Source organism: Xiphias gladius, chromosome 10 (genome assembly GCF_016859285.1).
Source record: "Xiphias gladius isolate SHS-SW01 ecotype Sanya breed wild chromosome 10, ASM1685928v1, whole genome shotgun sequence".
Classification (NCBI taxonomy): Eukaryota; Metazoa; Chordata; class Actinopteri; order Istiophoriformes; family Xiphiidae; genus Xiphias; species Xiphias gladius.
This window is the reverse complement of record NC_053409.1, coordinates 12,410,751-12,551,155: the sequence shown is the minus strand read 5'-3', so window position 1 is coordinate 12,551,155 and position 140,405 is coordinate 12,410,751. Positions and strand designations below refer to the sequence as shown.

General features: G+C 41.2%; 12 protein-coding genes across 20 annotated transcripts in view; 6 read left to right on the top strand and 6 right to left on the bottom strand.

Moving 5' to 3' along the window:
• Positions 1-23,646: 23,646 nt before the first annotated feature.
• On the top strand, positions 23,647-40,539 carry pgfb (placental growth factor b). The gene is made up of 7 exons (XM_040136313.1): positions 23,647-24,259; positions 36,437-36,473; positions 37,731-37,927; positions 38,039-38,118; positions 38,842-38,871; positions 38,979-39,041; positions 39,135-40,539. The coding sequence occupies exons 1-7, from the start codon at positions 24,197-24,199 to the stop codon at positions 39,154-39,156; spliced, it is 492 nt and encodes a 163-aa protein (XP_039992247.1). The 5' UTR covers positions 23,647-24,196; the 3' UTR covers positions 39,157-40,539.
• Positions 40,540-41,353: 814 nt separating this feature from the next.
• Positions 41,354-48,709, top strand: cipca (CLOCK-interacting pacemaker a). The gene is made up of 4 exons (XM_040136367.1): positions 41,354-41,572; positions 44,283-44,399; positions 44,886-45,055; positions 46,169-48,709. The coding sequence occupies exons 1-4, from the start codon at positions 41,548-41,550 to the stop codon at positions 46,964-46,966; spliced, it is 1,110 nt and encodes a 369-aa protein (XP_039992301.1). The 5' UTR covers positions 41,354-41,547; the 3' UTR covers positions 46,967-48,709.
• Positions 48,710-48,950: 241 nt separating this feature from the next.
• zdhhc22 (zinc finger DHHC-type palmitoyltransferase 22) lies at positions 48,951-52,880 on the bottom strand. 3 transcript variants are annotated; one of them, XM_040137720.1, is made up of 3 exons: positions 52,848-52,880; positions 50,144-50,701; positions 48,951-50,049 (listed from the first exon to the last, which is right to left on the bottom strand). In XM_040137720.1, the coding sequence occupies exons 1-3, from the start codon at positions 52,858-52,860 to the stop codon at positions 49,772-49,774; spliced, it is 849 nt and encodes a 282-aa protein (XP_039993654.1). In that variant the 5' UTR covers positions 52,861-52,880; the 3' UTR covers positions 48,951-49,771. The 3 variants fall into 3 exon arrangements, with proteins under 3 accessions (XP_039993654.1, XP_039993656.1, XP_039993655.1); XM_040137722.1 differs by lacking the exon at positions 52,848-52,880 and adding an exon at positions 51,375-51,480; XM_040137721.1 differs by lacking the exon at positions 52,848-52,880 and adding an exon at positions 51,379-51,480.
• Positions 52,542-83,676, top strand: tmem63c (transmembrane protein 63C). 4 transcript variants are annotated; one of them, XM_040137718.1, is made up of 23 exons: positions 52,542-52,639; positions 64,163-64,388; positions 67,177-67,256; positions 68,793-68,880; positions 71,033-71,070; positions 71,814-71,956; positions 72,925-72,976; positions 73,076-73,202; positions 73,735-73,808; positions 73,972-74,052; positions 74,134-74,254; positions 74,469-74,602; positions 74,782-74,904; positions 76,032-76,185; positions 76,281-76,387; positions 77,029-77,115; positions 77,268-77,333; positions 77,453-77,615; positions 77,708-77,813; positions 78,695-78,862; positions 78,972-79,084; positions 79,175-79,249; positions 79,799-83,676. In XM_040137718.1, the coding sequence occupies exons 2-23, from the start codon at positions 64,179-64,181 to the stop codon at positions 80,027-80,029; spliced, it is 2,541 nt and encodes an 846-aa protein (XP_039993652.1). In that variant the 5' UTR covers positions 52,542-52,639; positions 64,163-64,178; the 3' UTR covers positions 80,030-83,676. The 4 variants fall into 4 exon arrangements, with proteins under 4 accessions (XP_039993652.1, XP_039993651.1, XP_039993650.1 ...); XM_040137717.1 differs by lacking the exon at positions 52,542-52,639 and adding an exon at positions 52,659-52,759 and having other exon boundaries at positions 73,094-73,202; XM_040137716.1 differs by lacking the exon at positions 52,542-52,639 and adding an exon at positions 52,659-52,759.
• A 5,789-nt stretch (positions 83,677-89,465) lies between these two features.
• ngb (neuroglobin) lies at positions 89,466-90,969 on the bottom strand. Its single transcript, XM_040137840.1, has 4 exons — positions 90,872-90,969; positions 90,300-90,408; positions 90,055-90,174; positions 89,466-89,935 (listed from the first exon to the last, which is right to left on the bottom strand). The coding sequence occupies exons 1-4, from the start codon at positions 90,967-90,969 to the stop codon at positions 89,783-89,785; spliced, it is 480 nt and encodes a 159-aa protein (XP_039993774.1). The 3' UTR covers positions 89,466-89,782.
• Positions 90,970-93,559: 2,590 nt separating this feature from the next.
• Positions 93,560-100,468, bottom strand: fam161b (FAM161 centrosomal protein B). Its single transcript, XM_040137991.1, has 9 exons — positions 100,233-100,468; positions 98,504-98,727; positions 97,894-98,423; positions 97,035-97,348; positions 94,742-94,860; positions 94,463-94,630; positions 94,243-94,342; positions 93,977-94,152; positions 93,560-93,732 (listed from the first exon to the last, which is right to left on the bottom strand). Exons 2-9 carry the CDS (start codon positions 98,719-98,721, stop codon positions 93,651-93,653), a joined length of 1,707 nt encoding a protein of 568 aa, XP_039993925.1. The 5' UTR covers positions 98,722-98,727; positions 100,233-100,468; the 3' UTR covers positions 93,560-93,650.
• Positions 100,469-100,505: 37 nt separating this feature from the next.
• coq6 (coenzyme Q6 monooxygenase) lies at positions 100,506-110,541 on the top strand. The gene is made up of 12 exons (XM_040137994.1): positions 100,506-100,894; positions 101,231-101,365; positions 102,546-102,604; positions 105,928-106,054; positions 107,279-107,409; positions 107,503-107,610; positions 107,843-107,905; positions 107,998-108,105; positions 108,745-108,947; positions 109,196-109,311; positions 109,657-109,823; positions 110,402-110,541. Exons 1-12 carry the CDS (start codon positions 100,693-100,695, stop codon positions 110,429-110,431), a joined length of 1,449 nt encoding a protein of 482 aa, XP_039993928.1. The 5' UTR covers positions 100,506-100,692; the 3' UTR covers positions 110,432-110,541.
• Positions 110,542-112,359: 1,818 nt separating this feature from the next.
• Positions 112,360-118,301, bottom strand: entpd5a (ectonucleoside triphosphate diphosphohydrolase 5a). The gene is made up of 13 exons (XM_040137993.1): positions 117,872-118,301; positions 117,364-117,443; positions 116,887-117,030; positions 116,386-116,461; positions 115,799-115,834; positions 115,259-115,347; positions 115,071-115,150; positions 114,874-114,935; positions 114,670-114,771; positions 113,849-113,992; positions 113,677-113,733; positions 112,660-112,775; positions 112,360-112,443 (listed from the first exon to the last, which is right to left on the bottom strand). Exons 1-13 carry the CDS (start codon positions 118,299-118,301, stop codon positions 112,360-112,362), a joined length of 1,500 nt encoding a protein of 499 aa, XP_039993927.1.
• Positions 118,302-122,718: 4,417 nt separating this feature from the next.
• Positions 122,719-128,952, top strand: si:ch211-163l21.10 (basal body-orientation factor 1). The gene is made up of 11 exons (XM_040136727.1): positions 122,719-122,851; positions 122,949-123,201; positions 123,304-123,369; positions 124,988-125,131; positions 125,227-125,307; positions 125,450-125,520; positions 126,265-126,409; positions 126,976-127,469; positions 127,694-127,798; positions 128,573-128,641; positions 128,833-128,952. Exons 1-11 carry the CDS (start codon positions 122,808-122,810, stop codon positions 128,930-128,932), a joined length of 1,572 nt encoding a protein of 523 aa, XP_039992661.1. The 5' UTR covers positions 122,719-122,807; the 3' UTR covers positions 128,933-128,952.
• Positions 128,953-129,243: 291 nt separating this feature from the next.
• aldh6a1 (aldehyde dehydrogenase 6 family, member A1) lies at positions 129,244-137,520 on the bottom strand. Of its 2 annotated transcripts, none has more exons than XM_040136724.1 (12): positions 137,348-137,520; positions 135,446-135,487; positions 135,254-135,328; positions 134,534-134,695; positions 134,269-134,347; positions 133,484-133,786; positions 132,192-132,313; positions 131,623-131,812; positions 130,954-131,135; positions 130,686-130,865; positions 129,719-129,817; positions 129,244-129,641 (listed from the first exon to the last, which is right to left on the bottom strand). In XM_040136724.1, the coding sequence occupies exons 1-12, from the start codon at positions 137,372-137,374 to the stop codon at positions 129,537-129,539; spliced, it is 1,566 nt and encodes a 521-aa protein (XP_039992658.1). In that variant the 5' UTR covers positions 137,375-137,520; the 3' UTR covers positions 129,244-129,536. The 2 variants fall into 2 exon arrangements, with proteins under 2 accessions (XP_039992658.1, XP_039992657.1); XM_040136723.1 differs by lacking the exon at positions 137,348-137,520 and adding an exon at positions 135,926-136,248 and having other exon boundaries at positions 129,245-129,641.
• On the top strand, positions 136,316-138,562 carry gstz1 (glutathione S-transferase zeta 1). 2 transcript variants are annotated; one of them, XM_040136725.1, is made up of 9 exons: positions 136,316-136,520; positions 136,928-136,979; positions 137,073-137,140; positions 137,343-137,423; positions 137,515-137,640; positions 137,808-137,883; positions 137,992-138,044; positions 138,131-138,180; positions 138,369-138,562. In XM_040136725.1, the coding sequence occupies exons 1-9, from the start codon at positions 136,500-136,502 to the stop codon at positions 138,493-138,495; spliced, it is 654 nt and encodes a 217-aa protein (XP_039992659.1). In that variant the 5' UTR covers positions 136,316-136,499; the 3' UTR covers positions 138,496-138,562. The 2 variants fall into 2 exon arrangements, with proteins under 2 accessions (XP_039992659.1, XP_039992660.1); XM_040136726.1 differs by lacking the exon at positions 136,316-136,520 and adding an exon at positions 136,615-136,791.
• A 46-nt stretch (positions 138,563-138,608) lies between these two features.
• zgc:163014 (uncharacterized protein LOC100038766 homolog) overlaps positions 138,609-140,405 on the bottom strand; it is a 4,019-nt gene continuing 2,222 nt past the window's right edge. For both annotated transcript variants that reach the window (XM_040136721.1, XM_040136722.1), the window contains exons 8-13: positions 140,394-140,405; positions 140,103-140,299; positions 139,930-140,021; positions 139,776-139,830; positions 139,479-139,576; positions 138,609-139,247 (exon numbers count right to left, since the gene is read on the bottom strand). The exon at positions 140,394-140,405 is cut by the window's right edge and continues 176 nt beyond it. In XM_040136721.1, coding sequence (XP_039992655.1) covers positions 139,018-139,247; positions 139,479-139,576; positions 139,776-139,830; positions 139,930-140,021; positions 140,103-140,299; positions 140,394-140,405 — 684 coding nt within the window. In that variant the 3' untranslated portion in view covers positions 138,609-139,017. The remainder of the gene's footprint in view (positions 139,248-139,478; positions 139,577-139,775; positions 139,831-139,929; positions 140,022-140,102; positions 140,300-140,393) is intronic.

Here is a 140,405-nt window from a genome sequence, read left to right as displayed (position 1 = left end):
GGCGGAGGTCTGTGCTCTACTGTGTGAACTTCTAGCTTATTCTATGATGATATAATTCGTCTTTGAGATATCTTAAAGAATGAAAATCTACATACACCTCTGAGGAAAAGATGAACAAGAGCGTTCTCTGTAGCGTCATGCACATGTGCATCACTCTCACCAGATTCAACCAAGATATTGTCACATTTCGATAGCTATACTCTATATTTGTTATGCTGTGTCATGTGTTTAATAATATTACCATGATGCATGGTGTTTCTTTTCTCATTTTATAAAAGTGGACAAAGGCCAGGTGCCTCTGGTGGAAGTTTGACTTGATCTCACCTGCAGAATCTGGGAGACGACCACTGGATATTTATGGCCCCTGGGGGTGACAAGGTGAAATCCTTCTGCGTAGCTTTTCTTCATGTTCCATCCCTCCTGGCTGTGGTCAGGATGATGGATTAGGCTGCTAATGTTAGGGGCCTGAGGAGCAAAGGCTGGACGACAACAGCAGGGATGGAACATTTAGTCTGATTGACCAGACGGTATTGTGAGTAATGTTCACATCGATATTAGCTTAGGGTTGGTCTCAATCTCACCCGCTCTGAATTTAGATCATGTCAGGATGGTTATTGTAAGAGATTCTAGTCAGCAAATTGAGATTTTTGAGATTTTTCATCTCTATTTAACCATTGAGATGCTGACAGAAACATGACTGTACATAATAGTAGACAAACATGCAAATGCTGCTGTTTTGAGATACAACAAAAACAAATTTGGCACCACTCTCTAATAAGACACCATTTAGGGTTGTTAGGTTTATTGCTCATGGGTGTCTCATTTTTCCTATAACCCATCAAGTCTGTATTTGTTTAAGCTTACAAGGTATTTATAAATGGATTTTAGTTCAAATGGTCAGTGGGATTTTTCACAACCTCACAACACAAAAGTTGTTCTTATAAATGGCCTATGAGTGATCTCTAAAGCCCAACTAAGCTCTAATTCCCCTTTGGCAACATTATTTAATAAAAAAAATATATTGTTTATGCTAAAAATTATTTTGCCCTTCATTTACCTTGTTCACTGTCTTGGTTTAGCATGTTAGCATGCTAACGTTAGCTAAATAGCATCTGAGACAAAGTACAGCTGAGACTGAAGGGAATGTCATTACTTTTGCAGGTAATTGGTCGAAAACCAAAGTACTGGTCAAAGTGAAATGTCAACCTCATGGTGGCACTAGAGGTAAAGTCAGGTGATCACCAAACTCATCAGGACAAATCCGGCAACCTTGGATGTCTGTACAAAAAATGTGCCAGTCCAGCCAGATATTTCACTGGGTAAGTGAAAATGGTGACCTGCTAGTAGAACCAGAGAAAAGCCACCATAAATGTACAAAATTTCATGGCAATGTCCAGTAGTTTTTGAGAAACTCTAGACTGGAGCAAAGTGGTGGACTGACAGACCAACACTGCCATTCCTAGAGCCATACCAGTAGATTGACTGAAAAAAAAAGATCTTGCATGGGGCTTTCTGAATTTGCATTTGATATGCAATTCACCTACAGTATCAGATGCCCTATCATATTTTTGTTGATCTGGAGACATACACACACAGACGCGCACGCACCACCTTTGCTTAAGAAAATCCAGGTACCTTCACCCTATTACATCCCACAATCAGGGTCAATGGGACAACAACCTCAGAAGCAGATGAACTGTGACTCAACAGACTATGAATTAGGACTTAAACCTCAACCTAATACGCAGCAGTCATTGAACCACAGCGGGCCTGACTGTCATGCCTGTTGATGGTTAGTCTTTGATTTTGTAATGTTAACACTGTACCCTCCGTCTACAGTACTACATCAGCTCAGTTACCATTAACAGTAGAGATGGGTGTCTGTCTTCCACTCCACAGGCTTATTAATTGTGCTATTGAACTCTCAGCCTAAAGGTACTCTACCCACAGCTCATTAAGTACAATCTAATACTGGGAGGGATATCAGCCATGAGGGTCAATTCTCAGAGTCGAACTCGTTGAACTCTGATGCAACCAGGCAAGCTGACACTGGGAATTCAAGGTCGAGATGGGTATTGACTGGGAGATCTATTAAGGGAGCTGGAAATTCTCCACAGAGCCCTCCGTACCAGCCATAGTCATTTATCCTTTAATGAAGAATCGTGTGGGAGGCTATGCTGTTTTAGTAGTTGTCTCCTGTGGCTGGTGCCCAGATGTGTTACAGAGCACATGGCCTAGTGGGTCAGAATCGGCATTGCTCTAAATCGTCTTCGCCCAGCAGCTCCAGCTGTTACGTTATGTGCGCTTTCATTCATTAAACTCTGTTTCAGGGTTTTTTGTTGTAATAGGCAATATGCCAAAATTCGAAGTGACAGAAATGAAGCTGTTATGGTACAATAGTTCATACTCAGATTATGTGCTTTCACACACATTATGCGGCACTCTTTAATGGAGATATTGGATTCAGCAATTCTGTGGTATTCATTGTGTCCCAAAACATGTTAAAGGAATAGTTCAACACGTTTTAGGAAATAAGCTTATTTGCTTTTTCGCAGAGAGTTAGAGAAGAAGATTGATACCACGCTCATGTTTGTATAGTAAACATGAAGCTACCACCAGCAGCAGGTTAGCTTAGCATAGCACAAAGACAGTAAACAGGGGAAAAGAGCTAGTCTGGCTCTGTCTAACAGTGAGCTAAAAAAAAAAAAAGCACCTAGCTCAGATAGAATTCAGCACAAAACCCAATGTTAAACTAGAAATTGTTCTTTTTAAAGTTTGGTTTTTGTGTAGATTTAACAAACAAGGTATAACATGTTAATTTGGGAGCTTTGGATGTGTTGATAGTTTGATAACTGACTGCTCGCAGTAACTTCATATTTACGGTAATATATAATGGCCATTTTTTTCCTCAAACGTCCAGGTTGATTAATCCACTTACTTCATGAAGTTGTTATACTGTAGGTGCAGGGTCGCACTCAATCTCTTATGCTCACCGTCTCAGCAGAAAGGAGTTTACAGAGAATCAATGCTTGCTGATAGCTCCTAAGCAGTTTTCCAAGGTCATTGATAGATCATTTGTTTTGGCTATGAGCAGTATAACATCAACGCCAACTATGCTGCACATTTAGCCAGTCACCGTGTTAACTAACTCACGGAGCTCCTGTATCTCTACCAGTGAGCAAAAGAGGAACTTACTGAAAATTTGGGGAAACATCACCATAACATCCTGTTTTTATCGTCTTATAGAAAGACTTCAAGTACTGTGATAGATGGCAGCAGCTCCAGAAGATGAGGCGAATCTGAAACCTTTGCAACAGAATTTACATTAATAGAATTACATAAAAATTTACTACACAGTGTTTAAATTTAACACTTACATCTCAAAAACAGTAAATGTCAGAAAATGAAAACAGCTAAAATCCCTAATTCAAGCTGTTTCTTTCTAGTTCTTGTTCAACACGAACACTTCAATGCAACATTAAAATTTTTAGTGGACCCTGAGTAAATGCAGCCGTTACCTTGTGTCATCACATTACCTTTAATGAAATATAGCTTGTGAGGTTTTTTTCTTTTCGCATTACTGAATCTCAGTACCAGAGTTTTAGTATGATGGGTTTTTTTTTAATCATATCTCGTCTATGTGGTTTATCAATACTTTGAAGATTACACTGCATGTGTGTTTGTGTAATATAGGGTACTGAAACACAGGGTATAATTACACATAGCTATCTTTGTTCTAGCACTGATGCTTAAATTCATGTTACATTTATAATGTCTTGAAAATTCAAAAATGATGCAATAGAAGCAATATGCGCTGGCAGAAAAGCTGGTGTTACATTTAAGTTTTACTGATTTCAATTGATTTGATCAATTAAAACTTTACTCTAGCTGAATGTAGGATGAGTATATTGACATGATTTTTCAAAATCTAATTTTTGAAAATTATTTTTTGGAAAAGTGTCACTTACTCTCTTGTTCCTGCAGCTTGCCATCTGGTTCAGACAGATGGACATTTTCTTCTCTGGAACCCAGTTTCTTATACATATCCTGGTTCCACAATGTGAGTACACTGTTAGTGCTATATTTATCCTGCCTTCCAATTACAAGATATCATGTTGTGTACCACCATTTTACGGCTGTTACCAGAGTGCCACCCTCTGGTCAACCTGCTAATCGCAAATCCAGGATTGTTCTCATAGGCACTGACTACAGAGATGCTGCAGACAACAGACAAAAAGGGAACAGATACAGAGAGATTTATAGGGAAAAGCAGAGTGAGGTTAGTCCTTTTCTGGTCTGGTGTGTTTTCCACTTATTTTGGACAGAATATGTTCTTAAGGATGTAGTTCTTCTCAACTACAGAAAGGACCATCAAAGGATTACTCTGCCTGTCTGTCTGATTTTCTTCCTAACTGCATTCATTTGCACTAATATAGATATATGAATTATTCAATTCAATGTTCACTTATGTGAGTGACATTAAGGCAATATTCACAGACAAAGATATGTTTTATTGGTCGAACTAGATTACATATAGTCATTTGTAACTATATGTTTTTTATGTATGTTTGATATGTTTTGACCTCAGGATATCAGATAACTGCCTCTAGAGGGACGCAAGAGTCATTTACTCCCTCCAGTTAAACCTGGTGCTTATTGGCAACAGATTCCACTCCTGCCTTTCAGGGCTTCTAAATACCTGTTGTCTTTTATAAAGATTAAATCTGAGTCTTTTCTTATTTCTAGATTTTATATTATCAAAGACGACAGTCTCATCCCTTGAGGAGTACGGCCTAACATCAGAGAAATGACTGAGCAATAAATTATCTTGTTTTTCTCAATTAAGTAGGATTATTATTCATGAAAATCTTTTGTTCGGAATCCAAGAGACATACTGCTTAAAAACATAACTGCCTTAATGAAAACCACTTTTGTCTGTGTGCACTAACTTTGTGAGACTGAATTTGTGTCTTTTGTTGAAGATACCCATACTGTACAATATATGTCATTTTTTAATTTACTCTATGTACTACAATTATATACTATATCTTACTTTATCAACAATTCGAATTTCTCAAAGAAGTTTGATTACAAAAATCTGGTGTACAAACACTAAACCTGCTAACACTGTCCTATTGTTTCACTTAATCTTTCTTAATCTGTCATTTACAGATAGGTCCATAAGTATGTGGACAGTGACACCATTTTTGTAATGGTGCCTCTATACACCACCATAATGGATTTGAAATGAAGCGATCAAGATGTGATTGAAGTGTAGACTTTCAGCTTTAATTCAAGCAGTTTAACAAAAATGTCACATTAACCATTTTAGAGGAATTTTTATACATAGTCCCTAATTTTCAGAGGCCCAAAAGTAATTGGACAAACCTACATAATTATAAGCAATATTTTTATTACATGGATAAAAATCCATTGCAGTCAATGACAGTCGTAGGTCTGGAACCACTGGACATCAACAAATGCTGAGTTTCCTCCCTTGAGATGCTTTGCCAGGCCTTTACTGCAGCTGCATTCAGTTGCTGCTTTTTTGTGGGTCTTTCTACCCTCAGTTTTGTCTTCAGGAAGTGAAAAGTATGCTCAGTTGGATTGAGGTCAGGTGACTGACTTGGCCAATGAAAAAAATTCCATTTCTATGCCCGGAGAAGCTCTTGGGTTGCTTTCGCAGCATGTTTTGGGTCATTATCCATCTGCACTGTGAAGCACCATTCTATCAGTTTTGCAGCATTTGGCTGAATCTGAGCAGAGAGTATAGCCCTGTACAGTTCAGAATTCATCCTGCTACTTCTATCAGCAATCACATCATCAATAAACACCAGTGACCCAGTTCCATTGGCAGCTACATATGCCCATGTCATAACACTGCCTCCACCATGTTTGACAGATGAGGTATGCTCTGGATCGTGAGCCGTTCCTTTCCTTCTCCATACTCTTCTCTTCCCATCATTCTGGTACAATTTAATCTGGGTTTATCTGTCCAAAGAATCTTGTTCCAGACCTGGGCAGGCTTCTTTTAGATGTTTTCTGGTAAAGCCTAATCTGGCCTTTCTGTTCTTGAGTGTTACAAGTGGTTTGAACCTTGTGGTTAACCCTCTGTATTTACATTCACAAAGGTGTCTCTTGATTGTAGACTTTGACAATGAAACGCCTACCTCCTCCAGATTGTTTTTGACCTGGGTTGATGGTTATGAAGGGGTTTTTCTTCATCAAGGAAAGAATTCTGTGATCATAGACTTAAGTTATCTTCTGTGGTCTTCCAGACCTTTTAGTGCTGCTGAGCTTGCCAGTGCATTCCTTCTTTTTAAGAATGTACCAAATTGTTGGTTTGGCCACTCCTAAAGTTTCTCCCATCTGTCTGATAGGTTTGTATTGTTTTTTTCAGCCTAATGATGGCCTCCTTCATTTGCATCAACACATCTTTGGTCTGTATATTGAGAGTTCCCATGTCATGAAATGACAAAGGAACAGGCCAAACCTGGCCATGAAACTTATTGTCAGTCAATTGTCCAATTACTTCTGAGCCTCTGGGACTATGTATAAATATGGCTGTAAATTCTAAACAGTTTATGCAATATTTTTGTTAAACCTCTTGAATTAAAGCTGAAAGTCTACACATCAATCACATCTTGATCGCTTCGTTTCATATCCACCCTGATGTTGTACTGAGGCAAAAGAAGAATAAGGGTCAGCTGACTGGCTAAGAGATGTTAAAAGGTAACGCATGCACATGAAGAGAGCCCTGTGCAACATTACTTATGACTGACTATGACAGGCATCTCTCTTGCAGTCAAACCTAAGGGAACAAACGCCTAATTTAGACTTGAATTTATCATAAAGCCTAATTTTAATCATCACATTCATTTTCAAGCATTTCCATTAAATGTAACATATGCCTTACAAATTCAAGTTTTAAATCAGATGATGTACCTCTTGAATTAAGTGGCTCAGTGTGAGCATTAAAAATTCAAATTCATCGATCAACGTTGAAATAAGAGAGAAGCATGTTCACTGAAGAGGGGTCGGGGTGGAAGGGAAGCAAAAAAAAAAAAACGGTAGGAGAAAAACACGAGTTTATTCATTCATTTAGTCTATAATGGAGACAATGAAAGTGGTAAGAAATGCTTTAGTATTTGGTGAGAAAACCAAACTGCGTTGGTATCATGTTATTGTATGTTTTTAATAACATGAAAGAATATGATCAATGGAGACGGTGATAGTAGATACTTTTTCATATGAAAATCAACTGACAGAAAATATTATATCACCGGTATAGCTGACTGGCCATCCAGTGACGTTATTCTAGCTAGCTAGCTTTAGCAACATGGCTACTGCTATCAGTCTGCTTACTGTCCAAAACAAGAAGCAACCGTAAGAATCCCAATTTGAACTAGAAAAACCCTGATCTCAGTGCTATGAAAAAGGCAGAGTATAACACCCGGTTGTATTATTTAATAAGTAGTCAGGTTTTGTTACTTACTGATCGAGTAGAAATAATGCCAACTGAATTTTGGCTTTGTACCCTCTCAAGTCCCGGAGCTCTCTCCATCGAGTGAGTGCCTGTCTGAGGTTTTACATCGGTTTCCGCCACGCTCCCTCTTTGCCCTCTTCGCCTCCTCTGTCAATGGGGCTCTTTTTCTTTTGCCGGTAGAGTTTCCACAGTTACTCGGGTTGTTCAACCATCCGCCATTTCCACTACCTGGGGAAAGCTACCGATAGCTACCAGGGAAAACAAAAGCACTATCCTCTTCCCGTTTTGGTTGCGCAATGGCAGATGCTATTCCTTTGTGCCATAAATCAAGCATTAATTTTCCCAGGAGGTTTCATACCCGGTGGCAGACAGAATTTTATAGTGAAAGCGAGGCTTATAGGGAACCATTCAAAACGCCAATGGTGTCATTATTCTATAGCCTTTACATTGTGCAATCAACATTTACTTCATAATGGTAAGTTAAAGCAAAACACTTGTTTATGCCACTTTAAATTAATACCCCTACTTGCACTATGAGCAAAAAACCTGAGCAGAACCAATTCTGTAGAGGTGTGTTTGGCTCTTTGTGCCAGTGGATCGAGCTATGCTGTAAAACAGATGGCACCTATTTCCGAGGCCCTGTGTTAATTTACACTGATTTTCACAGATTAGACATAGTGGTCTGCAAAGATGAAAATTCGGGGTCCTGCTGAAAACTCACAGTGTGGATAAATGGTCAGCTCTGCAGTAGAGTAACTTTGTCCTCATGATTGAGCATTTAGGGCAGTTTTTTTGCTATCACATGTGCATCAATAATACAACAGCAAGTATACTTGAATTCAATGCTGATTTTATCAGATGGTTATGGTATTGCTTTTGTCATGCAGCAGTAATATAAAACAAGCAAGTCGAGTCCAAGTGAAGAACGTCAATATTCTTTTAAATCAACTTAATACAGAATAGCAGACACAATCTGTAAGACAGAGAAGACCATGTCTGGCTAACGAGCCTGTCTATTTATACCTCCCTTGGGGGATTTAGATTTAAAGCTTTTATTTTTCATTTCATAAACTGGAATGAGAGCTGCTTTAACTGTCACAAAGACAGAGCACAAAGGACGCATAAAACATGGTATTAAAGATTGAATTTGATGTAAAATCTTGGTGCTCAGCTTGACTTAATGTTCCTTAAATGAACATCCTCATTGGGCAATTTGTATCACGGATTAAAGAGACTCAGTTACATTCCTTTTTTTTCCCTCAAATATTTGCAACTGTTTACCCTCTGACAGTTCAATTTAATTAAATTAACTAGGCTATGAACCCTATGACCTTATAATCAAGGGCAGATGAACTTTATCTGACATGCAAATCCAGAGGTCTCATGACTCAGTCTGAGCAGTCAAAAGAACTGCTGCTTCTCACTTCTCAGCCTGCAGTGTCAGTGTTCACTGTGATTTGATCGGACTTCCTTACGCATGCCAAGCGTTATCGCACTGGCACCTTATGAAAAACATTATTTACTGGGTGAAGGAGTCAGGGTGCTCCAACTGCACAGCAAGACAGCATTTCCCAAAACCTTTCTGGGAACTGAGATTAGGAGTAATTTCAGATGTTAAAGCGATTGCCAGGTCTCCCAGAGTAGAAATGAGGCCAAAACCACAGTTTGTATAGTCAGTCACTGAGATAAAATCTGTCTATAAAGCATGCCACATATGGAATAGACTGATCAGTTCAAAATGATCAGTATTGCTTATGACAGGCTGGGACAATTGAACATAATTCATAGTATATCTAAGATTGTGCAAGTAACCAAGAATTACTGAGGTTTATTAAATGGTCATTTGCGATGGATTGAGGCTGCACTTATCCATGATAACACAATTTCTCAAACCTTACTAGGTGATTTTAGGTGACACATTTATACTGTAAATGCAGCACAATGACATCATTCAGTCTGTTGACCTAACTTATATCCCAGCTTCAGTGCATGTAGACATTATTATATATTTTATACATATGTCACAACTCTGTTTTATTATTCCTAAACACTGCATTACTGACAGGTCTTCTGTCCACTACTGAATGGTGAGTGTCAAAAAACTATATGTATTTTATTCATATACAGTATATACAAAGCTCAGTCCATAAAGTGCTTTCTTTGTCAATTCTCTCTCTTGACTTTGACACACAGCACACTCGACTTTGGAATTAAATTCTGTAAATTATATATGCAGTTGGTCACTTTTCATGTATCAGATTTAAGAAATGCCCGCATTATTACGTATGTATATCATACTATGCAAATTTAGCAATTTCTCAATTATTTTTTTCTTAAGAGAAAAGACAACATAAGATTAGCTCCAGCCAAGAACTTTTATATTTGCCTTAAGAAAACCCTGTTTCATTTTCTGGAACATTTTTTACACAACATGCTTTCTTAATTGCATTTCATTCATTTCTCAATTTTTTGTTGAAGACCACAAAATAGTGTAGTTTGTGAACTGCTGAACCTTGAGTAGTCTGCTGTTCTTCATTCTTAGGTCTTTTAATAACTGTTGACATATGATTATTCCTTTTACTGAAAATGTTTGAAAATTTGTTGAGGAAAATGTAGGACTGATTTGATAAGCCTGAGTTAAGCTTTCATGACTTCACAGCTGATGGGTTTCAAAGGCTTTGAAGCCATTGAATTCATTATACTATGGAGGTCACATAGTTTCTGTGCTTCAGATAGATGTTTGTTAAAGATATTCTTGACTTTTACGAGTCCTTTAAGCATTTCAAAATATTTCTTCTAGAAATAAAAACGCAAATGGCTCTAGCGTTGTATATGTACATTTCACAAATTTTTAAAATCTTTTTTTAAAGATCTTTCAAAAATGGTGTTGTCTATGTGAGTTGACTCTACAGCTAAAATCTTCAGGACAGTAAAAAGCGCAATGTAACAGATGTTTCTGATTCTGATATCCAATACAGGCCTATATAATGTACAGCGCTCCCATTCTCTGCTTCTCATTAAAGGTATACCAGTTCTCCAAGGTAAATAGACACACACACACAAACTGACAGTAGAAAACTGACCAAGCGCCAAATTGCATAATATCTTGTCCTCTGTGAGTCAGATCATGAGAACGACCATTTCTTGTTAATTTGAGGTTTTTCACTTATTTCCCATTTCTCAAGAGATTCGCTCTTGGCTTGCATATATCACATCATCTCAGATACCATCTGCTTTGCACTGGTCAATGACTGTAGTATTTTAGTTCAAATCCGCCTGCATCTTTGAACTTACAAAGTGCTCTCATTTCTTCCCCTGCTTCACTTTCCTCAGCTTCCATCTCATTTCCACAGCAGGAGATAACTATTCAGCACTCAACCACCATTTGTGCCTTTTTAAAGTTTAGAATATGCGCATAAGAAAAAGCCCAATTTCTCAGAAACAGGCAGAGTAAAGATTAATTCCACTGTGCCTCTCCATTCAGAAATCCAATTTGTTCATTTCAGTTTGACAGTTCATACAGTAGCACTCTATCTCACAGGCTATAAGATATAAAACTCAGCAGTGTGAACTGTATGCTGTATTTCATGAGTACTTATTTCCCATGCTGTAGTTTTCTGATGTCTCCCAGCTGTTCAACATCTGCAGAATTGTGTTTCCTGCCCAGAGTAAAATGGTCTGACGATTCATGAGCACATTTCCCATGCTTGCGTGCTCAGCCTGATGGTGTTGCTTCCATGCTCTGTACTGCTGCCTTTCTACGAAGCCTGTAATCTGATCCTGGACCTAACAGAATGCACAACGCAGATCTTGTAGCACACATCCAGAGTGGCACAAGGCACCCTGCCTAGTAGACACCCCCCCCCCCCCCCCCCGGTGCAATTCCCTTGTCAATGTAGACAGAAGATGAACAGCAGTGTGCAGGCTCCTCAAATTAAGTTGGCATTTCCTTTAGTGACTTCTTCACATAGATAAGAGCCCTCTCAGGGGACGCAGGGAGCAGAGGATGGTGAGCTGGGGGGGGGGGGGGCAACAGTGTAATGCTTGTATCATGTGAGTGTGTAAAACCCACTTGCCAGAACCCATTTGTCAGAGTTTATCTGTTATTTGGCAGACTGTAGAGAGCTGGGCCAGAGCTGGGGGAATCAGGGTGGGGTTGGAGGTGGGGATTGGGGGTCCCCTGGGATGGTGAGCCCCTTACCCATCTAACCTCGCCCTCTGCGGAGTCATAAAGCTGCTGGGCATCTCTGTGGTGAAAGTGGACAAACTCACGACAGAAAGGAAACAGATTCTCTCTGGTCACAGTGTGGGAATATGTCCTCTCAGGAAGAGGCAGGAATAATAAGACGATGAGGAAAACCACAGGGAAGAGGACATGGGGGGGGGGGGGGGATCACTTGTAACTGCACCATCAAAGGCGGCAGATGTGGGACTGCTCCTTCCTTTGACTTCCCCTGGTTACGAGACAGGGGAACCCCCTTTGGTTTGAGTCCCAGTGTTGAATTCCAACTAATGGCCCATTTAGTCTCCTGCTGTACGACTTTGTCTCCAGGCCATCCTGCATATACATTTCTGCGTTGTTATGACCACACCATCAGAGTTGCCCATAAATGACCAGCATCATGCCATCCATTGTGTGATTAATCTCTCCATCTGCAGCGTGCTGGCTATGCAGGTGCCTGTGGGCTGGTGTTCCTTTACAGCCAGGTGTAGTGGAGTGCAAATACAGAGACTCAAGAGACAGTGGAACATTAGAGCAGAGTGGCAATTGTTCAGTTCCAAAATATGTCAAAATGATAGATGAGTTCAATACTAAGTGCTTGCTTTTGTATATTGGGAAAATACAGGATCAGGTATAAACACAAGGCTGTGATTCTTCTCTGATCATGGGCACAAAGACACCTGATGATTGTTAAACTCAGTTAACATTAGATTTTCAATATAAAGCGTCATTATTTATTGTTACTGGCACTAGAGGTCACAGATTAATCATTAAGTCCTCCTGATTATATATGGTTGATATCATCTGTCAGGAGATGCTGTTGTATCTAAAAGGCTCTAATCCGTCACTCTTTTTCTTCTGTGTTTATTATGTATTACCAGCTCAAGAATTGGGGTCAAACCCAACACAAGTCACTCTGTGACCCGACCCATTTGTAATAGTAGTTAACATGACATTAAAAAGCCCTCAACAATCAAAACTATCCCTGACGTCCTCCAGCTACATTCTGAAACCAGTGCACTTTATCTGGCAAACAACTCTCAGATTGTTTGTGTGGGAATCTACTAAGATTTACGCTGCTCAGTCCTGCTGCAGACGTTACCCCAGCACAGTGCATTTGTGCACTCTTATTCACTTTATCAAGTGTGAGAACACTTAATGTGACATTCACTGTATACAAAGTTTAATAAGTTAGTTTGGTTTTAATGAAAGTGTGTTTGAATAGTACTGTGCAGATTATCTGGCCTATTCACAGCTTTGGGGTTTGATACAGAATTTACCAAATGATAAATCTAATTAATGAGGTAGTATTTCCGTGGCTGATGTGAACATGCATACCACTAGCTATCCTGCTGATATGAAAGCAATCGGTACTTCTCGAACACCACTTTCAAAACCACATCGGCACCAGTTTGTACTCTGTGCATGTGTGCACGTGCGTGTGTGTGCCTGAGTGTTCGTGTGTGTGTGTGTGTGTGTGTGTGTGTGTGTGTGTGTGTGTGTGTGTGTGTGTGTGTGTGTGGGTGGGTGTGTGTGTGGGTGGGTGGGTGTCTGCCATCAAGCCACCACTAGCCTCCTTTTAATCCCAGGTCATTCAGGTCTGCTTAAACACTGAGCCGCAGAATGTAAACACAGCCTTATTAACACTGCCAGACTCAGTAATCTTCCTCAGTAACCTTCACCCATGACTTGGGCTTCAGCTTGAGATGTGCATTGTGCTTTGCTTATAATAGCATGGTAAAGTATAATAAGGTTTATAGTCAACATTTTTCTAGATTTGATTGGTTTAATTTTTAGTTGACATCAACATTTTGTCCCTTCACACTGCACTGAGATAAAACTGTCATCAAAAGATTTTAGATAGGGTCAGAGACATAAGTATTTGGACGGTGACACAGTTAACAAAAATACTACATTAATCGTTTAGGAATTACAGCCATTTTTATACATAGTTCCTCATTTCCAGAGGCTCAAAAATAATTTGACAATTGACTGACAATCAGTTTTGTGGCCAGATGTGGCCTGTTCCTTTGCCATTTCATGACAAATGAAGAAGATAGAAGGTCTGGAGTTGATTCCAAGTGCTGAATTGGCATTTGTTAGCTGTTTACAGGAATTCTCAATATGCGGTCCAAAGAGGTGTTGATGCAAATGAGGGAGGTCATCATTAGGCTGAAAAAAAAAAAACCGAACCTATCAGACAGATAGAAGAAACTTTAGGACCAGCAAAATCAACAATCTGATACATTCTTAAAAAGATGGAATGCACTCAAGAACTCAGCAATACCAAAAGGCCTGGAAGACCACAGAAGACTAAAAGGGGATGATCACAGAATTCTTTCCTTGGTGAAGAAAAACCCCTTCATAACCATCAAGCCAGGTCAAAAACAATCTGGAGGAGGTAGGCGTTTCATTGTGAAAGTCTACAACCAAGAGACACCTTCATGAAAGTAAAATACAGAGGGTTAACCAAAAGGTGCAAACCACTTGTAACACTCAAGAACAGAAAGGCCAGATTAGGCTTTACCAGAAAACATCTAAAAAAAGCCTGCCCGGGTCTGGAACAAGATTCTTTGGACAGATGAAAGCATACCACATCATCTGTCAAACATGGTGGAGGCAGTGTTATGGCATGGACATGTATGGCTGCCAATGGAACTGGGTCACTGGTGTTTACTGATGATGTGATTACTGATAGAAGTAGCAGGATGAATTCTGAACTGTAGAGGGCTATACTCTCTGCTCAGATTCAGCCAAATGCTGCAAAACTGATACAACGGTGCTTCACAGTACAGATAATGACCCAGAACATACTCCAACTACATACTTCTCCAGGCAAAGAAATGGAATATTCCTCAACGGCCAAGTCAGTCACCTGACCTCAACCCAATTGAGTATGCTTTTCACTTACAAAGACGAAACCGAGGGCAGAAAGACCCACAAACAAGCAGCCACTGAGGGCGGCTGCAGTAAAGGCCTGGCAAAGCATCTCCAGGGAGGAAACTCAGCATTTATTGATGTCCATGGGTTCCAGACTTCCGACAGTCATTGACTGCAATGGATTTTCATCCAAGTATTTAAAAAAAAATTTTAAATTAAAAATGTTGACTATAAACCTTATTATACTTTACCATGCTATAATGAGCAAAGCACAATGCACATCTCAAGCTGAAGCCCAAGTCATGGGTGAAGGTTTCTGAGGAAGATTACTGAGTCTGGCAGTGTTAATAAGGCTTTGTCACTGTCCAAGTCTGAGGGTCCAAGTCTTATTGTCCAAGTCTGAGTGTCCAAGTCTGAGACCACTTTCCCATGGGAAAGTGGTCCCAGATTATTGGACCCTACTGTATGTACCTGACTGTATGTGTATTTTGAAAGGGATCTGAATGACTGAGCATAAATGAAAAAAGATTGTTGTAGTGCACTTACAAGCTGTTTCATGTAATGTAACCAAGGCTCTCTTCGTGCACAGATGAGGACAAGGGTTGCAAAAAGGGTCTCTAGCTTATAATACCAAACACTATTTATAAAGGTTTAGGCAACAAAGTCCAGATGTTCCCTAATGTTCTGGTGCAAATATTGACTGTTGCCCTCTTAGAATATATCCCAAACGCTCAGATTGATGTAATGATTGTTTTCTAACTGCAAGGAGAGTACTCCACTAATTTAGCATTTCACTCCTGTAACATTTTTGGACTCATGACAGTTGAAAAAATCACATCCAAATCAATGCAGCAGAACGAGATATATCTTGACCACTAACATTTCAATCATAGATTCGGAAGTGAGTGTGTTCGGAAGCCTCTGAAGCCACAAAAGGCTTCATACAACTCTTTCAAATATGATGTGTAAAATCAGTTCATTTAGCCATTTATTACATCAAAATAAATCAATTAGATCAAATTTTGTTTATTATCAAGAATTGCTCTGAACAAGATATTTATTTATCCCCAAGGAATTTTCTCTTTTGCTTGCTCTCATAATGTCAGGCCACAGGCTCAGCTACAGAGCAGCATTGCAGGGGGCTCATGCGGATAAAGTGTCTTGCTCAAGGACACTTAAGCAGGGAATGTTTTTGCTAAATTGGGGGCTTTAACCCTGGTGCTTTGGTTGGGGGAAGATCTTTCTAACCACTAGGCCACCCTGCAATCCTCGCTGCCTAAACAATCTCATACCAAAAACCTTATCTCGGATGATGGCAACATGGACATTTAACAGGCATCCCTATAAGCCTGTGTATCTCATCCCTTTGCTCTCCCGCCTCAGGAAAGTCAGTTAGTCTCATCTCCATTGGGAGCTCCTGTTCCTCCCCTTGCTGATCTGTTTACAGACCACAACCAAACACCCGGTGACTGGCCCAAAGTTCGTCTCTGTCTGTTTACGCTGTGAGCCAGAGTATGCACGTCAGAACTGAGCCACAGGAGCCAAGGGGTTGGACTCTAGGGAAGTCGGAGCAGGGCTCGGGGGAACTGCAGGTGCATGAGACAGAGCCAAAGAGGATTTATGGTGAGAGTACCAACTCCAGACACATGATGAGAAGAAGTCTGATCTGCATGATTCCTCTTCCTGCCTGTAGTCAAGGGTCATAAACTAGATCAACACTGGGAACAAAACAGTAAAGCTTGAGTCCACCTAGAAAAGCCAGCTAACCAGGACTTGTCCATCTTAAGTGGGAATTGCTTGAACATGACGTTTTTATCAAATTGCCTTGTTTGTTTTTTTCCATGAGAAAGTAGGGAGCTTTTGGACCAGCTCCATGTGCTCACAGCTCTGTACCTAAAGGCAGTGCCTCCCACAACAAGGGCTCCTTCATCATGTGATCGGGCTCAGGAATAGCCACCCTTCCCATGGTGCTCATGTTCCTCCCCCGTCCCTGGGGGGACAGAGGGCCAGGTTTGCCTCAACGAGGGAAGGACACAGAAACGGAGTCGGTCCGACAGCGCGAGAGCAAGACAGAAAAAGAGAGACATCTGCTTCTCATCTCGATGGGAAAATTCCCCTGATCCTGGAGATTATGATGGAGTCCCCCAGACAGAGCACGCTGGCTCCTCCGAGGCTCACCATTTGTAAGCGGGCTCCCCCAGGCCTCGTTGGCTTTAATCCAGACTAACCCATTTGAGTGAGTGAACCTCTTCTTGCATCGTAGTGACACACCCCCAACAAGCCAGTAGTGCCCAAAAAAACAAAGAAATGATTACTGGTCTGATTGTGTCTCTCCCTCCACATAAAATGGATCTAATATTGTGGCTAAACTGTGGTATTCTTAAAATTCATTAAAAACAAAACTGACGGTAATATGGGTTGACTGCGTCTCATGATAGGCCTCAGCATCCTGCAGCCATTCCTCTAGTTTCCATGATGCCAGGGGGTGGTGCTCTGTTTATTTTCTGATTAGCACTGCACATTTTCACTCGTTCATGGCTCTGGGTGTGGGGAGTCAGTTAGTGGTCTGTGTTCATTCAACACCAGCTCCTTCCACTGTGGTTCAAAGCTTATCATGACACCTTCTAACCCCCCAACTGTTTCAGGTCTGCTCCTGAGCACCCAGACGAGACCCACATTCTGATCTTTGTTGATCTTACCGCTGGGATTGTCAAACACCAGTTTTCAATCATTTCCCAAGCCGATCACAGAGGAGATAAAAAGCATTCACAATTGGTAACAGTTTTGTATAGTCTGAAAGCAATCACACTTGATATTTCTGGGGTGTCACAGTCTTACAAACAGGATGGATGTCCTGGTCTTCATCAGAGATGGATACTGGAAGGACCTCACAGTCGGCTTCTAAAGAAAGGAGTCTCAGCTCTGCTACAGATCCTTCAGCTAAGCGTTCTGGATTACTGAAATCTCTCCAAATGTAATAAGAGAATTGAGAGGTCTTATGGTGTAATGTAAGAGCTGTGAAGGACTCATGGAGCAACGTCATCAACATCACTGATCAGCTTTCATCTGTGTATGGAGCTGTCATACTTAAAAGTCACTCAAATTCAGTCACTAAATCAGTAAGAATGCAATATTTTATTTCTTATGTCTTATTTTATGCAATTATCTTCAATAATTTCCCAAAATTTGAGTGATGTGTGTGAATTAGCTGAGGGTTTATTCCTGTGCCATGGAGATGAAATCAGAAACTACAGTGCAAAAAAAGAATTACTTCTTACAGCAGGGCAGACAGGCTCCTCCTTTCTCACAACCCCAGCCTCGCCATCCTGGAACTTGTGTATTTATTTGCTTTTTTTAGGGTAATGGAAAATTAAACTTCAGCCAGTGTCATTGAAAGTGTTTCCTTTACAAATGGGGAGCCATACCAATTTTTTCACAAAGAACTGAGGCTCATTTGATTGAGCCAAGTGAGAATATCATTCAAGATGCTCTGGTCAAGCCTCATTTTATCCACTGCGTTTGCTTCAACTCAGTTAATATAAGGCATGTTCAACCTGCAGACCCAGTGTCACTGTCTGGGTGTTTTATCCACTCTGGTGGTCCTCATTTATCTGTCCCCTCTCGGCAGAGCGCCATCTGTGATTAGTTGTCTCCACCATCTCCCAGCAACACTTCAGGACCAGAACCAGACACTTAATCGCAGGAGTGAAACAACAAACATGCACATTGTCTAAAGTAACAAAGTCTCCTGTCTGAGCAAGTGCACAGTAGCCACAAAGCATTCAGCTCTTTTTTTTTTTTTTTTTAAGAGTGACTCTGCTAATGATAATAAATGGCACTGCAGCCAAATTCCCATCAGTGGGCTGTATTATTTATTATTTCAAGTTATTAACTTTCCCTAGCTCTTTGACCTCCACCGATCCTCTCCCTGCTCTGCTCCCATTTCCTTGTTCCTTGTTCTACAAGCTATTGCTATTTGAGTAAATGTATTTGTCTACACAAAAATAAATCTCAGTGCACAATTTTGCTTGGCTGCAGTTTGTGTAAATACTTGCGCACATGAACTTCACCTAACACTTGCTCAGGCCATGGCCTACTTTTGTAATATATCTCTCTTCTGACAGTCAATTGGTCATTTCACCATGAAACCTCAAAATCACTGCCTCTAAATGTGAGTCCGTATGGTTTCATTAGAATTAATCAAGAAAGGTGAGTTGTTCCAGCTTTCTTGCATTGGTGTGTTGTTGATATTTTAGACATCAAGCCTTGTACAATCATGATTCTCTATCCCACTAATCTTTTTCATCAGCATCCAAGCATGTGCTCAGTTATCAGAGGAGTATTTTTTTAGTAGACATTTTGGGACAGAAATTCTGTGGCACATAATCCCCCCGTAAACCACTTATTGTCATTTTTACATTTTGATTTTTGTACGAATTAAACAAAAGAGATAAAATACATTGATTAGTGAGCTTTAGAGACACTCCTGATTGGTGGATTTTGTTACCTTTGAAATGAACCAGGCTAGCTGTTCCCCCCTCCATTTCCACTCTTGATACTATCGGTTGCCATCTCTTGCTACATATTTGCCACTTTTACCACATAGAAAGGAGAGTAGTACCAATCTTGTCATCTAATTCTCAGGCTAGAAAGCATATAAGCATATTTCACACTATGTCCATCTGTCCTTTTTCGAGAGCGATAAAGGTGTAGAGGCTAATCATGATTATGTTGTAATTGTAAGCAGCAGCATTACAAAGTCAAACACTACAACATGTTCATATACAGCTATAGAGACATTTACTAGAGCTTACAAAAACTTTGAAAAGCGACACAGAGTTACACAGCTACTGTCAGTTTACCCAGTTTTGTGAATGTGGCTGATGTGTGTGTTTTCTGGGGAAACCTTCTGAAAATCTTGCAAAAAGCCCCTGAGGGGGGATAAACTAATTTGAGGTTTAAAAAAAACACTCTGTGCGCTGACAAAATAAACAGCAGCACTCAAGTGCAATTGCAGTCCAGTGAATCTCGCTGCCTGATTGAATTCATGTTTACTTAAGTGTCCCCCACTTCTAGGAATAAATCTAATCTCATTGCCAGTCAATCTCTGTGCAACATATACTATTATAAGATATATTCCATTAGCCTCAGCCTCCTTTATCTCGATTAATAATATGTCAGAAGGCTGAAAAAATCCTTTTAGTTAATAAGGAAGCATGTTTACGTAGTAATCTGAGTACACCTGCTGCTTCTAACATTATACCTACATTAAACATAATTTGGGGGTTATTATTTGAAGAAAACGTTTTAACATGACAGAGATGTTAAAAACATCTAATTTATCTGTTTAATGGCCCAGGCTGAATCACCACCAACAGTGTCAACCCGTGAACTTGTGAATGTGCTCCACATGTGGGACCTCTTAATGAAGTTTAGAGTATGACCACAGGCCTGAGTTATAACCTGCTCTCTTGACTGCGGGGCCACTTCCGCACAGTTTGCACCACTCGCTCTTCATTTATAAAGCTAACAGCTTTTATAACTGGCAGTGACACAAGCTGTGATAACTCACCCTCGGTGCTGTTTTTCCTGTTCTATATTACCTACCATAGTTCCTTGTTCTCAAAGCTTGTGGAGGTGATGAAATTTTATTTTAGACAATCAGTTTCCTTTCAGGGCGCTACTGCTGCTTCTGTGCACCAGGTTCCCAGGTGCACAGTTAGTTGGGGGTGCACAGCCTCAGAAAAAAAACACAAAGATCCTTACACAAAATCTGTCTGTCTATGGATGTTAGCAAACTTGAACCAGTTTGTCCATTAATTAGAGGAAAAATGTGCATTTCTTTGTAGGTGCTGGTCGAAATGTCATTTAATGGAACAATATTTTGAGCGCAGTATGGCTGGACTTTGATCCAACTACTAAAGGAATATTGTAACATTTTGGGAAATTCATGTTCATGGAATGTGGTATTGGTCTTCTCAACTAAATCTAGGAAAGAAAGGAATAAGTGTATTTCCCCAAATGTCAACATTCTGTCATAGAACAAAATTGTATTAAGTCTTTTCCAATTACATTGCTCCCAATGAAAGCTTTTGTTCAACACTGATTAAAAACCATATGGTTTGTTACAATTTCTCCACAAATTAAACATAATGAATAGAGTCATGTTTTCTTGTGACGCCAAGAATTAAATCCTGACTTAGCCTGCCGTTACCAAAGCCAGTTGACACTGTGATGTCCAAGACACAGCTGCATAAAGTTAAATAGTGTCTCGAGATTTGTGCAGTGACTGATTCATGATACCTCCGGGCTAAAATAACTTCCAATTGTCTGTAACATGTTGAATGGCTTCCTACGAAAACGAAACAATGCTCACACATGAACAGACTGAGCATGAAAACAGGATGGCACCTGACAACCTTGGGAAAATATGTCATAGACAAAAATATGTCAATGCAACATGTAGGTGTAAACAGGATTTGACATGTTTTAAATGAAAGAACTTGTTGTGACATAATGCTAATCACCTTAGGTAACAGTAAGCAGCTTTTTCTCATGGCTGGAGCACTTCCTATTTACCAGTTATTTCAAATATAGTTTTCTTTACAATGATACAGTTGATGCTGGAGGAAAGGATTCATGGTTTGTCACAGCTAATTAATGGCAGGAAGAAAGGGTCTGGGTGTTAAATATTGCCGTATCCTGTTTGGGTCTGCTGTCCAGGTGGTTCAACATGTTTAAAATCATATTACATCATCTCCCAGAATTCTCTTGTTCTGGTTGTCCTCTCTTTTCTTTTGTACATTTGCTCTTTTAGTTTCTGTATTTAAAATATGTATACAGCAGTATGCACTGTTTTGGACCACACCGTACGATGATATATATGACGATGAATTAATCTATAAGAACTACAGTGACACTGTGACTAACTTCTGTCTTCAGCAGAAACTTTGGTCTCCCTGAAGGGCTCTAACTATTCTTAATGAGATCCTTCAAAGTAAGGGGCTCTCTAGCTCTCCACCTTCCCCTTAAAGGCCCCACTGTGGAGGAAACCAAAGCCGCCCCAACAATGATGAATGGACATCATTAATGTTGTTCATCTGTTTACCTTTTACTCAGCAATCTGGGAAAATGAGGGGTCAACAGCAAAAGGGAAATGTGCTTACTTTGGCACTCCAGTTCCTGAGAGCCACCCATTTGGTCCTCACAACATCAAGAGACACTGCAGACTACGAGGGACTTATTCATTCGACCAGTTGACCTTCTGTCACTCATGAAGCCTTATCACGAAACTTAATTAGAGAGGAGGTTCAGCTAACATTTTGATCTCTATTTTCCATCCTAAATCAGTGAAAGCTTTCAAACATTTTTAATATTAATGAACGGATTGTGAGTTTTTTTTATCCCTTATATTAAGCCCATCTATCTGTGCAGTAGGCAGAGAACAGCAACATATTTCTTTTTAACACTTGTTTTGATTAAAGAGGCATGGATAGAAAACGTTGTTTAACACATAACAAAAAGACAAGACACGTGTTTAACACTATCGAGCTTTGTGGGTTTAGTAAAAGCGATGAGGGCGTCAAGGTTGTTTCGCAATCTGACAGCAGAGAGATCCATCTCCCCTGGAATACGATATGACTCCGGCTAGGTTTGTTTGTCCTGTCAGCATAGTGCAAACAATTTGACTGATCTTATTAGGCCCTATGAGCTGATGCACCTTTAAAAACACAGATAGATCTCCAAGCACATGGTGAGATGGCATAAAGAGTCTGGTTCTTTCCTCTGAACAAACAAACAAGTCTGTGCGGCTGCTGTTGCAGGGAGGAAAAGCTATGATCTTTAGCTCTTCTATTCAAAATAGCTTTTAAACAAACCATGAAAATTACTTGCACCACATCATTATAGTCTTACATAACCCTTTCTAAAAGTGGAGGTATTAATCTCACTACTTAGGAGGGAGAAATTAGCTTCTGGGCCATCTTTGGTTCATCTTTGCTGCAATATTGCTAGTGCAAAGATTTAATTATCCATCTAATTATATAAGATGGATAGTTAGACAGTCAGAAAAAGAAGATTGACATTGCTGTAAGAGAAAACTTTCACCATCCACACAATGGCAATGGCAACCAAATAATTGTGGAGTGCATTTCCCTGAAGAATCACAGTTTGCTTTGCTTCCATTCTGTCTTCTGCCTGAATTTTGAAGAGCATCCATCACTGCAGTGTAGAGATACAATTTAGGAAAAGACTACTGTGATATTGCCGAGTATAATTAGAGGAAATGTCTTTCATCATTCCTGACTGTCTGAACTTACTGATGCTGTGGCCAGGATGTCTAGATGGTAGTGGGGGAGATGGCTTACTTCTGCTTTAAGTGTCTGAGATGTTTAGAAACACCACACTCCTGAGTGGGGTCTGTACAATAGCAAGAGTCAGTGGAGCTATTCAGCACTGTTGAAGGAATGTGTGGAAGCCCACAAGGAATCCTTTCCTTCCAGGGTTTCTGCAAACACTGAAGTCCCATGCTGAAGATTAACTCAATGTGTCAACAGTAATGGAATCTCCCTCTCTGTCTCTGCAAACTTAACTAAATACTAAAACCTCAGAGGAAAATCTCGGTGCATCCTGGGGACTGGGCCAGCAGTATTCGTTGCCGTCACCATCTATGTCGCCACTGAAGAAGATCTCTTAATGTTTACCTTGTCTGAATAGCTCTCACAGAGAGTCCTCGCAAGAAGTATCGCAGCAACTCTGTGTATACTCTGTAGTGTAAATCACCTGTGGTGTATAGTCTAGAAATCAGAAATAAAGCATCCGCAGCAATATCAAAAGCTCTATGATAACCATTTACAGCTATACATAAATTATCATTACATGCTGCATCTTAAAGAGGCTATTAAAAAAAAAAAAAAAAAAAACTCGTCTCATCAGTGACTTCTGTGAAGCCAGATGAAACAGGGCAGAGAGGAGGACAGAGAAGGGGAGGAGATTTAAATGGACAGCTGGTGAAAAGGTAGTGTAGTGCAATTAGAGGCAAGTGTGCGTTTCTGCCGACTGGAGCTCAGAGCAGGAGTGAAAACTATAACTGCCCTTGCAACTTAATGCATCTTTGGGTTTTTTGGGGCTATTTTTGTTTTTGTTTGTTTGTTTTGTTTTTTTGGGGGGGGGGTTTCGTAGCAAATCAACACTTGAAGATTTTGGGCTGAACAGACTGCGCATTTACTTTCGCCTGCGTATAATATATGAAGATTTGTACTCGGACTCAGTCCGTTTTAAACTTGAATATAAAACATCCTGTTTTTTTTTTTTTTTGTAATTTTTGACAGTAGTAGTTTATTGCCCCAGCACCTCCACTTCGCCTCTGGGGCCTTACTCATTAGTAAGCACCATCTGCTTCATCAGGTTACACGCGGCAGCGGGAGCTACGTGACTACACTCATTCTCAGCTCTACTAAACCGGCAGCGGATGACTTGGAAATTCTCAGTCAGCATCTATTTTCTTTTCGGAGTATTTTGGGACTTTTGTTGGATTGTTTTATCGTGTGCAAAAAGGAGCCGTTACCGCCCCCGCCTCCTCCCCTCTCTCAACCCACAGACGTCGCGAAATGAAACTCGGTTTTGTCATCGAGACTGCGGTGGCGCTTTATCTGCTGCTCTCACCTGCACAGGTAGGAAGAAATACATTCAGAGAGACTTCGCTCTCGGCACGGAAAGGCGGGAGTTTCCGTGGTTTCGGAGCAAAACCAGGCTTAACATTAACATTAAGATTCCCACATTCTAGTTAGATCACGCTGGTCTTCCACGGTGTCTGCCATTAAAACAACAAACATTACAAAGTAATAATGAAAGTTTTTGATGGCATATTCAAAAAGAAAAAAGTGAAAGTGCATATCATTCCATAGCCTGATGTCAGTCCAAAATGTACATAGAAAATGTCTGAGTCGGCAGAAGACCGTTGATAAGGACGTGATAATAATCCATAGCGCTATCACACCTTCATATCGTTTTGAATGAGCGCCATCTTTCTTACTTCATTCATAAGATGGAACGTGACAAACTGCATCACTCTCCCCCTGGAACACATGATGCAAAGTGACTCACTGTTTTATTTGGCGAAGCCTACTAAGCTTATAATTACAGCCGCATGGTACTTTATAGCCCGGTTTCACAGACATGGATTATGTTCACTCTTGTTTGATGAAGCCTTATTTTTATTTATTTATGTTTGCCTCGGTGTAGATTTCCATCGAGAAAAATGCTCTCTGTCTATGTTGGTGAGAGAAACTCCTAAAATAAGGGATCTTCTTCAACATATTTGAATGGTAATATCTACTATATTATAATAGATATATAACTTTTCAGCAGAAGAGATCCTGGTGGTGAACAAGTTGTTTCATATTGCAGAAGAAAAAGTGTTTGCAGATAAAACTGGCAAGAAGGTTTACGGTCTTGAATTCTTTTAATCTGCACCAGCAATTTTTTTCATCCTGTCTTTTACCTCGGCATACATGTATATCTGCATGTTAAATGGATACGTGCAGGGCGCAGTATCACAAAAATGAAGATGAACCCGTGTGTGTGTGCGTATGTGTGTAATAATCTATTGAAATTTAACTTCAGGCTAGTCATATCATTGTCAGGCGACAGTGGATTAGTACAAAGCTGTTCTGTTCTCTGCTGGCCTGGCATTGCCTCTTAGTCTTTTAATGAAAATGTGCCAGAACAGGACAGAGCTGTAACTGGAGTGAGGACTCATTCAAAGGCCCTGTGTTGCACCGTAGAAACACTTGTAAGAGGATGTGCATTGGACAGCAGGACTCGTGCCAACTAACACTCGAGCTCTTGAACCCATTCAGTCTCTGACTTCCTTTCAAGGTGGCTGAGGGCTGGCAGCTGTCTCTGATGGCTCTCCTGTTTAATGCAAAACCAGGCCTGTATTCACCGTTACTGTCACACTCCATACACTGCTGCTGCACGTTGAACTAAAAGTAACGCTGCAGCAGTTTAACTTTACACACAGACTCATTCAGACTCTCAAGGTAGGAAAAAAGCTCCACGTCCCACCAGATTGTCTAACCGGAGACCCTGCAGCTGTTGCTGAGTTGAGGGTGAGTGGGAGAGGCATGGGATCAACACATCTCCACTAATCCTCATAATCAGCTCATGGCCTTCTTAGTCAAAACAGGAGTGACAAAATCCAGGGCCCTCAACATGTAGTAGGCTAAATGGCCCCCCACTGCCGTGAAGAATGACAGGAAATGTAAACAGTTCAGTTCAGTTCAGAGATTCAAGATCCAGTCTGTCATAAAGACAATCTATGAGGATCTGAGCTTGTTATTTCTGCGGTCTGGGTCCTTCTCTAACCCTTGAGTTCTTTGTTGAAAGATCAGCTGAAAAAGGAACAGTTGTTCTGATTTACTGCTTCACTGCACTTGAATATATTTGAGGAACTAAATACTTCCCATTTTAAGCAAACAAGTGACACTCATACTAGCAGCTCTTTTCTGCTCATAGTGGCAAAATGAAACTTTTCTGGTAGGTGTCCATCCTGCCAGCTCCCGCAGTAAACTGTCAAGATTAGCGTGCCAAAGTGGAAAAAGCAAATATTGGCCATGCGGTTGGGAGTGCTATTTATAAATGTCATTCTTTTGGATTCTCTACCCATAAATATGTGGCACTAATTGATAATGATGATTTCTCATCACCATCACAGCTGGAACTGTCGTCAGCAGCCTTGTGACTCATGCACTTATTCATGTCCGCTATGAAACATGGAGTAGCCAAAAGAGGGTGGGGTTAACAGCTTAATAACGCTTCTTTACTACCAGGGATTTACAGCAGAGCTTAGTGTTTGTGTACGTGTGGTAGAAACATGTAGTTAAGCCCTTTTTTATCAATGGAAATTCCCTATCATTTAAATGTTGGATGAAATGAGGCAGATGTGAATTGTAGTCCCTGCATATTGATTTAATCATAAATCTTCATACTGATTTAGGGTTGCAACATTGTCCTAGTAGTCTGTCGCAGGCATACCCAACCTTTTGGGCTTATGACCTCTTAGACGAAGCAATGTCTACTTGTGTCCGATCATCAACAGTGACATATGTCAGTAGTTTATGACCAGGTAAGCCAAAGAGTGCTTCTTTTGGTCGTTTTTAGAGGCGCGAAGAGATGAAAATGATCGAGTGACAGTATTCGCAAGAAAATCAATTATTAGACAAATGTCTGAAAAAATAAATGTAATCTTGTTTACCCCTTGGTCTCATTTTGTGACCCCCTTTTGGGATCTCATCCACCATGTTGGGAAACTTGTAAAAATGAGACATAAATTCTGTTTAATTTTATTTTACTTTGGTAAGCCCTAACAAGTTGTTCACAGCTGGTAAAAGCATACAGTATACAGCACTAAGCCACTGGTGTTATATTCATGTGCTTAGTGAGATTTGGAGAGAAGATTACAGTTGAGTATAAAAATGATGCATCATTGATTAAAGCATAAAATACCACAGTCATTAGGTATCAGTTAGTAACATTTTGTATTAAATCAATAATGCTAAATGTTGCGATTTATCCCACGTCAATATGGCAGCTGATTGAATCCATGTAATCCTGAATCATAACTGTGGACCACCAGTCATATGTGTACTCTGTTAATATGTATGGTTACGATTCATTCTCATGAAACTGTCCTGGTCCCATGTATATCCAGTATGGCTCTTGATTGAGGGTGGAAGCACCTGGGTTTCCATTCTGAACAATGGTGGCCTCTTGGTCACCCTATCACCAGGGCTGTCTGATGGAGAATATGATTTAACTGCCATCCACTGGTGATTTTGCTCACATTCCTCAACACTCTCCATCCTCCTGTTCGGTGTATTATTGGTACTTCCAGTGCATATAAACCACATATTGTATGCAGTATGTACAGTGTGTGCGTACGTGTCCATCTTCAAGTCACAGTGTGATATCATGTTTCACATCCTGTCTCCACTGCACTCTGATGATTCAAAGAGCTTTGCAAATAACTGCCAAACCTGTTGCCTCCTGCCCCTTTGATAACTGTCCCAACCTTGTAACAAAACAGTACATTTCCTTTACTGTTACAGTGATTGTGTGTATGATAATGCAGGTGAAATTTTGCATCAACACAACCAAACCCACCTGACAGTAGATCAGTGTTTCCATGAAGAAACACTGCAGTGCTAGAGACGCAGTCAGATGAACAACTCCGAATTCAGCTCAAAATGTCTGTTATATTAACAAAATCAGGGTAGGATAAGACTTGTAAGCCTCTTTGGTATAAGATTATGAATTTCCTAGTTGGTGTTTCTTAAAAACACAGCATTTTCCTTGGAAAAAGGCACAGAAACCAGGTATGGGAAACACTTCTTGTCTCTGCCAGACAGTTAGTCATCACGTCACCATTAAAGCATGTAACTGATGTCTCTTAGCAAAACAAAAGAAGGCATTGAACTTCAGCTTCTGCTGTCATATCTGTTTGTGCGGACATGACGTTACACATGTGTTTCCTTTACATCATCACCAGCAGCAGGACAAGGCATGTGTCTGACCATCTGCATCACACACGTGTGTGTGTTTGTGTTCTTGGTGTGGTTTTCTTATTCTTGTTCATACTTAGCCAAGTAGACGGCATGATGTTACATTTCCAGTTATTACAATGGAGTTACATAAACAGAGACAGAAAGCGTCAGGTGTAGGTTTCAGTTCCTCAGACTTAACTGTTTTTGTCAGGATACAGGTCCATTATCAACAATCAAACATTAAAAAGTCAAATTCCCCCTTCCCTCGCTGTCTCTGCCTCTCTCATACACTTGAACATCTTTCTAGTTCAGATGTCTGCATGTGAGGCCATGCAGTGGTAGTGACCTGCTGACTGATAGGGCTTTTATTTGCATTGTTGTGGTATTTTCCTCTAGTTGTAATGTCCCGGCCCAGGGGAGAGACTCAATCGCAGTCAGGAAATATGGATTTCTCCTTCCTCCTGCGGAGGAGGAGGAGCAGTGTCGCTCGGGGGCAGCCGTCTATTCAGGCGAGCTTTAATCTCCCATCTGGATGTAATTTACTGTGGTTTACATAGGGAGAACAGCGTTTACTGTAATAGAGACCACAATTACCACCGGTCAGCCTTATCTCAAGACCTGTGTCGTGTATGTGTATGTTTGAGGACGGGGTGCAGTGGTTGTGTGTTTTGTGTGTGTGTCTTTTTGGGGGACATTTGTGCATGCATTAATGGACTTATACTGAGGAAATGGTGTTTATCTAAATCAACATTTATATGGACCCTTACCTCTCCCCTGTCACTTGAACCTTTTTACTTGTTCTTTCAGTACTCCAAGAAAACATGATAGTTTGTAAGTAAACTCACTGCCAAAGATAAAATAGTTATATTAAAGGATATCATTATCTTCCTCTTGAAAGAAAGTGTCTCATAGGAATAGTTTTACATTTACATTTTGAGAAATGTGTTTAGTCACTTTCTTGCTGAGAGGAAGATGAAAAGATTGATACTACTTTCATGTCTGTGCAATAAATGAGCTACAGCCAGGAGATGGTTAGCATATGTTAGCATAAAGACTGGAAAGGGGGTGTTGCTACCCTGTAATCTGTACAAAAACTGAAGTGTAAACACAACAAGTTTTCGTTTTACACTGGACTAACTATTTCTTACTCAGGCCCAACAATTTCCTGGAGTTTGTCGTCACCGTGAGGCCAGGCAACCAGCGGAAACTCCAGGAAGTGACTGCAACCTGCCTGCCAAGACACTATGCTACATACCTATGACGCTGGATTTCAAAGGCTCCATTCACCCAGATTACTTGAGAAATTGTTGTGGCACATCTACCTCATGCTCTATTGAAGTTTGTTGGTGTTTTGGCAGCGCTCTGTGATCAAAAGCCCTGACCTGACCACCCTAGAGACCCAGCTGGATACTGTCAGACATGTAATGGCACCGCTGTCATTGCAGTTTCACCCTCCTCATGTATACAAAACAGAGCCTGGCTTTCTTTTGTAGTGGTGGAGAATACATAGAGTGACCTGCAGACCCCGTGAGAGGCCTGAGAATTTATGTCATGGTCATGGTGTTGATGATGCGGAATCTGGTTCTCGATAAAGGATGGATGAGGGAGATCAGTGAGGCAGGGAGGTAGCTCTGTTTCTCACTCGTCTAGCTGTCTCTGTGTTTGTATTCACTCTTTCTGCTTTAGTGGTCTCCATCCCGTGTGGTCTTGTGTTCAGAGTCAAGCTTTAGTCAGACCAAAACCGTGACACAGCCTTCTCTTCCTGGCATATATGTTGCCTCAGTTACCAAACTCAATTCAAGAGCCATAAGCTTGCATTTCATCCATGGAATGTTTATCCACACTGTTACCCTCACCGAATAAGGTTAGGTTTGAACCTTTTCAGAAAGCATTGTAAATAATGGCATCATGCCCAGTAGCCGGGATCATTTGCCAGAGTCTAGAAGACTTGAAGAGGGGGTTTTCCAAAAGTCAGCCAGTCTACTATTGTCCCTCAACTCTGACATATTTACTAATTTCAGTTAGTTTTTGTTACAAGTGAATCTGTTGAAAGTATTTGCATCGTGCTGTAAACCTTAGTCATGTAATCAAGTTGAATCGCTTGACTGAGGTGAATAATGTTTTAAGAGGACTAAAATACACTAATACAGCCAAAGTAGCGCCGCAGTAGTAATGTAAATCTGATAATGCACGTGTGCCAGTCGGTCATACTGATAATTACATGTTTGTTTTTTTTCAATTTTTCACTCTTACCTTTAAGGATTTGAAGCTGAAATTCACAACCACTCACATCTCACACTCTCCTCACATGGCTTACCCTTTACTGTCATTGTTTCGCAATTCAAAGGGGAAGAGAAACCTAGATGAATTCATTTAGTTTTGCATCATCTTCCAGTCTGGTCACCAAAGAGAAGGACTCCTGTCTATTTAGGTTAAACTGTCAAAGAAATCTCTCTGCATTTGATTTGCAGTACTTTACACTGTGGAATATGCAGCCTGGTTGGTAGCCAGATCTTTTTGGTGTTGTACCTGCTGTTGAATTGCCCATCTCCCCCCACTCCCCCCCTTCCCTGCTTGAGCCTCAAAGATAAAAAACCTTTTATGACCATTATGCTGGGTCCCCATCATGTTTTATTTTTGCTCCCTACGCACACTGCCCTTCCTTTGACAGATGGAGTTAAGCAAGGAGGTTAAAGATGACGCAGTTCAACTGTGTGGGAGTGGAGAGTCATGAGGCCCCGGACCTCTGTGGCCTGACAGTGGGAGCCCAGGGACACAACAGGTCCTTTGATCTGACCTAGAGGATGCCGCAAAATCTCAGCCAGCAGCTTACAAACTTGCGCTAAAGACTTCAGAAACATAGGAGACTAGTTTTTACAACAGCTTGGCAATCATGCATGACAAGCCTTAATGTCACTGTTTGATTACTGCTGCTACTGCTATAGATGTTTTAATCTCACATCTCTTGCTCTGACTAACTGCCCCTCACTTTGCAAACCAATCTGGTCCAGGCAGCACAGATACACTGTGTTGGTTAGAAAAAAGTCTCTGAGAAGCAGCTGGCTTAAGAAGAAAACAGCTTGTACAACTATGAGACAGTGGCCAGAGAGGCCCGGGGGAACGTGACTCTCATTATATATCCAACATGTTAATGAGAATGGCTTTTAGGCAGGAATCCTCTGGCCCAACAATAGTGCTGAAAAAATTAGACATTTAATCAATGACAATTTTGCTTAGTGATTACTTGTTTAAGTAATTTATCAAATGAAATTACCAAGGCCCAGTTACAATAAAGTGTCTCAAATTTTCTTGTTCAACATTTCATATTATAACGGGAATACCTATGACTTTTTTATGCTGTTGTTCAGAGTAATGAGCAATGTTAAGGTAGCATCTTTGGGTTCTGAAACATAAGATTTGCATATGCTTTGTATGACATTTAATGTGTGTGTGTGTGTGTGTGTGTGTGTGTGTGTGTGTGTGTGTGTGTGTGTGTGTGTGTGTGTGTGTGTAAATGTGTATGTATATATATGTATATACGTATATATGTATATATATATGTGTGTGTATATATATGTATATGTGTGTATATATATATATATGTGTGTATATATATATATATATATATATATATATATATATGTGTGTATATATATATATATATATGGTAGTTCATTTAAAAAAACGTAACCAATATAGTATTTGATAATGACAGTAACTGCTAGTTGCAGGCCAGTGATTCTGCAGTATACCCACTTTTACACAGATCAGTGAAACATTTGTGACCTTTTTCAATGTAAATGTACACTGCACTTAAGCTTCAGTTAATGTTCATGTCAAACATCAGAATGGGGAAAAATGTGATCTCAGTGACTTTGACCATAGCATGATTGTTCGTGCCAAATGGGCTTGTTTGAGTATTTGTAAAAGTGCTGGTCTCCTGGAATATTCACAAACAAAAGTCTCTAGAGTTTTCTCAGAATGTTTTGAAAAACAAAAAACATCCAGTGAGCAGCAGTTCTGCAGACGTAAACGCCTTGTGGATGAGAGAGGTCAAGAGGTCAGACTGGTTGGAGCTGAGAGAAAGGCTACTGTAACTCAGATAACCCCTCTTTATAACTGGTGAGCAGAAACACATCTCAGAATGCAGAACACGTCCAACCTTGAGGCAGAAGAGCTACAACAGCAGAAGAACACATCAGGTCCCACTCCTCTCAGCCAAGAACAGAAATCTGAGACTGCAGTGGGCACAGGCTCACCAAAACTGGACAGCTGAAGACTGGAAAAACGTAGCCTGGTCTGATTAATCTGGATTTGTGCTGTGGCACACAGATGGTAGGGTCAGAATTTGGCGACAACAGCATGAATCCATGGACCCAACCTGCCTTATTTCAACAGTCCAGGAAGCTGGTGGTGGTGTAATGGTGTGGGAAATGTTTCCTTGGCACACTTTAGGCCCCTTGTTACCAATCAATCACAGTTTGGATGCCATAGCCTATGTGTTAATTGTTGCTGACCACGTGCATCCCTTTATGGCCACAGTTTACCCAATCCTTTAATGGTTACTTCCAGCATGATGATGCACCATTTCACAAAGCAAAAGTTGTCTCAAAATGGTTTCATGAACTTGACAATGAGTTCAGTGTCCTTCAGTGGCCTGCCCAGTCACCAGATCTGAATCCAATAGAACACCTTTGGGATGTTGTAGAACGGGAGTTTGGCTGCATGAATGTGCAGCTGACAAATCTGCAGAAATCAGGTGATGCAATCATGTCAACATGGACCAGAGTCTCAAAGGAAGGTTTCCAACATCTTGTGTAATCCATGCCGATAACAACTGAGGCTTATTTGAGAGCAAAGGGAGGCCCTACCCAGTATCAATATGGTGTTCTAATAAAGTGCTCAGTGAGTGTATAATACATATATTTTTCTTTACAAATTTGTTGTTGCCAAATAAGGGTTTTACTTCCCCCCAAAGCTACTTTTGGGTCTGATTTTTTGTGTATTGCCCAACCTAGCCCTTGATGTTTAATCTACTATTGACAGCAAGATATTTTGTGTTCAATTGTGCAGCAAATCAATCCTGCAAATTCAGAAAAGTTGCAAATTTTTTATTTCTATCCAATGGTAAGAAGGGTTTTTCTTTTGTTGTTTTTAGTTAGTTAGAACGTAGCTTTTTAAATGATTTTTTTTCCAAACCCCAGATGTTGTACATATAAAGCAGAGGACAAAGAGTAGAGGTATTTCATTTGCCAAGACGGGAAGAATTTATAGTCAGGTCAAGTGAAGTCAGGTTTATTTGCCTAGCCCTTAATCACACTTTGTCTCAAAGGTCTTAGCACCAACATTAGGAAAACAATAAATGTAAATGACACATGGCAATGTTAGACCCTCACAGAGGACACAGAAAAACTCCCTGAAAAAGGTCATTAGGGAATGAAGTGAAACCTTGAGAGTGAAGTGAAACCCTGAGAAGACTACTCAGAGAGTGATCTTGCTTCTTGGGTTTATTAGACAAGTTTATATACATATTTATGTAAAGTGGTTCTCCCTTTCTGCAAGAGCTGAATTACCTCCCAGTCACTATTAATCCAACAGTTAATACCTGTAATACCTCTGAGGAAGGAATGTCTACGTGAAGATCTTCATGCAGCCTGTTATAATCTGGCAGCGTTTTATGGCCAGCTCACTCTTCTATCCTCCACCACAGGAGGTGCCAAAGATGCTTCTTTGCCATGTCAAGGCTTAACCCATGACCAAGGTCAGAAAATCCTCCCCACCTCACCACATTCTCAACGGCAACTGAGACCAGAGCCAAAAATCCCTTGTGATGTGGAGCAGTCTCATGAACACCCATAGAGGTGAAGAGAGAGAGTAGATCATATGCCAATTAACACTAGAAAAGGATTTATTTTATCAGCCTGGCATTGCTGCAGAGGATGAAAAAAATAATCAATGCCCCATAGAGTGGAAGTAATTTTTAACAATAACTTTAACTGAACTGTGACTTTCCCATGCTGTGCATAAAGGATATCCTGCAAATGGAGCTTATATCCTGTGGTGCTGTTGTAAAACCAGCACAGTTCAGTGAACGCCACTCTATAGAACAAGTCTGCTGCCAGAGGAACAGCTGTACATTTTGGCCAGATGACCAGCCCCTTTGAGATAAAGGGAGTTGCCTCAACAGTTCCCCTAACACAGGGAGGACTGAACCTAAGTGGTTGACTGGAAGCTCTTGTGTATCTATTGATATGAAGTCTGTCATACACTGTGTTCTGCTGCAGAGAAGACTGATTGGTCCCAAATACACAGACCTGCCCGACACTTATCTCAGTGACAGTTCTACGGAAACCTCTGAAATGTTTGTGTGAGTGTGAATGCATCATCATCATCAAAGCAGGACATTCCTCTTTAATCACATTGTTTGGGGAAAAAAAAACAAAAAAATTGCTGAATAGAGCACTGTGCTGACAGATGCTATCCTCACCCTCAAACTAATTTTAGTTCATAACAGGAAGTGGAGGCAATTTAGAAATGGACAGATGGTGTAAAAAGCAACAGTCCTAACTTCCATCATCTGGGAAAGTCCATGTTTGTCTTTTTTCTATTATATAACAAGTTTTGGCCTGACACTTTCAGTCAATTTCACTATTTCTCATGCTCACTGTCTCATTGTGTACACAGACAGTATAAGCGTCTTCAGGTGTGTGTCACAGAAACACTGATATGTAACACCAGTGATGAAGACAGATTGCGGAGGCAGGTTGTCTGCCGCCTGTCCTGCACTTCTGCTGGAGTGTATTTTATCAAATGTAGATTTCCCTTCCTGAGATGGAGTCAACTAGAGGTTTTGTGTTTTCCCAGGCGAATGAGAAATGCACTCTGTTTATCATGGGATGATGGGAAAAAATCAAGACGGAGGAGGAAACCATCAATGGGAAAATAAATAGAGAGCTGAATCTTACACCACAGGAAACAGGTTTTGAACCTAAACAGTTGGGCACACAGACAAACGTGATATACTGTACATGAGAGACTGAATCTGCTGCTTGTCAGAAAGATTTTTCCGCTGCAGGGGGCAACAAGACTAGGTCAAAACCTAGTATATGGCTGGGCCACTTCTGTTCAATGTGCGAAATTAAGGACGTAGTTGTAAACTGTCGTGGTAACAACTACTTTCAATGTAAAGTAGCAAAAGCCTGCTTTTGCTACTTTAGCTAAATGTCATTAGAAAACACTAAATTGCATATTCATGACGTTATCATGTTGTATTTGCATCCTGCCTAGTTACAGCTGGTTTCAGCCCTTTACCTGTTTGCTTCTCTCCTGCTCTCTGTGCTCATTTACATGTTTTCCTGTTTCTGTTGTCAGACAATGGAACAAGTATGAAATAGTGATTGAAATGCGGCCCAATAAGACTACATGTTAACCGGCAGTCACTTCCAAGCCATTCCCAAGCTGCTGCTCTGCACTGCTAAAATCCTGATTTTATAACCACAAGATCGTCTGACGAAATCACCAAACATATAAGTTAAAGACAACGGCTGTGATTTCAGCTATATTTCCTTGTAAAATGATCACGTAGAGAGAAAGATAGAAGCTCATTCGCGTCTGTGTCAGCTGCCTTGCTTTTTTTGAAAAAAGGTCGCTGCGGGGTCTGAAAAGTTGGTCAACCTAACAACAAAAGCGCTAAATTGGCAACACTGCCTGTAAACGCCCCCCAGATGACGTAATAGAAATTGTTCACGCCAAATCATTTTGAAAGATCCACAGCCAATGGGGAAATTCTAACACATGGCCGGCCGACCAATGGTGTAACATCATCACTCAGTCATGCAGCATTCGGCTGACCAATGCTGTAACTTTGTCATGCAATCAGTCAGTCAGTCAGTCACGGACATTCTCGTTTGTCAGGCTGACCTCGCTGTCTTGGTCCAGCCAAAAAAGGTGTATGATAATCCAATTTATTTTAGCGTAGTTCCAGCTATCACCACTACAGGACAAAGATACTTGACTATCAGTAATAGGTATTCAACTGTAGGCCAATGCTGTCTTTATATACAGGGTATTTTGTAAGTATTTCACATTCCAGTCTGAAAGGCGTGGGTTAAGGAAAGAGGGGTTATAACGTGTATCCCTTTTATTCTGCCTTAATTTGTATATGTTTGCTATTATCTTTGTTTCAGTCTCCACCATTTAATTTGGACGCTCAACTAAATAGATTAAGGGTTTTACACTTTAATATGTGGTAGACCTGAATGAATAATCAATAATTTTATACTCACTTTTTTGTGTTTTTTGCAGAGTCTACCTTTGGCAAACATAAACAGTACAACTGAAGGTAGGAATTTCTGCTTGTTTTATCTCTGAAATTTTCTGTAAGTGTTGGGGGTGTTACTTTTAAAAAAAGCATTCTACAGCACAAGAGTTAATAAGGGTCACTTTTAAAAAGTAGCTCGGGATGTTTAGTTGAACTACTGTTTTTACTCCAATGGATGGAGTCCAATGGATGCCAGTCCTGACAAAGTACCTTTAAACAGGTGTATTCATGTCTTGCGCTGTTGATAAATATAAATGACTAAGTTCTTGAATCTTGAATGTGTGTTCATCAATGAATTTGATCTGAATTTAGAGAATAGCAGGATATGTCTGGAGTAGAAGAGATTACCCCCCCCCATCCTGTTTCTCCCTCACATCGCTATAAATTAATGCTGCTAAAAGAAATAGAAATTAAATGTTAAAGACCTGTAGAACTTGCAGCCAGAGAGGATTAAGAGGACATGCAGCAGACACAAAGTCAGCTCAAGGAGCAATAACTGGCCAGTGAACTGGCCCTTTGCGCTGTACAACATTACAGTTCATGGCCTCATCTCCCTACCGTAGATGCTTCCCCCCAGCCGTCTCCTCCCAGCCTGTCTGCTTTTATAAACAGCTGTTGTGGTGTCAGGCTCCATTCGTTGACCCCAGGGGTCACTACTATCCCAGAGTTGCCTGCGGGGTAGCTCAGCTCCAGCTCCAGCAGGGTTCTGTTCATGACCATGTTTCCAGTGTTTGTTTTCTCTTCCTTCTCTGTTTGTTCGGCCGTAGTCGTCCCTGTTCCTCCCACACAGACTGTGCAACTGGGACACTTTCACACATATACTCCCACAGGAAAGCATACTGTACATTACATAAACTTTTTACGTCAAAATGAAAACAGGATACACACTGGCATATCGCAACTGGTTTTAGGTTTCTGTGTACATGATATGAGCATGCCATTGTTGGATTATTGAGGTAGTTACCAATACTGTTTGTGTATGACAATATCATCAAGAGTGTAGTTTTTTTCAAGTATTAGTAGAAGTTTTTATCTTGGCAGCTCTAATTTATCTTCATAAACACCTTGACATACGCAAACCCAAATAAGCTGTCAATTTCACTCTGTACTTTGACAGTAACACAGAAAGACAATAATAATATTGCTCTATTTATCTGCCCATATGCCACTCAGCACCTATATTGTCCTCTGAAAACAAGAGTCCTCATAAAAAACACAAGCCGACTGGTTTGCAATTCCAAAAGTGGCCCACTCTCAAACCCCTTTTCTCATCCACAGTGTTAATGTTTCAAGAAGTGTGGGGTCGCAGCTTCTGCCGGACCATTGAGAAGCTTGTGGAGGTGGTGCAGGAGTACCCGACAGAGGTGGAGCACATCTACAGCCCCTCCTGTGTGCCGCTGGTGAGGTGTGCAGGTTGTTGCGGCGACGAGAACCTGGAGTGTCATCCCACCCACACCACAAACGTCACCATGCAGGTAAGAAAATGGTCTGGTTCAATGTTACTTCTCTTGTTAGGTTTATGTGATCCGTTGCTATACTTACTGTATTTGCTTCTATTGATAATCTTCCCACATTTTATCCCTCAGCTCTTGAAAATCAGGCCATCAGAGCCGGGTCAGGAATATGTTGAGATGACATTTGTGGAGCATCAGACATGTGAATGTAGGTAAGAAAACAAGTCGTTATTTGCGACAGAAAATATTCATAAGTATGCAAATACCATCCCGAGAAATTACGCTTGTATACTAGGAATACAACAGCAAAGAAATGTCACTGGACACATTTTATATCAACATAATCAGGAAAAGTTTCTCAATAATGTATGTGCCAAATTGCAAAATGTACATACTGTATCTGCCAAAACTTCACAGACAACATATTTCACTTCTTTTCTTCAATATGTGCTCATAGCGACTAACGGGTGATGTTTTTTATGATTAGGTTTGGGCAAAAAACACTTTGGGATAGGGAGGTTAGGGAGGGATCGTGGTCCTGGTCAGATACTGAAAAAGTCAGTAGTGACTTTAAGCGTGAGACGTGACACGTTTACTTCATTAGCATTTAACCGAAACCAAAATCTTTTCCTAACTTTACAAAAAGTGCTTTTGTTGCCCGAACCTAAGCACACAAACCCCAGTCTCCAGGTTGACCATCCACCCCACCCTCCTCCACTTGTGCATGGTACAAAAATTTAGCACTTCCTTCACCAGAAAACACATCACCAGTGAACATAATAGAGCAATTATGTGTCCCTCAAAATATATTTGGTAACACAAATTACGAGTATATAAATGTCATTTCTAGGAGACGGGGTCGGCAAATATTTACAATGACTGAAAAATAACATTGCACTTGGATATTATAATTTATTCAAACATTTGTTCCTCAGAGTCAGGAAACCTGTCGTGAAGGTTGAAAGGTAAGAACGTGAATGTACGGTTATAACATCAGTTTTGAGATTATTGAAAAGAACAATTTTCCGTCTCAGTGAATGGAGGCTTACTGGTGATTTTGTTCTTGTTGTAGGAAAAGGCAAAGAGGAAGAGGAAGGAAGAGAAAGGAGAAACAAAAACTGAAAGAATGTGACGGGTGATGGTGCAATCTTGGGAGAAAGAATTTGAATACCCTCCAACTATCAATTAACAGCTTTAAAAATACATTATTCTTTCTTGTGCCCTTTAGGTGCCAGATCCCTCGCAGGTAACTGCAGTGGTGACCCAACCCCCTGTTGCAGTGTGGCTCATTATTTATGTCCAGCCCAGTGACGGCATCAAGAGTCTCCTCTGCTCATCTATCAATACTGTGTCTACAGCCGGAGACTCAGAAAGCTGGGTTGTTTTGCTGACATGCTCTCCTGCTGCTGAGCAGGAGAGCACTTGTAATGACAAGGTTCAACAGGAAGTGTGTTTCTATTGGTGGGAATACTGCTGTTACAAACCTGACACAATGGATATACCTGGGAGCCAGTGCAATGTAGAATCAAACAGACTGATGCCTTTTCTTTTATACTAGTTATTACTGTATCAGTTATTGTAATTTGTCGATTTCTTTGGTATTTAAAGGTGGTTATGTTTAAAATCTATATTTATTGATATAGCTGAATATATTTGGACCAGCAACCTGTAACAAGTTTGTCATTCCTTGTTTAAACCTTATCTAAGACACCTTGACTTGTCATAGCAGCATATGTTGGACTGATTGTGTAGCTGCTTTGTACATGCAATAAAGAAATGTCTCCCTCTAGTGTTTATGGAAACGATTTCAAAACTGCCCTACAAGAAAGTACAATATAAGAATAAAATTAGACATAGGAAAGTGTCAGTCACAATCAATCAAGTCATCAGCTTATTGCCATTTATCTATCAGTTACGAAAGTAACATTCCCACAATCGCTTATTCTGTATGTATCTTCTCCCTCCATAGTGCCATGTGATCAGATAAGAGTGTGGAAGTGTTTTACCACCAATTCACACCTAAATAAGAACAATATTTATCACAAAAGTTGATCAAGTGCAAATATCTGCAGAAGACTGTGTGTAAATAAATATGATATATCAAATTGTTCAAATATCCAAATTATTCTTTGAAATCTCTCCTTATTGCTTGTGTTTCGACGGCAGGATAGAATAGTAGTTATAGCTGCTTTCGAAATGAATAAAAATTCAGCCATGTGGAATCAGTTTATGTTAAAATACACCAGTGAGTGTATCTTAGGCGGCAAGGTGGATGTGGCTAAGCCCAGTAGGAATAGGCCAATCAATAATACAATAACCAGTGCACTCAAGCAGTCCTCATTTGATATTGACGCCAATTGAAGAGTATTGATTATAATTATTGTTTTTGTTTGTAGGTTGTTTTGTTTTGTTTATGTTTGTTTTCACAGATATATAAAAAACGATTTTGTCTTTGTGTGGACCCTGGTGACGCAAGAGTCACATAAGCCCACACCACAGGTGTCTTCCTCTGGCTGTTTTTGGAAAAGCTGCAGTAAGGAAGGGATCAGCTGAAGTAGTTACGTAAAATGATGTCCTTTTGAAGTTTTTTTTCATGTACTACACAAAGAAAATCTCTATGAAAATGTAAAAAGTAACATTTCTACTGTGTTCGTATTTTTATTTCATTTAAATATTTATTTTGTAATTAAATCGTTATGGTTGTCAGCTTGTCTTGTGTGATTTATTTTACTAAACATAGACCAACCCGTACAAATGAGTAATAATAGCCTACCTTTAACTGTCGTTAACGTTAACATTTCTCACATTCTCGCAAACAATGGCCCTCTACCGTATCGATATTTGTTTTGTAAAAGACGCGTATCATATACATTTCTTTATAAAAAATGTATTTAGTCCACATCTAGAGCTCAAAGAGCCACATAAGCCTGCAGGGGCCGCACACGCCGCAAAAACAAGCGCCCCTGATACCTCATCATCCTGGAAGAAAATACATCTGGATCTAACGTTTCCCTAGCAACCTCTGTGTCCAGTCACGTTAAAGGGGGGAATTTCAGCCCTCGGCGTTGTCTTAAAGGTCCCATAAAGAACATATGCAGTTTACTCCTTCCATGGAACAAAGAGACACACTGCTTGTGATTTATAGACCCTACCTAGGGAAATGTTACCTTAACACACGCGACAATGAGCCACACGAGAGGATAAAGTGATTTAGTAGGTGTCCACATTATATTTCCGAAACAGAATAATGCATTGCATTATTACTTACTTTGTTGCAGATAAAAAATTTAAAGCCCTCCATTAATTGCAAAAAACAAACAAACTTCCGTGCCAGTTTATCCGGTCTTGTGTCGAAGTCTGTTCCCATAGTGTTTCCCTCCTGTTAGAATTGTGTTTCCCGTAGCGTCTCGGTGGTTAGGGTTAAGATAAGGTTAGGTTCAGGCTAATGTGACACTTATCGCCGGGGAAACAGACTTAGACACAACACCCGATATGTGTGCCAACTGCAGTTGCCTGTGAGACGGTGTTGAGGGATTTAATAGGTATAGTATTACTAAAGGCGTAGCTAACGATAGCTAGACAAGAGACGAGTATAACGATAACGAAAAACTATAACCTCGGATGCCAGTATAAACGGATATATGTTTCCAATCAAACAACGAATTGGTAAGGATGGAAAAAATAATACTATCGGCCAAAAATGTTATCGATATTGCAGTGATGAGGTGGTTGCCAAGCTTAAGCTAGGGTAGCTAACGTTGACCTAGCTAACTGAGCTAACAGCGCAGGGGCAGGGCAGTAAACATGGCACACAGACTTGTCATGGATACAAACAACAGCTAGCGTTAATGTTATTAATGTTGCATTTCATGCACTGAAACTTTGTTACTTGTAACTTTAACATGTCTTAACAAGTTAAAGTTAACCGGTGTATATCAGATGCCAGCGAGTTGTTAACAGCTAGCTAACGTTAGTGTTGACAAAGTTGTGTGTAAGCGACAACAACCGCTAACTGCATTGCAATGTTATAAACACTGGAGAGTTCACACTCCCAGCTAATGATATTTGTTGTTTGCTTTGAAGTCTTTTCTCCGTCATATATCATACTTTACATACATTCAACGCCAGGAAAAGAAAAAATGCATCTCTTACATTAGCTCTGTAATCAGACTGCGTGGCTGTTTGGGAGAGACAGGCCTTTAAACGCCAAGCCCAGATCAATATATGGAAACAATTAGGTAACAATTAAGTAATATTGTAATTTAATTTTACGTTAAGTACTTGACCTGTTTCATGTCCTGTTCAAACATTGTCAATTATTTATTGTCTGCCTAAGCTTTTCTTCGTAAATGAAGTGGAAAAAATAAAACTTTTTTAAAATAAAATATTTAATACAATATCAGCACTAATTGCAGGCTTCAGACACACTGTACAGTTTTTTCAATACACAAACGATTGAACCAGCAGTTTCGATATTTAAGGAAGTACAGTTAGGTACATAAGTATTTGGACAGTGACACAGTTTTCAAAATTTTGCCTTTCTACACTACCAAAATGGATTTGAAATGAATCCATAAAGACGTGATTGTTTAAGGGTTTTAACATGACATTAACCATATAGAAATTGCAGCCATTTTTATACATACTTCCTCATTTTCAGATGCTGAAAAGTAATTGGAAAATTGACTGACAATCAGTTTCATGGTCAGGTTTGGCCTGTTCCCTCATCATTTCATGACAAATGAAGCAGATAGAAGGTCTGGAGTTTATTCCAAGAGTTGAATTTACATTTTGGTAGCTATTTATGGGAACTCTCAATATGCGGTCCAAAGAGATGTCAATGCAAATGAGGCAGGTCATCATTAGGCGGAAAAAAAACAAAAAACGAACCTATCAGACAGATAGAAGAAACTTTCGGACTGGCAAAATCAACAATTTGGTACGTTCTTAAAAAGATGGATGAACTGGCGAACTCAGCAATACCAAAAGGCCTGGAAGACCAAAGAACACTCTAAAAGGGGATGATCACAAAATTCTTTCCTTGGTGAAGAAAAACACTTCAGTTAGAAAGCATACCACATCATCTGTCAAACATGGTGGAGGCAGTGTTATGGCATGGACATGTGCGGCTGATTGGCAGCCATACACACTGCCAATGGAACTGGTGTACCGGTGTTTATTGTCTGTCCATCCGCTGGTGTTTATTGATGATGTGACTGCTGTTAGAAGTATCAAGATTAATTCTGAACTGTACAGGGCTAAACTCTGCCCACATTCAGCCAAATGCTGCAAAACTGATAGAATGGTGCTTCACAGTACAGATGGATAATGTCCTAAAACATACTGTAAAAGCAACCCAAGAGCTTCTCAAGGCAAAGAAATGGGATTTTCTTCAGTGGCCAAGTCAGTCACCAGACCTCAATCCAACTGAGCATGCTTTTCACTTCCTGAAGACAAAACTGAGGGTAGAAAGACCCATGTACAAGCAGCCACTGAATGCAGCTGCAGTAAAGGCCTGGCAAAGCATCACAAGGGAGGAAACTCAGCATTTGTTGATGTCCAATGGTTCCAGACTTCCGATAGTCATTGACTGCAAAGGATTTTCATCCATGTATTAAACATAATCCTTATAATTACGTAGGTTTGTCCAATTACTTTTGAGCCTCTGAAAATTAGAGACTGTGTATAAAAATGGCGCTATTTCCTAAACGGTTAATGTGATATTTTTGTTAAATCCCTTGAGTTAAAGTCTATACTTCAAGCACATCTTGAGAGCTTAATTTCCAATCCATTGTGGTGGTGTACAGAGGCAAGATTCTGAAAACTGTGCCACTCTCCAAATACATATGCACCTAACAGTATGTATTAACAGCAGGGTTATTGTATTGCCTTGCTTTACATCAAACTGCTATTTCTGATTTTATTGTCACTTGGTGTAAAGGAGACTTATCAGGGAGATGGCCCTGACCTACTGACTCATTAGTAGTAATTTACTTGTAGATACTTTATATAATCACAGATTAAATAGTAAATCAGTCAGTGAAATGTCCTCCACAACTAAATGAGGTGAACTATTCCCTGACTTCAAGACACCAAAATGACAGAAGGAATGGACAAATTAAAAATACAGTGTAAATAATAAACATGCAGGATTATAGTTACACATTGACTCTGTCACTTTACTTTTTTAGTCTCAATTGGAGTTTGTAGTGGGTGCTAACAAACCTATAGTCTTTGCCATTACATACCCTAAACTCAAAGTAAAAGCCAACTTAACTCCATTCGGGCTTTGCTAGGCTTCGCTCTTACCAAAACCAGGCTAAATTGTTTGATCTTGTCAGTTAACTTTCACCCCCTTAACTCTCCATTTTTCCAGAAGAGACCAGCATGAGCAGTTTTAGTAGACCCGACAGACACAGGACACCGGCCTTCACCAGGGCAACACACCTCAGAACATCCAAGCCTGACCTGGAGAGAGATTCAGGCTTCTCAGGTTTGATTCAGTTATGTTGCCTCGCAGAGATAAACATTTAAGTTTCATGTTTTGTTATAGATGTTTAATCTTTCTATATTTGTAGAGGCTCACGTGGTGGAATTGTCAGTGTGGCACATGTTGTGAAGTGGTTTAAGTGTATATAATTAGAATTTCCCTAATTAGAAAAAAATGACAATCAAGACATAAACACGGTCAACTGTTATCATATATTGGGATCTAGGTCAGATTTTCTATGTAGGCTATCCTCTATTGGGCCAGTTTTTCTGATGACCTTTATTTCTGCTATGAGGGCTGACCTGGATTTGGTTTAATCCTCCTCATCAGATTGATGGTATCCTTTTCAAGATGCTCTAGAGGCGCTTATCTACATCTGCCACTGTTTTCAAAGTACAATGTCCTGTTTCAGTTACTGCAGACAATACAAATATCAATCTGTAGCCTTTAAACATGATGAGACCCATATGCTTGTCTTCCCCTCCTCAGATGCCAGCTCTGAGTACCTCAGTACAGTCGATCTGACTGATACTGAAGATGCAGGAAAGACTGGCTCCATATTCGGCCAGGACCCGACTGGTCCGCAGGTGGCTGTGATGGGAGGCTCATATGCTGGACTGTCTCCAATGATCATCATGAACAACTTTGTCCTTAATCAGGTAAAATACAGCAATGTATGTTTGCCTCTGCGTAGCACTGGTTATTTCATTTCTCTTTGAAGATTTTACAGACATGTTAACATTGGGCTTCTTTTGCTCTTCACCCTGACTGTCAGTAGGTGGGTTTCCATCCAAATGTAGCACAGATTTTGACAGAATTTTGTGAAATTCAGCGAAAGAAAATCCGAGTTAATGCACATTTCCATCCACTGCTGTTCTGTGAATATTAAGAGTTGGTTCATCAAGATAAAGAGCCAGTGGCTCTAATTCTCCGAAACCACTGCAGAAGAAGAGGTCTCAACGAGATGATGCAATTAAAAGGGTGCCAATCAAACCTCAAACAGTGAATAACAATGTAAACGACATGATGGAAATATGGCATTTATGTTTGTTTATGTATTAATTTAAGGAACGTAATGGTCTCGTTATTGCTCCAAACATATCTGATGTTTTCGTCTGCTGCCATTTTCACTCTCTTCAGTGGAGCTGAAGCTTCGATGAACGTTAAAGTCATTTAAGTTTGTTTCCACCACACCTCATTGCATTTGGCTTTTATTGGTACATCAAGCCTCAAATCTTTTTACAAATATTTCAAGATTTTTTTTTTAAATTTCGGACGTTTCCACTCAGGTTAATTATTTGCAAATTGAAAATGTGCATAAAAACAGGGGGATGGAAACACACCGAATAGGTGTTTTATACTGGCTATTAAATTACCTAGTAACCCTAAATTTTCAGTCTTATCTCAAATGACTTTGTCACTGTGTTTTACTGTTATTGTTCTGGGAACTTAAGGGGCTTTTTTTCTCTCTATGGCAGCTGTGTTACCAGCCCACATTCCTACATTTCTAAATCTATTTTTCTGGTTCAGTCCCTTCTCTCATTTGGTCATAATTCTGATTACAGTTCAAGGTTAAATTACCATCAGCTAAGAGAGTGCTTATGTAAAGTCAAGTCATGTTCATTGTAGTTTGATTGTTATTTTTAATGTTTAATACTTACAATGCACTTTGTAGAATGTCTTTTCCGTCTGTATATTATCCTTGTGTTTAAAAAGTACTGGTATTGAATTGTATTACAGCGTGATATTTTAAAGATATTTTTCTTGTCTAGCCATCTCCGATGGCTCCAGCAGAAAAACAATGGGGCTTTCCATCACCCTTAGAAGTGATGCCTCACTCACAAGTGGTTCTTGTCCAACCAATGGCATCAAATGGCGGCGGCAGCTCTCCAAAGACTTACTCGGAAAATATCCAGCAATCAAAAAGCTACATGCCCATCCTCAAGTCATACCCCAGAATCGCCCCTCACCCCGTGGACGTGCCCAATAAGAGGGTGGGATCCTCCAGGGTGAAGGTGCGTTCAACATCAGGATATGACCAGCGACAGAGGAGGCACCACCACAGCCATAGGCTTTACAGCGCCCCTAGCTCACAGTCAGCACTGCAAACTCCAGTCAAACCCATCTCCAGCTCTGAAGCAGCAAACAACCAGGCACAGGCGGCCGATAGTCAGGAGCAGCTCATTGAAAAGTCTCTCTACCCGCTGGCAGAAACCAGCTCTCTGTCCCCCTGCACAGATGAATTCAGGACAGAGGTGGACAGCGACAAGATCCATGCTGACAAATACCAGGACACCCTCTCAATGGAAAGCAACAAACTGAAACGTTTCAGCAACACCTACAATATTCTCAACAAGTCTGGCTTGCTGGGGATCACCATGCGCACAAAGCAGCTGATCAAGGAAAATAAGCGCACCCAAGGCCAGCTTCAGCAGCTTCAAGAGCAAACAGCTCTGCTGCTGGAGGCTCTGAGTAGCAGAGACCCACAGCTTTGGACTAAACTCCAGCGCTCTCTGCAGGACATGGACAAGGAACAGTGGGCGTCTAAAGCTCAAAGAGTCCTGGCATAATGTATTGGTGCAAGTGACCAGCAGTTCTCAATGTGGGGGACAGAAGGTGATTTACTGAATGTGAAAAAATATATTTCAAATCTTTACAAGAAAAGCTTTCTTTTTGTGAAATAGTCAACAAAGCATCTAGCATTATAACTAAACAAACAATAACTGAACCAAACCATATGTTATCTTGCTTTTGTCAGGAAGTTGTTAGTACAAATTGATCATCTTAAATTTGCAGATAATGCAGAAAAAACATTCAGAACTGCTGGTCTAAGCTCCAAGCATGAGGCTGCAGCACATCCACTATTGCCAAGTGGGAGGTAGAAAGCATGCTTACATTTCAAACCCTTGCCTATAACAAATTTTCTTGCCTCTGCTGTTTCAAATTAGCAAGTATCACTTGCAATAGGGCTATGCCTTCTATATGACGAACTCCTAGTTGCATAAACACATGCCTTACAGCACATGTGAGGACACATGGGGTTAATTCCTTATACATGCCTTGAATGTGATTTCTGTGGAGAAACATAAGCATAGTCTTTACTTTTTAGATCAAATAGAAACCCCAGTATGGATACATGTGTCCTGCATTTCAATTTTCTCTTAAATGAGATGCATCTTGAATAATTTAGTCTTTTTCTATTTACTTTGTTTTTACGTTGTATAGTAAATGAAACTGAAAGAGGAGATGCCTCCTCCATCAGGAAGTGTGTATAACAGCTGGATTGCTCCCAGTTAGAGCTCAGACGGCTGGCTAAACCATAACATTGTTGTTTTTTGGGGTTTTTTTTATATAAATTTGTTGGTTGGTGTCAGTATTATTTATTTTTAATATTTTTTTTTTTTTGACCAAGAGTAAAGCTGTGTGAATAATGTAAACAAACCGAGCACATTATAACGAATTCATCAGGTCACTGGTGAAGTAAGCTCTTTTTTTCAAGATACCTTTAAAGACATAGGAACGTAGGGAGTTGCGAAAACTCAAATAGTAGCAAGTGCAGTGTAGTAGCCATATAATTGTCTTGACTTTGCGTATGTTGCTGCCATGTTCATTCCTCATGCAGTTTTAAGCTTAATGTGATGTGGTATTAATTGAAACTTTAAGAAAGAGAAATGACGCAAAATATTTTCATTTAGTTTCCTATAACAAACTCTTGCACTTTAGTTACAAGATTACTGAAAACATTTTTAGACAGATGCTACGACTTGTTTCTCTAAGTTAGCATTCTGTCTTGATAAAATAATGTGAATATAAATGTGTAACTGGATGCCTGTGCCTTTTGACTATGTTTAGGTTTGTACTTCATATCAAAACTTTAGCTGCTTAGATTTCTGTAGTTCTTTGTGAGCTTCATGTGGAAGAAAGTTGAATGCACTTAAAGTTCTCCAAAGAATTAACATTCTTCTTTGAAAGGGTAAAACAAACCATAGCTCTGGTGAGATAATACATTCAGAGTTGCAGTGGAAAGATAACCATAAATACAAATGAAGCTTGATTTTTAAACGTTAAGTCTAGTCTAGTCTAGTGTTGTATTATTTATTTTAGCAACAAAACACTGCTGTTGCAATATTTTCTAATCCTGAGTTGTTGTAAGACTGAGAATTAATCAAATCAGTCTTGGTTTTAAGAGGGCAAAAGGAGGGTTAAAAAAATTATTTCAAATGACTTTTCATAGATTGTTTTTTTCCCCTGTTATTGTGAAATGTGCTTTCTGTATCTTTTCTTTAGTAAAAGTCACTTTGACTAATAATGAACTGTCATAAAACTTTGTTTGAAGACCATTTCCTCTCAGTCATTTATTGCACTTTTCTGGCTCAGTATGTGTCATATCGAAAAACAAAGAATGGCTGCTTGTTGTGATTTGAATACTTTTATTCGTATAACAGGAATAGACAAAATAGCTCTAAAAAGTATACTTATCGAAATCCAAAACATCTCTGACATGTTGTTGAAAATGTCAGTAGCTGTAGCACAACAGTGTAAAGTCCCTACTATTGTTATACAGATGGCCCTATCATTAGCAGTTAATTGAATACCTCATCTTTGGGGTCATCAGTAAGCATGTAAGACATGATTTTATGGCACATTGTGAATAATACCCTGGATAATAATATGGTAATCATCTTCCCCCAACTATTCTTACAAAGGAGCACATTACTGTACCGTCATCAAACTGTCTGAGTCCCATTCTTCTGAGTAGATAACATCAGGCTCAACAACCTGCAACACTTTATTGTCAGCACAGTGCTGTCAAGCCTGGCAGTTTACGCTATACACACTGTAGTTTTCTCTTGTCTGCTAGCCCTTAACGTCAAAGTGAATTATTTGAATGATTAAGGTTCCTGAATGTCACATTGTAGCATCCTACAAGGAAGTGTGGAAGGGCAATACTCTGAGAGCACTGCCATGTGTCGTTCAAATCAATAGCATAATACAAATTTGCAAAGCTGTGAATTCATGCACTTATGCAAAGCCATATTTATATTTTGATGTAAGCATGTAGTAGTGCATGAAAAATTGTTGTATGTCAAAAACAACCAATTTATTTGCCTTAATATTGCCTTGTAAAAAGCTACTTAAAGGATACACTTACACTATGCACTTAATCAAAAGTTTACATTGCTTATATGGCTCCTGTCCTTAAAGGAATGTATGCTAATAGCTGACTATATATATCATGGACTACTTTAAAAGTCATAAAGCATCCATTTAGTATCTAAAATAAATCACCACATGGATCCCAAGAAAGCATTTTGTACAACCTGCACTGCTTGTGTGACCTATTAGGAGCTACTGATATGTGACGTGGCTATCACTCAGTCTTGTTTATGTGCATCTGTGTCGTCAGAGCACGTCTCCACGGTCTGCACTGGCAGGATGAGGCCGAGGATCCAGCGGGTACCAAAAACGTCCTTTAGGTTGGTTCTCCAGGGGCTGCGGTTCTCCACGAGCTGCCCTCTCTGCATCTGACACCAGGTCTGTCCGCGTGCCACCAGCAGGACCTGCTGGCAGCAGAAGCCTGCACAGACCAGGCCGATGCCCAGCCACACATAAAGCATCAGCACCACGAACAGCTGCAGGCCGGAGATTGTTCCTGTGCGGAGAAAATCGAGAAGGAAAACGGTCATTCCTCAGCAAGTCACGTGTCTTAAATGATCAGCTGTAACTGGAAATATACAGCAACTTACCCATGAAGAAGTAGCCAGTGGAGAGGGGGAGAAGAGTGAGGAAGGTCAGCGGGTTCTCGAAGGAGATGGAGTACTCCACTGTTAGAAAGGCCACACCAAGAACCAAAGAGTACAGACATGTGCACGACGTGTAGATGCAGAACATGATGAAGTAGCGCATGTTTTTGTTGCCGATGCAGTTCCCAGTGAAAAAGCAGTGGTGATCCCTCTTGAGAATAACTTTCTTACACAGTTTGCAGAAGTGACGACCGTTCAGGAGGTAGTGAGCATCCACTTTGTCCGAGCAGTGTGGCGAACACACCGGGATCACAGTCTGGTTGGCACTTTCAGCAGGATATCTGATTGTCATTATGTAATTCCCCAGCGCGTTGAACATCAAGAAAAGGAAAACAACTGTGTGAAGAGTTGTGGACCCCCTCAGTGATGTATCTGGGTTTGGGAATATTGTCGGAATGAAGAAGCAGAAGTGCAAAATGAAGGTGACTGCTGTAGCTGTGAAGAAGTACGCAGGTGCTACAGCGTTGAGAAGTCTCAGTTTCAACATCCTGGTGAACATATCTGGGTGAGTGAAGAAGACACAGTAAGCATGATGTTCTCGTTGACTATTTGACAGTAACTTTGACAACTGCCAGAGGCCAGTATATCTTTCCATTTCTTTTCTACATTTTGGCTCTTACAGATTACTTTAACAGTTCAGATAGAAAGAAAGAAGATTAGAGAGAGTAACTTCTAATCTTATGAACCGCTTCAGGACTATTATAAAGCATCTGACTGAAAGTAGTACACCTCCTATTAGCCATGGCAGGTTATAAATATTGTGTGATCTGACTCTTCCTCTAACACAGAGAATGTAAGTCTGCACCGAGAGAAACTCATTTCTGAGCAAATGTGGGTCTAGGGATTCTCAGGGGCCACTGCACCGAGAATACCAAGAATATCTCAGCCTTTTCACAAGTCATCTCCTAACCCACAGCGCTGACGGACAGCGCGGATCGAACCTCTACCGGGCTCCGCACGCCCTGAGATGGGGGGCTTCCGCATGAAAACCCGGGGGGAAGCTCCACTGCAGGCCAATCCATGCCCTAGATGACAGAGCTTTCTACGATCACGGGCCGCTTCCCCTCCGCTTCTGTTCCCCTTCACCGAAGGCGCCCATCATTTTCATTTCCATGACGACGCAATTCAAACAATCGCCTCATACAAGCGCCCCCGCGGTGCCCGGGCTGCCTACCTACCTGCGGGCGTCAGCGGGCGGAGGAGCTGTCCTTTCAGCACCACGGAGCCTCGGGACGTTCATTCAGACGCGGAGAACAAGGTGTTGTTGAGCCACACTGACGTCTTTTTTTTTTTTTCTCATTAAAAGGGGTGTCTGCTCCTTTATCTACCGCCGCCTGTTGGTCTGGATGCGACTGCTTTCCTCCAGTTTTTTCTTTTCGAGTTTACCTACATTTTAGATATGTGAACATCTCACCTTTTCAGGCAGACCACCTCCATATAGACTAATAATAGTAACAGAACCAAACCGACGTAGGATAAGTATTATTATATATATTGTATGACTTTTGTTTTAATAGAATTGATATTTGTTTGTCACAACATCTGGCTTAAGCAATTTCTTTTTTTTTAAATACGCTTTCACCTCTATCCACTCCTTGAATGTGGGGAGCTCTTCTCCTTCTTCTATTGATTAAAAACGCCATTTAATTTAAAGTATGCATTAATCCCATTTTATAAACTCATAATATGTTTTGTCTGTAAAATCTCAATTTGACTTTGTAAAGTAACTGCAGATGCCAAATAAATGTAGTGGAGAAAAAAGTAAAACATCTGTCTCCGAGCTTCAGTGGAATAAAAGCATCAGGTGGTGTGAAATGGAAACACCCATTGGAAGTACAAGAACCTCATTTGTAAGTACTTGAGTAAATGTAATAAAAAGACAAATAAAAAAGGGAAAATAATAGCAGATTTGTTAAGTCTGTCTGGGCTAAATAAAATGCTTTAGAAGTTTGCAAGAAACGCAATATTCCTGTAGGTGGCAATGCATCCCCAGTCATTGTCCCTCTCATGTGAGATACTCTGAGTGCTCTCATATTAGTGATATGGATTTATTATCTTTTGCTGTTATATTCCTCCGCAGGCGGACCAGATTCACACTTTGCCTCCCGTGTGTTTAAAAATATCTTCTCTTTAAAAATATACAGTACAAATAAGTAAGCAACTTTAACCTGGATAGCTGATCACAGCTCTAATAGCTGTCTGACCTAATGAATTCGCATACCCCTAAAATCCGAGACGGCGTCAACACTCGCTAGGTAACATTAGTTGACGCTCCCTTAGCAGCCTTCCGGGCAGGTGTTTAATTGTCAGACGGTCCCTGAGTGGGTGGGAGTTTCTCTTGTTTCTTGGTGTTGGAGGAAGAAAAAAAAAAAAAGAGAGAGAGAGAAACAGCATCCTCTCCATCATCAGCAGACGCCAGCGACCAGGAAGCTCTCTAAGGTGAGCGACGTGAATTTTAGAGCTCAAGTATCCGTTCATTGATTTAGACGCGGACCGGGGCGGTTTATTGGCGCTATTCATGGCGCAACCGTTTTCATCAAGTTACGAAGCTGGAGGAAGGTGGGTGCGCAGACTGTTGTGAGTGCGGCATTGATGGGGCGGGGGGGCAAAGAGTGGCCAAAAATTGCCTGATTGGAGAGAAAACCACCTTTTCTTTCCATTATAAAAGTCCGATTCTCCGATTTTTGTCACGTCTCTGCTTTCCAAAGCTGCCTGCATCACGGCTCAGTGCTGTTATTGGTTGGCGAGGATGAGGGGGATGTTTTCTGGCAACGTGTCAGACCTTTACACCCAACACGGGTACAGCCCTTCTCCCCACAACAACACCTATTGTTCCTCGTGGAGTCGGATGGGCGGTAAGCTTTCAGTGAACGCCGAAAACTGCAATCCGGGGCTCCCATTAGTCAGATAAGGAATCTTTGAGGCTTCCATTCACGCTGCGACCATGCTGCCTTCACTCGGCTGTAGTCTGCTTTTGTTCCGTCTGTTGGATTTACTGTGTGTAGACACAAAGCCTTTCTTGGTCAAGTGAGCAAGTAGTGTGACCTGTTGAATCCATGTTAATTCCACTGTAGGTTTTATCAGAGAAATAATGCTGTGCAAGGCAGGCGTTTTAGGCTGTTTCAGAAGATACCTCTGGGGGGAAACTGAGCTCATAGCTGTTTACTCACTAGATGAATTTGCACTTTTTGACAGTAGGGTCAATGCTAAATTATCTCGCAGCTCCTGCCACTTGCACCTGACTACGATAAAGCGAAGCGGCCTTTAAAATGCCAGAGTTATAGTGGACTTTTTGACATTTTCAAAGGGTTGCTCGTGCATTGCATTGGCACGGCTGCAAGCCGAAGAATGAATGCCACGCCTCAAAGTTAGTTTGAAAAAGGGACTTTCATTTGGAGAAAGGTCTTGTTATTTGTTGTGGAAAGCGATATTTAGGTGTTTAAATGAATTTTAATGAGGTGGTAGACAGTTGGTAGACTGAGGTCCATACACACACAGCTCATCTCATCTGAGGTTAAATGACAGTGAAGGTGGCAATTAGTGTTGTTCATCTATTAGAGAGGAGCTCCCTCCTGTTTCCAGGCTCCCATTTATGAATCTTCCGTAAAGAGAGATATTAGGCTTTTGAAGACATCTAAGGATATTAACGAACATCTTGACAACTGGTGACCAATGGAATCAATTGGAAATGAATCCAAGATGACCGAAATGCTTTAAATTAAGGAGCAAATGACGACCTTTTACCCAAACCTTTCAATCAAACAGGTGCACCTTTTAATCAGCTCTCACACAGTATTAAATGGATGTATTTTATCAGGAAGCTATTTAAAGTGTAATTGACTCCTCTCCTCCATTTGTGATTTGACACCTTTTTTTATTGGATTGTTCAGTCTGTGACTCAGGTTTACTATTTTTTCATGTTTCAATGTCCAGCAAAGGTCTTATCAAAGGATTTTCAGCGGGCTATCACTTTAAATTTTAATCCGCCCCATCTCCCGGAAGAGTGCACAGCAAGTCTCCCAAGCAAAGGGAGCGAATGAATGCTGGTCATCTTCGAGTATCACACATGCATTAATATTTCAGGAGACTCTAAGCTGAGATTGAAAAAAAAAAGGAGCTTGAAGTAGTGAGATGGACGTGGTCTGCTTGTACAACATCTAGCAGCTGCTGAACAATAGTGAGTTGTACTTTTCAGAAAATCCCTAAGCAAACACAAGCCTCTGTCCATGGATCTATTGTATGTGGTTTCCTTTTCTTTTTTCTTTTTTTCTTTTGCAGCAAGTAGACAGCTCCAACTGAACAGCATGATCAAACAGTAAAAGCAGGGAAGCAGGAGTACAAAGATCCTTTGTAGTTTAATGAGTTATCACTCCTGATGGTGCAAAGCATGGAATAATTAACATAACATAACAATCTGCTCTGCTTCACCTGGAAAGAGTGAAAGAGGCAGAGCAAACAGCTGAAGAACGTCCACTATGCCAAGGTTTAAGCTCCAGGAAAATCGAACACAAAACCAGTAGGAGCTTTGAGCTTGACTCCATTCTTGACCGCATTTGGAAAAGATTTTAAATTTCAATCTGAAATCTTTTTTTATTTATTTTTTTATTTAATTTTTGTCACATAGTAGGTGACAAAAAAGAGAGAGTTCTGGGTGGTGAGACTCAAACAAAGTATTCTTTCTTCTCTTTATGTACTAATTTTAGTGATCTTTGACATTGGTCTTTATTTTTTTTTTTACAGTTATGAGTTAGCAATATATATAATATATATGTACAATATAGGGGTGGGTGAAATGGACAAAATTTTCTATCATGATAAATGTAATTTTATATAAGCAGTATCAATCCTTATACCAGTATGTTTCATTTTCTGTAAATTCAAGCAAGAAGCCATTAGTAGAGACAGTATCCAAACAGGAATGTTTTTATGTTTAGTCCTGAGTAATCAAGGTCGTTTATCACATTGATTTAAAAAAAACTTAAAAAAACTTAAATTAAATTAAATTATTGCCATAAGCATAGCTTATTAGTGAAATGTGGGGTGCAGGTATATGTGTGCGTGTGTGTGTGCAATACATCAAAGACTGTAACGTACTGTATATGAGATGTATTTCTGTGACTCATCTCCCCGGCCACACATCCTAGGCTGCTGGGTTTGAATAAAAATGTCAGAAAACACTTTGGTGAAAGTCTCTTGAGAGAAGATGGAACACAAGCAGGATATCAGAACTAAACAGTGGCTGGTGACCGTGGTTAACTGTGAAGCCTCCATTTCTATTCCATCTGCCACCTAACCACAGCAGTTATGTACCATAAACTTGCCTTTGTTTTTTTTTTGTTTTTTTTTTTTCTTTGGTGGAGAGCGGGCTCCCTGCTATTTGAGATTCCTGCTGTGAGCTTTCCTGCTATTCCACAGGGGTCCGTCGCAGTGATACAGATGCATGCAGCATTCTCACTGATGTATTGTACACAGATTCTCACCAGCAAAGTGCATGCCGCCGTTAGCTTACCATAGCACCAGGAAGCAGCATTTGATATTCACAGACGTACCCTCGCTTGTCACATATTTTATACTCACTGTGCCTTTTGTATATGCGCTGTGGGCTAGAAACCCTATCTGATATAAATGCAGGACCTCTTTTTCGTAGCAATAGAGATCCTGTAGGTACTGTACATCAGATTTTGTGATATGATCAGGTTTTATTGTCTTGTTGGCTGTGATTACAGATGCTCATTTATTTTTAAATGACCATGGTTTCGCTTTTCCCCCCATTAACTACGAATTACATTTTTGTGACTTGCATTATTCTTCACGTAAGAGCTGAAACATGTAGTCAATTAATCGATTAAACTAATGACAGGAAATTAATCAGCAATTTTTTTGATAATTGATCAATTATCTGTTATTTTTTAGCAAAAATACAAAAAAAAAGAAACCTCAGTGATTGCAGATTTTTATTTTTTAGTCTTTTATGATAGTAGACTAAATATCTCTGGATTTTGGATGTTGGTCAGAATATTCAAGCTATTGAAACATTTTCTGAAAAACAATATGCAAAACAGATGATGAGAAAAGTCTAAAATATATTTGGACATTTCCTACAATATAAAGGCTGCTGCTCAGCAATCACTTCTCAAATCTCAGATTTTTTTAGCTTTCCTGTTCACATTACCAACTGTCCCTGTTTGCAATTACAGTGTAAATTTGACAACTACTAAATAAATCTTAAGCACAGTAATAGCCTTTAAATTTAAAGTCAGAAAGAAAAGAAAAGTCGTGATATGCTTTGGAATATGGTTGGCAGTAGTGTGGCACTAAGAAGGAGCGAAACCAACACACATCGTCAACACACCAAGAAATGCAGGTGCAAGGCAACTGGAAAACAGTATTGATAAAAAGAGTAAAGGCTGCAATTTGATTCCACCAAATATTTATTAATAAACTGATCAGACAATCTGACTGGGATCGAGGTATAGTGCAATATATACACCGTTCTTTGGTTAAAATAACAAAACCCCTGGTATCGTCCTTTAATTTGTTGTTGAATGTCCCTGCAATGTTGAATGGCTTAGATACAGATAGCTAGATAGGTAAAGTGAGAGCTGATAGTTGTATCCATAAGGCGTTTTAGATTAAATGCATGATTGATGTTGTTTCAGTATGCTGAGACATGTATGTTGAGTGACTGTATTTTACTTACTGAATATTTACTGAATATGGTTTTGATGCTTACAGAGAGTAGAAACTTCTCTGAAAGGATCTGTTCTGATGAGCAATGTTTTTACTTTTTTGTAGATGTGGGGGTGAAGATAGTTTTTGCCTATGAGACTCAGGTTTTCTTACAGGCCAATTTTTAGGATCAGCTCCAGCAGATTTTGCAGTGTTAGAAGCTGTGGATGGAATTTTCCAGAAGCTACGCGGGATGATGAGAAAACGCAGATAGGACAGGTTCTGTGGTTATTGAACCGGTTGTGTCATCCAGCATACATGTTAGACTCGAGCTGAAGCCAGATGGGTCCAAATGAGGAATGGGCCCTGTCCACAGCAGTAGCAGCAGCCGGGCAGGCGCACAGCGCTCCCCTGGGGGTCTACTGAGCATGTGCAGCCAGACAGCAAGCAGGTGTTAGGTTTGTTGAGCACGGCCCGTGCGTGCGGTCATCGCTCCAGTCATGTTATGGCTCATTCAGCCTTCGGAAAGAGGCTGGCTGGGGGGAATGATGCTGCATTTACTGTGCGCTCTGAGCAGACACACCTCAGTGATCTGTGTTTGTGTGTCATGTGATGGAGAGAGAGTGAGGTATGAAAGGAGTAAAGCCGCCTCCCTTCTTGTCCACTGAGCAGGTGGTGAGCAGATTGCGCTAAAAACCTCCGCCCCTTTCTCCCCCTCAGGCTGGGTCTGCCTTTCCACACCCCCCAACACCACCCCCCAACCAGAACCATCTCAGCAGAGGCCTGTAGCTCCTGTAGAGATGAGATTGAGATGCAGTCACACATGACATCTCCATTAAAATATCAAAAAATATGTAGACACTCTTGTCCACAAACTCAACTTTCCTGTTTCAATGTGACATTGCCCCACTACACAAAGAGAGATCTAAAAGAAATAGTTTTCCTAGATTGGTGTTACCACTACACCATCCAACACCTTTGGGATAAGTTAGTTGGTTATCGCCCAGCATCAGTGGAAAGCCTTCTCAGAAGAGTGGAGGCTTTTATGGCAGCATATTAATGTCCATGGTGAGAGTGAGATGTTCAGCAATCACATGCTCATGTAATGTTCTGTTGTCCAGACACTTCTCGCCATGAATGTAATGAATGAGAGCATTGATAAGCTGGAGAAGTCTCATTATAATCCTCGTGTGATTTTGCCAAGGCGCTGTCAACTGCTTTGATAAGACTTTATTAAACCATTATTCAGTTTTTTTGGTCCATCTGGATTATTGGAAGGCTTACCTGTGACCTGCAGGAAATGGACTCTTAGGTGTGTTGACGGAAAACTACGTGGGGTAAGCAAAATAATATAAATATCCAATAAAAAATTACTTCTATTCTGAAGTAACATAGTCTCAATTACAATGCTGCCATAAAGGTTTAATGTAAATTAGCTGCATTTGTCGGCCATAAAAGAGGTTTTCTATTCAGGGTTCTGATGTGGGAGTTTTTTTTGACAACATTAGATAACCAAAGAACTCAAAAGAGGCCAAAACTGCGGATGCATCCATCAGAGAAAACTGAACAATTATTTAATATATGTCAAGTGGGCAGTCTTGAAATGTGTGACAGCATACTAAAAACAGAAAAACTGCAACAAACAAAGAGAAGGAGCGGTTAAAAGTTGAAAATAACCAATAGAGATATAGACATGCACCTACAGTAAATAATGGGTTGGCAAATAATGCTAATTGCTATGCAGGATGTCCGACCCATCTGCAGCGACTGTGTAGTTTACACCAGAAGTTTGTAAGTTGCTTTAAAGGTGCTATATGTGAGATTTTGCTATCGCTACATATCCTACTTTAGCATTAACAGCTGTTTACTTACTGCCTAGAAAAAACATTGCGAGTTCAGCATCAAATCTTCATTCCTTTACTCACCAGTGGCTGTCTCCAGTGGTGGAAAGCAATTCCAATGTTAACTCTTGTTTTGCTTCTCTTTCTATCGCATCTTTTCTTTTACTGAAGTTAGTTTCAGTAGTTGGCCAACCAGCCAGCCCTGTCCCGTCTTGTAATATCATTTTGCGATATTGAGTCAATGCAGCGTCCAGTCTGCCCTCAGTCCAACATGAGGGGATGAAGAAGCGCTGGCCAGAGGGTGTATTCTAACCTCTTGTGTTGTAAATGCATCAATGGCTGAAGCTCTTGGCAAACGAGATTTATCACCACCTCCACCACCTGCTCCCAGCAAGATACAACATTCGGTGGCAGAGAAAACTCACTTATAGCACCTTTAAAGCTGCACTCAAGATTTAAATATGATAAATGGATCAAATGAGTGTGTGTAATATGAAAGGGGCTTCTCGTAGTGACAGACCCACAGACAACCATCACCCAACTCTGCACTTCCCCTCAGCTACATGGAGCATTTTTAGCATCCACTGCATACTACTTTCACTAGTACCAGCAGAACACAAACAGAGTTAAAGTCTAGCTAGTGAGCCTCTAGCAAACTAAAGTGACAGATATTTTTTCAGGAGTTGGCGAAGACCAAAAAGGAAAGTTAATATTAGACTTAATTTTTCAGGTGTCCAGAAACAAAAATGCTTTCTTTTTTTCTTCTTTTTTTTTTACACATTATGCCACATATGTAAAGAGTCAGTTGTGATTTCAACTTGTTCCGCTGCCCACAAATGGCCAAGAAACAATGAAGGGAACTTTGAAGCAGACATTCCTTTAACCAAGAATTGTTTGCATTATTTTGCAGTCAATTATATGATTGTTTTTACAGAATACCCTTAAAAACCAGAATTTCCATCGTTAGGGTTTCAGTTTTGGATTAACATGCAGATCACAGCTAAAAAAACGCTCATACATATTCTATTCTACGTGCTTGGGGTCTTTGAGGTAAAACCAATGACAGGGGAAATGTCAAACCTTTCCTTTCCATGTGGGTATCATTCTCTTATACAGAGAGAACAGTCTTTGCCAACACAAACACAACAGTGGCAGGGGACAATTGTGCAGCTCTGAAACCATTATCCTTTTATTTATGATGATCGAAAGTTGTCCTTGAGGGTGGTCTTTATCTCACAGTGACTTGCAGTTGATTAGGTGCAGAGGTTTGGAAGTCAGTGCAAGTTCAGATTTTACTTATGGTTCATTTCTCTGCCAAAAAAGGACCATCTCTCTCTCATTCCCTCAGGCAGGTAATGTTATTTATCTTGATTAAACTAAACGTTTGATGATGGGAAGGAAAGCGCTTCCGGGGCTATCCACCAAAGGCTTTATAGTGTTGATTAGGCTGTGGTGCAGCTGGGAATTAGGACCCAGCCCTTTTGAAACATGTTTAATTGTAAAGATGTTTCCTGTCAGTTTTTTTAAAAAAAATATTTTTTTTTTAATGATGAAATAGATTCAGCTTCGCATGTCAGCATGACAAAGGACTTGTGAAGTGGTCTGGTAAAGTGTTTTAAAGGATGGTAAAAATGAATGATGCGTGCTAACATTTTGTTGCACATCATCCCTCTCTCTCTACCCAATGTTTTTAACTGTGGATGGCTCTATGGATATTGGTCTTTGGGTCTATCAGTCCACCATTTTGGTCTAGACTGAAATATCTCAACAGCTATTGGATGTCATCAAATATGTGGGTGATCCCCTGACTTTTCCTGTAGTGCCACCAGAGGGTCTAAGGTTTTTACGTATCCTTTGAAATATCCCAATATCTACCAGAAGGTACAGGCACAAAATTTTGTGCAGATACTCATGTTCCCAGACGGTGAAGCCTGCTCACACCACCTTGAGGCTGACATTTGTGGTTTTGAAGATGTTGAAACATTATACCTAAATATCAGCATTTTTGCATTGTCATTGTGAGCATGTTTGCCATATAGCATTAGCATATAGCTCAAAGCACCGCCATGCGTAAGAACAGCCTTATAAAAAATCTCTAGCATGGCTATAGACTCTTAGCTTTGTTTCTTTCTCTTTCGATTTTAAGCTAAAATGTGTAGTTTGTGACACCACCAAAATAATGGCGCTTTGAAACAATCAATGGTACGCCTACAACAGAAGCTGATTTAATCAAAATACTATGAGAGATGTGATGATAGATACCAGGATTGAATCAGGGTTTATTGCAGGTTATCGATCTTCTGACTTACAATTTAATTGTTTTGTCTGAATCACCTCAGGGATGATATCCTCTCTCTCTCTCTCACATACACACACAGATACCTCAGCTTATTTTTTTCTGGTGCAATGAGCAGTTTAGCTGACCTGAGCCAGCTTTTAACACTTTACAGCTTGCCGTTTTTTTTTCTGCTTCTCTGACTCAAACTCAGGTATTTCTCATCACCGGCTCACGGCTCCTGCACTGACTTCAGCATCTGTGATCATAATAGTCAAATTGAGCACAGAGGACAGATTTCACTCATGCTGCCAGCGGGAGACACAAAACTGCTTCCCAAGCCAAACACCAGTTAGTAATCTGCCGCCCTGGCTTGGAAGCCAGATTCAGGGATGAGGAGGAGAGAAATGAGCACAGAGAAAGGATTAGAGACTTCAGGTTTTCAGTTGAATTAGCTACAGAAGAAATGGATAGCATGGGATGCATGTGAGCATGTTCCACTGTTTTATACATGAGGGATGAGACAATAAGAGAAAATCCATGGAGTCTCATGGTTAAACTGCTGAGTCATGCTGTGACGTTTGTCCAAATGTTGTGTGAAACCAAACCACAGTCAGCCTGTGTCCTTCAGCATCCTGCGCTGTTCTGGAGGTGGAGAGGAAAGGTTTCACTGTTGGCATCAGCAGCCGGCAGCGATCGAAGTGAATGACTCGTCTGATGCAAGAAGAAAAACAGCTCAATGAGCCGATAAAGGTCTGTTTAAGCTTCTGCATGTCAACGTTTGTCACTGTGTTTCCGGTTCAAAGCTATCTAGTCGTGTTTTTCTTTCATAATAGGGCATCATTTTGTTGGATTTAGCTCCTGTTGCACAGTTCGTACAGCTGCTCTTTGATTTGTTCGCTACCATAAGCTCATCTCAGGAATATGAAAATGGGCACTGAATAGTTTACTTTCTTACTGCAGCCATTTACTGTATATAGGCTTTAAGACATGATGACTGAATTAAGTTGAAAAAAACAGGCAGATACTACAAACAGTATCACAAGCAAGGCATTTTCTTTAAAGAAACTATTTAGTCTCTGGAAGCTTTGTTTTTTTTTTTTTTTTTTTTTTAAATTGATCACAACACTTCAAAATCTCCTGTAAATCAGTTTGTCAGTTTTTCCATCAGTTTGTCTGAAAATGTGTTTCCAAAAAGACATTTTTAGACACAAATCTTCACCTAATCAACTATTTAATGAGCGTAGGAGTCTCTGTTTTAGTTTTTCTTCAGAGAACTGTATGTCATTTCCTTGTACAGTAAGCCTATGTGGTTATTAATCCATTTTTGGCAGTAAATAATCCTTTTGTCCATACTGATGGCTCAATTCATTATCAGCAGAGAGAGAAGGCCTGATGTATGGTACACCAGCTTCTGTGGAAACAGCTCTGGAGACTGGGTTGTGTACGTTATGGCTTTGCTTTGTGATCCATCCTTAGGGAACATCCTTTCCAGTCTTGTCCACAGGGAGGCTTGGATGTTGTGTATCTGACAGTATCTGAATATTGACTGCAAGCTGTACAGTTTCACAACATGAAGAAAGAAAGCAACTACAGTGGTGCACAAAGAGCTGCTAAAAGATTACTGGGTTGTATTTTTATACTTCTGTTCTTCACCAGACCTCTCTGACAGTGAGATGTACAGCATCCAGCAGCACGGCCATGGATCAGCTCGCCTCCTGCAATAGGCATCCCGCTGTGGCTTCTGTTGTACAACAAGTACCGTTTGGTAAATGCTTCACAGAAAGGAGAAAGGGAGCTTCTCAGGAAGTGACATCATTGGCGCAGTGATAAATCACACCGGGGATTGGTTCAGTAATGTGTGCCAGTTTGTAAGGCCTTTAGCTTCCTCTCCCTTTTCTCACTCGTTTCATTCTCCTGTTACCTCACAGCTCTTGTGAGAGTTGGACAGCAGAGGACATGGATGCAGTTTTGGCTGCCGTTTACGGCTGCAGAGCAAGCACCGTGTTTACTACAGAGCACGCTGTTCTGTCACAGTCAGAGCATCGCTGAAAGTACCGTGGAATCTAATTTTTCTTCCATGAAATCTGGTGATTGATGTCTTTCACTCGGCCGAATTCGCCGTATTGATGCAAAGCTTTGTCATCACTCCACTGTTGCTGCTCCATTTTCTCTGACTGTTTATTCAGTGAGGAGTGTACACAAGCTGAGCAGCTGGGAGCCGGGACTGTATTGACTGAAGGCAGGTAGAGTATGTGCTCCTGGAGGACAGATGGTTTAGGCCGGCATTTTGTGGTCATGGCAGTGTGAGTGATTATATCCTGTTCATGCTCCAAGGACAGAGGGAAAATAGATAGAAAGTGGTCATAACTGCCAATCCTCGACAAGCTGTTCAAAGTTGCAGTTGAGTGCAGAGTTTAAGCTCTTACTCTTGTTCTGTTAAATTGAGTCTCTTCTGTCTCAAAACAGAAATATGTCTACGTTCTTAAATGGACTTCCTGTTACTACATATTAAGGCTTTTTAAAGAGTCTAAAATAAATACGTCCTTCAATCAGTTTGTTGCTTTCATGTGACATCTCCGCTTTCATTTGTCCGATAAAGAAACACAAACACAGATCAGTAGCTACTAATAGAGCGTAGTGGTCATTAGACTAATCCTTGTAAATGCTACTATAATTGCATTTAGAGTGAGTGACAGACACTTGTCTGATTTAAAAATGAGTGACAACAATGTTTAAAAGAAACACAGGCCATTAAGTCCCAATTTCAGTGGTTAGTGCCATCACCACACCCTTACTCACTGTCTCCATTAAAATGCACATGCATCGTAATTCTGATTCTATGTAAATACAGGCTTGTATGTAAAATGCAGGCGGATGGGATGCTAGCATTTATAACGATCTCAGAATTGTCACTTGTTGCCACTTTTTAGCAAAAGTTAAAGCAAAATCTTTAATCACAACAATCAAAGGATAATTAAAGAAATGGTATGTATTGATTATCAGTAATCCCAATTAAGCGGCACTACATATCAGTGTGTAAATCCCAAAGTGACTGCTGGGACCTGAGCTTCAATAGGTTTGTCTCAAAGTTTAAAAGAAGGCCAAGGAGACATCAGTACAACAGTTTATCATTCTAATGGTCTCTAATGGCTTTTATCCTCTGTTCTTCTTCAGGAATGGTCCAGTGCTGATGGCGCACTCTGAGCTGTTTGTGACGAGAGTGCCCCCTGTGGAGGGGAGTGCTGTGGAGCTCAGTGTTCTGGGCTTCTTGGAATCCTTCGGGGAAGAAAACAGCACAGCTGAGAGATGCTACCGCTCCCACTCCCGCAGCAGCGTCCTCCAGGGCCTGCCATTTGGAGGGGTTCCCACTGTCCTCGCCATCAATGTGGTCCTCTGGATGGTACAGACTCACACACTTCCACCCAATAATATACCCAGTTTCCACAATAACTCCGGAAAAGCCATGGCCAATTGACATATGACCGGAAATCTTCTTCTTAAAATGTCATATTGGCATTTCCCTATAGAGACCCACCCTTTATAATATTGATTAATCCACTGATTATTCTCTTGATTAATTGTTTGGTCTAAGGAATAGCAGGAAAACACACAAAAAATGTCCATTACGAGTTTCCAAAGCTCATTGTGGTGTAATAAAAATGGCTTGTTTTGACCAACTGACAATCTAAAACTGAGAGTTATTTAGTTTATTATCACAGAACACTAGAGAAACCTGAAAAAATTTTCAAATATGAGAAAGTGGAAACAGTCACTTTATGCAATTTTTACTTAAAATCACTTATCGATACAAAAAAATTACTCAACTAATTAATTTTCTATTCATCTACAAGTCAGTTAATCAACTATCCATTTCAGCTCTAGTTAGAACCATGTTTGCTGTCTTAACAGGAAGCTTGTTGTCCATCTTTTATACTCCAGATCAACTCCTCTTTGTATACCTCTGCAGCTTGCCAGGGCCTTGACTACAAGGTTTCTGAATATATCCAAACTGCCAACACCCTGTTGAGATATTCTGAAGAGCCCCTGGTACAAACAGACAACAAGAGAGGAGAGGTGGTACATAGTGTCCAATGGGCATCCTGTCTCCAGCACCTCACTCTGCTCTTGATGATAATGCAGTACAACAGCAGCATCGGGAGTGTTGGCAAAGTTGGACATCAAACCTGAATGTGTGACATGAATTCTGACATATTGTGTATTGGAAACTCGTCAGCACACACATGGAGTTGTTATCCTAACAGTAAACCCAGTCTTGATTTTAATCCATAGCCCAGGTCCTAACTAACCATAACGATTGCCTTCATAATAACCTGAACCTAATCTCTAAATCTAAATCAGGCAAGGTCAATGTCAAGTGTATACAGTATACAATATCAGACTTGGAGTATGTATTTCCATTGGCTTATGAAAGTGAGATATCAAAGCTAGAGATAAGACTCTGCATCTGAAGCAGGCAGTGTCTGTTCCTCCTACTCTTTATAATTATGATGATGCTTGAAGGCAAAATTAGTGATCCAAACGTAAAAATAAAAAATAAAAACAGTTTGCAAATCTCATATCTCTCCCAACTTAACGGACAGGTCTTTTAAAAGGGCATTCCACCAATTTTACACTTCAGATCAGTTTACTCAGAATGAGGATGACTGGTCAACCTCTGGAAAACAGTTGAATAATGTCTTCTCTGGCTCTGGAGGAGCTTTCTGAGAAAATAAATCCTGGAATTTTGTGTGGAATTAACTGCAGTGAATGTCACAAAATTGATCTTATCCGCCTTAATTCGTGGTGCTCTTTTGAAGGAAAATTCAAAAAAACGCAGCATTTCCCCTGAATAACCTCTTAAGAAATTAATGCCTGTCAAAACATTGTAACTGTGGAGCTTTCTTTTTAGTTTTCGTCTCCTCATCTGGGCTTTTGGTTCTTATAATGATGTATATGAATACACACAAATGCAAACACATTATTCTGTGCGTGTTGTGGATAATATTAATTTGCACAAAAGCTACATGTCTTAATTTTCCCTTCACATTGTTTAATACAGTGTATGCACTGTTTACAAACATAGTTGCATATTTCTCCTCCTGTCTCCAGATAATAATAGGCTTCCACTTTCACTTGCCAACTACCTCAGTTCCACTGTCAAGCCTTGTCAAGCTTGATCTCTGCATTGATATCACTCTCAATCTGCAACCTCCATGTTTTAATTGGCTCATTTTATCGCTGCCTGGTTGTCAAGACAACACAGAGGGCTGAGCACTGTCTCTTAATGACAAGCATGAGTCGAGGCACGCTTTCCCGCCCCAGGTTACGGGAGCACGCCTCTGCATCAATTCCATCATCACACAGAATAAATCATCTGTGGGACTTTAGGAGAGCATGCCCACGCATCAAGACGAAATAAAACAAAACAACAGGGTGGAGAGGGACACAGAGAAAACAGCAAGATTATGGAGAGGTTCTTATTTAAAGGAGTTTGCGCCCTGTCTGCTGTGAACACACGCTCATTTTCCATCGACCTGCCTGAGTCAAGGTTGCCCTGATCGTCCGTGCATGGATCACGAAAGAATTAATCATTCAACATGTATGGGAGATTTCTTCCTATTAACATGGCTGGCATCCCCACCAACGTGACCGAATGTCTTCTCAACTCAAATGCGTTAATTATTTAATGCCATAATTGAAAACAAACATCCATCAGCAGTTTTACTCCGTTTGCATTCGTCAGCTTTCATCCATCACGTTCCAGTTATGCTCTTAGATATTTAACCAGGGCTGTTCAGCATCAATCCACTATTGTATGTGATTGAATAGGGGTTTAACTTCATTGTGGTGTGTAAGTTGCTCTCCATTTGTGACAGAATGGAGGCTATTTTGATTTATTCTTGCTATTGACCAGACTCATTCATCATTAGTGCGCAGCATGTGTTTGCAAGTGCATGCTGACCTGTCTCTTGTAGTTTCCAAGACAACCACGTACTACTCTAAAGAAAGAAGATGGCTCATTACTGCTGCTTTGTTTTTTCAACCTGTCCTCTATTTGCAGGCTCTTTATGAGAATGCATACCATGGAAAGGGTGTGGATGATATTAGACCCAGAGCGGATGAGGACATAGAGTTTGTAAAACAGATTCCCTGGAGCTCTGCATTCATGTCCTTGTTTTGTGTTACAGTTCCTGTTGCTCATCTTCTCCTGTCTGAGGAAGGCTGCATGGGACTACGGCCGCCTGGCCCTGCTGATGGAGAATGACAGGTAAATCCCTCACTCGTTGTCTTACCCTCAAAAATCGGATACACTCGCTTGCCTGTGAGCCATGTCAACATTTAAGATGGAGTAAGAAGTCTCAGTGGAGCTGCTCCTGCGTCCTGATGCTGCAGCCTCCAGCTCCCTCTGCTGAGTATAAATGGTACTATGTAGAAAGCAATTTACTGCAGGTAGCTTCTGCGTTAATCATTTGTTGTTGTTGGAGTGATTGACACCCTCTATATGTTCACAGTGAAATTGAGACCCCTCAGTGTTAACACAAGCCAGACATGCACATGTACAGTATTCTGTATATAAACATACATACATGCATCTAGATGAAAAAATGTCATCACTCCTTTCAATTTGCACCTACTGTGTATTTTCATTATGGATGAATCTAGTTATTGTTTTTGTTTTGTATAAAATGTCAGAAAATTTTCTAAAAAAACATATTTATACTGCTGTTTTTTTTTATTTTAATTTTTATTTTTTTTTACCAACAGTCCAGAGAGAGAGAAGCTGGAACTAGCTAGTATTTGGCATTTTCACTTGATAAATAATTTAAAAGACAAGGCTATAACTCTAGTTTTATTGTATATTTTTTTCTTATTGTCAATAAATGAAGTGAAAAGACCAAAACCAACAATGCATTCTCTCAGCAGTTTATGACTTCCCAATCTTCTCTGTGGCAGTCAGCCCCAACTCCATTGGTTCCTATTGAAGATATAAATCCTTAAAAATGTCTCACAAATATAAATGTCTTTTTTCTCAAGGCTAAATAATTTGCTCAAACAGCTGGGCACTGTAGTTTATACCAAACATTACTCAAACACAAGTGAATAATGCATTTGTTAGGGACTATTTTCAGCTGTGGATTAACACACATTTGTTGCTTGTCAGTTTTTTTAAGCTACGAGGACATAAGAATAAACTTTAGCCACACAGACAGTACTTGTTAGTTTGATCAATTATTTTGGGTTTTGACAGTTTTAAACAATTTATCAACTAGTGTCAGTTTCTTGCTGATCGAATGGTATTTCAAATACCTTGAAGGTTATAAAATAAGGGCAGGTTCACCGACCGGTCTGCATGAGTCTACAGCGGTTTTCTTCTGCTTGACCCGAGTCCCCTCTCCGTCAGAGTGCGGGCTTGATTAGTTCTGCCTGACCGACAGGCAAGCAGCATCTGTGTGTTTTTGCCAAGCGGTCCTCTCTTGTACTGATTAAATTATGTTGCTTTATTTGGTGCGCTGTTGAACTGTCGGTGACACAGCCTACAGAGAAATATCCACAAATGCAATCATCACACTGGCTTTATTAGATTTGAGCATACTGTATGTGTTTTATGTCTTCATGCACACAGGGATTGATTTCACGCAGGTACTGTACAGGGACTTTCTGCGACAGTTACATTATGTCTTGGCTGTGATCTCCCTTACATCACCAAGTTTAACGTGGGATATACTGATAACGTCGTGTCAGGCCACAGTGAATGTGATGATGATTCTGCTATTTCTTTGTGTATATTGTCTGCCCACTTCAGTCTCACATCCTTGTTTTATGGAGAACCAAGTGAGAAAGAGAAGTCTCCCTCAGAGTCCAGCCCCTCTGACTCTGAGACCAAGGACATGGTGAGTTTTGAGTTTGAGAGTTTTTCATCAGTTCTGAAAAGCACCAGGGAACCCACTACTAGCATTCGCAGATGAATTAAAGGTACCCTATGGAGTTCACCATAAACAAAGACTGTTTTGTTCTGTTTTATTCAGCTTCTCTCAACAAAACACATTTTATGTGTCTAACAAAGATGTTGAATGTATTTTTTACCTCCATAAAAATATTTGCAAAGTCTTGTTTATGATTTGAAACCTGTATTGATTACATTCTGAGTTTACATTGGAGTGTGGTCCTTTTATGTGACCTTATGTTAAAGCTGCACTTATTAATATTTTTATTAAAAGTGTATCAAATAACTGTGTGTAATCGGAAAGGCGTCAACCATATTGACAAACCCACAGAGAATTATCACCCAACTCTGCAGTTCCCCTCAGCGTTATTGCGTGGGGGTCTTTTTCCGCGTCTTTTAGCTCATTGTTTTGGTCTTGTGGGTCTCAAGATCCACTCTGATCAGCGTAGTTTCCACCCACAGTAACAGCTGCTTCCAGCAAAAACAAGTTCTGATAAATCCGCTGTATGCTTTATGTATCTGTCCTGTACCAAACTGCAGAGACAAAGTCAGTGACTACCTGGTGAACAGGATTGCGCGTTTAGAAGCTAAAGAGCCAAATATTTTTTTAAAACTTGGTGGAAACAAGACCAGAACTAAAAGGAGAGTGAATTCTGGATTTAACCCCTTGTCTGCTGGGTGTGTGAAAAGGTATCCGTTGCTAACATGATCACTTTGTCAGTGTTGTGTGGCAATTAATGCAGCTTTCAGAATGAATATTTAAAAGTTTTTTATTTGAAACTGTTGGGTATAATTAACTAAAACTGGCTTACCAGCCAAGTAAAAACAATGCCAGCATTTGTGTCGGTACAAAATCCTCTCCATCTGTAGTTTTGTCCACTGAGGAAGAGCCTTACTAATGTTTAGACATTTTCACATTTTCCACTCAAATGCTCTGGCCTCCTTCCCCCCTGCCGCCCCTGTGACCAGCTCTGTCACCCTGCCACCCTCAGCTCCGGTGCACGCAGAAAGGAAGATGTTTCACTGTCTCTCCCTTTACTGCTGGCTACTGCAGATCAGCACAAATAATGATCATGTGCACAGCCAAAAAGGAGCCAGGAAGGGCAGTCTGCCGAGCACTGGCATTTTATCACAGAACCAGGTTTACAAGGAATGGTTCTGATTTAGTTTTACAGTGGGACCAAGCCAGAGAAGTTCATTTAACGGCTCTAAGATTATACAAAATAGAATCTGACATGTATCCCGCTCTTGGGCAGTGATGCTACGTTATGTCACCCCCATGCTAGTGTCATGCGCTATTATGCACATGCTGGTACAACACATAAAGACAATAAAGGTACCTGCTCATCCTAACACTGCTCTACAGCGCCACTGCTGGTTAGAAATGCCACCTTTTAATCACTGAAATAGTATAATTAGGGTAGAGAAGCATAGTATTTGAGGAGACGACTGGCTGACTCCAGTTGTCTTCACACTGCAAAACATGAAGGAGAGAGCATCATGGGAAACGCAAAACATGAAGGAGAGAGCATCATGGGAAACATAAAAACATGTCTCATTTTCGAGAATGCTATAATCAACAGTACCACTGAGGTTAGACAGTCTGGCAGTCTTCCCGATCATGGACTCATTTATTTACAGTAATTATAACAAGCTGTCACAGTTAATTTGTCAATGATATATTGTTGTCTAAAAATGCTGCATGCTGCACTTTTGCACTAATGTCCACTTGTCTAGGATGACTGCGTCAACTGTTATAAGAGGAAAGTTTGGATCATGACTCAGCCGGACTGTCTGTGACACCATGGCACCTGTTTGATAGACTGAGGTCACTCCCCGCATGTTTATAACGGTGTAAGACAAAGAATAAGACTGAAGTCATCGCCCTGTGCCTACACAAAGCCCAGGCTGCAGTAAACCGGTTACTGCTCCAGGCTAGACCTATTAAACCTCCATCTCCGTGTCACTCTGCAGACCTTATTACTATGCAAATAGTGGATGCATGCCAGATGTGGTGTGCACAGACTTGCATACACATGTCATTTATTATCTTTAATAACCAATCCATTGGATGTTTTATGGTTCTCCTCTCCTTCCAGGGCTTCTGCTCATGGCTCTCATCTCTTTACCATATGAAGTAAGTACACAAAGCAGTTGCCCTTGTAATTATTTTACCCTTCTCTCGTCTTAGCTTCCATCCTTTTATTGTCCCTCTGTCTTCAAAGCTGATGTCACTGTCAAATGTAAAGTCTCGTGTTATATCTCATTTAGCAGCAAAAACAAACAAGTCTGGGCTCATGTGACCACTGGTGCCATGGTTTCCCGTTGAATATTTGCACTTTGCTCGGGTCTGACTGCACACAACAGATTTAACCCCGTAAAAAAAGTGATTTCCATGGTGTCCATGGTTTCCATAGTATTATGGTGGAGTTTGCATGCTTCTCTTTTTAGCTCTCATGCCGGTGGCTCACCCTGGGATCCCTGGGAAACTGCAAACCCACCCTGCGAGTTCGCAATGTGTGGGCTGCCATGAGACCAGTATACACCACCTTTTTTTTTTTTTTTTGTGTTCTATTTTATGACACTGGGTTTTCCGAACCTCCAGGCTGGTAACCACAGATTCTGGCATCAAACAGTGGTGCCACGGTTTTGCTCATGATGAGGTATAAGCTGAAGGTCCAATTGTCCTGGTAATGGACAGGACTGCATGCATATGCTTTTTTAAGATTCGACCCCTCTGACATCTCCACAAGTGAAAATTTCATCACTGTCACATCAAGAACAATTTGCAGCGTCTTTGTTTCACTCGTGTTGCGTAGACAGTTTGGGATATCTGGTATTTAGGGATTCTGAAAGTTTCCCTTCTCTCTCTTTCTGCAGGGATGAGGAGATCCGGAGCAAATGTGGCATTGACTCTGTCACATACCTGTCCTTCCAGCGCCACATCATCCTGCTCATGACAGTAGTTTGCTTGCTGTCTTTGGCCGTAATCCTGCCGGTCAACTTTTCCGGGGACCTCCTGGGTATTTTTGCCCTCATATGATAATCGAGCTAGCCAAATGTTTGAAAAGCCAAGGGATATCCTTAACCTCAGGAGAGGCACATGGGGCACCTCGCAGGGAGAGAGGCCAGGCCACACAGAGACAATCACACACATTTACACAGCAAAGGAGTTACAGGTTAAATGTACAGAAACTTCAGCTTAAAAAAGTCTGTGGTAAAGCTCAGATTTAAATAAAAAATAAAAAAAAATAAAAAAAAGCCAAAGTGTCCTGCGAAAATTAAAGAAGGTAATTTTAACCTGACCTATAAAACAATATTGTGGAGTAAAACTACTTTTATGCAACACATAAACACATACATACGCAAGGGCTGCAATTCATCTTGTGGGAGCTACAAACTTACCAGTGGTAAGTCATCAAGCGCTTCCCCAAGTCAGATTGTAAGAATAGAAAGTGCTTCATTTCCTCCGACCATACACATGTAGGTGTCAGGGGTGGGATGGTGCACAAAACCAGCTGCTAAATAGCAGCAGAGATGCAATTTGGCAGTTGTGTGCTCATTTTGTAGGAATCTTGAGTAAGCCATTCCACAACAGGCAAAGGCAGGAGCCATTATGGGGTCTCCGAGGAGCAGGGCTGTCCGCAGAAACTTTTTTATTACTGCTGACTGTCATCTTATGGACCAGCCTGTCACCCTAGTCATTAAATCAAACCAACATCCGTTGACAGGCTGCCATGGAAACAGCAAACAAAGGGTTCCCGAATTAAAACAGAGGAGTTACGCATGAGTGTCATGTTTTGAATTTTGCGTGAACTTATTGAGATGACAGAGATTTCACTAGTTTGGGAGAAAAAAAAAGTTTATTCTGAATAGTGACATTGCTTCATTGTTGCCTCACCCCCCCAGACAAAAGCGGGGCAGTTTTTTTTTTAAAAGTCATTTAAAAAATTAAAATGTCACGCTCTGTCATATTTCATTATTTCTACAGGAGGCAGTCCTGAAAACTTTGGAAGAACAACACTGGCTAATGTTAGCGCAAAGTAAGTCTAACACATGCAGGGGATGGCATCATATCTCAGGAAATACCTCAGAGATGTGAAAAAACAATCAACTGTCTTTATGCGTTTAAATCGCAACAGTGTTTTTGTGGCTGACAGGGACAGATTTCTGTGGCTCCACAGCATCTTTGCTCTGGTTTACTTCATCATCACGTTGCTGTGCATGGTGCACCACTCGATACGGCTGGAGTACAGAGAAGATGAGAAGGTCTGTCACCATCCCATCATACTGTTAAACATCAAGGCCTGGTTATTTTTCCACTGCAAAAACACCCATCTTATTGACTCAATTTTTTGTGATCTTAAAGTTTTATTTTCTGAAAACATGCATTTCAACCTTTTTCCAGTACAATCAAAAAATTCCTGGAAGAAAACTGGCGTCAGTTGCTTGACAGAAGACCACGGCAGAGTGCTGCACCCGTGTCAAGAAAAATGACTTTGACTAAAACATTCTTGAAAATAATTAACTGTTAAAATAACTGGAAATAATCTCACTGTACTGACAGATGTGCTCTCTTGTTTTAAGAAAATGAGACTTCCAGGGCCCCAAAATGGATAACAAGACTAAGAGTCTACAGCCATGCCAGCAGCTCTGGAGGCTGTACTACCAAAATTGAATGGCAACCCAACCAATAGACATTGGTTCCTAAACCACTTGATAAGATGGAAGTGTTTTTTGGGGTTTCTTTTGTGGTTCTTTATAACATAACTCCTCATGGTGGTTTTATTATGTGTTGTAGGTAGCCAGGACACTGATGATTACCTCCATACCCAGAGAGATCTCTGACCCAGGACTCATCACCAAACATTTCCAGTACACATGTTTACTGCTCTGTTTCGTTAAGTTAAATCCAGTCCTTATGTTTCTCTCCTGTCATGAGGCCTTTTTTTGTTTGTTTGTGCATGTACATGTACTTGCAAAAAAAAACAATCTCAGTACATTGTTTATGATTAACCTCCTCTGCTCCATTCGCTAGCGAGGCCTACCCCAGCTGTACTGTCACTGACATCCGTTTCTGCTTTGATGTCCACAAGCTGATGAGGCTGGACTTGGAGAGGTACAGTAGCCGCTACAGATCGGAGCAGCACAGTTTGTGACCAGTGTGAGGCTCTTGTCTGAGGATGCTGCTTTTTTGCAGGCGCAAAGCAATGAAAGGCAGGCTGTATTTTGCCACAAAAGCCCAAAAAGACGGGAAGATCATGATCAAAACCCATCCGTGTGCTCAGATATTCTGCTGCGACATCTGCGGCTTCGAAAAGGTACATTTTATCAGCAGTACTGGGATTTGCACAGGGCTTTCTTTGTAGTTGCATCATAGTCGTGCTGCACAGAAAAGGTATTACCACTGGATGGCACTGTAATCCAAATATAGGTAAATGGCAGCAACAGTTTAATATCTTGCCACTGTATCTCTGGGGATCGCTTAGAGAAAAGAATGCAATGAGGAGTGTGTGCTCTAACTTTTCTGCGCAGGTGGATGCAGAGCAGTACTACAGTGAGCTAGAAGAAAAGTGGACAGACGAGTTTAACGCTGAGAAGAATCGCATCTTCATGAAGAAGCTGGGCATCGCCTTTGTGACTTTTCGTGATGAGAGGATGACTGCTGTGTGAGTAAACGACAACAAGACACTGAGGGCTTGTGTCTGTCAGGTCTTCTCATTGCATAAAACTCTGTCACAGCAGGGAGCAACCATAAAATTCATGGAGAGGCATGAAAGCGGGCATGAGACTGAGGGCTGGCGCAGATTTCTGCAGCACTTTTCGTACATCTTGTTTTGCTTTCCAGGATTGTGAAGGACTACAGTTGCGCGCACTGCCGTCGCAGACCTCAGCAGTCCAGCATCACCACTGTGGTGCAGTCTCACAAATGGGGGGTCAGCTACGCGCCTGCTCCCAGTGACATCATCTGGTCAGTGCCAACATTACTAGAAATCACAGTTTTCTTTTTCGGTGCTTCTTAAACCGCAGTGGTCCCAGTATTCTTCTTGAATTTTAACTAAGTCTCAGTCATATTTTCCACATTGACAAGATCCATGTGTTGCAGCTAATAATGGGAGATATTTATCCTTCTGTGCCCACTTATCCTGTGCATGGTCGCAGGGAGCTGTAACCTACCCCCATTCACATTCACACCTACGGTACAAGCAATTTATTAACCTAACTGGCATGTCTTTGGACTGTGGGAGTAAACTGGTGCACCCAGTGTCAATATAATCTGGAGGTATAATCTCCAATTTTACGTGTCTCATGCATCATTTAGACACATTTCCCCATAATTAAGCCTGAGATGTTTGGTATCTTTGGAGACCTCGGGATCATGACTGGACTTGAAACCGAAATTCTTTGAGCTTTAATAATGCTTGTCTCTGCAACCTCGGCTCGTAATGACGGACCTCAGAGAGTCTATCTATGCATTATGCATCTCAGCTTGGCCAGAGCATCTGCAATAGTATTACTGCTCCTGTTTCTTTTTCCTCGAGCACTGTGTTATTCCTAAAGAAAATACAAACAACCAAGGTGTATCAGTCTGTTGCTGTTACATGCTGTGAAGAAGATCACAGCATTTAGAGCTCATTCCCTATCTGTGATTGGATTAGCCACAATGCGTGTTTCTCATCTTGGAAAGCAGTTAGATTATGTAACAAATGAGTGAAGCATATGTATGACATGAACCAACGAGATGGTAGCGCTCACTGTTTGTGCTTCACGCCTAACTGGCTGCAGTGTGTTTGTACGTGACTGTGTTTTTACACTAACTAGACCACTGGAGCAGTCGCGGGCTGCGGGGTTGAGCGGGGACTGTTGTTCCTTCATTAAAACTGAGCGTTGAAGTGTGCTGTTCCCAACCAGCTCTCCAGTCCACTGAGGTGGAAACACACTCACCAAGTCACATAGAAGAAATGACTGAGCTGGCTATTTCCGGCTCATGTCAATACATGCATTACAGGCGTGTCGGGGGAGAGAAGTGTGTTAACCGTCCTGAGTGTCTCTGCTGGATGATTGTGAATTGAGGCTCATTATTTCTCCCGTCACCAGGGAAAACCTGTCAGTGTGTGGATCACGCTGGTGGCTCCGCTGCGTCCTCCTCAACATCCTACTCTTCCTGCTGCTGTTCTTCCTCACCACTCCCGCCATCATCGTCAACACCATGGACAAGTTCAACGTCACCAAGCCTGTGGAGAGTCTGCGGGTCAGACTTTGAGATTGATTTCAACTTTGGGACCTCAGTGCTTCATTTTGAACCTCTTTGGTTTCATTAATTAACCATTTTGTTTTCCAATACAGAGCCCTGTCATTACCCAGTTCTTCCCCACCCTCCTGCTGTGGGCGTTTTCGGTGCTCCTGCCCTTCATCGTCTACCACTCAGCCTTCTTTGAGTCCCACTGGACCAGGTACTCACCAGCCATCGACCACCGCTCTCCTCTCTCCTCTGAAATGGAAATGCCTCTCCTTTCCTTCTTTAAATGGACTCTTCATGTGTGCCTGTCTTCCTCTCAACTCTCAGAATTTTTTTTTTTTTTTTTCACCTCAATTATTTTTTTTCTCTTTCACCTTCTTGCTCTTTTTACTCTCTTCCCTCTCTCCCCCTCCTTGTCTCTGTCACTCTCCCTGCACTGTTATTCTGGGCAGGTTGTCATAGAGATCTCCATGTGAGGATAATGATATGCACAGTAGTCACCATGTGCAGAGGAGCGGCGCATGGTGACTAGTAGGAGGAGGAGCGGAACAACTGTGCATAAGGAGACAACCTCATGCAGCACCTATGAGCACCCTTTCTTTACATAACCACCCCCACAAACGTGTTGTGCAGGCGTGATGTGCGAAGCACTGAATGCAAATCAGCTGTTTACTGGAGTGAAAAGCGTAGTTTGTGCTAATGAACCCAACAGTCCTGTAAATGTAAAGTCAGTTGACTTTGCATTACATTATTTCACAGTATGCATCAATTATGTCGAAGGGAACTGTTTTATAACTAAATAGGAATTGCAAAATGATGTTCTTATGATCCCTTGTCTGTCATTTAATGTTTCAGATCTGGTGAGAACCAAGTAACGATGCACAAGTGCTTTTTACTGCTGGTCTTCATGGTCATCATCCTGCCCTCACTTGGCCTATCCAGGTACACTTACAGTACATCTACAGACTCAAAACAAACATATAACCTATGCTTTTATTCTTATTTTTATGCAGTTCTTTTGATTTTTGCCCACGTTTTAATTTTTCAGAACTTCTTTAGAAGTATGTCCTTTTTATATTTTATTCTCTCTGTAGTCTCGACCTGTTCTTCACCTGGCTTTTTGATGTCAACTTCCTAGATGAGAAGGATGTCAAATTCCAGTAAGCAGATTCTTTTTTTTCTTTTTTTTTCTTTTCTAAATAAAATATACCAAGAGTATTAAGGATCCCAAAAGGGCATTTCAGTTGCAGCCACACTCAACATTATTTTCTTGGCACAGGTGCGTGTTTCTTCCCGACAACGGTGCATTCTTCGTAAACTACGTGATTACATCCGGCCTGATCGGCACATCTATGGAGTTGCTTCGTATCCCGGCACTGACGGTGTACGCCGTCCGCCTCTGCTTTGCAAAGTCCCAGGCTGAGAGGATTCATGTCAAACGGGTTAGCAAACCCTTTGGTGCTTACGTCAGTGTTTCCTATGAGACTTGATTTCAAATTTAAAAAGCTCACTGTGTTTGTGCTTTTGTCTGCAGAGTCAGGCGTACGAGTTCCAGTTTGGCCTGGAGTACGCCTGGACCATGTGTATCTTTGCAGTCAGTATGACCTACAGCATCACATGTCCCATCATTACGCCCTTTGGTGAGCAACACACAGTTACCCTTTTCTATCCTCATCTACCTCTTCCTTCTTTCCCTGCTTTCTCTCTGTTTCATGCGTGTATGTGCCGTCTTTCCTCATACCGTAACCTCACTCTCCTTTACTGCCTGCCAGTCCGATGCAGACTGTGTGAATTTGCTGCTGTAGTACCAGACACCCAGACACAGTGAGTTGCGAGCCAGACGCCCACTATGCTCCTGTCTCTGCCCAGAGCTCACCAAGCTTCTATTTACTTCTGCAGCCTAATCATCAACTTCATACCCTGCTGCTCCGTGTGTGTCTTCATTTAAGGGCCAAAGGGCAAAATATTATTTGAAAAGTAAATCAAAATGACTTGTTTTTACGATATATTTTCATGTCCCATTTAAAAGAAAAAAAAAAATCATGTCACACTGGAGCCAGTACTGCTTGAATTATTGAAAAGTGGTTCCCCTGCTGTAGAGGCTCCCGTTGGTTTCCATGTACTTATAATTACTTTATGAAACTTCATTGGATTAACCCGAGTTAAACAAACAACCAGAGTGAACATCATATCTGATTACATTTTCAGTGGTAATCTTGTTCAAACTTTAGTAAATGGCACTAACTTAAAATTTTAATTAATTCCAAATTTGTTTGCTAATTCTGCAAATGCAGATTCCCCTTAAGGTGGCTTCGGCATTTTTTTTTTTTTTTTTTTTTTTACCAGATCTTAAGGTCATCTTGTACGGGAGCCAAGTGTAAATATCTTTTAGTTTTAGTAGCTATTTGTTCTTCCTGCCTGGACATGATGTCCACTGTGATGGATTTCCTCAGATTCCTCCCTCTTTTATCCTTACGGTTCTGAACAGCCAGTGTATGTGTGTTTTATTGTGCCCCTCTAGGTCTGCTCTATGTGATCCTGAAGCACATGGTTGACAGATACAACATCTACTATGCATACGTTCCCACCAAACTCAACCAACGCATCCACAGAGCAGCCATCAGCCAGGTCATCGTGGCTCCCCTTCTCTGCATGTTCTGGCTGCTCTTCTTCTGTGTGCTTAAATTAGGTACTTTATCACTGCCATTTCTAACCTGTTACTGTTTCTATAAGGGTTGTGTATTGTGAGTGTAAGGTGACATTTCATAATTTGTTGCACTCTCTCCTTATTATTAAAGGTCCAGTGCATCCCATCACCCTCTTCACCTTAGTTTCCCTGCTCTCCTGTATTGCCTTTTCCCTGCTCCGCTTGTGCCTTAGGAAGCAACCAGACAAGTCAACGAGCTACCAGGTCAGCATCTCTGCTGTAACTCAGATAGATCAACTATATCTGAAGAGGCACTAATACTCAGTGAATAGTGTTTATTTTTCTTTGTTTCAGATGTCTGATCAGCCAGCAGAGGGGACATTCACTGATGCAGACAGGAGTACTGTAACATCCACCACTGCCTCCAATGTACAGTACCACATGTTTCTCCTATTAGCAAATACACCACCAAAACATAGGATCATATTAATATTTGTGCAATTTTTTAAAATCTATTTACAAAAAATCACATATACCTTTCATGAGTGCTGAACAGTTTGCAAAGTATATCTTATCTTTTAATGTTTTCTTATGTTTCTGGCAGCCACAACTGCCAGACACTTGAAAATTGCCACATCAGACTCAGTCTTATTTGTATAAAAGTTACATTTAAGGATTTTTGTGGCATGAGTTTACCACGCTGGTGCAAATAAGTGCTGGTGGAAAAACTTGATTTATAATCTTTGTCCGTAGATTTTTTTTTTTTTTTTTTTTTTTAGACTTTATCCTGAACATTATGTTGCACTGACTGCGTACAATACAATAACCATGATACATGTCCAATTTTATTTACATCTTAGGGTAGGGTGGGAAAACAAACCCACATTTGACCGTATTTCCATCTCACACACTCCCCGTGAATTGAGGGATTTACTGTGTGACACGATCATAAACTGTGTGTTCATCTGGCTCCCTCAGCTGTTTGTGGCGTCCGTGCTGCTTGAGCCAGAGCTGGCTTTGACTCCAATGCCCTCCCCGGCCCACCACAGCTACGGCGCCATGGCCAGCTCCCAGGGTTCAAGCCACAACCCCGTGGAGGAAGACGAGGGTGAGGAAGACCATGCCCGGACCCGTGAGACTGAGCTCCAAGACCCTCCAGACACCTACCGCTCCAGCCCGCTCATGGACAGCCCTGTGGGCTACCAGTAACGCCGAATCCCTCAAGTTGATTTCCACGTGTCCTTCACCGGGGGAACACAGATTGCTAAATGCCGCAATGCTGAGTTTTCGCCACTGACCTCAGACTCCAACTTAGCTGCCTCAGACCCTGAGATTAGACTTTGCTTGTTAGAAAGGATGAAGAGCCTGAAGAGGAAAGGAGCTTAAGAACACAGGAGCAGAATCCATATAAACATCACCCTTAATATATAGACAGCAGTTTGCCAAAACATCTCCTTAATATGTCTAATGGACATGAACCACACATCAGTCTTGATAGAACAACTTAAATGTACAGATTATTTTAGGTGAACTCTTGGATGCTCCATAACAGGGATTCCAACTTCTTCTGTGGCTTCATTTGCGAGATAAAAAGTGATGAAAGTGACTGGGGTGGAATTGCCTCTGGGTCTCTATCAGAGATACCCTGTCCATGCTGTTCCCCTTGGACGTGAGTAGAGGTGAAAGTTCCCATCAGAGTGGGTGGTGTGAGCAGGCTCGCCCCGGCAGACTGACAGAGTGGTCTGGTCACGGGTGATATCTGGTTCCCCGGCAGCAGAGCTCGGGGAGGCTGAGCGTGAGGGCAGCTAGTTGTGAAGCCATCTGCAGCGAGAGAGCAGACAGACGGAGGGCCGAAAGTAACTCAGAGATGTACTGTAATAAGGGTACACTCTGTCCACAGAGGCACAAGCAGCTTGACTGTACCTGAAGCTTGTTGTAACTATTGTCAGTTCAAGGTTGCTATTTTTGCTACAGTATTTTTTGGTGTCATAGACATTGTGCTTTGGGTTGGGGGAGGGGGGCACCGGGGAACGGTCAAGGATTTGCAGAGCTGTCCCATCTTAATCAGAGTATTGCATAATTGTGTGCTGTTTTGACTGTATAGGTGATACAACTGTATTTTTATTTATTTATTTTAAATGACTAGTTGAACATTTTGGGAAATACGCTAATTCGGTTTCTTCCTGAGAGATAGATGAGCAGATCGACACCACTCTCATGGCTGTACGATAAATACAAAGCTATCCCCAGCAGCAGGATAGCTAAGCGTAGCTTAAAGACTGGAAACAGGGGGAAACAGGGGGAAAACAGGGGGGACACAGTTAGCCCGGAGCCAGAGACGAGACTGTTTCTTGACTGGGCGCGGTCACGCTGTGGATTCTTGTTGTCACCAGCAGAGCATCCAGGGAGTTACTGCATCTGGTGTTACGCTAAATTCAACTAACTTAAGCAAAGTGAAGGTAACTGGCTGCTGGCGGTAGCTTCATATTTAACAGATGCATATGGGAGTGGTATCGATCTTCTCCTCTTTCTTGGCAAGAAAGCGTACAAGAGACTCAAAAATTAGAAGCACACCCTGGATTTACAACATTTGTTTATTGTATAAATGTTATATTTAGTTATACCATTTATTTTTAATATGCCATGGAGTCTACTTTCCCTCACTACAAGACAACTGTATGGAAATCTATAGAAGAATTCATCCATTTTGCTAAATACGTGAACTATTGAAAGTAACTGTTACCTATGTTACTACTAAAGCCATTACATTTAAATATTTTTGTTGTAAAAATACTGAAAACTAAAGTATTCTGTCACCATAATGGCTCAAAATTATCTATTCATATTCATTTGTTTAGTGTTCAAATGTTTCTGTGCTAAAATGTCCCAAATATAAATACAAACAGTAAAATTCAAACACTACCCCACAGTACCATGACTTCAGTTGCATTAATCTATTCTGTGACACTCCACTGCATGTCAACTATGTTGTATCAATGAGGTATGCATTTATATCCTTAAGGTCAAGTTTCACGCGTGCTAATCTCATTGGTTTACGGTCAGTCTGTATGTTTGCAAGTTTTGTGTTTTTTGGGTTATGTTGCTTTCCTGATGGTGGGATGAAAGTTTTCTCATGAAACTGAATGTAAACTAGAATGTAGTTTGTTTTTCACGTCTCTTGCTGTGCCTTGAAGAAAAAAACTCCCTTTTGTGTGACAATCCAGCATGGCCTGAAATATGCTGCATGGACTGAAAACTAAAGAGCGGGGAAAACAACCAAGACATGAAAACACAACAACAAACACAAAAACTCAAAAACCCAGAGGAGGGATTTTCATTCTCACTAACAGTCAATGAGTAGTTTGTTCTGATACAAACAAAAAAATCTTCACACAAGATCTGCTTTCTACCTTTTTCTGAAGCTTTCGATCATATCACATGGTCTTCATCAGCAGATTATTTTTCCTGGAATTGTAGATGTTCAAACTTTCCACTACTCTGTGCGCTTTTAGGACTTTTGTCCATGTTTGCATAAATGTTGACCCTGACAGTTCATGCTTGACCTCGGAAACGTGTTAAGAAAACACTCGAGGTCCACTTCCTCGCTTTTTCTGGAGCTTTCAAGAATGAAACACAAATCTCAAGTTTTACGCCGACATGTATGAGATGTCATAAAAGTGCTCAGTATAGTGGAAAGTTTGAATATCTACAGTTCTGTGATAACTCAGCAAACTTGATCTGCTGATGAAGACCGCGTGACCTGGTTGAAAGCTCTGGAACAAGCGAGTGAGTGGATCTTGGGTGGAGATAATTTTTGTCAACTGCTGTTTCCAAGGTCCAGAATGGACGGTCAAGCTCAACAGTAAGCTAACTTACTGTGTCTTTACATCACAGCGGTTGTCACTTTTTTAAGATGTTTTGTATCGTGGCCTTGTTGGTGCCTTGTTGTTGATTTCAATCAATATCCTTTCAGTTGTCAGCTGTTGTTTGTCGAGGATAAAAAAAATCTTTAAAAGCTGTTTATGGAGTGTTATTCCCTTGTCTATGTCTTGGGGTGATTTCACTATGTTTGACTAACAGTGAGAGCCCTGTTGGTGGTCAGTTCACACCAGTCTTCTCTCAGAACAGCTGAAAAACGTCTTGTTGGTCAATAGAGTGGATTTAAGTCTATTTTGTGTTTTGCCTGAGAGGGGCTATTATAACTTTTATCATATAAATCATATGCCTGTGATGTGAAGTTTTTTTTTAAACTTTTTTTTCAGTTGTACTTTCATAAATTGATGACCTATTATTTCATAAAATGAAATGTAGTTGCCCCATTTTACAAGGAATCTAATTCTAGTTCCTCATGCTGTATAAAACAGATGAAAGCTGGCAGCAGAGAGGGCATGAAAGGGTCAGTGCAGAGAATCATGAAGCAAAATCTGTTTAGAAAAAAAACATCAAAGAGCATCTCCTGTGGGTTTCTCTTCCAGAAGCTTGTTTCACAGATCATTAAGCATACTTTCCTTTGAAAATTACAAAATAAAACTTATTATGGTATTCTTAGCTCGAATGGCCATGCATGGAGGGATTGTCCATTTTCATGCTTAACTAGTTTTATTGTATCCTGTCATGTCTGTTCATATACTGTCGGCTTGACCACCTGTGGTCTATTTGTAGGTACATTAGCTTTCCAGACGTGTCCATTCCTTTTTGCTCTCGGTTATGAAATGTGTGTCTCATATAGTAAATAAATGATTCCCAATTTGAGCCTGATGTAAATGTGGGTTGTTCTATTTCCAAGAAGGTTGAGGTTAAGGGATAGTCTGCATTTGAGATTGATCTCTGTCAATCAAGTCTTCATCTGTCAAAAGTGAAGTTCTGTGATCTGAAATTAAATTTAATTCATCTCAATCCACTCATCTTGTGCCATGAACTCCTTATTACTTTCCTCCGCTGTGGTCAATGATGGAGGGTTTTTAAGAGGCATTGAGTAAAACCTCATGTGGTTATTAGTAGTGTAATGTGCACAGGGTGCCTTCAGGAAATGTGCAAAGTATGTTTTGCACGTAATTCCACTTTCTGACTAATGCTAAAAATTTACGATTTAAAGGTTCGACATTTTGGAAAGTTGGCTTATTTGCTTTCATGCTGAGGGTCGGATGAGAAGTTGTGTTTGTGCGATAAATAGGTAACTGAGAAACAGCTAGACTTGCTCTGGCCAAAGGTAACAAAATTAAAAAGCTCAGTAATTAAAAAGTTTTATCAGGTTTTTCTGGTTTTAGAACTGAAGTGCAAAGTGCCTGCTGGCCAAGAATTAGTCTGGCAAAACCCCCTGTAAAACTAAAACTCTTCCTTTTTATACTTGGGGTTTCGTACACGGTAAACTAGTGAGGTATAATTAGCGAGCTTTAGAGGTGCTGCTAGGTGGAGTCTTTCACATTTGGACAGAGCCAGGCTACCTGTTTTTCCTCTGTTTCCAGGCTCTGTGTTAAGCTTAGCAAACCGGCTGCTGGCTCTAACTTCATGTTTAACGTACAAGCACAAGAGTGATATCAGTCCTCTCATCTAACTCTCAGTAAGAAAACAAACGAATGCATCTCCTAAGATTTCAAACTACAGTGATTCCTCTGATCAGACCCACAGAGCAGATACCTTTTATTTAACGGAGCAGGGGAGAGTCAGTTAATGAATGCAGGTGCATGGTAGCCCGGTGTTTGAAGCAATGTGTCTGCATACAAACTAGCCGCGGGACAAGCCTGTGTACATACTACAGACCTCATTGGCCCCTCAAACCACATCAGAGGGTGAATGGTGCAATTAATTGCATGAGCATCTGCCTTTATCCAAACCACATTGGAAAGCGGTAACAGCATAGTGCCAATGGAAGATGCTGTTCCAGCAAAGTGGTGCACAAGTATGTCTTTTGCTTAAAAACATCTCACACTGACTGTATGGATGTCATTTTCCTGCAGAGAAAGGGTTTGTAAGGGGGGAAAAAAACCCATAGCATGCCTGTCATTATATACAGTGCATCTTCATTACCAAGAGCTACAAAATAAGAAAGAAAAGTCCCTGACCTTCCCTCGGTCACCCGTAGCAACTGCTGAAAGCATGCATCTTAGTGAAAGGTGAATTCCTCTGGGTGCGTGGCCCGCCGCTCGCCTTTCTCCTGCCCAGATGAAGAGAATAGAAAATGTCTCTGCCTCCTGCAGCAAACTTATTGTCACTCCCAGATGGGTTAGTTTCAGCATGCAATTGAGGCTTAATAAGTTGGTGCTGTTTAGTATTTACATAATATAGAAGCTCAAAGTAGCAGCTAATCAGTATGGTATAGAGTATGGTATATTCTTTCAACACCTATATAACAATACACTTTGTAGTGTGAAGTGAAATCCAGGCTAGAGCAAAAGTCTTAGCAGGAAATTGAGATTCAAAGTTCATCCTTGACCTTGGAAATAGCAGCTGACAAAACAATCTTACCACGAAGTCCATTCAGTAGCTGTCCTGAATCATACCACACTTCCTTAGCAGAGGGATTTTTCTTCAGTTTTAATGGAATTTGATGACATTAGATGATACAATTTTCATTTTTCTGAGCGCTGTGAAGAATTCTCAATGCTGTCTTAAAAGCTGAGACTGAAAGTTCATTCTTGACCATGGAAACAGTAGGTCTGTTTACTTGCTGTTCAAGACCTTTCAATCATATCACACAATCTTATTAAATTGAAAATGTCTCAGGTATAAAGTGCCTTCCTCCATTATATTTAAGGTTATGCAGCATACCATTTCATCCCAGGACGTACGGTACTGCCTTCACTGCTGAATACCTCAAATCACTACACCTTTGTCATATTTTTGCACTACCAGCTGAACAAGGAAATTACCTTAGAAATTCAATCGTCAGTGGATTTAATTGGGTACCATTTGCAAACTCACGCAGTGATACATTTGTCCTTGAAGAATCCTTGAATAGCTTGATCCGATGTGCCCTGGACCTCAATTGTTGTCCAAAAACTTTTTAAAAACACATCAATGAGCTGCACTGTTGCACTGGGTGACATGCCTCTTCAACACCATGAACATGGGCACTGTGGTTTATTTCAGTCCATCCCACAGACACCATCAGACACACTATTGGTGTTTATTGAGTGTAGATCACTTGTGTTTTGGCAGCGCTCAGAACCCAACACTAAATCACTGTAGTAATGTATAAACAGACTTAAAGCGTAAGAATACGCTTGGGGATATGTTTACATAGCTGAAACGCCTCCTGTGTAGACAATCTGTAACACACCAAATGTCTGTTAAGCTGCAGCAAAAAATAGTCCCGATCAAATAAACTATTTATTCTTTTTTGGGTAACATTTGCTATAACTACAGTGCCCAGCTGTTTTAGGAAATTACAGAGCCTTTTCGTAATGAAACATTATATCCGTGGCCATTTTCTAAAGCTTTACATCTTCAGTAGGAAACAATGGGTTTGAGCCACAAACAGGATAGGGAAAGCAATAGGGAATTCAGAGAGCATTGAGAGACTGACAAACACATTGTTTCGATCTTTCCATGGGATTTGTTGACAGTCAGAACATATGAATGACATCCGCTTTATCCTTGAACTAATTGTGCTTCATGGTTGCACTAACTGTTGTAGCAGCTGCTGACAGACAGCTCATTCCCACTGTAATGGTTGTCGCTTGGCAGGCTTGTGTTACAGGATGCAGCTCCTAGAGAGCTCTCAGAGCAAACCTTATTAGCCTGAGCCTGGACGCGTGGTCACTGTCCACTCCTCACTCCTTTCCACAGCACGGTTTACGATGAGTGAGTGACTGAGCAATGCCTTGCTTTCCCCCTTCATCAAAAACAAACACACACACACAACTCTGGACCATCACTTAACAGTTGCCATGACAACGTTGAATACCCCTTCATTCCAAAACACATTGCAGACTTTCTAAAAATAATGTGTGTTGTCTTTTCTCACAGACTCCTCTCCAGACGACAGCCTCCAGAGCAAGTCCTCGTACACTACAAGGTAAGTAGGTAAAACTACAGGGACGGATTGATCGATTACCACAAGGGTAATACACATATGCTGTATTTTAGCTAGGAGCTTACTGAATTTCGTTGCAATCTATCCATTGGTGACCTGAGAGAAGGTCAAGTCAGAGTCTCAGTGAGGCCCAGTGACTAGACAACGCTGGCTCAGTGTTGTTCTGTAGGCTGAAGCGAGACACGGAGCATGGATCCAACATAAATACAGCAGACTCTCAGCGGGACAGAGAGAGTGAGGATACTGTCGGCAGTGCCGAGAGACAAATTAAGGGCATGTCAGCATCTGCTCCAACAGCAGAACAGACAACCAGCTCACGGATGTGACTTTTACAATGATACAACCAAATTGAATATATGAGAGAAAGGAGCCCTGTGTATTAAGATAACTCAGCATAACTAACCTCCCTCCTGCACTTCTCTCCCTCATTACAATGGCTTCACCTATAGCACACACATGCAAGAACTGATATTCAGGCACAGACACATGCAAATATCTGTAAGGTTTTTACTTGTTTTTGAAGGAACATAAAAACAAGACAATCCACATTGCAGGAGCAGAAAGGCAAATTTGTGAAGTTGTTGACAATTTTTTGAAACTCTGTAAACAATTGTGATGCCACATTGTGCAGTTGCATTAGTAAGCGGGCTACTGTGCCTGAAGTTGCCCTCGTCTCTGTAGCCCAGGGCGATGAGCCATTCGGCGTTTGGATCTTATGTAACACTAGGAGATGGGCTGTCAGTGGGAAGGAAATCAGGCATTGTGTGATTGATTTCAAACGCTGACCATTGTGTTGTAACCATCCTCAGTCTGTGACAAACAATCTGAGAGCGAGAGGAAAACACACTGACCTCGTTTAGCAGTAAAATATCCACAGAAGATCACTTTATTTAGTCTCAAGTCAGCACACGACATGTTTTTCTTCAAAGTGTAGGATGGAATCCAGTTTACAAAGAGTGCCTGCTTATATTAACTCAAATAATGTGGGTTTTTTTGTTTGTTTGTTTTGTTTATTTTATTTTTTTTGGTTGAAGGATAACTAGGTAAAGCCATCGCTGTTCAGTAGCAGCTGATAATGATGAGGTAGACAGTGACACACCCAATATGTATAGAGCTGGATGTTAACGGGATAACATGCCAGTTGTCAGTCACGCCTGCTAAAACGACCTAATGTCAGGTAAATTGAAAATAGAGACATAATGAACAACACCCTGCATAGGGCTTTGCTCTGAGACTATAAATAATACACCACCTACACAGTCAGTTGACAAACATTACACCTGTGGAATGGAAAGTACAGACTGAACACACTATGCAGGGACAAAATAGTTGAATAGAAAACTCTGCTTTTATAATCATCTGTAAGGATTGCACATTTAGAAATTTACAATATTTCTATTCCACTGATTAAATGAAACCCACACAAAAGTAGAAAAATGTACCTACTAGTTTTCTTGTTTTGGGTTCATTAATGGGAAATCCACACAAGGTTATATTTCTGGAGGATATACTGTACATCACATTTCCAAAAAAAAATCAATGCTCTTTAACTACACGTACATTTCAGAATATAAAAATAAACTTTATAAATGTAAACTTAGACTAAAGCGATAATAACCACATATCAGCAGCTTGGATTTACAGTTGTATGTTGTTATTATCTAATACTTGGCGCACTGTTGCTAAGTTACATGGCATTACGTCCATGAATGTAAATAACAGCTGAGGCTGATACATACAGTGTTATGGCAGCAATAATAATACGCAGATATTTGATGGTGTAAGCACACAGCATCTCTGCATTATTTGTTCTTCGTTAATAAATTAAGAAGCAAATCGCCATCAATTAATTTAGTTTTTGTTTCATAATCCAAAACAACTATTCCCTCCCGGTTACACTTCAATGTAGACGCTCTGTGTTGGAGAAACACAGGCCACTCTGCTTATCTTCACTTCCAAAGCTGAGGTAATACTACGTTTGCAGCCACAACGACACAGTTAAGAAGCGACTACAGTACAACAGAACTACTTTACACTAACAATGACTGAAAACTGATAGCCAAGGAACAAAGATGTTATCATTCCTGCTGGTTGCCCTTTACTTTTAAACTCTAAAGGTCACATAACAGTCTATAAGTTAGAGTTTAACAGTCAGCTGAAGCCTATTGAAATACTCACAACCTTTACTGGGGAGAGCATCACACACCATGTCGAGAAAGGTGCACATGGATGCCTTAACAGTCATAAATCACTCAAGAAAGCTATCAGAGAGTATAACAGTTCTCGTCATTATCTATTGAAGATCATTTTTAAAGTTTCGATAGGTTAAATGTTAGATAAGAAAGTCACTCACAAAAAGAGGTGTAATGATGTGCAATACTGATAGAAAAACACAGTAATGATTGTGATTAAGGTGATAGGTTTTCTTCTGTAAGATCACATTGCTTTGTCCCAAAGGTTTTAACATGTATTGTAAAGTATCACTGTGTTCCAGTTAGATAGAGAGCTGCCGTGCTGGCCACAGTAACCATCCCAGTTTGAGCAGTGTGTGATGCCTAAATATAATATCTACTGTTTCACAATTGTGCAACTCTTTTAAGATACATCACAAAGACCACCACAGTCACTGCTATCATTTGAGTATATATATCATAGCCTTATATACAAAGAGACTAGACTGTTATCCTGTTTCTTAGTGTGGGGAGCTCAGATTACAGGTCCAAACTCAGGTGAACCAAGCCAGACTGGCTCAGATCTTCACACCATCCAGTGTAACCACAGCATACATTCGCTACACTGTGCGACCCCACTCACAGAGCAAATGTACAGCAGCCAAAGCCACAATGCTGCAAGTTACACAACCTTATTCCATGGCAACCATGTTGATTGATTTGACAGCAACTGCTCAGCAGCTCCCGCTGTGCGCCTCAGTCGGCCTTGTCCTCGCCGTTCTTGGCCCAGCCTCGGCTCATGGCTGCTACCACGATGCTGTACATGTTGAGCCAGGCTTGACGTAGCGGTGCCGTGTAGGCCTGGCCCAGACTGCACTGCAGCATGTAGAGGAGGGACTCACCCACCACCTGCAGAGGTCAAAACAAACAACAACACAAACACACAAGGGGAAAAACCCATTTATTTCACAGCTCATTCTCTTGTGAAATATTTTTTTGAGAGTTGTACTATGAAATGTTGGTCCTACAGCAAATGACTGTGTGTTGACTCCCACGGCTTGATGCTTCCTCCCAAGGTTGAGCAGAAAGTCCTCCAAGGAGTGAAGGTCATCCAGGTGGCTGACTGCTGCATCGATCACAAGCATCACCTGGTATTCACGTAAAAAACAGACACAGAGAAACAAAGTGTTCAAAACTGTGCATAAGACAAAAAAAAACGAAGGATTCAAATGTCTGTATACTTGTAGTGGTCACTGCGGTGAACAGAGCTCACCTTAGTGACATGTTCCAGGAACTCGGGGCTGGAGAGGCAGTCTTCTGTGGAGCCACAGTTTGTACTGTAGTGGAAAAGACTGAGGAGCGCAGGGTCCAGCTCAAACAGTCTACCACAGACAAATACCACACTATTCTATAGTTGTATACAGGCGGCATGGGTTGCCAAACATCCACACAGACACAAAATCAATCTATAAATCATACAGCTACAGAGCCCTTCTGCTAGTGTCTGATTTAGCGGCAGCTGACTCAAAGTAAATTGTGGATTATTGCAGTCTGTCGCCAAGCAACGAGTAAAGCCTCTGGTGCCTGCATGGTGAAAGTGTGCAGCGAAGGACCTGGTATGATTCTCTCCACACACCTGTGTTACATATTCTAACAACACAGATATTAAGCAGCAACAGAGAAAATTACAGGAACCTATTACTTATGCATAAAGTGTTAATAGAATGTCATGCATGTCAATGAGGAGATAACTGTACAGCATAAGAACCTTAACTGTTTACTTCTCTTACAAGTCACCTTACTGTCTTACTCCGTCTGCATCCTGCAGATTGTGTAAGACATTACCTGGAAAACATGATGACACCATGAGGAACTTTGTTCTTGCCCAGGCTCTCCCAGCTGCCTCGTATCAGCTCCTTGTCCTTCCCTGACAGCTTCTCCATCCTCCCTCGGGCTGGTAACACGAGACAAGTACTTCTAGAGGGGAAACACGCAACTCCTCTACAGGACAAGAAGCCTCAGTTTGAGGAAAGCCATAATACTCGAGTGAATCCACACACGAAACTTCCGCCAAACCGCCTGGTAAACAAAGTGGAGCCTCAAGTGAGCATAACAGCTGATTTGCTAGTGATGTTTCAGATACAAAGCGGGCAGCACGGCTGCAGGAGATATGATTCCTAGGCTACAGACACACACACATACTGTACCTTCTTGAGGTCAGTCTTCTCTCTGAACTTCTTCTGGTGCAGCCGGGCTGAGGGGTCTGTGCGTATGAGTGTGAGTCTCTGAGTGTGTGCGAGTGTGAGTGTGTTTGTGTGAGTGTAGGCAGCAGCCTTGCCTGACACTCTGGAGCACTTGCTCTCTCTTTCCCCGGCCCACGGTGCAGTCAGGGAGACAAGTTCTGCCACGCTCTTATCTGTCACTGGCTGCTATCTCTCTCCCCTTCCCGTTTGCCTCTTGATATGCTCTCTCTCCAGCACTGGGGATATTATTCATGCCACTGAAGGAGAAAAAGAGGGATCTCGCTCTTCTGCTCCAGAGAGGCTCCAGCGAGCCACAGCTCCTCCTGCAGGTGAACCAAGGACTAAAACACACGGAGACCCAACATGCACACAACTCTGCACTCACAACAAAAACTGCACTTAAGCAAATACTTGGCCTTTGCACTTTTACTTTATGATTAAGTGAGTTCAAATAAACAAGAAATTAAACTGAACATCAAAATAACCAGAAAATACAAAAAAGCACTTCATATAGTACAATTGCTGATGTTTTAACGCAGATTAAGTCCATTTGAGGCCTATAGCATGTATTCTAGGGTGTTGCCTCAGCTGCCTACGTTGCCAACCATGCATTTACAGAATTAAATGTGTGGGAATTTTAATATTGTACAGCGGCTTGAATAATAAGAGACCTGAACGCACCACCTTGGTGAAATTATATTGTTCATTCGGTAAGAAGAGCCACTCCTCAAACAGCGTGATCATAACATTCGGTGGCCAAGCGCACAGCCTCTCATTAATCTAAATGAGATGTGTTTGTTCCCTTTCTCAGCCTCCACACAACATCCGAGGCAGTACAGTTTGTTTAAAGGGATGCCACAGGCGTCCGCTCCCTCTTGCATTTCACGGAATCAGTTTCCCACTCGGATATTATCTGACAGTTTGGGAGAGATTGGCTTTGTTTCCAGCCGTGCACCGGGGAATCAGAGGTGCACAGCATTCTCCCGAGGGACTATAAAGCAGACTGGGGAGGGATACATGGTTCCCATGACAACCTGACAGGATGGAGCCCTTGAAGATTTATCATGTGATGTTTGAGACCTCAAGGATGGGACTGAGAATTTATCACATCTATAAAAACTGTATGACAACATTTTGGTTTTTTCAATTTTTCTCATCTTTCTAATTATGCCAAATTAATCATATACTTATTTTGATACCCTGACAGTCATGCTGAATGCTGTTACAGTCAGCTTTTCTCCGCCATTTTCTGTAGTGATGCACATTGGTCTGGAGGCACAAAATTGTATTGGAATTGTAAGTAACAAAGTCGACATTAATCTGCATGGTGCACTTCAAACATAAGATTTCAATAGTGTTACCTCAAGATAAATCACTCAGTGATTTCTAAGGATACTTTGATCTGAACTCATGCAAACATTGACTTCAGTAGCCTCAATGTTTGACACACTAGCCTACAAAAAGTAACCATGTGGTATGAACTGTTCTCCATGGTGATCTTTTGATTATGATTGTATACATATTCAGATGTTCCCATGTGGTTTGTAAATAAAAATGATCCCTCAGCTGTCTACGCACAAGCAAACGGTGGTGGCGTAACAACAACAGTATTTGATGTGGGTCTATGGGCTTGGAGCAGAACACCGAACTGGTCCGTGTGAATGCGGAAGGACAGCGAGGGCTGTTTATTTAGGTGGCACTGTGGCTGTAGAAGTAACTGGGAAATTTAACCCAGCCATGTGAGAAAGGCCCATGTCAGACGCTTGGTGTCCTTACAGGACCTGTCTAATTAAAATATATACATTTATCAAGATTTTTAACTAAATAAAATACAATTAAGAGCAGATACAATATCTCAATACATAAATATAATCCTTTCTATGTGGCTCAAAGTTAGAGATGGTAAAGCACAAATTAATGTCACACCCACAGTAGTCTCAACTGGTGTCCTTATTTTGTTTTTGAACTGTTTATTCTGGTAACCAAGTGCTCATCACCCTCTAAATTACAGTCTTCTTATTCCTTAGCAAAATTGTTGTCATAAAACCAAAAGTAGCTTTTTTATTTTCACTTTCATCTCCTTGAAATGTCCTGCAGATCCTATATGTGTGTGTGTGTTTGTTAAACTCAAAGCATATAAGATATTAATTACTTACAAACATATACAACTCTATAAACTTTTATTTTCTTCCAGTTGTAATCCCTAACATTTGTGACTGGGAATTCTAGATGTTTTGTAATTTCATAATTTATAGTTTCACATCTTAAACTGTCAAACGTTTGGTGCGGATAGTTAGCTGTGACATGAATCATTTTTGAGGACACTGTTGTTTTCAAGTGGAGAGGCCACAAAAAACTCTGTGCCGCCTGAACCTTTTTGATCATGGCATTTCTTCCCCTTTGGACTTCACGCTCTCCTCTTCCACATCTTCAATTTTCTCCCCGTCGTCTACATTTTCTTCCCTAAATCAGACATGTTGGGTTAGAGAATGGCTATATTATAATTACATCGAACTTTTACTTGGCTACAGTATTTGTCTTTTCTTCACCAAAGACTACAGGGCAAGCTCAGAAAATTATGTAATATAATATGACCAAACCACATGAAGTCCTTGGCCCTTCAGCAGTGCTATTCATAATTTTACCGGACTCAGTGGGATTACACAGTGGATGAACAAAACTTGCTAAAAATTCTCACTCTACATACCTGCTGTGGATGTCATTTTCACTGCTGCGGTCATTCACATCTGCATAGTTCTCAGATCTGGACGAGACAGATGTTCCTTCAATTGTTTCTCCGTTTTCTTCAACAAATTGCTCCTTAAACCCAGCTTTCTTCAGTTTGTCCCTGTATGTCTGCTCTGCATAAGCCTTTGCATTTCTCTGCCAATAAAAACTCAAAGTTACAAAACTGGAGGTGCAGGTCATTTACAATGATTACATGATGTAATGTTTAAGCTTCATGTCACTTACCTGTTTCACCTGTTCGAACAAATAAGGGCGTTCACTAACTCGTGCCTTCATTTCCCGTAGCTCTTTCATGTACTCTCTCATCCTTTGTTGGTCAGCCATCCTTCATTTAAGAAAAGATTACAGTTTGAGCTACTGTGGCAGACATGTGTGGTCGCTGTGATGTGAGTTGCAAAAGTTGCAACACTGCAAGAATGAATGGTCTCACTTGACCAGTACTCACATATGGTGCTTTACTTTTTCATTATACACTTCTTTCAAGCTGCTGTGTGGGTCCAGCAACTTTGAATGGAGGGTAACTGTCTTCTTCATGGCCTGGGACCTCATTTGGTACTTCCTCAACCAGTCTGCACTCTCTTGATTCTTATTATCCCTCATCTCCATTGACTTTCTGTGAGGGTAAAAATATGCTGAATATCATTAGACCCAAATATTTAGTATGTAGAAACTGTAAAAAGGAAAAGTCTACTATTACCAGTTATGCCAAAATAATCCAGTTCACCTGATGGCCATGCAGCGCTTCCTCACAGCATCTGTGATGTACGTGGGGAGTGTGTCTGTGGACAGTGACGTTAAGGCTCCAAGTGACTTGCTTCTACTGAGGTGACTTATTTTTGGTTCCTTTCAATGAGAGGGGTAAAAAAAACAAAAAAACTTTGAAAACATTTTTGTTAGCTGAAATCAAAACAAGATGCATTGTTTGACAACATATTGCATGAGCTTTTTAATTGAGATTTAACTTAAAAACCCATAGGATGTGATGTGTACGCTAAGTTTTCTGTCAGATGACACAACACAGGATGACTCTGGTTAGCAGACTAGTTTATAAATTTGTGGGAAAAGCTGTTTTTCCGCTGTGATCAAAACCACATTAAAGAAAACATCTTGAAGAATTATTTTTAGCTCTAAATTTTAAGTACCATTGTAAAACTAGGAAGAATTACCTGCCAATAAATTGATGAATTATATAAGAGATTCAAAAAAACAGATAATTTCTGAACAATACACCTGGTAATAATGGATTTCTTTCTTACCCCTAAACTTTTATTTTCAGTCTTTGTCTGTATCAACAATTACTGTGACTGTATCTATAATATATCTATAATATTTATTATATAAATATATCATATTTATTATATGAGGTACTGATGGTTCTAGGAATTCATAGCAAGGCTGCTGCCTGCACGCACACAGTGTACTTTATAGATTACCCTTTGAATAATGGTTGTAAGTTTTATAATTATTACTTTTTCAGAGAAACCATACAGTAACATTCTAAGTTTCACAAGTTAGAAATGTATTAACAACACAGTAAATTTAGCGAAATTACCTGTGTGATATTATCATGTAAATGTTATAACAGTGTATCTACAAAACCCTCATTATGTGCCACAAATTCAGCAACAGGGCAAAATATATCTATATATAGTCATGGGTTAAATCAGACTTTGCCCATAAACATCTGACATAGTCCATAAAATACAAATCTGGTAGTTGTATAATTTGGGCAGACCCAGAAAATATATGAAAGGAAGCCAGAAAGGAAACTTTCACTGATCCCAAAGTTCATTCTACCACTCTGGCTTAGTTTTAATTACTGTTTTTCTTACTTAATTACTGTTATAATTATTCTTTCTCTGTAATGCCCTCATGGGAATCATCCATCCGGACAAATTTCAATGAACATATATAGGCTTGTTGTTGTGAAATAAGTGATTTATCTCTGCTTTTTGTGCTGAGGGACAAAAAAATGAACAAATATGATATGCTTAGACAGTATATCAAGCACTGTAGAAATGGGGCTTGAAATAAAATTCATAAATTATGAGGTGGAGAAAGTTTTAAATACAACCATATAAGGGAAGGAATATTCCTTCTTTCAAGATGTCGTTCTGTATGTATTTTTAAATAGCTTTACAGTTCCACATCTGAGGACAGTGGTCTGAACTGCCTCAAAAATGTCACATAAGGCATACAAGAACTTAAACCATATCATAACTCTTTTATCATCAAACATATTTCTACCAAAGACAAAAGAAAAGAAAGTAAAGATAAAAGAAAGTAAAATTCCTTTTCTCACATTTTATGAAGTAAGCACATCTGGGTGTTGGGGGACAACAGGAATAAATGAGAGACCATAATACAGGCAGTGAAAACTGTAGGGTTAACATCTATCCTTATTGGGCCAGTTTCTGTATATTTAGTGCAATCATTATTGATACGGACCTTTTTAAACAAGAGAGGAGGTAATCAGCATTGCTTGTCATCTATAACATTAGGGGCTTTCAGTACGTCTAGTGGTTTCCTATCCTCCTTAAAAAAGAGAAGGGTATTGACTGTGGGTGTGAAGTGGTGGGTGGATGTGTCTCGAGCCATCCATCAAGCAGACGAGGGGTGAGAGACTTCAGAAAAAGTGACGTAAAACTATAATGTGAACCCATCTGGGCCTGGTGCTTTTGAGTCCCGGATGTCTTATGTACCTCCTCTATAGACACTGGCTCCTCAAGACAGGCATTATCCTTTACATTTACTGATGTAATATCTATGAGAAAGTCTTTACTTAATTCTCAGACCCCTGCCCACCATAAATACTGCTTCTGACAAATCTGTTGACCATGAAAATACTAAAACTTTAATTAATGAAAACAACAGATAAATTATTTCATATTTTGAGAAGTAATTAAACTAAACTGCACTGAAAAGCAACTTAAAAAAAATAAAAATCAATAAAACAATTTTAACAAATAATCAGAGGAAAACAAAACAACTAGTCTGAGGTAAAGGAAATGTTTTACCTGTGATTTTTCTGGGCTCATCCTACTTTGCCTTGCAGGGAGACCTGATGTCCTGAGGTAGAAGGGCTGACACTTTGTCACATCTTTACTCTTTGTTTTTCTCAGTGCCTCTGTCTGCAAAGCCTTGTGCAACCTGCTGAAGTCAGGGACCTGATGGATGATTTTTGGCTGGAAGCTCGGCTTCTCGTCCAGAAATCCCAGCTTTTCTTTCCTTGTGCGCTCAGCAGTGTGAAGCTTCGGGCTGCAGGACGTGGTGGAATTCTGCTGTCGCCCTGTCCCCCGAGTGTGGACTGTCCTGCAAACCTCCTCCTGGTCTGCACAGAAGTGTTGTCAGATAAAATAGAAGCTGTAGTCAGGTTACTGTGTAGATTGTATTAGAGGTACTTTATACTGCACATGCATTCATTATGACACGGTATCAATTAGGTGTGTGACAGTTTAAACAATTGCAATGTGTCTCTTAATTACAGGCTGTTATTTCAAGATACGTTCAAAGTCTGAAAAGCAAAGCAAAACAGTGGCTGTTGAACTGAGATCTACTGTTTTGTCACCACATCTGGTGTATTTTATATGGGGCTGCAACTCACAATTATTTTTCATTGTAAATGAATCTAGATTATTTTTCTGAAAATACTGGAGCATTTTACCTATTCAGGCCTCTAAAAATTATAAAAACTGAACAAAGTGAGGAGGAAACATCACTCTTTGGTTGAAATGCTCACAATTCACTGACATATGCAATTTCAAGAGTCAAAAAAGTTGGGAAACAGTGGCCTATATTGTTCTAATCTTGCAGTATTTAGTACTAGCCAGCATCATCGATCCATTTGGAGGGAAAAAAAACACACAATAAACCCACCTCTCAGCTCAGAAGCTAACGAGTCCTTTTCTACTTTGTGAGGAGGTTTCCTGACAGTAGGAACCTTGGTTTTCTGATCCTGTGAGACTTGGTTTAACATAGCTATCAGCTTCTCCCTTTTCTCATTTTCTCTCCCCTGGAAGCTGAAAGGTTTTTGTATGGAGAGCAAGAAGTTCCTCCTCTGCTCGTGACTCCGCTGCCTCTCTTTCTCTCTCAGCTCCATCATCTCCTGATAGAGGGGCTGGATGACATGGCTGGGGACTGGAAGAGCACAGAACTTCTTCTGACATTCAGCCTCAGCCTCCTCCTCTTTGCTCATTTGTGTTGTTTTGTATAAAGCTACCCGTTCACACTGTTGTGTCTTGGTAGGAGTCACCATGGAAGTCTGGAGTGAACATTTTTTCCAGTTTGTTGAGCATACCCAGGCTGGAGAAGATGAGTTAGGCCTGTCTGACCATCTAAGATGGTGTGAAGCCTCTTTATCTGAGGTCAGGGCAGATGTAGAGATAGATCTCCTAATTCCCACATGTCTGAAAAACCAGTAAAGATGTTTAAGAAAATATGTATATTGTAATTAAAACAAAACGTAAAGATAATCGAGCAAACCTACTTCGTCTGATGATTCAGCTCTTTTTTATCACCGGACTCTCTGCATATAGCTGTTGACAGGAGAGCGTTCTGACGAATCCTTCTCTCCAACTCCTCCATCTGTCTCTTCTCTGTCTCCTGCAGCTGCTGTCTGAGGGCATCACTCAGGGCCTTCAGCTGCAGCTGGAGCATCAACTCTGTTCTGATTCCATCGTCCAGCAAGGCCTCCAGCCTTGCCATGTTTTTCTGATTAAAAAAAAACCAAAGGAGAGTAAAGTTTAAAAAAAAGTCAAAACGGCGAAAGTGTATTTATTCCACTAAATTAAAAACTCTCTGTACATTTTCTTAAACCATTAAACAACATTTTAAATAGAGTAGAAATGATATGTCAATAATCTGATCAGATGGTTGACAGAAAGTGAAGTGACAACAATGTTGATAGCTGATTATTCATTTGAGCATTTTTTTTTAGATAAAATGCCAGTAATTCCCTGGTTCCACCTTCTGAAATGTGTACATGTGCTGCTTCTCTTGGTTGTAAATTGAATATCTTTGGGTTTGGACCATTAGTAAGCCAAAGCATGCGTTTTAATACTGTCACCATGGGCTCTGGAAAACTGTAATGGACATTTTTCACTATTTTCATGCATTTTGTAGACCAAACCATTAACTGACCATTCAAGAAAATAATAAGAAAATAACGAATCGATGATGGAAATAACTGTCAGCTGCAGCTCTAATCTTACATAACGAGGGCTGTGGGAAACTGAAGTGGACGTTTTTCATTTACTGACATTTTACAAATATAATGGTAAATGAGTGACAGAGGTGGAAAGTAGTAGTACATTTACTCGAGTATTGTACTTATGTACCGTTTTGAGGTACTTGAATTTTATTCCATATTTCCATTTTATAATACTTTATATTTCTATTCCACTTCATTCCAGAAGAAAATATTATACATCGGTGCATCAGTATTAATAGTCTAATAATGTCATATGTGATAATCACACAGGCCTTTTCACTGCAGAACCACTAGTCTTACTTTGATACTTTGAGTGTATTTCGCTCATAACACTTACTTAAGTAGTATATTGGATGTAGGTACGTTACAGTACAATTTTGAGGTACTTGTACTTTACTTGAGTATTATCATTTTCTGCTACTTTATACATGTATTCCGCTATAATTCAGAGTTGATAAATTCAGTCACCTTAATGATGTATACCATAATGCATCATAAATTATAAGTCAATAATATAATATACATTATTCTGAAATGGACCATTTTGCAAAATCAGTACCTTTACTTCTGTTGTTTAAGGTTTATTTTGATATTTCTACACTGTGATATTACTGCTTTTACTTAGAATATCTAAACACTTCTTCCTTCATAGATAATTGATCGATTATCGAAAAATAATCGACTGATTAATCAATAATGATAATACTCATTGGTATTTTGATAATATATATTACGATATTATATTGATATTAAAAGGTTACGCTTCAAACTCCACTTTCCGTCTGTGTAAACAGGTTACCATGGTAACGAGACCTCTGCGCCCACAACAGGGTGTGTGACGTCGATTTATTGATATGTGTTTAACGTTAGCTAAGACACAGTTTCAATATGTATTTACTTTTATGCTTATATAGAAAACTCCTTTCTATTTTCTGCCACTTAAAAGCGCATTATAAACGAGTGGAATCAAAGAAACTCAACTTGAAAGCAATAATGAGCCGCCAACCTGCGAGTTGAAGACGAGTTTTAGGAAGTAGTATTCCCCGGTCGAAGCGTCTGCCAAACTCTTCGCTGACAAGATGCACTGCAGCTTATATGGCGAGCTACAGAAGTCTGTTGCTGATATAAAGTGGGCACAGTCTTATTATAACACTTCAAACGAAGTAGGTCGCCTCTACTTATTCTCAGCCGTCAGTTTTGGTAGCATTAGCGCTGTCTGTGGACAGAAGCTGCAGCGCCAGCCGCGACGGGCGTCCCCTGTGATTGGACATGAAACCGGATGTACTTCGTCTGGAGCGCTTGTCAACACAACATGGCTGGATTACACAGCTGCTCCCATTAGGACACATTCAAGGGGAAACGTCTGTCTGGTTGTCAAATGAAAGTATCCGGGCTTCGGAATTGGACCGTTTTGACCTGTTTAACACGCGGCTTGTCTCACATGAAGACAGAGTGAAGACTGAATAATGAACAAGCTCACAAAGGCGGCGCTGGCCTGTAACGGACTTGGCCGGTGTTTTGTAACAGAAAGGCATTTATCTGCTGTAAAAGTCATCAGGCGAGGGTTAGCGTTTGCAGAACATAGGGACGATTCTGGCAAGAATGAGGTTTATGATGTTATTATATCCGGGGGAGGGATGGTTGGATCTGCAATGGCGTGTTCCCTAGGTGAGTGATGCCCTCCTAGCACACAGTGACCGCCTTTTAGCGTGGGACAGCTATAATTAACCTGTCCACATCAAAATTACACGTAGTGTTGGAAGACCGTGCAAGGTAGTACTCGTTTCATTCACCCAAACGTGCTTATCTGTACAGAGCCACATGAAAGCATGTTACGCTTACTCTCAGATCTATTAAAAAGGAACAACGTGTTTTCAAATGCCCACATTAAACACTCAGAGCTACACCACAAGAGTTTAATAATCCAGGCTGCTTTGCTTTCACCGCGCAGATTCGTTCTTACATATTGCCATCATTTTTTATACAACATTTAACTTCTGACAGGCATGGATCCCAACTTGGTTGGTAAGAAGATTCTGCTGCTTGAAGCGGGCAACAAGAGAGTGATGGACACGGTCCCAGACACCTACAGTACGAGAGTCAGCTCCATCAGTCCAGGGTCTGCCACCCTCCTCAGCGGTACAGTATACACTCTTACTATGTAAGACAAAGAATCAGCATAATCAAATGGTTTATATCAAGTTTTTACGTGTTTGTGTTGAAAGGCTTTATACGTTTGAAAGGGCAGCCTCTCCCCAGACAGGAAGTAATTCAAAAATTTATTTCTGTGGTGATTAGCTTCCTTCCTTTGAGAAGCTTGTGGTGCCGGACTAGTAAATGGCTCCCACAAGGTAAGCCAGGGATCAGACACTGTCCAGTCAACCGGGCTTAGCAGGGATCATATCTGACCTCAGTTCTTCCTCTTGTGATAGGTCACCGGGGATTTCTCCTTACACTATTTGTGTCTGAGTTAAGGATGTGACGAATTTGTACTTAAAGGTATCTATCTCAATGTCACGGATTTTTTTGGAACCCGGGGAAAGGGAGAGTCGGGGATTTCAGGTACTTCAACTTTAGCTGGGCTTGATGGACTTGTCTGCGAGATGTATTCTTTGTCCTAAATTACCATCTTGGGTCTAGAAGCCATTAAAAATAGCTGAACATGACCATCAGTCCCAACCTGTACATTTTGTTATTGCATGGAGTTATATAGACAACAAGCATTAGGGTAAATTGCTTTGATTGTTGGACACATAAGTTCATCCACATTTATCCTGACTCATGTCTCAAAATAACATCAGGCACTGCATGTGGTCATCTGAACAGTGCAGTGATAAGAGCATTGACAACAACAATTACAACTTCTCCCCAGTAGGTCACGCATCCCAGTGCACCATGATATTATTTTTAGTAATGATAATCTTGAAAGACAGGGGCTAAAGTTTTGCTTAACGTCTTAAATAAACCCTGCTCCCTTGCATTATTTATGAACCATTTGACTTTACAATGTTAACTGGACTTTAACTCATTCTCCTGAACAGAGGAAAACACACCCACATTACTAGATTCACACCTGGCTGCTGTTGCCCAGTCCTGCTCAGAATTGACCCTGATCCCAAAGACTAGTTGGACCAGTTTCCTCCTACTCTGCACATTATGTAAACATATGCAGTTCCTTTTTTACTTTTTTTGGATAAAATTCACAGAATTCATGTTTTGACTTTCAGAATATGATTAGGATTATTTGTAATACACTGTCTTGCATTGTTGCATTAAAATAGTAATGTAATTTTTTTGAAATGTGTTTGTACACAAACAGGTATTGGAGCATGGGAGCACATTACAAAGACGAGGTGCAAGCCGTATCAAAGGATGCAGGTATGTTGATCTTCAGTACGCTGTTATGTTTAGTTGTTTTTATATCTGTACACTACAGTACAGTACCTGCTATTGTACTGCTACGTCAAAAGTTCAGAAAAGTATCATTCTAAGGTTAAAAAAAAAAAACTACAACCTTCTGCAACACTGAGCATCTCCCAGAATCCTTCTGTTATGCAACTTGAGTATTTCCGCATATGTTGTCCAGACTTCTGTCATTTACTGGCATACTGTATGTATTTCTGTCATCTATCAATCATAGTACCATACAATTTTGTGGAGAGGAAAATCTGTGATACTAAGCTTCTACTCAGTCATTCAGCTTAATGAACAAGCAACACAATACTGTATCATATAATCAAGTATATGATGCGTAATTGTTCACATTAAAATGGCAAAAAGTGGTTTCATGTAACATGCATTTTGTTCATTCCTTTGTGCAATTTATGCCTTTTCAGTAAGTCTGTGGCTCTGTGGCACACCGAATGCCAAAGAACACGAGGTATATTTAAAAAAAAAAAAAAAAAAAAAAAGGCCATCTCCTGGCTCATTCAGAGTACTGTTTGGCTTTCTTACCATGCAAGTTTTATTTATTAAATCTCTCTTCTCTATAAAGAATAAATCATTTTGACATTTTCAAATTGGTACTCGTTCCCCACATCTTCTAATTATCAAGATTCATGAGAACAACGGGAAGAAGATGAAAGATTACGAGAGTGGTTGTTTGCTGCAATGTGAACCAGCTTTACGGCTGTGGGTGCAGGCTCAGTCACTCTTGTAAGATGTGGTCGGTGTGTACCAAACACTCAACCACAGGGTTTCTCTCTGGGCCTAAGATGTCATCATGCAGTGCCTTACAGTGATTATGGTAGTGTACCTCTCCCATTATACCTTCACTCGCGTACCACTGTTTTGGCTTGTTTGCCCATTGAAATTTAGGCATATACAGTTAGGTACACAAGTATTTGGACAGTGCGACAATTTTCGTAATTGTGCCTCTATACACCACCACAATTGATTTAAAACGAAGCAATCAAGATGTGATTCAAGTGTAGACTTTCAGCTTTAATTCAAAGGGTTTAACAAAAATATCACATGAACCATTTAGGAATTCAGCCATTTTTTTATATATAGTCCCTCATTTTCAGAGGCTCAAAAGTAATTGGATGGACCAACATATTTATAAATATGAGGATTATTTTTAATACTTGGATGAAAATCCTTTACAGTCAATGACAATCGTAGGTCTGGAACTATTGAACATCAACAAATAGTGAGTTTCCTCCATTTAGATGCTTTGCCAGGCCTTTACTGCAGCTGCATTCAGTGGCTGCTTGTTTGTGGGTCTTTCTGCCCTCAGTTTCGTCTTCGTAAGTGAAAAGCATACTAAATTGGGTTGAGGTCAGGTGACTGACTTGGCCATTGAAGAATATTCCATTTGTCTGCCTGGAGAAGCTCTTGGGTTGCTTTGGCAGTATGTTTTGGGTCATTATCCATCTGTACTGTGAAGCACCGTTGTATCAGTTTTGCAGCATTTGGCTGAATCTGAGCAGAGAGTATAGCCCTGTACAGTTCAGAATTCATCCTGCTACTTCTATCAGCAATCACATCATCAGTAAACACCAGTGACCCAGTTCCATTGGCAGCCACATATGCCCATGCCATAACACTGCCTCCACCATGTCTGACAGATGATGTGGAATGCTTTCATCTGTCCAAAGAATCTTGTTCCAGACCTGGGCAGGCTTTTTTTAGATGTTTTCTGGTAAAGGCTGATCTGGCCTTTCTGTTCTTGAGTGTTACAAGTGGTTTGCACCTTGTGGTTAACCCTCTGTATTTACATTCATGGAGGTGTCTCTTGTTTACTTCACCAAGGAAAGAATTCTGTGATCATCGACTTTAGTTGTCTTCTGTGGTCTTCCAGGCCTTTCGGTGTCACTGTGCTCGCCAGTTCATCCTTCTTTAAAAGAATGTACCAAATTATTGTTTTGGCCACTCCTAAAGTTTCTTCCATCTGTCTGATAGATTTGTTTTGTTTTTTCAGCCTAATGATGGCCTCCATTATTTGCATTGACACCTCTTTGGTCCGTATATTGAGAGTTCCCATAAACAGCTACCAAATGCAAATTCAAAACTTTGAATCAACTCCACACCTTCTATCTGCTTCATTTGTCACGAAATGAAGAAAAACAGGCCAAACCTGACCATGAAACTGATTCAGTCAATTGTCCGATTACTTTTGAGCATCTGAAAATGAGGGACTACGTATAAAAATGGCTGTAATTCCTGAACTGATATTTTTGTTAAACCCCTTGAATTAAAGCTGAAAGTGTACACCTCAATAACATCTTGATGCCTTTGTTTCAAATCCGTTGCGGTGGTGTAGATAGGCACAATTACAAAAATCGCGTCACTGTCCAAATACTTATTTCTAACTGTATATCTCAGCCATAGCACTGGCTAATATGTACTGCAGGTCAGCTCCAAATAACAGTCTTGCCATGCAGTAAAATAGTCTTCCACCTTAAATGTCCACTAAGCCTTGAGGGTTTAGATTTTAAACAGAAGGCAAACAGAGTTTTTGCCATCAAGGCGTCATTTTGCCTACATTTTTCTCTATAAAGTTGCAAGGAAGTGTATTGTAGAAATCTTTCACAGACAGGAGTAACTCAGTCTACCCCAAAGCTGCATCATTTCGCCCGCAATAAACGTAACCAAAACAATTTTTGGGCTGGTGTCAGTAAATCTTTCCTCCCAACCACTTATCACAAGTTGCAAATCCACTGCCATTTGTGGTTTTCTGTAGGGTATATCCCCCCTACTTTATGGCAAGTTGGAAAAAAGTAGTGCAGCAGCATATTATTGCAGAATGATGGTTTCTGTCACAATAGTTAAAACCCAGGAGAGGATTAACCTTGTACAAACACTTTTCACCCCCTCATGTTTAACTCAAACGGTGCTTTCAGGGTTGGAATTACAGTAGCCTAAACTATATCTCATTCTGCTGCTTTTGGTTGCGGATAAATATTGACTTACTCTGTAATGTTCACAAACATGTCATTTGTTATTTGTGTTTCCGAGAAAATGTTGAGAATCCACATCACAAAAATGTCATTTGGTCCTCCACCTCAGAGAGGGGTGCTGGTGACCCTCATTGCCTTGGGTTTGAGGTATCTAGGCTGTGCCAACCTCTGACAGCCGCTCACAACTTTGATGTGTTCAGCTCAATGAAGCAGCACTTTTCTGCCCAGCTCTATATATGGAAAGGGGATGCGTTTAAGGATAGACTTGTGGACCACAGGCATAATGGGTCTCTCATTTAGGTTTGGGATGCCTGCTCAGATGCCCTGATCACATTCGATAAGGAGAACCTGCAGGACGAGATGGCCTACATTGTGGAGAACGACATCGTTGTGGCTGCACTCACTAAACAGCTGGACAGTCTGTCTGGTAAGCACAGCATTCATGATGAAAACATGAAGGCCACCACGGTAGCAGGGCTCTGCAAGACCTCTTGATCCCTGTTCCATCTGCTTAATAGATGCTGAATCTGGCAGCTAATGGCACTATATTTATTCCATCCTATTCCGCAGGTTTTGTTGATTAGTGCCCTCTCTCCTGGTGACTGTTTTTAAAGACAAGTTAAGCTCTTGGAGCCATCCACGTTTTTCCCGCAGTTTCAATTAAAACCTCACATTTTGGAAACTGCAGAGCCCCAGCGCCCGCTGAGGACACGTGAAGTGGTCCAGTGACCTATTTAAAACTGCCATGTGCTCCCAAGCTTTGCTACCTCATGAGACACTGAAGCGTTGACAGTGTATAGTGCTAAATTGTTGCTGACATTAGAACCAACTTTTGTGAGGCTCTCAAATAAAACTTAGCTCTGCTATGTGCTTGAACGTTAAAGTGGCATATTTATAAACAGTTTTTGACATTTTGCACCAAATAACAGACGTGTGGTTACAGCACGTTTTCGCCTCATGTGCCTCCCATTTGTCAGCTTCTCTCTCTCATCTCATTTTCACCATGGTGTTGTTATACTTTTCTCTTACTGCATCTTGCTCCCCACCAACTGTTTTCAATGTAAGCCTGCTCTCCAATCACTGAAAAATCATATTAAACATTCGTGTTCAGGAACCAGTCTGCCGGTCTGTGGATGGGTCCTGCTCCAAGTTGGCATGTGCCAACGTAGCTCGGGATCCTTTCATGTTTTGGGATGATCCGCTGCTGATATTTTAGGAAGATGGGCAGTTTTAGTGCAAAATCCATCAAGCTGGCAGCATGTGCAATGTGTGCAGTGGTGTGCTTGTAGATAAACACTATTAGTCAGTGCAGTGTGGTGGGCCAAGACCATTAAGAAGATTGTCAGATGTGAACTGCAGCAGCTACCATGTGCCAGGGAGGAAAACCGGTGGTGTTTTATGAGGTGGTTTACAGATCTTCCACTGCTTTAGCTACAGGAAAACCATACTCAATTTTTTTTTTTTTTTTGAAGGAAAAAGTAGCAAATCACTGATTTAGTATGATAATATTATGATACATACACAGGACCAAGATTGATCCCTTTGTTGTGAGAGAATTGTAGCATTCGCCATTTTATTTTAAGGAACAGTGCTTTCTTTTCCTTTCTGCTGCCTTTGTATTCACCCGTTTAATTTCCTTGTTGTTTTTCAGATAATGCGCAGGTTAAGTACAGGTCCAAGGTGGTGAAGTATACATGGCCCATGTCCCACCAGGCAGCAGACTCCATCCCATGGGTCCAGGTCACTTTGGCCAGTGGAGAGACTCTTCAGACCAAGCTGCTGGTCAGTTTGATTCCAGCACAGAAAGTGTACTTGTTTCTCTGTCCTTCTCCTTTTTGGCTTTAACGGTTGTACCTTTTCTCATCTGCTTTTCAGATTGGTGCTGATGGACCAAACTCAATGGTGAGGCGGGAATTAGGGATACCCACAGTCAAGTGGAATTATGACCAGTCTGCTGTTGTTGCTGTGCTTCATTTATCAGAAGTGAGTAATATGCATAATTTGCGCACACAAATATTTAAGCAAGGATTATTGTATGTTACTGAGTTAATTTACTCTGTTTTTATTATGATAGTTATTTAAATCTCACAACTGTCAGCATGCAGAGAACAGTGCAACTGCCCAGCAATGTGCAATATATGTGATTAGCTATACAATACACTGCTAAACAATTTCAGTATAATATTAAATTAAATTTAATTTATGTGTTCGACAGCCCACGGAGAACAATGTCGCATGGCAGAGGTTCCTCCCAACAGGCCCCATTGCTATGTTACCGGTAACATATCTACATAATTCACCGTAGTAGTAGCTGTCTCAAAATATCCGTCTGTCACATATGCTTCAGCATCCATGCTCTGTGCACTGCAGCTGTCGGACACTGAAAGCTCTCTGGTGTGGTCAACCAGCCATCGGCTCGCTGAGGAGCTGCTGGAGCTGGATGAGGAGAGCTTTGTCGACGCCATCAACTCTGCCTTCGTAAGTCTCGCTCTAACCATTAAACAGCTGATGTTGTACTTATGGTCAGATTCCACATCTGTCACTAAGACTGCAGTGTACTGTATGTTGTAGGGGTTCTCCATAGACTTAATTACAGCCTTGCTCGCTGTTTTCAGTGACTCACAGAAACTATATTGTCATTGTTTTGCCCAGACTTTATACAATGCTAATATTTCACTGCGGGAATGACATACCTATTCTTTTTTCTGTGTTTGAAGAAACTCCTTTTTCCCAAGCTGGCTATTTTTACTGGGCCTGCTGATGGACGGGGTCACCACGGTTGAGTCACGTTTGGTTTCAGGCCTGGTTTTCTAATTAAACCTGCGGTCACCCAGTGTCGACCATTACTGCACGGAATGTTTTTCAAACAGAGCTAATTCAACTGCATTGCCTGCCTGGCATCTTCTTTTAATTAGCCCAGCTCCCGAGGCCCTGCCAAACCAGTTAGTTAGGGAAGGGAAAAAAGGCACTTTTGCTGGAGTTCAGCTTTGCTCCTATGTCGGCTAATTTTGTTTGTCCACTCAAAGGGATAATGCCTGTTTTCTCTCTCCTCCTGCCATTTTAAATTCTCTGTGAATACGCCTCTGTCTTCTTGCCTTTCCATGTGTGCACTGACAGTGGAGTAATGAGAACCAGTCAGAGATGATTGAGACAGCAGGCTCTCTGTTCCGCGGCGCCCTGTCAGCCATCATGCCGTCTGCAGGTTCACCTCGACAGCTTCCTCCAAGTGTGGCAGGGATCGGGCCAAAGACCCGGGTCATGTTCCCACTGGGCATGGGTCATGCATCAGAGTACATAAGGCACCGGGTGGCTCTGATTGGGTACGATAGTATGCAGAAATGAATGGCCTGCACATTAAAAGATCTTGCGAGTGAAGACACAGACTAAAAAAGTCCTAAAAGTCAGCTTGTCAAGGACGCTTTTTTGCCTTAATTGTTTACTTATTCACATTCAGTTCATCTCTTGCTTCGTATGTGAGGCAATAAGTTGTTGATTTTGCAGTGTGCATAAAATAGAAAGCCATGCAGTGAATGTATTTAAATAGTGAAGGATGTGTGTGTCTTTGCAGGGATGCAGCCCATCGCGTCCATCCTCTGGCGGGTCAGGGAGCCAACCTGGGCTTTGGGGATGTGGCTTGCCTCACGCAGCTCCTGAGCAAGGCGGCCTTTAACGGGAAGGACCTAGGTCAGTGAGAACTCTAAACAGACACGCGCTGCAACTATAGCTCAGTGGTTTCCCCTAAGCTCTTTTCCATAGCCCCAGCTGAAATGTGTGCTGTTGATCTGAATTATAAAAAGCATCAGCTTTTCTGGCAACATTTATTTGAAGTTTTTCTGCTCGTTCTCTGCTGAAGTTGCTTTTTATAAAAATAAAAATTTTGATGTGAGATAATATGTTTATTTTTCCCTCTGTTAAATGTTCTGAAGTCAAAATAGCACCATGACTAAATGTAGAAAACATATGACAGACATACACAAATTCAAGCTATGTCCTCAGTTTTTAAACCCAAGTCTTTGTTCGTTTGTGCAGGAGCAATGCAGCACCTATTAGAATATGAAACTGAACGGCAGCGACACAATCTGCCCATGATGGCTGCCATCGACCTCATGAAACGCCTTTACTCCACTAACTCTGCTCCTGTGGTTCTCCTACGCACCTTCGGTCTGCAGGCCACCAGCATGCTCCCATCACTAAAGGTAAGCTCCCTCTCCTCAAGCTTCTGCCTCCAAACATGTCCTCCTGTACCTCCCGGTCAACCTGGCCGTCACTCAGATAACATCAATCACCTGTCAAAACCAAGCCCCGCCTCCACTCTGTACCCACCCTCCACCCTCTTTTTCTGATTACACGGAGCTTTACTTTAGCGGTGTCTATAATTTCCAGGGTTCTGAACCTACTACTATGGTATCTAAGTTTAGCCCCAAATTTAGTGTTACCAAAAGTGTGTGGGTGGGGCGCAGGGCTGGCCCTGGGGCAGCGGACAGCGGTGTTGGCTTGTGTTTTCACACCCCTTTTATTACCAACCACTCATGTGAAATGGCTTTATTCCCTACTAAGTGATTCAGACCGACACTACTGTAACTGGTTGTAAAGGCATTTCACTATGTAGGCACAAAGTTATCCGTGACATCTTTTCCATATTAAATGATGGGATTTCACTGGTTCACAGGTCTTGTGTAGAGTTCTGCAGCTGTGCTCACTTTTAACAGGCTTTTAGTGAGCACAATATAAAAAGTGAGAGTTTTTGAGTTGATGTCTCTTTTTGCTTACGCAGGAGCAGATCATGGCATTTGCAAGCAAGTGATGCATTCATCATGCAGTGGTTGTTCATGGATCTCCAATGACTGTGAGCTTTTAAAGGCTGTAATTATTGTGGCTGTAAAATAAATAAATAAATAAATAAGATAAAATAAAGATTTATTTTACTCTTTTGTGATTTTTTTTTTTTTTTTTTTTTTCATGCATGTGCTTTGGTGCATAATAAATCCACTTCCACAAAGAGTGCACGACTTTGCAGCAGTCCAGAGCCTAACATATCAAAAGCATAAGGACTGTTGATTTTATGTTTAAATCCCATACTATTTTGCAGATACACTTCATAGACCCTAGTTCTGAATTATCCAAGAAGTACAGCACATTACTATGATCTGTGAAGCGCTTCATTCTTAGATGGGGAAAACTGTAGACTGTACAGTCACAGAATTTCATAACCTCAGTGTTGAAAGATGATAAAAAGAACTGTCTTGATCAAACAAAGTATAACTATACACAAAACACACTTTTCATGTTTTTATTAAAACATACACGTATAGTATACACTTATTCCACTGGATTTAATAAAAACAATTTACATAGTCAGTCATCAGGTTATTCATACTGATGAACATAGAGGCATTTCTGAGCAATTGTGCAGCACAAAGTTTTTGCAATGTAAAAGCAGGTTCCTTTTCCAAAGGATTTCACTAGTAGAAGTTTACATTATGTATATACAGCAGTAGTTATTGAACATGTTGAATACTGAAAAGACAGCAAAGGCATGGCTTAGAGAGCAGTTACACAAATTCAAAGAGTTTAGTATTTGATGATAATTAAAATACTCTACATTAGATTAAGTTTCAGTTAATTAAATATTTGTACAATTCACAAGAAAAATTACAAACAGAATTCAATATTACTAATGTTTTTGAGCAACAAGTGAAGGAGTTGTGGGTTTCAACCTTTTTTTACATTTCTGTTGTAGTTAATGGCTGTAAATTATGTTGTTGAATGCACTATCTACCCCTGATGAGAGGTTTTTCATTTGCTAGTCTAGAATACAGTTCAGACCTGGGGCCCCTGCAATTTAGCCCTGCTTGATAAGGTCTTTTCAGCTCTAGACAAAACAAACACAAATGGCTGAACTTTAAAAATACAGGCATTAACCTCATACTTGTAAAAGGTGTACAACACAGTCTGTGAGAGGCACCAATCTCCCCACAGTGTTCTCTTTTCCCCCAAGTCATGATGAATCCAACACTAATGAATATGTACAACTCTTGAGTCGACATCAAAGCATCTGATCACGTCCTAGCTGCAATGTCTGCAAATAAAGTGTTATGTGCAAAGTTGAAGAAAAGAAGCTGTATGGGTTTCATCTGCTTGATTTCCAATGATGTCTGACTTCTCAGAGGCTAGGGGCAAATGAGTTAGGGTCCTGAAAGATAAAATTCACTGCTAGAATAAAAAGAAGATTGATTTACAAGCATTTAGATAGACCACTATGGTTGCACTTCCAGCAACTAGTCTCTTAAAAGGTTTTCCACTGTACTGTACAGTGCACACCAGGACCACAGTAAGCACCATGGTACAAGGTACCATGACTGGTTGTATTGCTTCTAAACTACCCTCTACACACTTTACAGGTAGGGCAGAAAGACATTTCAGATCAGAACACCCATAAGGAATCAAAAAATGTAAACGTTTTACAAAAATAAAGTCAGCCCACCAGTTATGAGCTCAACATACAGTAGAAATAGCTGGCCTTATAAAAATATAGTGATTTTTTTTTTTTTTCAACAGTTCTCGGAGTGTTCGCAGGGTGCTGAGGTTGAGGAAGAGAGGAGGGGCATGGTGGGTGAGGAAGCGTGGTGGGACTGTGAGGGGACGGGCTGGTCGAGGGTGGATGGAGGAAGGGAAGCTCCACAGTGACAGACTGTCCCTCTCAGTGCCGGCTGCAGTGACAGCGAGCTGGCCTTACTGGATGTTGAGGTTTCTGAAGTAGTCAAAGGTTGCCCCCAGGGCCCAGCTTGTCTCTACGTTGTTCACCTTCTTGGCAAGCTGTTGAACAGAGTGAGAGGAGGATCTCCATCAAAAACCACGAAGAAGCAACCCATTTCCTACACCTACTTACATGCAGTTTTAAAAAAGCACGTTTAAGTCTCGTGAAATACTGTACAGCCAGAATATGAAGGTTTGTCGTGCAGCTTTTCATATTATGTATTTCTTTGACTCCCACATCCACTGTCAAAAGTAACCTGGATCTGATTTGCTCACCTGCAGCACAGTGTTGTCCTTGAATCCGAAGCCCTCCTTTAGCAGACAGGTGATATATGTCATATCCATGCAGAGGAAGGGGCTGATGGCGCGGTATTTGGTCATTTTGTTGCACACTGCAAACACAAAAAGCCAGGGGTTTCAGACACGACATTCACATACATCTGACAAAAAAAAAGCATTTCTTGCATCATATAATAGAGTCATGTTCCATGTATAAACCAAAAAACAAACAAAAAAACACCTTTTCTAACCCCTGTGCTACATGATTAAAAGATGACCTTTCTGTTTTGTTTGGCTGAATGAGCAAGGAGGTGCGAGAAGAATGGCTGAGGGTCAGCACAAGGCTGTGGGTGGGTAGCAGTGTTAAACAGCTTAGCACACAGTGTGTGTTTGTGTGGGTGTGTGTGTGTGTGTGTGTGTGTGTGTGTGTGTGTGTGTGTTTCAGCATGTGTCAGCCCCCAGGTGGTGTGTGGCTGTCAGTTGCCCTCCTGCCTGGGCCAGACAGACATCTTCAGCTCAGCCTGAGCCAGACTTGTTCCTCGAGACCATGTGACAGTCTTCTCACAACACAAACAGCCTTACAAAACACACCAACTCATTCCAGCTTGCTGTAAATCTGGTTCTATGTGGACCTTGCAAGTGTCACAAACTTGAGCTGATAAGCATGGTGTGTATCAGTTAAACATACTCAAACATTTTATAGTGATGTTGTCACATATTTACTGCAATAAACTACATTAATCTTATATTCCATCTCCATAACACATTTTAACAAATAATCAGTTACATTTTACTAGTGTAATGAATTCTTTTTTGAAAGGATAGGCTGCGCCTATTCGGCACCACTGGAGTGTTTTGGGCACAAACAAGCTTTGGTGCTTTCGCTCTTTAGAGCATAGACTGTTTTGAATGAAGTTTCAGTGGTTGGATGACTGATATATATATAACTTGTAAGATTGTTGGTTTTGTACAAAAGTTTATTCAACCCTAGAGAAGATAAAATGTAACCCTTACCTTCCTTGGCTCTCTTCTTAAAATCCCTAACTTCAACCACACCACCTCGACTGCCATCTGTGCAGACGGAAAAAAAAACATGCAATTTGAATACCTGCTTTGTGGAAAATATGATAATTAGCATGAAAGATAATGGCACTGGAAGGTTACTCTTCGGTCTGTGCCCACTCACCGATGAGGCCAGACTCCACAGCTCTGTCAAAGTAGTAGGAGAAAGCGTAGAAGACACTGCTGCCCTTCACTTCGTAAGGCTGGTGCACTATTCCTTTGATTACCTTCATCACCTCATAGTAGCAAAGCTTATAGCCTGCATAGCCTGAAGAAAGACAAGGTAGAAGATGTGGTTCGGTGGCAGAATCTTTTAACTAAAACATGAAACGTGGAGTGAAAAGTCAGTTAAAGGTGCATGGAGGCAGCAACGCATGGAATGCAATCGGGATAGTCTGGAGCCTGAGCTTGAGGTCGGCCATGGGTTGAAACTGGGGCTCACCAGATAAGGTACAAGGGAACCCCCAGAAGGACAAGTTTCACACAGCCCCATGGGTATGGTTGGTACAGCTGTACTGGCAGAACCATGGGCTGACAAGGGCAGCAGTTAGCGCCGTCTATTTTTACCACATAATTGTAAGCGGTCCAGATCAAGCCACTCGTTACACAAAAAAAATAACAACTCAGGTCAAGCCCAGCATCTCTTGGCTACTTGACTGTGGTATGGGAGTGACTACCTTATTTGTGAAGTTAACTGACAGTTTTCTTTTCATTTAAATACAAGGTTGACTGCAGTATAATTGTTCAAGAGGGAAAACAGAGAGAGAGAGGATGACAAAACATGCATTTGGCGCCAAGGTTACCGAAACTTCTGCGGATAAATGTTCTCTTGCAAGACTATTGTACCGTACTCTATTGTGTTCCATTGTAAAGAAAGGAATGCACGGATCACTGGATCCAAGGTACTGGGAAGGCAATCGTAACCTCAGAGTGCTTTTATCTTACCGTCTGGAATCCCGCTAACTTTGTAGGTGGTTCCTCCGAAAGTCACATCTTCTCTGAACTTTTTCGGGAGGCAGGAACTGGTGAAGACTTTCCAATCTAGACCTGGGAAAACAAAATAAAACACTGTTTGCCATCTTCCACTGACTACATCTATGAGAGCATGAGTGCAAACAAAAAGGCGGTAAAAGGTACTAGAAACTCTACCATCAGCTCCAAGTGCCCCAAGAGTTGCCAGTCGAGCTGCATACAGGCCATTTCCAAGGTAACTGCGTGATGGTGACATACAATTATGGTAGGTTTTTAGATAGATACGCATACTTTACTCCACAGAATACTAATAAGTGAATTTCATGGGCAAAACCAAACCAATAAAGAACACAGCTTCTTTGTCTGCTATTTACCTGTGTGTGTAGAGTTGATAAGTATTGTTAAACAGGTGGAATCTGGCAATGTAAGTGGGGGGAGCTGACTGAACCGTTTTCTGTTGAACAAAAATCATATGTTTAGTTGTGTGTTTTGTTGGTTTTTTTTTTTTTTGGTGACAACATTTCTAAATAGACGTATTTACCACATCAAAAATTTAATTAACCTTTGACTTGGGAAGGAATGTGATTTGTGTAGATCCTCCACCCAAATCCAGGATCCCCACCGTCTTCCTTGTGTTGGAGTACAAGTGACCTACAGCAAATAAGCACAAAGTTAAACTCATCACACTGGATGAAGGAAAAACTTATGATAAGCTGCTATTCATCATCAGTACAAAAAACAAACATAATGTGTGATCTTGTGTCTTTATCTCCAATTTTAGAACTTGTTCCTTTTACAACCACTAGTGTCAGAAGGATGCATGCTTACAGATCACGTCTGTGCCGACCAAGAGGCAAAATACCTTATTGGTTTAAAGCTTAAGGTTTTTGTTTAAAATAAACTTCACGGCACCATAGCTGTGTGAGAAATGTGAGGAAATATTGCTTGTTTTTGCAACCTGCGTGGGGCCAGGGATTCAAGCCTATGACCTCAGACAGGAGACAAGAGTCTTTCACTGCTGGACTCCTGTGTACACTGGAGCCTCAGATATGAGCCTCCTAACCACTAACACTACCGTAGCAAAACACAAGCCATGTCTTACCTGTGAGGAAGTTCACTGTGACCCAGGCGAGGACTCCTAAAACAACACACGGGTGAAAATGTCTGCGTGAGTAAAAACCTGACAAGCAAACATGTTCAAGCTCACATAAATAAACTGGAGATGACTTTTAGTCATGTTCTCCTCCATTAGGCTGATATTAAAGTACCAGCGTTAGTACAACAACATGTTGGATTGCAGACCAGCCCAGGTAATTACACTTGTGTCAGATGTCAAGTTATTGCACTCGTAAAGTGAGGATAATGAACGGCGAATAGTGTATGATGAAGCATAACATAGTGAGGGTGTCTTAATGAGTGATGTGGAAGATCGCACTTAATTACTGGGCGTGGAACAGCGACTCACACAGGCATATTTATTTGTCTCAATGAGGTGGTGACAGAGCTCTTGTAAAAAGAATTTATGAGAGCAGTGCTGTTTGGTACATCTCCAGTGATTGAGGCAGTTAAAGCACCTGGTCCGACAATATCTCAGTCAAACTGCACCGAAATCATAACTTTTGAGGACGATGAAATTGTTGTGTTTTCTGTGGAGTATTTACAGTGCATTATCATTACAAGATAACCTACCTTCATTTGTTCCGTTCATGAGGGAAACACTGTTGTTTGGCACGAAGAAAGGAGACTCATCGAAAACGTCTCGGACCTGTGGAATACATGTATCGTCGTTTCATTGGAATGATCTACTAACTCGGTCTTAAAACGTGCCATTTTACTAAACTGCACAGCCAAACACTCTGCTGTTGTTAAGATAGTGTCTATCCAGGCTCTGGAAGACAAGCTGTGTCTTTTCTGTTTAAGAGTGACGGATACAGTAACTCAGCCACAAACATGGCTGGAACAGTAGCCTGGATTTAATACTTTAACTGACAAATATGGTTACACCACACAACCCCACAACAGCTGTTTTTTGCAACATGATAGCCACCAAATTGGCAGACATGCTTCCTTATTTTTTTTTTTTTTTACAGTGACACTTGTAAGCACTTAGTGGTTTCTCATCCTGTTCCTTGGCGGGACGGGTGCTGTCTGTGCCAAACTGTCTGAGGGCAGAGAGAAAACGTGCCTCACCTCCTTCAGAAGAGTGTTAGCCTTGTCTTCAGGCAGCAGACGCAGACCCGCTGTGGCCTTCAGGACCACGGGGGTCCTCTTCCACTCCTCCTCCGGGACTGTCTTCTTGGCAATCTTCAGCAACTGGCGGATAGTGTTGCCACCCTGCAGAAGAGATGGCAATCGCGCACAGGCAGCAGAATTAACATTTGTGGCCAATCGGGAGACCAGAAAGACAGACAGATATTTCATAGTCAACCTAAGATAAGTATTTAGTGATTAAGGTCTTGTTGAAGTCAAAGGGAGGTAAATACAATAGAAAGAAGTGGGCAGTAGTGACGGCATCAGCAGGAGGCTTTTTTGTAATTACACGATGTTTACATCACATGAGCCCAACCCAAAGAAAATCCCAGTGGTTTGGTGTTTTGCAGACAGTGAACAACTCCCTAATATACCTGATAATTAATAATAAGTGTTGGCGTAAACACACGTACATACCTCCTCAGGATTATCCTTGTAAGCAGACAGCCCGGGCTTCACTGCATGGTACATTTCATTGTCCAGAACTGGCAGCTCGACTGAAAACAGAAGTCAGAAGACAGAGCATAAACCAGAGAAAACTTCAGCACATGTAATTGCAGAGTTTTTATTTTTATTTATTTATATATATATATTTATATATTATATATATATATTTTTTGCCACTTGTGATATTTAGACTGTAGCACTTGACCTACATCCCGGTTCAGTTTGAGAGGTCTGCTTCCTACACAGCTGAGTCAGACAGGCAAATTAAATGTGCACCTCGGCTACTTTTAGAAGCTGTATTGCCCGTGCACTTTGCCAGGGCATGTTGTTCCTTGCACCGCACAGTGAATGACCTAACAGCAAGCAGACGGAGTGGGAGCCAGCAGCATGTGCAAAGCCCTGCTATTGGTTTAGCGAGGGAGGGAGAGAGAGAGAGAGAGAGGAAGAGAGAGAGAGAGAGAGAGAGTGGTGCACTTACCTGGGTCTTTCTGGATGAACTTATAGATGTGGATCCTGGTGCCTGTGCTCCCAGCGTCAAACATGATCCCATAGAAAACCCGGCTCACGTTGACAGGGGACGGCTGGTAAGCCTGGTGTGGCTGGTGCGGCTCAGGTGCATGATGCACGACTTCGGGCACCGGGTTGAAAGCCTCCGGTATCGGCGGGATGACTTCAGGCGCCGGGTGGAAGACCTCTGGGATCTCGGGGTAGGTCGGCACGCCGGGCTGCGAGACTTCGGGCACCGGGTCGGAGACCTCAGGGAGGAGGTTCTCCGTGTTGGCGGACTGCTCCCGGTAGCGGTAGAAGTGGGGGACGTAGCGGTGGTGCCGGTAGTAAGTTGCCTCCGCTGTGAGGCTCCCAAGCAGAAGCCACACGGATAAAGTGAGGAGCAGGCTCGGCGTTGCCATTGTTTTTCACCGGCGGGGAGACAAGAGAGCGGGAGTAACAAGAGAGAAGGAGGCGAGCTGAGGAGAGGGAGCCTTGGTGGATGCTGGAGCGAAAGACTGAGAGACAGGCCCAGAAGAGAGAGCAGTGGAGATGGAGAGACGCAGAGTGGATGCGATGCACACTCAGGACTGTCTGGTCATCTGTTTACACTATATAAAGACATAAGGGCTTGGCATGGGGCCACACCGAGAGTAGCCGTCCACCAATCCTGTGGCGGTCCATCCCAACTTCATCAGGAGTCCCCCCCTCCTGCGAGCTGCGCTGGAGACGGGCTACCTGCCTACCAACAGCTTTTCCCACTTTTTTTTTTTCAGAGGAGGAGGATATTTTTGGCTATGTTTTTCCCCTCCCCATCTTTACTGGTTATTATGGAGCCAAAAGTCCCCTTAGAAAAGGAGGATGGGCTTTATAAAGAAGTCAAAATGAATGGTTATGAATGCTTCACAGTGAAGAAACTCAGAAGAAATGGCCTTAAAATACTTTTTATGGGTGTATTGAAGACTTATATAGGAACTTGACTCAGATATTCCTTCACCCTGAAGGTCTTTGGACTTTCACAACTTGACAAGTGCTCAAATTTGGCTGCTGCCTGAATTCAGAGCGATATAAGTTTCTGTTTAGCAGTTATAAAGGCACATCTGTAGCTTTTGAAATTCATTTCAGTAGTTTTAAAAGTAGCCATTTAAATATTACAATTTTCTACCTTCTTCAATATTTTGGAATGTACCTTTAAAAGGTAAGCGCTTGTGACTTTTGCTCTGTTTAAATAGTTTAGAGCTTTCTGGGAAAGAAAATAAATGATACAGAAACTCCAAGAAAAATACTTGATTTCTGACTGAGAGTGTGACTCATTCTGGTTAGAATGGAATGTCTTATTGTGTATTACCACCTCTACTAAATCATGTTCAGTAACTTGAATGAATCATGCATGTATGAAAAAAAAAGTCCTCTTAACCTCCCCTCCACAATCCTGCAATAATCACCACATTAAATCCACTGCAGCAGTTTCACCGACCTTAAAAAATGCAAATGTGACCTGCACTCCAGCTGGCATAAAACTTAAAAGAATGTTAGCATTCATCCTTCTCCCACTCATCCCTGTGTCAACCACAGGCTTTCCAAGGGAAAAATATTTGGGCACCACGGCACGTTTCACGAGAAAATGCATGAATAGCATGAGTGGCTGTTTCTCTGCTCTAGGTGGGTGACTGGCACGACATCATAAGCCATGATGTAGTGTATCAGTTAATGCTTTCTCATGTAATGTTCAGAGTTATTGGCTTTAACTGCAGGGATGCAGAGGCATCAACGACATCCAACAGCAGTGGAGCGCTGAGGCAGATCAACTCAGAGACCTTACACGAACTGAAATTTGTACTGGGCTGGGAGATTTTTCACCCACTTTGTATCAACAGATATAAGACATAGATCTTGAATAGGAGGCGCTGGTAGTCTAGCAATCGAGGCATCCCTGGGGAATGGACCCCGTCCCAACACTGACTTAACATGTGCTAATAAGAGACTTCACCTTCACCTCATGCAGCGGGCGAATGACGCAGAAACCGAGCTGTCAGTTAGCCCAGCCGGGAGGGTAAGGGGAGGGCAGAGGTCCTGCAGACGGACACAAGAGAGTGCAGGAAGTCCAAAGAGAGGACAATGTGGGGAGGGTGGGGCTTGGCCCCAGCGCTCACCCATCATGCCACTCCACTCCCAGGACACTCGACTGTGCAAAGCACTGTTCCAACACTGTAATTTGGACTAAAAATATTGGACTTTCTTTCCTCCTTCCTTTTTTCTAAATACTGTGGCTACTTTTTTCAAGCCTGTGGCTCACCAGAATGGTCGTTCGCCCCTATCAAAGCATACGCATGCAGGACCTCTCACTGACTAGTGCCCATAGATGTCTTGGTTGTATGTTAACAGTATGATAATATGACTAATAAAACCTGAATAAAAATGGCCCATCAGAAATATTAAAACAGTTAAGTTTCGTCTGCAGTGTGTGTTCAATTGGAAATTGTTGATAGTTATTTTCTTGCTGTTAATGTTCCAACACATCCTGTGGTTAATGTAGCAGTTAATATGGATGACGTTCAGTGTTTGGCTAGCTATAATCCACCTCAGGGCATTTGGTGCTCGAATCATGTTTTTAGTTTTAGACTCACACCTACTTTACTTTGCCATTATAATGTGATACAATAGGATCTCCAAATAAATGTTCATATGAATTAAGGTTTTAAACAAGAAATTTTAGAAAAATCAAAAATTCACTCTAATAAATTAACAGATCTAATGGAAAATCTACATTACCAAATTGTGTTAGGATGCCTTCCAAATGTGCACTGCTACTGTGTAAACTGCATGTAAACTGTTCCTCTACAACATGACACAGCACATTACAAACACAATGTTTTAAACAAGAAGTAGTTTCAAGACAAGGTTTGGTATTTTATTTCAAGTTAACTGAAACCGTAAAGCATGTGAAAGGACCCCAGCTTTGTAATCTGCTCTGTGCAATATATCATTAATATGCTGCAATGTTACCCTCAGGAATGCCATGTTTGTGGGTGTCCTACCCCAAAAAGTCCATTGAAGAGACCCAAACCTTGTCATTACAATTCCAATGATAATGACAGCTTTGAAAGGCTCAGGGTTATTTCAGTTTTCTCTCCTCACTGTCATAGTAATTACCTTTAAATTTAGTCTTCAACCTCTGTTCGTGATGCCAGAGCAGAGAGCGATCCTATATGATTCAGTTTACAGTAGCTACACCCAACACTTTTGTGATATCTACTTTTTTGTTTGATGAATAATTTACACTGGACACTGTCATGCTCCTGCAGAAAGCTGAACGAGATGATCGTGAGAATTCAGTGGTCTCAAGCTTGAATATGACCTGTGCTAACTCTACCTTGTTTCTGTTGGACGAGCTTCTTCAAAGATATAAGCCAACTGCATTTACGTTGATCTTACTGGTTTTCCCATAACTGTGGTACAAAACAACTGTGGGGATGGCAGCAAGTAACACATAGTTATTTTCAGGACAACATGGACAATACTGCTGACAGGAGCCAAATGTATCTCATGTCATCATGTGGGAGGAGATCATGTGCAAACAGATCGTGTTTGATAGACCCCAGCATGAGAAGGCTGTAATTACAAGACAAGTGACACATAAAGCAATTCTGTGACAGTGTGCAGGTTGCTGAGCGGAAAAGACATCTGTATCTTATAACCTGCCACAGTAATTGGTTTACTGATTAAAACGCTGCAACCAAGAGTTTAAAAAAATGAAACAGCCACAAGTTGATGAAGGAAAATGGTGTTCATGAAAACAGCTGCATTAGATTGGTGGTCATTTTTAAATAACAGAGACACACTTGAAATGCAGTCCAACTGTATTCTGAAGGTTATTTGTATTCTGAGTTCCTTTATCAATTAACCAACTGACAGAAAATTAACCACCAACACTTTTAACCAATGGATGAAAAAATGTTAAGCATTTCCCAGACCCTGTTTCTCAAATGTAAGGATTTTCTGTTTGTCCATATTTCATATTTCTTATTGTAATTGTATTGTATTGTAATTGACACAAAAATTGAATTTCCTTGGGTTTTGGACTGTTGGTTGGATCTCACCTTGCCCAATTTTCTGATATTTTATAGACTAAAATAGGTAGGTAGATTCTGAATAAAAACTTTATAAAGTGGGGCAGTGTTGCTATCCCAGAAGTGTCCAGTACATTTTGTACAGGGTACAAATATGAGTATCGGCCAATATCTGAATGACAATAAATGTTGTTGGGTCATATGCTAAGAGGTTTAGCTGTCATGTCATGTCTCTTCATTTTAAATGTTTATTTTCAACTTTTTTTTTTTTCGAATGTTGATGAATTATTTGTGATAAACTCAGGTATACCTTTTACCTATTTGATGATGGAAGACATTTTAACCTGTCAGTAGGAAAAGCACAGGTAAATGATAAAATTAGGCGTGTCTAAATTCCATTTAACTGCTTCAATTTCAGGATCCACGTATACATGTCCTGCATCTAAATGTGTCATGCTGACAGTTGCCCATTGCTACCAGCAGTAATAAAGTAATGAAGGTGACATTGTCTGCCATATATTCAACAACTGAAAATGTGTCATAAGTGTTAGAATGCATTGTTAAATGGGTAAGTTATATTGTTTTTTTTAAAGATTCAGACATAAAAACGACAAAGTGCCACTAGCTTGAATAACGTTGTGTAGATAGGTTGCTAAAGGTCCTGTAGCAGAGATATATGACCTTTCCCTCGGCTACATCGTCTCCATGGCAACAACACTACACAAACACTCACAGCCGCTTACGGGAGCTTGCCGTCGTTACCGCCAGACAACTGTAAAAATTAGAGGGCAAACTTTTTCTCCTTATGGCAGAATAGACTGGTTGTATGTTGTATTTTAACCGGTAAGAGGAGCCGTGATGCCGAAGAAGAAAATTGCCAAAATAAAGAGGGCGAAAGCCGCGTGAGTGTGTACATTCTTACATTCTTTTTTTTTTTTTTTTTTTGCTGCCTTTACGTTCAAACGGAAACTAATCTAACACTTTGTGTTTTTATCACAGGAAAGGAACAAAAGACGGCAAACAGGAGTCAAAAGCGGACAAAGAGTCGGACATCGAGAAGGCCAAGGCCAACGCTGACCTGTGGGAGCTGAGGTTACAGGTCACCGACCAGTCGCTCGTGCAGTACCGGGAGGCTTGCCGCAGGTTGGCCCGCGTCAACGACGAGCTCACCGACCAGCTGTACCGCGCGGAGAGGGACACCCTCGATGTAACTGGTTTTCTGAAGAGACAGGACGCAGCCAAAGAGGAGAAGGTCGGGAAGTTAGTTTTGCAAAGGTGTAAACGAACACGGGAGTGATGGGCTCGGATGTTGTTGTTTTTTTTTTTTTTGACAAACTGCCATTTATTTTAACAGATCAATACGCTGCAGAAAAGCCTGAAAAGTCAAGAGGCAGTCGCGCGCGAAGAGCAAAACAAACTGGTGAGTTCAGAAAGAAATGCAACTCGAGCTTTCATTCGGCCCCACTGAACATGCGCAAGCTAGCGCGTTCATAGTAACATACGGCACCTTTGGGATTTACTGTGCGCAACTTCAACCTGTAGCATCTCAGAAATGCGCTGCCCTGTGTTTTATCAGCTGTCGTGTGTGTAATTATGTTGACATTTATAATGTAAGAAAACAACAACCAAACAAAGCGACCATACAAAAGAAAAACCCCTCACATTCCGGGTTACACGCTCTAACGTTATTTTAATCCACGTCAGTGGCCACGGGGGAAAAAAAAGTATAATTTAAAAGTGCTCGGTCGGGAAATGGCAGGCTCGCTGCTGGCCTGGTCATGTTGACCATACATCACATGTCACACAGATCCTTACTCTAAAATACCAGAGTCAGTTACATCACATACACCCAAGGCACTTCCGTTGACCCCTGTTATCCTCACTGACCTTTGCTGCTCGTAGTTAAGATCAAGCTATCAAACTGATCTACTGTGGACAACAGCCTACGCTCCATTAAAATTAGGAGCGTTAGGTCTAACTAAGTAAGTATCCAACCGACATGACAAAATTCAAGTGGCTTTACTAGACAAAAAAGGTACAAAAAAAACTTTTGCTTCTTTTGCTAGCAGCTGTTTTCAATCTTCCAGCTCTTACTTCATGCTGGTAAAATGGAGGCCAACAAGCTTCTGATGAAGAAAAAAGAGGCATGGTCTGGACCAACTTGAAACATCCCTATTTTAGACATGTATGGAACTGTCACATATGTCCACTTAGGGAAGAAAAAAAAATACTGTCCTGTGGTTGACTCTGAAGATGTGAATTCAAGACATGTAGTTCACAGCCCCTTTCTCATTGTGAGGTGATAAAATGGTTCATCTCAAAAACTGACTTAGCGAATGGAAACTACTCAGGGAACGTAAATGCGTGTGAGAAGAGACATGATGAAACTCTTTGAGTGCTGAGATATTCAGTCATCCAAGTAATTATTCTATATGACTTTTCCAACTGCAGTTGCTGCAAGGCAAGAGGACAAGAAAGATGAATGAGACACTAATCACTGTTAACTTTAAACTGGTGGATATTTTTTTAAGCTCACGATTTGATAGATCACAGAGAGAGTAAATTGCATATGATGCAAACCAGCGTTTGTAAATACTGACTGGTGCATTGATGTAGCTGAATGTATACAGTTATCTGAAGAATAACCATTAGGCCTAAAGTTGTAATCAGATGGTTGATAACCTCTCATTTAGTCGTCATGTACATGTTTGTGGGTGCCTGTTATGCTAGTCTCTCGTGATTTTGGTCACTTTGTCACATTTTTGCTCAGACTGGTTTCTCCACAGTAGCATCTTGAGGTATTTAGCCTGACTGATCTGTGCTTATGTTGGTTTACAAAAGGGAATGGCCAATGGAAACTTTAGGCCAAAAATCTTCTTCCCTGTAACTTGTACAAACTGTACTTATGGGAACTTTGCGGCAGCTCTAGTATATAGATGAGTGGATACATTTTTACAGTTGTGGTCTGTATACAAAATGTCGAATGTTTTTTTCCCCATTGTGTGCATCTAATGTGCATCTAAGATTGGTTGCAACAGGTTGAAGATTACACGCTTCAAATCAATGAGATGAAAGAACTGTTCAGAAAGAAGTCCAATGACTTTAACATGATCCAAGACGGAATGAAGAAAATGAAAGAGTTTGAGAAGAGGAAGTCCCAAATGGAGCGGGAGCTCAATGATGTGAGGAGGATGAAACACTGCCTATTAAAGACCTGTTGTTCTTTTTGTCAAGGTGTTGAAATGCTACCAGTAACCGTCACATTTTTATTTTGTAGATTAGGGAAAGCATGGATATTGCTCACAGGGAGCACAGGGAAAACCTAAACGAAATGGAGTACAAATTCTCCAAAGAAAAGGTATGGTCAAGCAGAAAAGTGTGATCCAAAATGATCCCACTCACATCCATATGGAAGATAATGACATATGATGTGGTGAATTTATTGTGAAATTGATCTGTCCATGTAGAACAGTGAATGGGTTTTATGAATTTCCCTGCAGGCTCGCCTGGAGAGAGAAGCCGAGCGAACGATAGCCCTGGTGGTGGACAGGGCCCACAACGAGGCCATTGTGTGAGTGTGTTTCCACTGTCCCTTTACAATCTAATTTTATTCTTTGAACTGCGCTTTCATGTGCTCAGAGTGGAAAGAAAAAATAATTTACTCACATAAGTGTTTATGTATAAAAATATATATAACTAGAACTAATGTTACTTTCGTGACCACACTTGCTCATCATGTTCATTATAGTGTACCTCACCTAAGCCAATGATCACATCCTCAGCTGTCCCAGAATGTCCTGAAGGGAGGAGAGTGTAAAGCGTGTGTGGAACCATAGTTTATTACTTCTGAAGCCATGGGATGTATATTTCGCCTCTGCTATGTTTAGGTACTATTTATAGCTCTTAAAGCATCAACATTGATGCTGGTGTGGTCCTAACGCTTTGGTCATAGCGTCAGTAATTGATTTAATTATGAACATACTTAGGTTTTCATTAAAACCCTAATACAGTGGCTCAGTTAATTCAATTTTTCTGTGTAAGAACTGAGAAACAGAGCAAAAATGTGTGATATGCTCTACACGGCCAGAACTCAATCTCCTAACATTTAGAGCCTTTACTACATTGACTAATAAACAGTCTCAAAATATTTCATAAAGCATTTGTTTTACTCTACTTGGAACACTCTGTACAGGTTAAAATAAATCCAAACTGTGTATAAATACTGTCAGGCACAAAATTAAGATTCATAGTGGTGTGTTCATAATTAGAGACAAATTTCTCAGTGGTTCATTTGTTTGTACTGTAAACTATTTAGGCAGTTGGACGATGCATCACGCTCTGTGTTCAAGGAGAATGTCCGTCTCAATGAAGCACTGAAATATCACATAAAGGAGGCAGAGGACCTGCAGAAATTGACAGCCTCCCTGGCAAAGCAAAATGCCTCGCTGGCACTGGACAAGGTATATTTGAACCATAGGACAGCAAACAGCAAACAGCAATGCTACTATTAGGCACCAGCAGCCCTTGGACAGAGACCATTAATCTCCATGAAGTCATTTTCAATCATTTCAGTTATGAAACACTTGTCAGATTTGTCCAGAATATATTTCAGGTGGTTTTTCCCTTGTTTTGTTTACTTGTGCTGACCTTGTGTATTTTGCTTGTGGTCCTACTCCTATCCCCCCCCCACCTCCTGACTACTACCCAGCCTCTCAGTGGTCAGTGGTTGTGGTGAGTTTCCACTGGTGTATGGGTTCAAATTCAGTGGTTTCTCCTTCACAGGTTTCTGGCACTGATTCTTTAAGACAAATAAATATTGGGCACATTAATCTTACCTCTGATGATGGCAGTCAATCAAGCGAGTAAATCCAGCTTGTTGAAGCTTTGGCCACTCACTCAGCGGCGCAGGCTGGCACACAAATCCTAATCTGTTCTGTGAATATATTGGCATGAAAATAAAAGGACTTTCCAAAGTTAGCTAGGTGTCATCCATTTTACTACTGTGCTCTTCTCCCTACTCACCCAGAACACCTTTGAGTTGATGGTAAAAAAGAATGCGGCTCAGATGGAGGCCCAAAAAGATGAACTATCTAAACTGAGGGCCAAGGTAGTTTCCCTGGAGCAGGCCCTAGAGCTAAAGGCTGAGGAACCTGAGCGAGAGGAAAAGGAGGAGGAGGACAACATCCTGGTCAGAACCCAGGCCAGCCGGGTAGAGATAGAGAAGCTAAAGAAGGTGCTCGCCATGCGCGAGAAAGAATTGTGGCATATCAAACGGCTAGCGAGCACTGTTGTGGAGCAGCGCACAGAGGTGGAGCAGTTCTTCCACGAGTCACTGGCTCAGGTGAAGCAGGAGATCATGGCCAGCAGGCTGCAATACAAAAATGAGGCTCTGCAGGCTTATCACTGGAGGCTGAGAGAAGCCACAGCAGGAAAGCTGAAGTTCCCACCCATCCGCACCTTCCATAAAAGCCCCCACAGTACCAACTCTGTCTATTCAGACACGGAGGCAGCTGCCACGTGGTAGGTCCACTTCCCATCGTTTCCATTACTTGGAGTACTGTGTATGTCTTTGTGATATTTTTAATTCCTCGTGTTTATTAGCGCCAAGTCACCTGCAGCTCTTTTCAGTGGTCATCAAACTTAAACACTCTTTGTGGTTCATCTTCATACAGCCTATATATGTAAATGAATTTGTACTATAGCAGAGGTTAGTACTAATTTTGATTTTATCCTCCTGTTTTTAGGACACACAAACCAGGAAGCAAAGTTGAAATTTCAGATTTAACTTGGGAGCAGAAGGAACAAGTGCTCAGGCTTCTCTTTGCTAAAATGAATGGACAGAGGGGAAGGTAATAAAACTTCTCAGTAATTGTTTGTTTAACTTAGAAACACTTGACGGTTGCTTGTTCATCACTCATTGACTTTATCCTAGGTAATACATTAAAATCCATTTACAGTCCCCTAAAATGAACTGAAACTTCTGCATCAATTAACTCTGAAGAACAAAGTGCAGTGACACCAAGCAGTAATTCCGGCTTCTGGTGACTCCTCCCTCTTTTTAATGTTTTAAACAGTCATTTTCTCAGCAGAAGAGGATACCATAAAACATCAGTTAGGCTTCAACCAATCTTCTTTTCCATCCAGCTGCTTAAAAAGAATGAAGAAAGAGTCTGGGCACAATAATAAAAATAGGCCCAGCCGCAGTCGTGTGCTTGGAAACAAACATCTGGTCACGTAGATTTGCTTTCAGTCTATTGGCCCCTCTTCATGTGCACTAGCAGTTTATTTTGTTCTTTGAACACTTGTGGTCAAAGAGCAGCTGGTAACATGATTTTCAGAAAGGAGTATTCAGGGGATCTGGATGTATGGGGGTATAGCAGGCAATAGGAGATGTATATTCATGTTAACAGTGGTCTGGCACCTAGTCCAGCAGAATAACACAGAACATTTGGCGACTCGAGAGCGACAGTTAGAAGCATCCAAGTCCATGTGCATTGTGTTGACCCACAGTGACCCCTTTCCAAGATAGTCTTTGGGCCTGAGTGAATAGACGCCATTGTGCTAAAACATGGCTTTCACTATGAGGTTCTGTATTTAACTGCAAGTCTGCAATTTCCTGATAGGAAAGTAAGCCAACGTCTGGCTTTATCTGCCTCCTCTGAGAAGAGCCTTGTTGACAATGATGCTGCTGGGTAAGGCACTAAAGGAATGTACAAGAATAAAAGTTATACCTCATCCTTGCAATTACGAAGCCTGCGCAGATTTATTGGTCCCACATTCCAGGTTTAGCTGAAAAAGCACTGGCTGTGAGAACATGAGTGCCTACGTGTGATCTATCAAGACGGCTGCATTTTAGCGTTGAATAATGATGACTATCTTCCAGAATTAAAGAGGAGCTCTCCCCAGCGACCTTCATCACCCAGGCGCCTGAGTCTGTTCTGCCCTCGAACACCAACGGCCTGCCGGATATACACCCCACATGACCTCTGTGTGGCCTCTTCATTGCAAATCACACTCTGCATTGTTTGCGTCTGCTTTGTGCACTTCCCACAGAGTGTCAATCATGTGTAAAGTAGAATACAAGATGTTTGCTTGTGCCCAATATAAATATCTTACAATGCATGTGGCTTATGAGTTCCCTTTCATACATGAAGCTTGTTTAGAATTCTGTCGCAACCCATTTAAAAAGGATCATTTCACTCAATACAAAACCTCTTTCTGAACAAACAGTGCTGATACCAAGATTTGCCCGAGGTATTACACAAGATCTCTAAAAAAAAAATGGTTGGATAGGGGGTTAGTACTGCAATACAATGCAGCAGGTCCATGACAATACTGTATTTGAGGAAATTACATGGATCCACACAAACATTGATTGTGTACAGATCTTTTGCCTTGTTAAAATCTGGCCAGTGGTTTACATATACAGAATAGCTATATATACACATCTAATATAAAGTCTTTCAAAAGGGAGTATTTAGTGTTTATGAACTCTTCCTATTTAATATAATAAATCTGTTTTGTGCGTGGAAGAAGGGTTATTAAGGTGTTCTGGTTTATCAGACCGAACAGCGGCACTTTGATTATTTAGCGTCCCATAGTAGGCATGGTAACTGCAGGACTTTTCAAGGTGGCATCTTCAGCTTTCCATTGTGAGGTCACAGTTTTGATCTGTGTGTAGAACTGGATGCCCTGGAGAGAGAGAAATAAAAATATTTACATCAGAACTTAGACTGTTACATGTGTGTTTTTTCTTATTAGATACTTACTTGTTTCCCATAGAAGTTCATGTCCCCTCTGAAGGATCCTCTGGATCCAGTAAAAGATAACATTGGCAGTGGAACAGGGATGGGAACATTGACTCCAACCTGCAGGAAACAAGTATTGTCCCTTACATTTCTGTAAGTGTAAGCTTTGTAAAGCAATTCCGCGGAATCCCAAATTACTAGTATGAGTAGGATGTGGCTGATGAGAGATGTGGTACATCTATGCTGTTTAAAAAACAAGCTTACATTATCACGCTAAACACAGCTAAACCTGCGGCTTATATTTGCAGTTTTGAAAACATAACATGCTCTTATGAAAGGGAAGAAAAACTAAATAAAACATTTTGTTATGAAGGCAATAGGGGCATGGCGAGGTTGGTTTAGGGTGTTTGAAACAGTGGGAATAAGTTTGGATACACTACGGCCCTTCGATGAAGGTGCATGGGGGGGAAGAAAAAGGAAAAAAAGATGTTTGTTGCATTGAGGTTTGGAGAGGAGTACAGCACATGGTCTGCACAGCATTCCCCGACATGTGAATAGCAAACACAGGATAACTAGGCTCCGCAGGCAAACAAACAGGGAAAAATGGTGGCCATATTTAAGCTTAAACGTTGAGCAGGTTCCTAGGAATCCCTCTTGAGTTGAATTTCCCCTCCTCGAACACTGCCTTGAAAAATGTTTCTATGTCCCCCTGTTTTCATTTAACAAACGCATATTTGCACTAGCTATTTGTAGTTTTGACTGGTGGGGAAGTGAAGCAAAGGGGGTTGCTGAATGTGTGTATTTTAGGTCAGGGCAAACAAGGCTATACTTGACATGGAAAATAATTGTTTTTTTTAGAGTGTATTCAGGTTTTCAAACAAATGTGATGTGCTCCCTGTTAGAGATGCTGTACAGACATGACAGAGAGATGTGAATGTCTCCTTTCTCCCAAAACAGAGGAACACATTTGGAAGCTGCAGCCACTCACCTGGCCCACGTCCACCTCGTGAGTGTATTTGCGTGCAGTGGCGCCGTTTGTGGTAAAGATAGCTGTACCGTTGCCATAGGGGTTCCTGTTGACCAAACTGATGGCTTCATCCAGAGTGTCTGCCTCCAGAACAACCAACACAGGCCCAAAGATCTCTTCAGTGTAGCACTTCATCTCAGGCTGTAAGAGCACAAAGGTGAACACTTTTAATGGCAGTTTAGTCTTTATTTAGTTTTTATTTTTACACAAAGGTATTAAACCCACATACTGTGACACTGCCGATGATGGTGGGACCCACAAAGTTGCCGCTCTCGTAACCCTTAACCTTGACGTTTCGGCCATCCAGGAGCAGCTTCGCTCCCTCGTCCACGCCACTCTGGATCAGACTGCAGACTCTCTCCTTGGCCTGGGGAGAGATCAGAGGCCCCACATCTGCACCAGGCTGGTCTCCTAGCGGGGCCCCAGAAACAACAAGCTATAAGGTTACATGTATGATGCGAGCACTTTAAGGGCACAGACAGTCAAATGCTCCTTTTGCCACGAACACGCAAAAAGTCAGGACGAGGGGCACCCTGAGGCACTCCCTCAAAAATGGATACTTACTGGTTTCCTGTGTACTACACAAATAGAGTCCATATCACTGCAAACACAGAGAATCACTCTTTATTTTACTTCACAGTTTCCTTTCTCAGAGGATTTGATTCTCTGAACCACTATTTAGGTCTAGGCCGCAGATCTGCCCACAAATTTGCAGCATGGCTGACTCAACAAGCCCTCTCTCCCAGCTGACTCCAATGTGAAGTTACGACAGGGCAAAAGGCAAGAGGTGTGGTTAGGGCGGTGTGGGTGGCCGCGAGATGACTAAACCAAAGGCCCTCGGGGGGAACAGGCTCAGGAGAGACACAGAGGTGGTGGGTGGGGTGCAGGGGTGCGGTACCTGCATTCACGCGCAGAGCCTGGGCACGCTGCACCAGCTCCGGCAGCCAGCTCCGTGCCTCGCCTACCAGGACGGCTGTGGACAGGGCCATGCAGCGCTGTCCCGCCGCCCCGAACGCTGCACCCACAAGCTGGTTCAGAGTGTTCTCCTTGTTGGCATCGGGCATCACCACACCGTGATTCTTGGCTCCCTACAGTACATGAGTGGTGGTTAGCCTTCTGTAGTTTGATCTCCACATTGCAGTGACTGGTTAGTCACAAGTGAGGACATAATATCAGGGAATTATAAACAGCCAACCTACAAATTTTACATGGTAAACTTTGTCCACATTTTAGTCCATGTGACACACAGGACTGATGGACACAAATCCAAATAGGTGCAACATTTATAGGCCGCGTGACTCTCCAACAGTGATGCACAACTGCAACTGCTCTGCTGTTTCACACATTCCCTCTTCAACAATGACTGGGTCAAAAATACAACAATCTGTTGGCCAATGCTGCCACCTGCTGGACATATTCAGCAAGTCTGGGACTTTAACTGATGTGGCCTTATCATTTGATACTCACCATATTTGACTGGACCCGCTTGCCATTTTTAGAGCCCCTCTCATAAATGTACTCCCCAGCTTGATTTGAGCCAACAAAGCTGATAGCCTTGATGGCTGGATGGTCACAGATGAAATTCACAGCTGTGGCAGAGAGACATATAGAAAACGTATTAACTTAAATATCTTTTCATCAGCGACAGTAGTTACTAACGGTTTTTTATGTTAAATACTGTGTAGTACTGCATTACAAAGGAAATCCTGCAGTTAACGCCAGGAATGAAAAACTGATCAACCATCAGTGTAACAGATGATGAATTAAAAATACAAAAAAACATTTGCTGAGTACAGGTTCATAAATGCTAAAATGAACTTGCTCTTTCACAAGTGTTGAGAGATCCATTTCAAGATAAATTCCTGGGATCTTGCAGTAAGTGAAGGGCATCATTCCTCTTTTTTTTTTTTTTTGACAGATCCATCATATATTGATAAAAAGTCTAATTGAATTTTTGCTTTAGCATGGGAGCAGGGCTGCAACTAACAAATATTTTTATTATTGATTAAACTGTTGAATATTTTCTAGTTTATTTAATTAATTGTTTTGTCAATAAAAATACCATCACAACTTTCCCAGAGCCAAAAGTGACAGAGTCAGATGGTCTTGTCTTGTCTGACCAGCAGTCACAAACCCAAAAATATTTAGTTTGCTATCATAAAAGATGAAGAAAAGCAGCAAATCCTCACATTGGAGATGCTGGATCCAGCAAATCTGTGGTATTTTTGCATAGAAAATGACTAAATCAATGAATCATTTGGCAAAATAGTAAATCATTTTCTGTCGATCAACTAATCGATTGATTGTTTCAGCTCCACTTGAATGTTTGATTAAAAAGGAATAGAAAAAATTAATGTACTTTTGTGAAGAAAAAAAAAGAAAAACGTTTTTAAAACAAAATCAGACGCTTTGTCATTTAGTGGTAGCTTAGCCATGTGCCTATTTGATTTTAAAATGTATTTGTTTTGGCTACACACTGCACACAAAAGCAGAGGACTGTATAAAACCCAGCTGGCCAACTAATGATCCAGAAAGTATTTCACTCGCACATGACCGAGAAGCTTAATGGCCGTTTGTTTCAGACATTGAGATTCATGTCCAGATCTCACATCTTAGTTAATTTGGCCTTCTTGATCTGCCTGAAATAATACGGTTTCATCACATACACTGCCTTGTATCTGCACTTGAGATTAGGTTCAGACGCAGAACAGTATGTTCTGACGATCTCTGGCTAAAAGGTAACCGGCACCAGCTCTTACCAGCATGTTGGCCGTGGATGACGTTGAGCGTCCCGTCCGGAGCACCGGCATCCTGCATCATCTTAGCCAGCAGCATGGCGCAGGTCGGCACTCGCTCCGAAGGCTTCAGCAGGTAGGTGTTGCCACACACCATGCCCATGGGGAACATCCACAGAGGGATCATGGCAGGGAAGTTGAAGGGGGCGATGCCGGCACACACCCCAAGGGGCAGGCGGTAGGTGTAGGTGTCCATATCCTTGGTGATGGAGGACAGGGTTTCACCGAGCATCAGAGAGGTGATGCTGCAGGCGTGCTCCACAACCTCTGCGAAGGCAAGAAATACACAGTGTGCAACAAAACAAGTTATTTTGGTTGAGAGACACAGATGTGCCAAACTGTAGTAATCCACCTATTTCAAGAAAAAATATCAAAATCAAGTCAAAACTACAAATAAATGCCATATATTTGAAACTGTAACTCAAATAAGATCAACATTATCCTGTTTAAAAAGATTTTTCACCGAAGAGGAAAAACAGATTTGCTGTTTGAAGGCTACACTCAACGACTAAGTAAGACTTTCCACTGTGCAGTTATTGCACTGCAGTAATAATCATGGGTGATCATTCAAAGGGCTCATGAAGTAAACCGCCCTTTGTTCTGGTTTACCGAGATACCGAGCGAGTATAACTCATTAACCATTCCTCCAACCGCAAAGTAAACGTCTACATTACATGCAAATTTTTACTTATTTGTTGCTCTTTGTAAAAAGGTAACTCTGTGCACGCGTGTGAGCGGCTTAAACTTACGCAATCCTCTGAACACGTCCCCCTCTGCGTCTGCAAGGGTTTTGCCCTGTTCCACTGTGATGGCCTTAGCAAGTTCTTTCTGAAACACAAGACAGTCCTCGTCCTTTGTATTCAACTTCAGGTTTAATATAAACTGAAGAAGAGTTTTATTATACATGTAAAGAGCACGCGCCGCAGTAATATGGGCAAGGTAAATAAAATCAAGCTGAACAGGGCTAAAAAGGAAACTTTCAGTTGCACCTTACGCTTTGACCCTTTGACTTACAATGTTGTCCTTGATAAGCTGCTGATAGCGGAGAAAGACCTGCTGCCGAGCCAAGATGGAGGTCTCAGACCATGAGTGAAAGGCTCTGGAGCAAGAGTCCACGGCAGCCAGCATCTCCTCCTGGGTGGCTTTAGGTACGCGGGCGATCACCTCGTTGGTAGCCTGCAGAGGAGGGGGGGAAAAAAAAAAAAAAAAAAGCCGTCGGGATGAGTTAATTTACAATGTTAATACTCTAAAGATGAAGTAGTTTTAATCATCGGAGGGTGTTTAGTCCAGCAAAAGTTAGGTAACAGGTGAATCCTAGCAGATGTTTAACTTAAATACACTACGTGGGCTTTCATAAATAGATTTCCACTTTGAATCCTTATAGGACATATTTGTGAGTATTAGTTCATGACTTGTTGTCCAAGTGCTGCTGAGATAAGTATGTTCCTCACTGACTGGCAATGACAGATTCATGCTGGGAAACACTCTGGTTTCAAATTTGCAATTTTACCAAATGCTGCTATAGGATGTCCAACCACAGACACCGAACAGGCACTGTCGTTCAACATTATGCAACAGGTTAAGTAACTCTGTAGACTTTGTTTCCATGAGCCATGTCAGAGCTACCAAACCACAGTGTAGCATCACGCAGGATTGTCTTACTCTGTCCAGTATGTGGACGTCCCTACAAAGAGTGAGCGGTGCTTAGTGATCCGAGTCGGGTGAAATACTCACAGGGTTGTGAATATCCAGCCATTCTGAAGTCTTGGATTCGACAAACTTCCCATCGATGAGCAGCTTGGTGGTGGGCTGTGAGGAGACAGGTCACATTACATCGGCAGTCACGCAGCAGGTCAATTATCCACGTATGGCGTCGGATGTAAACTGCAAGAGCAGACTGACAAAGTGTGCACTGTTTCAACTCACCACTGAGGAGGAGTAGCACCTATGGCCAACTCTCAGTGGGACCTGAGAAAGAAACACAGCAGGGAGTCTGAAATCATCAAATGCAATACATTTTACGTATCTATCCAGAAGCTATAATTGTAGGTTTGGTTTACATATTTTGTAAAACATTCAAATGCACGCAATCGGCTTATTCCAGTTGCAGCCAGAGGGCCTACAAGTTTAATGAGCAACTACCAAGTATGGACTCATGAAGAGGCCCGAGGGGGACAAAGTCGAGCTGACTGGAGTGGACTGGAAGAATGAATGCATATGGAGCATGCATCAAAAGGTCCACTGAAGAGAGGAAACAACCGAAGTCAGTCCCACCTTTGTGAAATATATCAGTGTGCAATGCAATCATGACTCCTGGCACTTTGTAAACAAGGTGAGCTGTCAAAACTGGCCGGCGTCATTTGCAACTGAGAAGAGTCGTACAGCTTGAAAAGGTCCAGATCTTACCTGTGTTCTCAGGGCTGCTCTTAGTGCCGTTGACGCCATGGCGGAAAATGTTTGGGGTTTTTTTTTTTTTTTTCTTTTATTAAGTGCTAGGCCGAACTGACGTGACCAACGCCACAAGCGGGACGGCAGCCAGCGGAAGACGGCGTTCGGCTTTCCCCCTCAGACAGATGTATCGCCTGCGGGCGGGCTCGGAGGAAATCCGGGGCCTGCTATTGGCTCCGTGGTCGCACTTGCGGGGGCGCCTCCTATCCAATCCCCAGTTGTGGCTTTATTTAATCCCGCCTTAGCAGTGGAAGCTCGACTAACCATTGGATAAAAAAAAAAGAAAAAAGAAGTGGCAGTCTTCCATTTACTGGCTGGAAGTTACGCAACCAGGGGGCTGAGCCGAGCTAATTACGGGACCAAGTGTGAGAGTGTTGTCTTCTGGCCCAGTCTGCAACACGTTATTTACCCAGGACCAGAAGTGGGACGTCGCTGGGAAATGTGCAGGACATGATCAACGACTCTTTGAGCAAGCAGCGCAGTTCAGACCAGAAAAATAAATAAAAGTGATAACGTGATCGCAACCACAACAATGCACTTGTCCTTAGTCAAGGTACTGTAACAACACTGTTGGCCAAGTGTGTGTGTGTGTGTGTGTGTGTGTGTGTGTGTGTGTGCGCAGCGGGACGCTAATGTGGCCCGTATGAAACGCCAAAATGTTGCTTAGTCATGGACCAAAGAGTAGGTAGGAGGGAGTTTAGGGGCTCATCCTATTGGCTGCTGGGGGATGATGAGAGTGTGGTCAACTTTGAGGAAAAAACTGCTTGCAATAGTCTGGCTGTGTGGAAAACTGGAGCCAAAGAGCCATGGCAACCCAAACCAAGGTGAACCAGTAGACGCACAGTTAAAGCTAAAGTTAAAGTTAAAAAAAAAAAAAAGTTAACTATGTCGAGGGGTGTGGGGGTGTGTGTGTGTGTGTTTTCAAATGGACTGACTGTTCTCGTCTGGCTCTCTGTTTAGCCTGTTCTTCACGGATACTTCAGAAGCTCCTGCTCCTGGAGGGTTCGCATCGGTACGTCCCCGCCGCAGCCTTTCGTCCACTGCAGCTTGTATGTAAATCCTTGTGATGTCGACCGGCTGATTTAACTAACCTCTCGTGCGCCAGCTTTTGCTCTCAAAGGTATCGAATACGACCAGGCTCCAGTCAATCTGATCAGAGATGGAGGTCAGCAGGTACGACATACCCACACACGGGACCCGTGCCAACACCGACCGTGACACACTCTACATTATCCGTAGCAGGAGACGTGTCTAATCCATGTAGTCTGGCGTCTTTTGTGCATGGTGGAATAACATGTTAGAGTACAGTAGACATAAGGACAAGTTTAAATAAGACTAGGCCATTAGTCTGACAAAGGCTCTCCATGTGCTCAAGCTTACCCAACAGTACAAAGCCTTGAACCCCATGCAACAAGTGCCCGCGGTGGAGATCGACGGCGTCACCCTCTCTCAGTCGGTGAGTCCCCGGGCTCCTCGCCCACGCCGCCCTAACACTATTTCATGCAAGCGACGGTGACTCTCCAGCGGGCATGTTTCCGCTCACGCAGCTGGCAGTGATCCAGTACGTCGACGAGACCAGGCCGGGGCCCCGGCTCCTTCCGGCGGACCCCAAGGAGCGCGCCCAGGTTCGGATGATAAGCGATCTCATCGCCTCGGGGATACAGCCTCTGCAGGTGAGGGGGGTCACTGAAGCGGGCCGTTCAAGTGGTGTCTCTACTGTGGTTCACAAAAAACAAAACAAATAAATCAAGGCTTTGTAGGTTCAGGCGTGGAATTATAGTCACCCAATGTCACAACACAAGTTAACTTCACGATATTCATTCAAGCCTGGATGTTTCAGAATTTGTACGTGATCCAGAAGATAGGCGCAGAGAAGGTGCAGTGGGCCCGGCACTTCATTGATCGCGGTTTCCAAGGTCGGTGGAAGCTTGTCTTCATGACAACGCGTCGAGTTATTCCAAAAGGTTCATCCCCCCCGACATTCCTCACAGGGTCACTCACATGCATATTCTGTTCCCATCCAGCTCTGGAGCCCATTCTGAAGCAGACAGCAGGAAGATACTGTGTCGGGGACGAGGTAAGAGCCTGGGGTCAGCATATTGAAGCAGAGCAGTGTGGGGATACAGCAGACACCTCTCATTTGACTCATTTCGCACCTCTTAGATATCCATGGCAGACATCTGTTTGGTCCCACAAGTCTACAACGCAGAGAGGTAAGGTCACCCTGAACAACAGAAGATCAACATTAATGTTACACATTTTGTGCTTGATAGTGTTAGTCTTTTTTTTTTTTTATAAACCCTTCTGATTACATGAAATCTACCCTGCATATCCAGACTTTGCTTAACTTTAAAACCCCTATACGGAGAAGAATGACCATCTATGTCCTTTATCTCCACAGGTTCAAAGTGGATGTCGCACAGTATCCAACTATCGAAAGGTTAAACCAAACCTTACTTGAGATTGAGGCTTTCAAAGTGAGCCACCCATCTTGCCAACCAGACACACCTGCTGATCTACGTACATAAAATAACAGCTCGGCAGCTGCAGTCAGGCAACTTTATACATTCTTAAATAAAACACTTTGAAACAATCCTTTTTCAGTGCTGTTACTTTAAATAAGTAAAAAGAATAAGGTGACTGAGTTTAAAAATATTTATTAGCATTCAGATATACATTTTAATTTTATTCATTTTGCCCAGTCCAATACTTTACTGTCAAATAGGCACAGGTATGTGGGGAAAAAGTAAATGACATTAAGCAATGTGTAAATACATGCAGATCAGAGATTCGTTATGCAGAGTGCCCACCACTTGCAGCATATTGGCTGTATCATGGAAGTATGGATGGTTACTGAAGAGACCGTCATAAAAAAAAAGAAGGCTACAGTAAAGTATAAGCTGTCGAATATACATCATTATAATTCTATGACGTAAAGAAAGACAGCCAAGTAGAAAAAAAACTTGACAAATACACATGGAGATCATACTCTACTGTTTAAAGAGTAGAAAAACAATTTTCCTGCTTGGATTTCTTCCCTGATGAATCCATCACTTGTCACCAGGAACCTCCACCTTGCACTTGACTGTGTCGTTGTAGAAAGTACCAGAGCAGTCCGACCCGCCGAACACCAGCAACGTGAAGTGGACTTTGACGTTTTCACCCTTTTCATGCTTCTCGGTGTCCGTTAGGATGGAGCAGCCCAAACTTATCATGCTGTGTCCAGCGCGAGGCTTGGAGCAAAGCGCAGGAGACGCCACTGAACTCCACATGTTGGTATCTGAGGACAAACCAAGGCAGGAGGACTCGCTGTATAAAACAATGTGTGTGAGACACACTGAAAACAGGGGGACTCAAAATAAAATGTTGTCTTAGTTCCAAACAAACCTTACTGAACAATTATGGTCTAATATGGATCATACTGATGTAGTACTTTATATCCATTTACATGGATTCAACTGATGGAATTGGCAGAAACAACATAAAAAAAGTGAAAGGACCAGTTACCCACCAGTGCTGAAGATATGTACGTCTTGTAGGGCTCCGATTGCACTGCAGCCCCCACTGACTAAAATCCTGTTGTCTGAAACTGGGAGCGCCGCATGAAATCTGTCCACGTACAAGCAGGAAGGTTTATCTCTCTACCATTATTCTTCTAGAGCCAGTCTTTACATATTTTTAAGACAACTCAATTTGTATTATTTTTTTATGTTCAGCTTAAAAAAATAATAAATAAATAAATAAATAAAAATAAAGCCAGATGGGTACATCAATGACATTTCTCAAGGTTGATTAGCTCTGTACTCACCCTCGAGGCAGTGGTGGCATGTTCCCACTCTTCACAGCTGTGTACTCCATGAATCCTTCACGCAATAAAGAAAAAAAAGAAAAAAATATACACATAAGTGCAAACCTCGACACAAAAATTACCCCTTATTGCAGCCAGTGAATCTGCATCTTACCCAGATCTAGAACGTGGAGATCATTAAGGTAGGTTGCAGTCTTCCGGCCACCAAATATTATCAACCTCTGTGAGAGAAGTGTGGCCGAGTGCCTGTTAAATACAAACATTATGTTATTCTTGGGGGGGGCTTCACAGTAAATCTACTGTAGCTGTTGTCAAAAGGGCACTGACCCAAACCGAGGCAGAGGTCTGTCCCCCTCCACAATGGGCTGGTACCAGAGTTCAAACTCTGGGTTGAAGATGTACAAAGCATTACTGCAGGATTTATCCCCAGAAGAATGGCCCGGCAGGACTCCGCCGAAGACAAAGAGCTCTCTCTTATAAAACGCTGCAGAGTGATAGGCCAAAGTTGGCACATTCCCTTTTGCCTACAGGGGGTGAATCCACACAAAACAATCTCCGCTCGAGTATTTGATAAGAATTCGAGAACCACAACGTGTTAGTGACTTGCAACAAACCCACAGTGACAAGCTT

Coding starts and splice junctions, on each gene's coding strand:
- pgfb (XM_040136313.1), top strand. CDS start 24,197: ATGAAACTCGGTTTTGTCATCGAGACTGCGGTGGCGCTTTATCTGCTG. Junction 36,474..37,730: donor CATAAACAGTACAACTGAAG/GTAGGAATTTCT, acceptor TCTCATCCACAG/TGTTAATGTTTCAAGAAGTG. Junction 38,872..38,978: donor CCTGTCGTGAAGGTTGAAAG/GTAAGAACGTGA, acceptor TTCTTGTTGTAG/GAAAAGGCAAAGAGGAAGAG.
- aldh6a1 (XM_040136723.1), bottom strand. CDS start 135,964: ATGGCGTCAACGGCACTAAGAGCAGCCCTGAGAACACAG. Junction 134,348..134,533: donor AGCTTATCAAGGACAACATT/GTAAGTCAAAGG, acceptor CTTGTGTTTCAG/AAAGAACTTGCTAAGGCCAT. Junction 130,866..130,953: donor CCATCATCGGCAGTGTCACA/GTATGTGGGTTT, acceptor GTGCTCTTACAG/CCTGAGATGAAGTGCTACAC.
- fam161b (XM_040137991.1), bottom strand. CDS start 98,721: ATGGCAAGGCTGGAGGCCTTGCTGGACGATGGAATCAGAACAGAGTTG. Junction 97,349..97,893: donor GTTAGCTTCTGAGCTGAGAG/GTGGGTTTATTG, acceptor ACTTCTGTGCAG/ACCAGGAGGAGGTTTGCAGG. Junction 94,631..94,741: donor AAGCGCTGCATGGCCATCAG/GTGAACTGGATT, acceptor TTACCCTCACAG/AAAGTCAATGGAGATGAGGG.
- zdhhc22 (XM_040137720.1), bottom strand. Junction 50,050..50,143: donor CACTGGCTACTTCTTCATGG/GTAAGTTGCTGT, acceptor TTCTCCGCACAG/GAACAATCTCCGGCCTGCAG.
- tmem63c (XM_040137716.1), top strand. CDS start 52,719: ATGGCGCAACCGTTTTCATCAAGTTACGAAGCTGGAGGAAG. Junction 71,071..71,813: donor TCATCTCTTTACCATATGAA/GTAAGTACACAA, acceptor CTCTTTCTGCAG/GGATGAGGAGATCCGGAGCA. Junction 77,616..77,707: donor AGAGGATTCATGTCAAACGG/GTTAGCAAACCC, acceptor TTTTGTCTGCAG/AGTCAGGCGTACGAGTTCCA.
- si:ch211-163l21.10 (XM_040136727.1), top strand. CDS start 122,808: ATGCCGAAGAAGAAAATTGCCAAAATAAAGAGGGCGAAAGCCGC. Junction 122,852..122,948: donor ATAAAGAGGGCGAAAGCCGC/GTGAGTGTGTAC, acceptor TTTTTATCACAG/GAAAGGAACAAAAGACGGCA. Junction 128,642..128,832: donor GTTGACAATGATGCTGCTGG/GTAAGGCACTAA, acceptor ACTATCTTCCAG/AATTAAAGAGGAGCTCTCCC.
- entpd5a (XM_040137993.1), bottom strand. CDS start 118,301: ATGGCAACGCCGAGCCTGCTCCTCACTTTATCCGTGTGGCTTCTGCTT. Junction 114,772..114,873: donor TGGGGCACTTGGAGCTGATG/GTAGAGTTTCTA, acceptor TTGTTTTCCCAG/GTCTAGATTGGAAAGTCTTC. Junction 113,734..113,848: donor TGTGGAGTCTGGCCTCATCG/GTGAGTGGGCAC, acceptor CCGTCTGCACAG/ATGGCAGTCGAGGTGGTGTG.
- ngb (XM_040137840.1), bottom strand. CDS start 90,969: ATGGAGAAGCTGTCAGGGAAGGACAAGGAGCTGATACGAGGCAGCTGG. Junction 90,175..90,299: donor TCCTGGAACATGTCACTAAG/GTGAGCTCTGTT, acceptor CGTGAATACCAG/GTGATGCTTGTGATCGATGC. Junction 89,936..90,054: donor TCAACACACAGTCATTTGCT/GTAGGACCAACA, acceptor TGACCTCTGCAG/GTGGTGGGTGAGTCCCTCCT.
- coq6 (XM_040137994.1), top strand. CDS start 100,693: ATGAACAAGCTCACAAAGGCGGCGCTGGCCTGTAACGGACTTGGCCGG. Junction 101,366..102,545: donor GTCTGCCACCCTCCTCAGCG/GTACAGTATACA, acceptor GTACACAAACAG/GTATTGGAGCATGGGAGCAC. Junction 109,824..110,401: donor GCATGCTCCCATCACTAAAG/GTAAGCTCCCTC, acceptor TTGCTTACGCAG/GAGCAGATCATGGCATTTGC.
- cipca (XM_040136367.1), top strand. CDS start 41,548: ATGTTTCCAATCAAACAACGAATTG. Junction 41,573..44,282: donor TCCAATCAAACAACGAATTG/GTAAGGATGGAA, acceptor CCATTTTTCCAG/AAGAGACCAGCATGAGCAGT. Junction 44,400..44,885: donor GAGAGATTCAGGCTTCTCAG/GTTTGATTCAGT, acceptor TCCCCTCCTCAG/ATGCCAGCTCTGAGTACCTC.
- gstz1 (XM_040136725.1), top strand. CDS start 136,500: ATGCACTTGTCCTTAGTCAAG. Junction 137,141..137,342: donor TCAGAGATGGAGGTCAGCAG/GTACGACATACC, acceptor CATGTGCTCAAG/CTTACCCAACAGTACAAAGC. Junction 137,641..137,807: donor CGGGGATACAGCCTCTGCAG/GTGAGGGGGGTC, acceptor TGGATGTTTCAG/AATTTGTACGTGATCCAGAA.